This window comes from Durio zibethinus, chromosome 2 (assembly GCF_047325235.1).
Source record: "Durio zibethinus cultivar Kanyao isolate XHJ-2024 chromosome 2, ASM4732523v1, whole genome shotgun sequence".
Lineage (NCBI taxonomy): Eukaryota > Viridiplantae > Streptophyta > Magnoliopsida > Malvales > Malvaceae > Durio > Durio zibethinus.
Genome location: NC_143163.1, coordinates 6628802 through 6767579, shown reverse-complemented (window position 1 = coordinate 6767579; position 138778 = coordinate 6628802). Strand labels below are relative to the sequence as shown.

At 31.6% G+C, this 138778-nt stretch overlaps 20 protein-coding genes, 2 long non-coding RNA genes, 1 other non-coding gene and 3 pseudogenes across 55 annotated transcripts; 16 read left to right on the top strand and 10 right to left on the bottom strand.

Moving 5' to 3' along the window:
• Positions 1-5027: 5027 nt before the first annotated feature.
• Positions 5028-5113, bottom strand: TRNAM-CAU (transfer RNA methionine (anticodon CAU)). Its single transcript is given in 2 exon segments — positions 5028-5063; positions 5076-5113. It is a non-coding gene; the product is annotated as a tRNA-Met (tRNA).
• A 2686-nt stretch (positions 5114-7799) lies between these two features.
• LOC111308075 (sulfate transporter 1.2-like) lies at positions 7800-10756 on the top strand (annotated as a pseudogene).
• Positions 10757-11235: 479 nt separating this feature from the next.
• Positions 11236-12873, bottom strand: LOC111308370 (non-specific lipid transfer protein GPI-anchored 31-like). Its single transcript, XM_022906693.2, has 3 exons — positions 12420-12873; positions 11915-11941; positions 11236-11597 (listed from the first exon to the last, which is right to left on the bottom strand). Exons 1-3 carry the CDS (start codon positions 12772-12774, stop codon positions 11440-11442), a joined length of 540 nt encoding a protein of 179 aa, XP_022762428.2. The 5' UTR covers positions 12775-12873; the 3' UTR covers positions 11236-11439.
• Positions 12874-18438: 5565 nt separating this feature from the next.
• Positions 18439-26058, bottom strand: LOC111309121 (Protein phosphatase 2C family protein). 7 transcript variants are annotated; one of them, XM_022907997.2, is made up of 11 exons: positions 25747-26057; positions 24212-25506; positions 23299-23429; positions 22781-22847; positions 22348-22435; positions 21937-22106; positions 21016-21159; positions 20634-20762; positions 20048-20223; positions 19274-19351; positions 18629-19050 (listed from the first exon to the last, which is right to left on the bottom strand). In XM_022907997.2, exons 1-10 carry the CDS (start codon positions 26048-26050, stop codon positions 19297-19299), a joined length of 2559 nt encoding a protein of 852 aa, XP_022763732.2. In that variant the 5' UTR covers positions 26051-26057; the 3' UTR covers positions 18629-19050; positions 19274-19296. The 7 variants fall into 7 exon arrangements, with proteins under 7 accessions (XP_022763734.2, XP_022763732.2, XP_089604627.1 ...); XM_089748498.1 differs by having other exon boundaries at positions 18913-19050; positions 20535-20762; positions 25747-26058; XM_089748512.1 differs by having other exon boundaries at positions 18913-19050; positions 20535-20762; positions 24212-25490; positions 25747-25883.
• Positions 26059-27872: 1814 nt separating this feature from the next.
• Positions 27873-29045, top strand: LOC111308369 (chlorophyll a-b binding protein CP24 10A, chloroplastic). The gene is made up of 2 exons (XM_089748497.1): positions 27873-28261; positions 28354-29045. Exons 1-2 carry the CDS (start codon positions 28035-28037, stop codon positions 28901-28903), a joined length of 777 nt encoding a protein of 258 aa, XP_089604623.1. The 5' UTR covers positions 27873-28034; the 3' UTR covers positions 28904-29045.
• A 1076-nt stretch (positions 29046-30121) lies between these two features.
• LOC111309120 (uncharacterized) lies at positions 30122-31967 on the top strand. The gene has a single exon (XM_022907995.2). It carries the CDS (start codon positions 30209-30211, stop codon positions 31511-31513), a length of 1305 nt encoding a protein of 434 aa, XP_022763730.2. The 5' UTR covers positions 30122-30208; the 3' UTR covers positions 31514-31967.
• Positions 31968-35049: 3082 nt separating this feature from the next.
• On the bottom strand, positions 35050-36716 carry LOC111309119 (peroxidase N1-like). The gene is made up of 3 exons (XM_089748479.1): positions 36202-36716; positions 35949-36111; positions 35050-35823 (listed from the first exon to the last, which is right to left on the bottom strand). Exons 1-3 carry the CDS (start codon positions 36601-36603, stop codon positions 35402-35404), a joined length of 987 nt encoding a protein of 328 aa, XP_089604605.1. The 5' UTR covers positions 36604-36716; the 3' UTR covers positions 35050-35401.
• Positions 36717-38697: 1981 nt separating this feature from the next.
• Positions 38698-40197, top strand: LOC111308368 (cationic peroxidase 2-like). Its single transcript, XM_022906691.2, has 3 exons — positions 38698-39196; positions 39305-39467; positions 39581-40197. The coding sequence occupies exons 1-3, from the start codon at positions 38795-38797 to the stop codon at positions 39994-39996; spliced, it is 981 nt and encodes a 326-aa protein (XP_022762426.2). The 5' UTR covers positions 38698-38794; the 3' UTR covers positions 39997-40197.
• Positions 40198-44213: 4016 nt separating this feature from the next.
• On the top strand, positions 44214-45828 carry LOC111308367 (peroxidase N1-like). The gene is made up of 3 exons (XM_022906690.2): positions 44214-44714; positions 44842-45004; positions 45116-45828. The coding sequence occupies exons 1-3, from the start codon at positions 44331-44333 to the stop codon at positions 45529-45531; spliced, it is 963 nt and encodes a 320-aa protein (XP_022762425.2). The 5' UTR covers positions 44214-44330; the 3' UTR covers positions 45532-45828.
• A 2135-nt stretch (positions 45829-47963) lies between these two features.
• LOC111308365 (peroxidase N1-like) lies at positions 47964-49447 on the top strand. The gene is made up of 3 exons (XM_022906688.2): positions 47964-48509; positions 48655-48817; positions 48928-49447. Exons 1-3 carry the CDS (start codon positions 48108-48110, stop codon positions 49398-49400), a joined length of 1038 nt encoding a protein of 345 aa, XP_022762423.2. The 5' UTR covers positions 47964-48107; the 3' UTR covers positions 49401-49447.
• A 2722-nt stretch (positions 49448-52169) lies between these two features.
• LOC111308364 (peroxidase N1-like) lies at positions 52170-53360 on the top strand. The gene is made up of 4 exons (XM_089751855.1): positions 52170-52295; positions 52346-52518; positions 52745-52863; positions 52984-53360. The coding sequence occupies exons 1-4, from the start codon at positions 52170-52172 to the stop codon at positions 53358-53360; spliced, it is 795 nt and encodes a 264-aa protein (XP_089607981.1).
• Positions 53361-54849: 1489 nt separating this feature from the next.
• Positions 54850-56313, top strand: LOC111308074 (peroxidase N1 pseudogene; annotated as a pseudogene).
• A 2263-nt stretch (positions 56314-58576) lies between these two features.
• On the top strand, positions 58577-60137 carry LOC111308363 (peroxidase N1-like; annotated as a pseudogene). Its single transcript, XR_016330345.1, has 3 exons — positions 58577-59127; positions 59246-59408; positions 59521-60137. The product of XR_016330345.1 is annotated as a peroxidase N1-like (transcript).
• Positions 60138-60797: 660 nt separating this feature from the next.
• Positions 60798-64742, top strand: LOC111309116 (putative CRM domain-containing protein At3g25440, chloroplastic). Of its 3 annotated transcripts, none has more exons than XM_022907994.2 (5): positions 60798-60943; positions 61489-61933; positions 62130-62531; positions 63024-63164; positions 64362-64742. In XM_022907994.2, the coding sequence occupies exons 1-5, from the start codon at positions 60885-60887 to the stop codon at positions 64386-64388; spliced, it is 1074 nt and encodes a 357-aa protein (XP_022763729.2). In that variant the 5' UTR covers positions 60798-60884; the 3' UTR covers positions 64389-64742. The 3 variants fall into 3 exon arrangements, with proteins under 3 accessions (XP_022763729.2, XP_022763728.2, XP_089604543.1); XM_022907993.2 differs by having other exon boundaries at positions 64265-64742; XM_089748417.1 differs by lacking the exon at positions 64362-64742 and having other exon boundaries at positions 63024-64258.
• A 550-nt stretch (positions 64743-65292) lies between these two features.
• Positions 65293-67418, top strand: LOC111309115 (annexin Gh1-like). The gene is made up of 4 exons (XM_022907992.2): positions 65293-65852; positions 66081-66235; positions 66324-66542; positions 66653-67418. Exons 1-4 carry the CDS (start codon positions 65780-65782, stop codon positions 67169-67171), a joined length of 966 nt encoding a protein of 321 aa, XP_022763727.1. The 5' UTR covers positions 65293-65779; the 3' UTR covers positions 67172-67418.
• Positions 67419-67546: 128 nt separating this feature from the next.
• LOC111309114 (cAMP-regulated phosphoprotein 19-related protein) lies at positions 67547-70749 on the bottom strand. Of its 2 annotated transcripts, none has more exons than XM_022907991.2 (7): positions 70598-70749; positions 69640-69739; positions 69450-69512; positions 69321-69368; positions 69135-69188; positions 67979-68036; positions 67547-67859 (listed from the first exon to the last, which is right to left on the bottom strand). In XM_022907991.2, the coding sequence occupies exons 2-7, from the start codon at positions 69730-69732 to the stop codon at positions 67816-67818; spliced, it is 360 nt and encodes a 119-aa protein (XP_022763726.1). In that variant the 5' UTR covers positions 69733-69739; positions 70598-70749; the 3' UTR covers positions 67547-67815. The 2 variants fall into 2 exon arrangements, with proteins under 2 accessions (XP_022763726.1, XP_089604581.1); XM_089748455.1 differs by having other exon boundaries at positions 69640-69763; positions 70598-70643.
• Positions 70750-78132: 7383 nt separating this feature from the next.
• On the top strand, positions 78133-82297 carry LOC111309112 (uncharacterized). Of its 2 annotated transcripts, none has more exons than XM_022907980.2 (5): positions 78133-78659; positions 80114-80238; positions 80497-80808; positions 80922-81091; positions 81449-82297. In XM_022907980.2, the coding sequence occupies exons 1-5, from the start codon at positions 78321-78323 to the stop codon at positions 81868-81870; spliced, it is 1368 nt and encodes a 455-aa protein (XP_022763715.2). In that variant the 5' UTR covers positions 78133-78320; the 3' UTR covers positions 81871-82297. The 2 variants fall into 2 exon arrangements, with proteins under 2 accessions (XP_022763715.2, XP_022763714.2); XM_022907979.2 differs by having other exon boundaries at positions 80494-80808.
• A 218-nt stretch (positions 82298-82515) lies between these two features.
• On the bottom strand, positions 82516-90111 carry LOC111309113 (uncharacterized). 8 transcript variants are annotated; one of them, XM_089748376.1, is made up of 15 exons: positions 89802-90111; positions 89286-89403; positions 88931-89138; positions 88417-88490; positions 88019-88102; positions 87812-87892; positions 86696-86776; positions 85568-85660; positions 85195-85374; positions 84971-85038; positions 84767-84818; positions 84186-84239; positions 83998-84090; positions 83258-83324; positions 82516-83003 (listed from the first exon to the last, which is right to left on the bottom strand). In XM_089748376.1, the coding sequence occupies exons 3-15, from the start codon at positions 89070-89072 to the stop codon at positions 82912-82914; spliced, it is 1161 nt and encodes a 386-aa protein (XP_089604502.1). In that variant the 5' UTR covers positions 89073-89138; positions 89286-89403; positions 89802-90111; the 3' UTR covers positions 82516-82911. The 8 variants fall into 8 exon arrangements, with proteins under 8 accessions (XP_089604502.1, XP_089604505.1, XP_089604538.1 ...); XM_089748379.1 differs by having other exon boundaries at positions 88931-89081; positions 89802-90054; XM_089748412.1 differs by lacking the exon at positions 83258-83324 and having other exon boundaries at positions 89802-90059.
• A 1028-nt stretch (positions 90112-91139) lies between these two features.
• LOC111308362 (uncharacterized) lies at positions 91140-93355 on the top strand. The gene is made up of 4 exons (XM_022906685.2): positions 91140-91431; positions 91718-91844; positions 92499-92670; positions 92945-93355. Exons 1-4 carry the CDS (start codon positions 91216-91218, stop codon positions 93162-93164), a joined length of 735 nt encoding a protein of 244 aa, XP_022762420.2. The 5' UTR covers positions 91140-91215; the 3' UTR covers positions 93165-93355.
• Positions 93356-93405: 50 nt separating this feature from the next.
• Positions 93406-96527, top strand: LOC111308361 (GDSL esterase/lipase 1-like). Of its 3 annotated transcripts, none has more exons than XM_089748355.1 (6): positions 93406-93733; positions 94900-95022; positions 95098-95219; positions 95313-95513; positions 95735-95987; positions 96085-96527. In XM_089748355.1, exons 1-6 carry the CDS (start codon positions 93571-93573, stop codon positions 96318-96320), a joined length of 1098 nt encoding a protein of 365 aa, XP_089604481.1. In that variant the 5' UTR covers positions 93406-93570; the 3' UTR covers positions 96321-96527. The 3 variants fall into 3 exon arrangements, with proteins under 3 accessions (XP_089604481.1, XP_089604475.1, XP_022762418.2); XM_089748349.1 differs by having other exon boundaries at positions 95313-95543; XM_022906683.2 differs by lacking the exon at positions 93406-93733 and having other exon boundaries at positions 94598-95022; positions 95313-95543.
• Positions 96528-98291: 1764 nt separating this feature from the next.
• LOC111308073 (uncharacterized) lies at positions 98292-99618 on the top strand. 6 transcript variants are annotated; one of them, XR_016326985.1, is made up of 5 exons: positions 98293-98559; positions 98660-98775; positions 98880-99083; positions 99166-99396; positions 99481-99618. It is a non-coding gene; the product is annotated as an uncharacterized LOC111308073 (long non-coding RNA). The 6 variants fall into 6 exon arrangements; XR_016326982.1 differs by having other exon boundaries at positions 98653-98775; XR_016326983.1 differs by having other exon boundaries at positions 98292-98559; positions 98660-99083.
• LOC149519944 (uncharacterized) lies at positions 99052-100442 on the bottom strand. The gene is made up of 2 exons (XR_016326986.1): positions 99918-100442; positions 99052-99747 (listed from the first exon to the last, which is right to left on the bottom strand). It is a non-coding gene; the product is annotated as an uncharacterized LOC149519944 (long non-coding RNA).
• Positions 100443-101675: 1233 nt separating this feature from the next.
• Positions 101676-107273, bottom strand: LOC111309111 (dentin sialophosphoprotein-like protein). Of its 7 annotated transcripts, XM_089748348.1 has the most exons (10): positions 107036-107273; positions 106363-106479; positions 105306-105399; positions 104822-105128; positions 104284-104608; positions 103634-103837; positions 103127-103480; positions 102885-103033; positions 102155-102290; positions 101711-102056 (listed from the first exon to the last, which is right to left on the bottom strand). In XM_089748348.1, the coding sequence occupies exons 2-10, from the start codon at positions 106384-106386 to the stop codon at positions 101973-101975; spliced, it is 1677 nt and encodes a 558-aa protein (XP_089604474.1). In that variant the 5' UTR covers positions 106387-106479; positions 107036-107273; the 3' UTR covers positions 101711-101972. The 7 variants fall into 7 exon arrangements, 5 of the variants coding, with proteins under 5 accessions (XP_022763708.2, XP_089604474.1, XP_022763707.2 ...); XM_022907973.2 differs by adding an exon at positions 101676-101709 and having other exon boundaries at positions 101951-102056; positions 103127-103837; positions 104822-105399; XR_016330325.1 differs by having other exon boundaries at positions 102155-102306; positions 103127-103837.
• Positions 107274-110174: 2901 nt separating this feature from the next.
• On the bottom strand, positions 110175-115808 carry LOC111309108 (uncharacterized). Of its 2 annotated transcripts, none has more exons than XM_022907965.2 (5): positions 113784-115808; positions 113552-113714; positions 112463-112626; positions 111168-111438; positions 110175-110701 (listed from the first exon to the last, which is right to left on the bottom strand). In XM_022907965.2, the coding sequence occupies exons 1-5, from the start codon at positions 115367-115369 to the stop codon at positions 110594-110596; spliced, it is 2292 nt and encodes a 763-aa protein (XP_022763700.2). In that variant the 5' UTR covers positions 115370-115808; the 3' UTR covers positions 110175-110593. The 2 variants fall into 2 exon arrangements, with proteins under 2 accessions (XP_022763700.2, XP_022763702.2); XM_022907967.2 differs by having other exon boundaries at positions 111180-111438.
• Positions 115809-122206: 6398 nt separating this feature from the next.
• On the top strand, positions 122207-123216 carry LOC111309110 (tropomyosin). Its single transcript, XM_022907971.2, has 3 exons — positions 122207-122442; positions 122642-122798; positions 122925-123216. The coding sequence occupies exons 1-3, from the start codon at positions 122260-122262 to the stop codon at positions 123059-123061; spliced, it is 477 nt and encodes a 158-aa protein (XP_022763706.2). The 5' UTR covers positions 122207-122259; the 3' UTR covers positions 123062-123216.
• A 591-nt stretch (positions 123217-123807) lies between these two features.
• Positions 123808-128783, bottom strand: LOC111309109 (CD2-binding protein-like protein). Its single transcript, XM_022907970.2, has 10 exons — positions 128427-128783; positions 127833-128049; positions 127167-127292; positions 126923-127087; positions 126362-126491; positions 125904-125945; positions 125411-125728; positions 125253-125295; positions 124972-125049; positions 123808-124151 (listed from the first exon to the last, which is right to left on the bottom strand). The coding sequence occupies exons 1-10, from the start codon at positions 128498-128500 to the stop codon at positions 124085-124087; spliced, it is 1260 nt and encodes a 419-aa protein (XP_022763705.2). The 5' UTR covers positions 128501-128783; the 3' UTR covers positions 123808-124084.
• Between the last annotated feature and the right edge of the window lie 9995 nt (positions 128784-138778).

Sequence of the window (138778 nt, the reverse complement as noted above, 5' to 3'; positions counted from 1 at the left end):
GCTTTGACTTGGGTATGATGTTTGATGATATATTGTATCTACTATCTACTAGATATTGACTTGGATATTTATGAATTATTTTGATATTTTAAATATATATTATGGAGTATAGAATGTAGACCTAATAATTTCAGATACGATCGGTGACACGATACGAAAATGACATGACAAAAATCGTATGTATTTTAAAAAATATATTTCGTGTTTATTCATGTTGACATGAATTTTAATATGACAAAATTCGTGTCTTATATGAGTTAACACATCTAAACACGTATAAGATATGAAAAACATATTTAAATAAAATGTATCACATGGATACCCGTTTAACACAAAACACAACATGAAAAATATATTTAATTTAATCATGTCACATGGATACACGTTTAATATGTTTAATATATTTTTTGTATTTATTTTAATTTACTATAAACATATAAAGATTATTTTAATTTTTAATTTTTTAATTATGATACCTAATTAGCTATCAATACTATATAAAGATCATTTAAACATTTAATTATGATACTCATTTAATAATTACTATAAAATTATTTTTATATTAATAATTATTATAAAATAATTTCTATATTAATAATATAATACAATATAAATAATAATATTAGTTCAATACATCATCATTTTATGTTTTAGTCTTTAGTAGTTTATTGTTTTGGATTTGGTACTAAAAACTAATATAGTTATGTATACATCTATGATTGTTATATTAGTAATGTATATATTAAAATTTAAATATTATTACATGCATATTAAATAGGTATAAAAAATTTTTATACTTTTTAATATGCAAGCATTTTTTATATTAATAATGTATATATTACATATATACAAATCTTAACATATTAAATATATATTCCCTTTTGTAACTTTTTATAATAAGATTAAAAAAGGTTTTTATTAAAAAAAAAAAAATTGAGAAGTGCAATTAACTTGATTATTAATAACAAGTAACATCCAATATTATGGTCATTAATTAAGTAACGCAAATCCAAATTACATGAATATATAATAATAGATTATACTGATAATAAATAACATTTATAATGATAAAAAACTATATGATCATTTTAATAATATAAACCATAATATGTGATTATTTTAAATGGTGAGAGTTAAAATAAGAGATTATACATTTAAAATTTAAAATAACACATATTCTAAATAATATGCATAATAATAATTATTATATAATTTATTTTATATTACATAATACGATATTATTAAGATGTAACTTATAAATTATTGCTCTAAATATGCATCTTGATGACCTATTTTAAATAATTTATTCTAAATCACATGACAAGAGATTATACATTTGAAATTAAATGTAACATATTTATTGTAAATAACATTTATAATAATAAGAGATTATATCATTTATATTTCTAAATGATATGATAATGTATTATAATAATGTAATATATATATATATATTCATCGTAATGACTTGTTTTATATACTTTATTCTAAAATTTAAATCACATTATATGATACCTATATATAAATTGTAAGAGATTATATAATTATCCTAAATCATATGTATATGAGTATACTCTTGATAACTAAAATATATAATTTAATTTAATCATATTATAACGTATAAAAAATTATTATAAGTAACATAAATATATTAATTTGATATTTTTCAATAATTTTAATGTCATTAGGATCTTTTACAAATAAATCATATTAATTAAGTAATTATTGAAAATATATAGTAATATTTATATATTAAAAAAATAATTCTAGTATAATATATTAATATTATGTATAGGAAAAATGAAAAAGTATAAAGTATAAAATAATATAACTTTTGAAATATACTTTTTATCATATACATATTTGATTATTATAGATTCATATTCATATTTTTATTTATTTATTTTGAATACACTGACCTAATAGGCTGGTATGCCTTATTAGTTGAATTAGAGATTATGTTTAATGATATGTTGGTATCTACTATCTACATTTGGATAATTGTGAATTATTTTACTATTTTAAATATATATTTATATATTATATTATGGAGTATGGTATAGACTAAAGACATTATTACTTTTTTTTTATGTAAGTTATTGTTTGATGTGTTCAACAAAACATCACTTATGAAGGCTAAAGACTTAGACTTAGACTTAGAAGTAGTGTAATTTATAGTATGTAAATGTGTAATAAGGTATAAACTACTGACTATTATTTAGTGTAGTGTCTTTAGAAATTTAGTAGTTAGTTTTACTTGGCTAATGCTTAATTGTAACTTATAAGTTGTAAATGATGGATAGTTCATGGTTGTTTATTATTTTAGATGTGTTTTCGTGTATATTTGTGTTTATCGTGTTTATTCGTTTATATCTATGTTATTCATGTCATACTTAAACGAATTAATTATACACATTTTAGTCATGTTTCGTAGTGTTGTGACACATGTAACACATATAATAATTATGTCGTGTTCATGTTTAGGATTCAAACTTATTTTATAATTCATGTCATGTTCGGATTTTAATAATTTATGTTATTACAAGTATCAAACACAATAAGAGACATGACATAAAAACATGAATTGCTAGATCTAATGGAATAGATTAAATATATTATTATTTTTTTTATGTAAGTTATTATTTAATATCTTTAGTGGAACATCATTTCTAAATATTATAGCTTGGACCTGAAGCAGTGTAATTTACACTATGTAAATCAATAAATGTGTAATAAGGCATAAGCTACTGACTATTGTTTAGTATTTATTATCTTCATTTGTTAATAAAGATGGATAATTCATAGTTATTTATTGTTTTAGTAGTGTTTTTGTTTATATTCGTGTTAGTCATATTTATTCATATATATCAATGTTATTCATGTTTATTCTTATCATGTTTAAATGGATTAATTGTATACATATTACTTGTGTCGTATCACGTATAACATGTTTAATAAACGTGTTATATTCATATTTAACATTTAAACATATTTTATAATTTATATTATATTTATGTTTTAATAATTCGTATCATTACATATATTAAATACGACATGAAACATGATAAAAAAAACAGTTAATCATGTCTATTCCTGGTCCTTTTAGCTTCGCCCTATGAGCTTCACATGTAGATTTAATGGCATACCGTGTGGCTTGGATGTCACATTGTAGGCAAGATAAACCTATCAAAGATGAAATAGTGAACTAAGACTGCATTTGTTATGATACAATGTTAAATTTAAAGCAAAGATATTCGGATGCATGCAAAAGAATGATAAAGAAAGGCAATAACACAATAACACAAAAAGATATGCGATTTGATCATATTAATCTACATTCATGAAAGAAAAACACAAATAATTACATTTTTTTATATTTTGACTTGTAACTCCTATTTATATATGTGTTGTAGACAATATAAGTACAACAATAAAAAAAAAATAAAGATTACAATTAATTCTAAACATATTTTTCAACTCAGTAATGGATTGCTCTCCCTTTCTCACAACTATCCTTACACAAATCTTAAAAAAATAAATCTACACTTTCGAACTATTATGAAATAAATTTTATTTAAGTACATATTTTATTAAAACATTCAATAGGGTTAAAAAAGAAGGGGATATGATATCTAATTTGCTGTGCAAAGAAAATAAAAAGAAAAAAAATACACTTGCAGAATATAGTCAATCATGTAATCATATTTATCAACTATTACAAAAAAAAAGTAAACTTTGAAATTTAAATAGTAGCTTCCTTTCACTTGTGTATTTGCCATTTTTATTTGTTTTTTGTAATAATCATATGGTTTGTCAAAGTCATTTTTTAGCAAGTAGAAGAGCAACTTCGTTATTTTCCTTTAAACCACATTGAAGAAAATGAGAAGCCAGTCTTGCTCTCCCAAACCCAAAGGCGGCACTTTTGGACCCCAAAACACTAACCCTTCTTGTTCCTCAAGTGTTGGATCCCGGTCTTTCGATTTATTACTTAGACATGGCAACTTGGGTTGAAATTTGAAAGTAACTAAAACCATACTAACCAAACTTGAAATAATTAAAGGAATTGACTTGAGTACAACAAATTAGGCCCACTTTATGATGGCTTTAGGGAATAGAGTTGGACTTGAAAGCTCAAGTCTTTGCCATAAAAGATAATATAAAACTAAAAAGTAAAGTTTCACAAGATGACGAGAACCTGACCCCTGCCACCAGGTTGGTCCATATTACTCATATTTGCCTAAAAAGAAAAGCCTGGAACTGTTCTTGAGGGATTTTAAGCAGGACAAATAGAGTGAGTTAGGATTTCACATGGCATTCCCAGTTCAGGAATGGCGATAATACTCATGGGCTTATCGTTTGACAAACATGGGCCCATTATATCTATCGGTTTGTTCTTTTGGGATTATGAGTTTGTTTTTATTTATACACTAAAAATTTTTAATTTCGTAAAAAAAGTTAAGAAATTAGCATATGTTTTATTTTTTATATTTTAGCATTCGTTCTATTCTTAATGAATATGATAATTTTTTATTTAATAATGCAATTGTAGTTTTATATATCTACTTATCATTATCTCATAATTAAATTAAATGTTCAAATTTTTTTCACTCGCCAATAACAAAATGAGAGATTGATAAATAAAATGTGAATTAATAACTATTTTAATGATTGTGGCATGATGTCAAAATGTGTAAATTTCATTGTGAACTTTGACATTAAAAACTTTCGTTATCAGAAGAAGTGTAAAACATACATAAAAGAGATAATGAGTGATGACAAGAGGGGAAACAGAATTATAATATAGAGAGAGGATGTCTCCCTTTTCTGGTTTCTTGTGACTTTGGGGAGTTCTACAGCGGCAGATGTTGCGTACATGGACTCAAGTTGGGGTTTGTTAATTAAAGTTAAACAAGACAAAAAAACGTTGTTAGGTTTTACAAAATGGTCTGGTTTGTAGTGCAAAATTTTCAACCCAAAATCCCGAATGGATAGCGCTAGGCCATTGGACTTTTAGTTTTTAAAAAGTATGGGGTGAGAGAGGCTCGAACTCTCGACCTCAGGATCACTCAGCATGCTATGAGACCTACGCGCTAACCAACTGCGCCACCACCCCAATTGTGAGAGATAGGGGCATAACTACAATTAATATTTGTTTGAAAAGAATAGTTCATTAACCTACCTGTCAAAAATAGGACCAGTATTAATAATAATATCCGTTTGGGTTAATTTATAATAGTGTAATTCTTACACTTCTTTGAATTTTTGAATCAAAATTACTAAATTTAAAAATATTATTTTGATTTAAATGAATTATAAAATTAATTTTAATCCACGAATGAAAAAAATTTTTTTAGGAGCTACACTATTATTCAGTTACACTAACATATAAATAAATCCCTACACACGAACCAAATTCACATTAAGGTAAAATGGATAAATAAGTGTTTTTTCCTTTACTACTTTATCCTGGTAGACTGAGACATATAAACAAGTTTTTGGCTTTCAGAAACAAAGACATTGGCAATTTGGCAGGACAATTTCAAGAATTTAAAACAACGGTCATATGAGACACACACACACAAGACCGATGGACAAGGCAACAGCACCAGAGACAGAAAGAGATTGACAAGAGAAACAGGTCTGAAATGTTAGCTGTTACCAGCTCTGTGTGTGTTAGTATTACATTGGTAAACCCATTTATAGTAACTGAAATTTACCTCCTATTCCTCTGTTATTCTTTTGCTACCATTCTTTATTGCCCTCAACAAATTTAACCCTGCAAACAAAACCCGATAATCTTTTCAGGACTAAGCTGTATCCTTGTTTCACAACATGTTCTAGAAAATAGTTAGATACAGAACAGGCTACCTAGACATTCTTGGCTCCCACACAATCAGTCAATAAACTTTTAACTTTTAAGGAGACAGAATCTATTGCAGTTCTTAAAAAAAATTTACTCCTATTGATGATGTAATTCCGCCAAAAATTCTCAGGATTTTCCTTTCAATCATAAATCAAATTTCATTTGCACTACCGCATATGGCATGCCAAAGTCATCCTAGGGTCATTTTATACGAGCAGAAATCAGTCGCTTTTCAACATTAACCAGAGACAAATATAGGAATGTGAAAGCATTAACAGAGGGCTTGTATATATAACAATGTAAATAAAACTGTCACTGCCTTCAAGACCTCGTTAGCTAAGTCATTTATTATTATTATTTTTAGTAATTCCTAGTTGTTACTTTCCATTTACAAGAGTTTATTTTCAACAAAACTACAAAGTTATCCGAACAAGTAGGAAAAAGGAAAAGAAAATTCAACTCTCTGTGATCAGATGCAAAGAACATAAACATCCTTTGATCTTCAATCTCTCTTGACATTCCTCATTGTCTCTCCATTGAGACATCTATATAAATTTATGTGTAATGTTGAATCCCAGCAAAAGCAAATATAAATTTGAAGTATATACAGACAGCAGGCGCTGGATATAATGATAACGATAATGTGGCGCTGCATTGCCAGCACAGCACGTAAATGCAGAGCTTTCTAATTGTAAGTAAACTCCTTTATTAAACACTTCAATCTCAATTTCTCCTTGGACTTTCCTATTCATATATATATATATATATATATATATATATTAGTTGATGGGTTTTTTTTTTTTTTTGAAATCCTAAGTTGAAAGGGATATTGATCCATCTTCTGGAACAACTCCTGAAAGCTCTTCTTTTTTTTTAACAAAAATAATAATCTGGGTTGCTGTTTATTATTTTTTTAATGTGGATTTGTTGATTGTAGTTAGTTTCAGTCGTGTCCAGGCTCTAGAGTTCATATTGCCTTAAGGTTATTGAATTAACAATAATAAAATATTAGTTTTACGATTGTCTTCAGAAAGCAAAATCTGAACCCCAATTTCTCGTTTTTGCGTGTTGGAAGTTAAAGGCTTAAGGGAACTGTTTGTTTATTGAAACATGGCAGTTGGGCAATTTCTTTCCTGTGGTTTCCACCAGCCCGTTGGAATAACCTTGCTTTTCTATAAAAACGAAAATTGGCCTAGTTGATGCACGTATATCTTAATAACATGCATACTCATATAAATGTGTGTGTGTGTTGAAGTTCTGAAGAAAGGGAATACACTTCGGACGGTTGAGCGTGGAGAATAGAAATCGCTTCTAATCTTTTTGGTTATTCAAATCTGAAATTAAATATCCACCACTATCCTGTAAAGAATTCACAAATTGAATAAATTGACTACTTTAAAGTAGGGGTGAAACTTTTCTAGCAGAAGAAATTTATGATTCAACATGGATGATCTCTTTCAAAATATACCAAACCAATTCTAAGTGTCATTTGTTTAAGGACTTTAGCCTGATTTATAATCAACTTATCGGGGCTTACGTATGTAGAATAGACAAGAGCTAGATGCATTTTTTGTTACTGATGAGAAGTCTCTTTTTGACTTTAAAAAGTTTACAGATACTGCTCCTTGGACCCGTATAAATGGGAGCCGTCCCTTTTTTCCCATGCAGACACTCTTTAGATCTTCTTTGGCTCTCTTCTCTTTCACTCTTATGGTCATAAAATAGCTGCGTTGATTAGCACTGACATTTCAAATTAGTACTTTTACTTAGTCTTTGATTTCATATGCATGCGTCTCTTTGAGTTCAACATGTTGTAAGTACCTGCCAACCCTATTAATTTCTTTGGCTTTAGAAATGTTATGATCTGGGCTGCTGTTGTTTTCTTTATTGGTCTTCTTATGACATTTACTTCGAACAGTGCAGGTTATAAACTAGAATCTAGACAGAATGAGTCACGGTGTCACTGATGAGCTTGGCCACAAGGGGATGGATATTGTTAGTGTTTCTTCATCACACCGCAACTCAGAGAATTTACCATACCTTCACAAGGTAGGAGTGCCTCCAAAGCAAAACCTGTTGAAAGAAATTGCGGGTACTGTGAAGGAAACTTTATTTGCAGATGATCCTTTACGCCATTTTAAGGATCAACCAAGGTCAAGAAAGTTTCTTCTAGGCCTCCAAGCGGTTTTTCCTATTTAAGAATGGGGAAGGCACTATGGTCTTTCCAAATTCAAAGGCGATTTGATTGCTGGACTAACTATTGCAAGTCTTTGCATTCCACAGGTATCATCAATCCATGAGATAATGTAGTAGAAATGTTGTTTTGTGTTTCTTAAATTTTTGAATTTTAAATCAGGATATAGGGTATGCAAAGCTGGCCAATCTGGAGCACCGATAAGGATTATGTAAGCTTCCTGCTATGTATTAAGATTGTTTGTTTTTTCTGGCGGGGTAGGAGCGAATCACTGCTTACTGATTTGAGGAACTTAATTTCAATTGCATCAAAAATGGTAGTTTTGTTCCACTTCTTGTTTATGCATTCATGGGAAGCTCGCGGGATGTTGCTATTGGACCAGTGGCTCTGGTGTCTCTATTGCCTGGCAATCTCCTGCAGGATGAGATTGACTCATCTGATAATCCAGTTGACTAACGACGCCTTGCATTCACTGCTACATTCTTTGCTGGCATCACTCAGGTCACACTTGGATTTTTCAGGTAAATGGCCTAAGTCATATGAAAGATAATGAGTTTCCTTCTTCCTGTCCCAACTGATTTATCAAATATCTCTTTTACTCTATCCTTGCAATGGGATTTTTTTGGGTATATATATCGTGCTTAATGGTTAGTATGATTGCATTCAGGTTGAGGTTTTTAATAGACTTCCGATCTCATGCTGCCATGGTTGGCTTTATGGCGGGTGCTGCTATCACCATTGCCCTTCAACAACTTAAAGGTCTACTTGGAATAAAAAAAAAAAATTACAAAGAACACTAATATTGTGTCTGTCAAGCGCTCAGTGTGGAGTTCGGTGCATTATGGTGTAAGTGATTGCTATCATACTTTTGGGATGCTTTAATTTTGTGGCATGTAACATGTTTGAATTTGGCTAATCCTACTGTCTACTCTGTTTTACAGTGGAATTGGCAAACTGTACAAATAGGAATGTCCTTCCTGGCCATCCTCTTGGTTGCAAAATACATTGTAAGGTCAAATTCTTTCCTCCATTATCTTTGTGGAAAGTTTTACATGAAATCTAATCATGCTGTATAAAATGGAGCAGGGGAAAAAGAAGCAGAAACTATTTTGGGTGCCAGCAATTGCTCCATTGATCTCCGTCATCCTCTCCACCTTTTTCTGAACATCACACATGGTGACAAGCATGGTGTTCAGATCGTATGTATATCCTTTTTCTATTTGATTATTTTCAAGCTTCATCTTGTGCAAAGTAATGAAATTCATTTATTTATTGGTACATGCATGATAGAATATTCATTTTCAGGAATGGCGTTGTCACGGCAGTTATGATAGCATTGACGGTATGCAAATTCAGAACCTTATTTCTTGATTTGGCATAAGGTGACTCTAGTCACAATATCTTTTATCTAAAGCCTAATATTTTCTCTTTAGGAAGCTGTAGCTATTGGAAGAACATTTGCTTCCATGAAGGACTACCAGTTGGATGGCAACAAAGAAATGGTTGCATAGGAACAATGAATATTGTTGGTTCCATGACACCTTGTTATGTGGCCACAGGTGTGAAAACAGAAAGGCGAATGGAGATTGATTCGTTAAATACTTTCAATTTATATTATAAAATAAATCATTCTAATGTTTATCATCTAATGCTTATGCAGGATCCTTCTCTCGCTTGGCTGTCAATTACATGTCTGGATACCATACAGCTGTGTCTAATATAGTGATGTCCTGTGTTGTGCTACTAGCATCGGAACTCATCACTCCTCTGTACAAGTACACTCCAAATGAAATACTTGCTTCTATTTTTTTATCTGCAGTGATTGGCTTAATTGGCATTGAAGCAGTAACCCTAATATGGAAGATCGATAAATTTGATTTTGTTGCTTGTATGGGAGCCTTCTTTATTGTAGTTTTCTCTTCTGTTGAGATAGGTCTTCTTGCTGCGGTGAGAATTTAATGATATCATTGACGTTTTAAAGTTTTGATTTGCTAAATATATCCACTAAATATCCATTTTTTGTTGCAACAGGTTTCAAATCATTTGCAAAAATCCTTTTACAAGTTACAAGACTTCGGACAGCAATCCTTGGAAAGCTTCCAAGGACTACTGATTACAGGAATATCCTTCAATATCCAGATGCAACAAAAGTTCCTGGCATCTTCATTGTTAGAGTTGATTCTGCAATTTACTTTTCCAACTCCAACTATGTAAAAGAAAGGTATCGGCCTTTTCAAATTAGAATCTTCCTTTTGGTTATCTGAAGTACTAGAAGAACTGAAAGAAAATTCCCAACCCATTTTATCGTTGAAATGTCAGGTAAGCTATCTTCAATTTTTTTCATTCTTTTTTTTTTTTTTTTGGAATCAAGCTTGTTGAAGGAAATCTTTCTTATAAATCTACATTCTTACCGCTGTTACTGACATTGACGCTAGTGGCATAAACTGCATATAGTAGTGTTATGCATCATCGAGTAATATCTCAGGTTTTATGAAAATTCTTCTCCTGCAGCTTGTTCTAGCAATCCAGGGCCAGTTGTGGTTGACAAGCTCCATGCCTTAAATTTTCCAGGGATGATAAGGGAGGATAATATATTCCTCATTGTGGCAGATGCAGTACTAACATGTGCTCCAATAATGCAATTAGAACCACCTTTATTTGGCACTCAACCTTTGTTATTCCGCCATGCGTACCATTAAGTATTGTCTATTTGGAATTAAATGCATAATCCTATTTTCCTTTTCAGTTTAAGTAGACGTATCACAGCGAATGGGTTAGAAGAGTGGTTCCATTTCGAGCCTAAATTTGAGTCAACAATGGCGTGTAAGTCTAAAACTGAATAAACCATCGACGCTCTCAATGTAAAACGGATTTCTCAGGCTGTCAACTTCTCCACAATCTGCTCTGATTTTTGGCCAGAAGGAAGAATATGTTAAAACTTAAAACGGACCAAAAGCCAACAAAACTTCTTTTTTTTTTCCGAAGGAAGGTTCAAACATGCCGTTGACAATGGCAAGTGGGCAAGACCCGTAGCAACAAGGTAAGCGCATATGGAAAGTGACATCCCGAGGCTGCAGTGCCGTCTAAACACCCAATGAGTTCAGATGCAATAAAGATTTAATTATGAAGAAAATTAAATTAAAAGCATTACTAGAAAAGAAAATGATAGATTGATGGGAAACAGAAATAGAATACTACTAAATATCAGACTAATATATCCAAAGGATGGTCCAAAGTTCAAACACAATTTCCAGTAACCCACAAAATGAATGCTCTCTACTCCACCCACACATCAAAACAAAAGGTAAATCCCACATGAACAAACTAAACATCAAAATGGTCTCATATGATACCCTCCCTCCGCTCATAATATCGCTAACACTTAACAAGAGACGAACATAATTATGAGGCCCACGACAAGAGATCCGATTGAAGCAGAAAGCATTGGAGAGCCTGAGCTACCAGGAGCTGGTGCCGGTGCTACTTCATTTGCTCCTGAGAATGCTGTGGGCGCACCTGCTGTTGTTGATGGTTCCACACCTACAGATTTGACAGGGAATTGGAAATCAAGGTTGTCAAATTGATGCTAGAGTAAAATATGGTTATCAAAAAGGACCTGAAAGGACAAGGCTGTTGAATTAAAGGGTTGACAGATGTGAGTTGACAATTTGAATTCTGAAGGGAAACTGGATTCACCTTCTATTAGAATTTTTTTTGGAGATTTATTTTTAAAATTACGATTGAAGTTGGATCTGTCATTTTGTGAGGATTAATGACATTAAAAAAATTCAAACAAAGAGAGAAACAACAGCCGGGATATCTCTGTCAAGATAAGGATCAGATTTATCATAACATACCTGGCGCACCAGCAGGAGTGAGCGATACTGCCAAAAAAAAAAAAAAAGCACATTATTAGTCATCAGTTCTAAAACCCAAAATCTGTTCTTTTTTCTTTCTTTTCCAAATGGAAATGAAGAAAAAAAAATCATTACTAATACAAAAAACTCAAATATACCATTTGCCTAGAAGGAAAATTCACAACAAATGACAAAGGAGAGAAATTTTGGCCATGAGATTGGCACATGTTTACCCTCAATAACCAGTAGGGGCTCTGTCTTTTATCTTAATAGTTATGCAAATCATACACCCAACAAAGTTACAATTTTGGTGAAGATTTCACGAGTTATGTTATAAAACAAGATGTAAAACATACCCCTTTAAACCCCCATGCAATTGAAAACTTCTTTCTCAAACAAAATCTTGAACAAAAAGTTAACCACATTTTCCACCATAACGTGTTTGAAACCAAAAAGAAAAAGAAAAAGTTAGGCAAGGAAAAGAAAGAAAAGCTAAGTCACTCACTTGCGCAGTTAGTAGCAGAAGGAACAGAGACTTTGCAAACAGCAGGCAAAGTCAAGGCCTTGGTAACATTGAGAGTAACACCCAGAGAAGCACTGCTTTTAAAAGCCTCACACAAACATTCGGGGTCAGTTTTCAGCACACTTTTCAAGCCAGAACAACATGTTCCTTCTGGCTTCGACACCTCACTCCCACTCGACACAAAGGACAGACAATCCGCCATGTTCAAGATGAGGGACGAGCAGTCCACAGAGGATGAGGAAGGTGATGGCGCCGACGCGTGGTGGTGGGCAGCATCAACGGTCCATATAGAGAGAATTGTAAGTGTAAAAGCAAGAGAGAATTTTGGTGCTGCCATTGTATGTAGATGAACCAGAACAGACCAAAAAAAAAAAAAAGTGGGTAATGGCTGTTTTGGGAAGGGGATGAAAATGGGAGGTTTTTGGTAATGGTGGCCTGTGGGGGGATTTATTGGGAGAAGAGTGGGAGTGAAAGAGTTGGGTTTTGAAAAGGGTGACAGAGAGGGGGAAAGTTGCATGTGGGCACAGTAATCGGTGCGATGAGGAGGGAAAGGGTGTACGTGTCATGGTTCCCATGATCCAAGTTTCTTACCTTATAAAAAAAAAAGTTATTTTTGAAATTTGAAATTCGTATTTTATTTTTCTATCTATTTAGTAGTAACATATTTTTTAAATGAAAATAAAATATGATAAGGATGGATACGGAGAAAGTACTTTTTTGTTTTTTTAAATTATGATAATAAAATTTGTACCAGGTGAGTTGGTATTTTTTAAAAAAAGAAGGTTGGTGAATTTAAAAATAAATTATCTTTTAATTTTTTTTATTTTAAAATATTTATCATTTTTATGAAGTTTAAAAAAATTTTAATTTTAATATATTTAATATTAAATTTTAAAATTTTATAAAATTAAAATTTTATAATTTTTAATGTTTAAAAAATAAAAAATCATAAAAAATAATTTTAAAATATAAAAAATAAGAATTTTAAATATAAAAAAAGGTATAATTTTGAAGCATTCTAAAAAAGAAAGATAGATAAAAAAATAAAACAAAAGGAGTATTTTTAATTTTTTATCTACAAGAAAATTTAATAGAGAAAATAGTCTTGAATATTACTCAGGCCAAGGAAAGTTAATAAATAGCTTAACTAAATATTTGATATTTAAATCGTATGATTTGTTAATTAAAATTAAATTTTAATAATTCAAATTCAAATATTGTAATTTTTGTAATTAAAATTTAATTTTTGATAATTTTAAAAATAAAAATATGAATAGTTAAAATTAGTGCCCATTGATTATTGGTATAGAATATAAATAGATAAACCATAATTAGTATCTCTTTAGTTTAATGAACAAAATAATTCTTAAGTCAAGTTTGTCTTTGTCGTTTTCGTCCCAACCCTTTCAGTGCAGACTGGGCACCCTTAACGAACATGGCCTTAGTTGAGATGTTTTTCCGAAGAATAAAATTTATAAAATTGTTTGCCTAAGGAATTTAAAAAAAAAAAAAAAAAAAAAGGAAATTGAGATGACGAGAACAAAATACTCTCACATCACATGCAGCAATTGTTTGGGTACAGAGAATTCTAGAAAAGTGTATTTGAATTGAATATTTATGTTAGTAATTCTATGATTTCCATGAGAGTGAGAAATGGCAAAAAGGGCACAAAGGATGATCAAAATTTGATTTTAATCGAATTAATTGATTAAATTAATTTAATTTGATTAATGGTTGGTAAATAATTAATTTTAATTAATTATAAAAAATAATTTTAAAATAATTTTGATTTCTAATTAATTTAATTTGAAAATCAAATTAACTAAAATATAATAAAATCTATATATAAAATTATTTATTTAAATTCAAGTTATTAAAGTTTTTAATTTAATATTTTGATATTTAAATATTTTTGTTAGATGATATTATTTAGTTTGTTTTAAATATAAGAAATTAAAAATATAATTTAACTTAATATATTTTATTATTTAGTTAACCAAAAAATTAATCAAACTGATCGAATTAATTATGATAAGTTAATTTTTTAAATTAAAAAATATAGTTCGATTAATAAAAATAAAATAATATAATTTGATTAATTTAATTTTAAGTAATTTAATTCAAAATTAATCAAATTGATTGAATAAATACTCTTAAAAATTTATTGTTTTTCAAATGTATATTAAAAAATACATAATTTTCTTCAACGTTTTTCATTTACTTTTTGGTTTCTTTCACCTAACCTAGGATTTTGTACAAAACGGTAGTAAAAGGTTAAAGGAGAGAACATTTGGCCATTACTAACATTTTTCTTTTAATGAAATTTTCAAACAAACTAAATGTAATTTGATAAAGAGAAAATTTTGAAATCTTAACGTTTCATATTCAAATCATAGTGTATGCAAATTTGATCAAAGTTTATGTTTAAATTTATTTAATTATATATAGTTCAGTTTAATTAATTTGTTTGTTTGACTAATAATTTAATAAAAAAATAAAAACAAAAAATTTGTTATTATATTTATCAATTACATTTATCAAGCAAAAATAAAATAAAATAATATTACCTATGTTAAGGACACATCCATGAAAAAAAAAAAGTTTGAGGATAAAATTTTTAATAAAGGTGAATTTTATCATTCTATTATAGGTTAATATTAAATTTTGCTATTGTCCTATAATTTCATTGAATTTTACCATTATACTTTCAATGTTATTAATTTTTTATATGTAATAATAAAAAATGATGAAAATGCATCATTGTCATTATTAAAATATTATGCAAATTATTCAAATTTCATTGGTTTTTTCAAAATCAACAAAAATGAAAATACAATAATAAAATTTACCATTTGAATTAACAAAATTATTTCGTGAAATATTAATACTAATATTTCAGTTTCATTATTTTTTAAAATATTTAATGAAATTGAAAGTACAGTAAAAATTTCAACAAAATAGTTACAATGACAAATTTTAACGAAATTAAAATATAATAATAAAAATTCAATATTAACCCTTGGTGGAGTGACAAAATTCTACTTTCCCCTTTTTTTTCATTATCTATTTAAAGCTTAGCTTTAAGTGGATTGCTGATGAATGGGCTTTCTTTGTCGTTTCTAAGTTCAACATACCAAGTCACGGTAGCAAATTGATGCCGAAACTGAAGCTCTAAATCCCAGCTGTCGGACTGTTATCTTTCTTTTTTTTTTGGGTAAAAAAATTAGAGATAAATAGATTATTCAATCTCTTAAATTATAATAAAATGTATTATATTTGATAATTTAAAATAAATGTTACAAGTCATGTATTCGAGATAATTTCAACAAATAATCATTAATAAGATTCGAACTCAAAATTTTTTCATCAATAAAAATTATTTTTTTAAATACAAGAAATAAAAATTGATTGTGAAAAACATAAATCGAATCAAATCAACTACCATTGTTTAATTTCCATGGAATGATTTGCTTAATTTATATAATGGGGTCCATAGACATTTGCATGTAACTAAACCATGTTGCTCCAATTTCCAAAAGTTTTGGCATGGTGTTTCAAAAGTTTTAGTGGAAACCCAATGAGCTGTGCCTTTGCCTTGCCATACATCATTACACTAACTTGCCATGTTGATTTTTTACATTAAGTATTTCAAAATTTCATACCCTTTTTCTGTTGTGATCCCATAATTTGATAATGGGGCTCCCATGTTCGTTTTTTTTTTTTTTTTTTCTAAAACATGTTGGTGTGGTAATTTGTATGACAGCTTACGTTTTAATCATGTCATTCTGTTATCAATCTTTTAGATAAAATCTATTAGGATGACTGAATTTGGTATAATATACAAAGTTTAATGGCTTAATTGAAATAAATTAAAGTTTGGTTATCCAAATGAAATTTTAGTTAAAATTCAGTGACCATTGTCAAAATTTTATCAATCCTTCTTCCACAAAACTATTAGAAACACATGAAAACTTGAATCTACTCACACAAATGGAATGAAAATAAAACACGAAAATCAATAAGCTTTATACCATTTCTCCACAGATTCTCTTCCACTTTTGGCGATGAAATATGCTTTTTCTTGTTGCAAAATATGATGAAACAGACCTTCCCCTTTCCTTTTCGCCTTTCGGCCAGTGGGCTGTGGCATTAGGCCTGCATGCCAACCGGAAGGTATGATTCCAGATGCTTGCAGGGCATGCTTGAAGGGGACCCACACCAATATTAATCTCCATTCATTGGACTTGTTTTAAAGCAATGGGAACCGATTCCCTGAAGATGTTTGCTGATAATGGTTTACATTAAATCGAATTTGATTTAAATTTTTTGGATAATGAATAATATTATAAATTTTTAAAATTTGATTTGAATTCGAATTAATTTTTTCATGTAATAAATTTGATTCAAATCAATATTTACTAATTTAGTTTGGTTCAATTATCAATTTTTAAAATTTAATTTTTTATTCTTTATATATTATTTTAATAAGATTTTAAATATATTTAAATATAAAATAATTATTTTTATTTTATAAAAATTAACAAAAATATATAATTTAGTTTGATTTCTTTTAATTTTTTACATTTCTATCTTAAATTTGATTTAAACTTAATATATCTAAACTATCAACTATCTTTTAAATTAATTGATATATTATTAAAATTAACACTTAAAAATTACGAGTTTAAAAGAATTTAAATTTATTTTTTTTCAATAATGTACGTAATTAGTGATATGAATAGAATAAAAAAATTAATTTGGACAAAATCAAAATTTATAATTTCGAATCAATTTTTGATTTTTAAAAATTTTTCACACCTTTAAAAAAAAATCTAAAAAAACAAAATTTCAGTTACAAAGAGTGCAGCAATTTATATCAGGTAATGATGGGATATTATCATTTTAGTCAAACAAATCCTAGAAGTGGTCTTCAAACCCAGTTAAATTTGGAATTTCGTCGATGATTCCCTTCCAGCGTTGTCATAATTTTGCTGGGAACATCATCTATGAATTCCCCCATTCATCCACCAAATTAGGCTTTGTTTGGTGGTGGGGTAGTGCTTTTGTTCACATCAAATTCTTGTTTATTTATGAGCAATACTATTGTTCCAACCAACGATAATGGAGAAAAAAAAAAAACACAGCTTCCCAAAGCTTCTAACTTTTAGAATACAATTATTAAAATTTAAAACTTCTTATTTGATAGTGCATAAACAATTTGTTAGAGAAAGTTCTATAAATAAATTGTGAATATATTTAAATTTTATTTATTTATATTTATTTATTATACTTAATAAATAATAATAAATATTATTTAAAATTTATTAATTAAATAAACGGATTATATTTCACGCCCCAAAATTTTAGAAATCCTTATAAATATTAAATAGATTTAATTGGAACTCAATCTAAAATTGTTAAATTTATTATTTGTGATCCCATAATCTAATTTTATGTCTTATAATTTAATAGAAGTTAAAATTCAATTGTTATTTGTCTATTTACTGTATTTATCAATCATTATTTATTATAAACTCTTAAAATCCATAAATTAGTCACAAGTGTTTAAATCATAACTATGTAAATTTAAAAGTAGTCAAATTAATTTTTAATTTCCTCAACAATTAATCTCAAAATCACCAAAAGATTAACTCAATATAAAAAATTCATATCTTGATATAAATGATTTTGGATTCAATCTTATCAATTGTCCTTGATACTAATTTTGAATGCATCTTGCTTGTATTTTGATATTCTTTCAATCAAATTATAATTTAATTAGCTCCTCAAAATTAAATGTCAAGATCTATCACTATAAGAATCATTCCAAATAAATACAAAATAAATTGTGTAGTCTAAGTGGAGCTACAAAGCATCATCACGATGCAGAGCATTTTGCTCAAACTTGAGCTCAAGGTAAATGTGTTTTCAATTCTTTCTTTTTACAAAGGAGATCATTGCCCAAAGAGAATTATGAAAGAAAATTTTTAAGAGAGATGGATGAAGCATTTGAACTCAATTCCAAATTTAACTGTATTCCCGATTTGGCTATACATATATAAACTTAAAATCAGCTTTGTCCCTGAATCTGGGTTATTATTTGCTATTTTCAACTGGTTATACTACAAAAAATTTCCAGCTGAAATACGTCATGATCAAATAATGATCATTAATTCTTTAAGCAAATAAGGTCATCAAAGGATTCTGGACATCCCCATATGTGATTAAACCGTAGGAAGTAACAGAGTAACTTATTCTATATTTGACGCAGTTTCCAAGCATCATCTTACATCACTTCTCATAAACAACTTGTTCTCCATGTTACTGGCAGTGCAGCAAGCTCTATTTTCGGGTTTAACAACATTTCTTTAAAAAAAAAAAAAAAAGACTGTTATCAGCTGGAGCAAATATCTTTCTGTCTTCAGAGATGCAGTTAGTCCCCATATGCCTGTATTTCAATGATCGAAGGTGCCAGGGTTACAGAAGTTGTGCTGATCCCCTTGGTGCTGGGGCAACCAATGTTCAATGATTGCATTCTCAGCAAACGGCTAGTAGACGACATTAATCCATAGCAGTCCACGCCCCATAGGAATGGCCATCTATGGCTTAGCTCCTTTGACAGGAAAGCAATTAGAGAGAAACAAAGGATATGTTAGGAGACCTATCACTAACAATGGTAGTAATCAACTACACATGGTAAAATGCAAAATCGTGAAGCAATCACTTCACAAGACCCACATGGATATTAGATGGCACACCGACATGCATGGATGTCTTGTGTAACAAAATACATATGGTTAGAGGCAATTCATGTGCAGAAAATGCTGTTTCATTACCTAAACAGTTTGCTAGTTGTTGGTCAAATTGAGCTACTGGATCCTGCACGTCCTTCCATAGCCAGAGATGATATGGAGCTATGGAGAGACCAGAGATAATAGCAGTCTATTATAAATTTATTCAAAGAGAAAATAATTAATACTGAAGACTTCTACTGCCACGATTTTAGTTTAATCCATCTGCACAAAGTGCATGTCATCATGAAAATAATTTCCAGTATAGTGTTCCATAAAAGAAAATTTTCTTAATTATTTAAGCAAAGGAAGAAGGGGTGCGTCTCTGTTGGCCTGAAATTTTACTTTTACTTCAGACCACAACTCAGTGAGCTTCAGCACCTACCTGTGCATTTTATTTTTCAGTAAACCTCAGGTACACAACGTCAAGCATTATTCAAATTTAAATAATTTATCAAAGCCCCTGAAGTACCAAAGCTTTTGAGACTCCAAACTGCTAAAAAAACTACATAAATATCCTAGTCAACTAATATGGAGTGGACAATCCCACAGGTTGCTATAAACTGAATTTGGTTTAACTGAATAACTTCTACTGCTTTCTCACAATGACATGTAATAATAAAATGAACCAAGAAAACTGGATTCAACAAGAATGGGGTCAATGAATAGTTTTCACTCTTCCTGATAAATTAATTCAAATAACAGGAACGACAAGAATGCCAAGATAGAATCTTAAATGGGCAAACTGACTGTTACAAATATGTTAATTTTCACATGATACTGCTAAATTTTAAACTAGAGCAAAGAGACCAAACTTACTGTACATGATTGCTGAATCGCCTTTTCACCAATGACACAATAACAGTCACATCATCAAGCTTGCCTCCCCTATATCCCACATACCCAGCTGCCTGTGCCTCATCTGCAAATGGGCTCCTAACAGATGATAACTGACCAACCTCCTGCGCTTTAGTTGCCAAGAGTTCTGCTATTTCCTGCAATACAAATACACTTACAACCAAAGAAAAGGCATCCATAAAACAAAGTAAGTTTTACCAAGATTAAAACACCAGCTTTTATTTTCATAAAAAAGATAAAAACATAGTCTGTACTAGAAAACTTAGCTGTACTTGTTTGGGATTGAGACCAGAATTTCATTTTAATAGTCAAATTAATTAATTGAAGTTATACAGCAATATTTTGGGTGGACAACAGTAAAAAAGAAAGGTCATTGTTGCAATTGTATATCATTTTGAATTTGCTGCTCAAATCTAGTTCAAGAACCAGGAAAGAAATGTTGGGTTACCATGTAATAACACCATATTTTGTCGTTCCATGCACCTACATTTTGCATGTTACTACTATTGGGAAAAGGAAATGGAAACGAAACATCAGTGATAAGCACCTGAGGCCTCATATTCTCTTGCAATGATTTGAATACAACTGAAGCTACATCTTGCTCATATAGATTATCAAAAAGTCCATCAGTTGCAGTGATAATCACATCACCTTCATTCAAATCAAATCTGTAAACCTGGAAGAAATCAGCAGCCACTTGTAAAAAATTTGACCTGAAAATTTTCCCTTTCGAGAGGAGGGGAATGGAGCTTTCACCTTTCACTTTGCAACTAGAAAGAAATTCAACAGATGTTTGATAAGAAGACGTTGTGTTGTTCAAATCAGATTTTCAAAGACGGCAGAATTACAAATGCCTTTTCTTCTTTTGTATGCAATTATAAGAAAATTATATGTAACTTTTATCAGAAATGGAATTCAAAGCATTCTACCTCTACAAAGTCGGAGGGATGATCTCCTCTTTCAATCTGTACGGGAAAATTGAACTCGTAAACCATTCGCGAAGACCTCTTAAATACAGTGCCGTTTCTGATGATCATGAAGCCTGAATCACCAATACTGGCCACATGGAGAGCCTGCAGATTCAAATTGTCATTGACAAAATGGAGCACCAAGTACATTCTGAGCTCTTTTTTGCCCCTTGATTAAAACCAAGCTATGAAATCATTGAGAAAATGTAATCTGTTTGTCCCCAGAAAATAGATTGACTTCCAAACAATCAGCATCAATCCTCAGTCCAGGCATGTTTTGATAACCAGAACTTTTACTTGTTTGCTCTTTTTACATTTAAGTGATTCAATCTCAGTAGTGTACCCTATCGTTTGAATATGAAGAATCTTTTTGTAGATTATTATTAATATTCTTAAGTCCTGAAAGCAATCTGATGGAGAAATCATCATGCATGCAAATAAGATTCTCAATAAGAATTCAAATGTTCATTAACTGGTTAACCTTGCACTTCGTGCAGACAACAAAAAGTTCAGAGAAAAGAAAATTTACAGAAAATTGCAGGGCTTATTCAAGATCTTCAGCAATCAATTATATTTAATAATGAGTCTATTTCTATATTGATTAAGTTACCATGCCTCTAGTGAAGTTAATTAGGTTTGTTAAGTTTCTTGACTCAAGGCTCATTAATAAATCCTAGATTTTGATAGAATTTGGTTGTCATGTTGGTTGGTCCGTAAGCCTGGGTGATTAGGGTTGGGTTGTAAGTTTTCATTTAATAACTGAGCGAGTTAGAAAGGGGGGGAGGGGAGAAAGATTCTATGATATAATGACTAATATAAGCATCTTTTTGCAATTTGTACATAATAAACGCATGTCAAGTTGAATCATAAATGACAACATACCTGATCATCAAAGTAAGCAACCAAAACCGTAGATGAACCATAAGATTGAGTATTCGCAGCAGCTTTATTAAGGATCTCTTCTGGGTCAGTTATTGGAACTCCATTTCTATCAGACACAATTTTTTCACAGTTTTCCATAAGTTCTTTTGCATATAGTCCAACACTAATCCCTGAAGAACAAGATAGCAAACAAATAATTCAGTTTAGACATTGCAAAACCTAGGATGACACTTATTCCGTGTTTCAGTATGCTGACTGAGATTCAACATATATTTAATATAAATTTTATATATCCAAGCAATTCTTTCCTAGTTTGCAAATGCAAGGACAAAAAAGCAACATAAACTCATGCCATTCAAAGAATTAGTCATAGTGAAAACAAAGAAAGGCGAAAACTAAAATGAATAATACCTTCAAGTGACCAATGACCAACTCCATCAGCAACACCGAGCCACTTCTGGCAAGCAATAAAATAAGCATTCTCTCCACCTGCGAAGGCCTGGAATTATTACTTTTTGAATTACTCACACAGTATTTTCAAACTCAAATCAAACATGCATCAAAGTGTTCAGGCTACCAACGGCTTTCAGAATTCAATTTTTCAAAGGAAACATTGTTACATTCAAAGTTAAGAAAGTTACTCTCACTAACATGGTAGAGATTTTATCAATAATATTAAAATGTCAAACTAGACAAAACCTGATTGTAAATTTAAGTAACAGAGAATTTTTATTTTGCATTGTCTAATTTGGGAACAATTCCCAAAATATTACAGAAAATACAACTTTTCTGGAAAATTAAAACAATTAACACAGAAAGTAAATTTATGGTCATCGTAAAGTACCTTTTTGGGATTTGGCAATAGAGCGGCACCAGAATATAAGAAAAATCCTGCTGTTGAGACTTCCTCCCTGTTTGCACACATTTATATAAACAAACATGAGGATGGAAGAGAACTCCTCAAGAAGTAATCCAGATGCTAGCCCTGGTTATCATCTTTGGTCTGGCATGTTAGTAACTTCTATACAAAGTTTAGTAGTTTGGCAGTCCCTCCCCCATCCTACCCAAAACCCTCAGGCCCTTTTTTGGGGAGGGGAAATAATGATTGTTGTTTCCTCACATTTTCCAAAAGAACGTGAAACATCAATCAAGTATTTTAAGCAAAATCAAAATGAGGACAACACCAATGGAACAGACAAGAGGAGAAAACTTTTCAACCAGCTGTTTGACCTTTCGCATAAAATTTTGTGAATAAGAATTACAATAGACAGAAACCTCTTTGCACAAAGTATGGTAACATAAGGGAGATGGATAAACTTGTTGCTCATGTGTGAATATTCATTAAGCAATAGAGCAGTGTACCTTTCCAAAGTTGTACCACCTGACTGTAACTCTACACCTTTAAGCATTGGTGCTCTGACTTTATTACCACTTTGTGCATCAACCTCAGTTATCTCTTCTTTGAAATATGAGAAAGGCACACCCTCATCTGACTACAAACAACACATATACAAAAGAACTTCAGGTCCTTTAATTTGAGACATACATTTAGATCCTATAATGAGTTTTTCGCATTGATAATGCATTTGGCTTCAAAATAAAGTATGACACAGACAATAGCTGCTGACATGCATTGGCAGGCAGCACTTGACAATTAGGAGAAAGGAACCATATTTAATCCACATCAATATTCTTTAAGCTGGTTCTAGGTTTCTGCGACTTAATAAAATTTAAAACTCTGAAGAATAGAAAATATATTACCAAGAACTTGTCCTGCTCATGAGAATTCCACAACTTAAAAGACATATAGCCAGAAAATTAAACCCAAAACATGCCTAAAGCCTTAGATTGTAATTCATCTTTAGATGGTCAAATCCTAATTTACAATCCATTTCTATAGCTTTGCAGGCACGTCTATAGCATCTAAACAGCCAGAATATTTAGATTAATGCTACAAGGTTATCAATATTTGTCTTTGTTAACCTTGGGTTAGTTGCAGAGAAACAGAATTCTTACTTGACATTACTTAGGCCGTAAGTCTTAAAAACTTGGATGGCATCTAAAGGCAATAAGGATAATTGTTGAAGATTACTTTCTATGTAAAATTATTTAAATCACAATATGAGGGAAAACCATTAGATATCTTATCATTAATTTTTTCATTATTTGTAGTATTACATTTACTACAATGTTGATTAGGATGTCTATACTCGAATATAAATACCCCAAAGGAACATGTGGTAACTGCTCAAATAAACAAAAACAGAGAACTAACCAATTTTGAGCTCTTCAATAAGTCATTATCAACAGATTCATCCACTGTCTTGTGGACTGTTGCCTCATTGAGAGTTGACTCAACCTCAGATAAAGTGGAGTTCAGCTTAACTTCACTAACATCACCGACACTGGCATCCTCAATTATCACTAACATTTTTGATGCATTTATGCTAAGTTCCTCGCTATGTTCTTTGGAAGGCATAGATAGATGAGCAACTTCTTTACCAGCATTATCCTTGCCTCTTTCCTGGAACTTAAGACTATGAGGCACTTCAATATTGGAGCAGGCCCCTAAAGAAGTAGATTGAGTTGTGATTTCTCTTTCAGAAGCTGCCACTTGAGCACGAACCTCTTCTACTGCTAAATCCATCTTAGACTCCATATTCAAAGTAGCATCCTCAATTTTATCAACACTCTTACCATTTCCATCAGAAGCACCACTATTGTCTTCCTGGGATTTAACACCGTGGGGCACGTCACTTTCAAAACCAGACTCTAAAGAAGCTAATTCAGTAGTAGTTTCACTTTCAACAGCAGAAGCTGCCAATGGAGGAGAAACCTTCTCTATTTCAGGAGCTAAATTCATCTTTAACACCATATTCAATGCATTACCTTGAATTTTACCAAAATTCTCACAATGTCCCTCAGAAGAATCACTATTTTCTTCCTGCAACTTAACACCGTGGGGCACTTCAATTTTGGAACCTGACTCTGAAGAAGCTAATTGAGTAAGAATTTCACTTTCAACAGCAGAAGCTGCCAATGGAGGAGAAACCCTTTTTAAATCAGGAACTATATCCTCTTTTAACACCATATTCAAATTAGTAGTACCCTCGGTTTTACGAATACTCTCAACATTTCCCTCGGGGGCATTATCATGTTGTACTTTAACAACATTATCAAGCTCAACATAACCGTCTTTAGGATGTATATTCTTAGAAGGATCAACTGATTTTTTTTCAAGCTCTGTGTCATTACCTATAATAACAGAGGCAACTTTCTCTCCAACAACGTCAACTAGTTTGGTTGTATTACGTCTAGATTTTCTCTTAGGTTGAGATTTAACTTTCAAACTATGGCCAACTTTCTTGCTGACAGGCTCTGCTGCTTCAGGCTCTCCATCAGAAACATCAACCTCATTAATACTGCTTATGTCTTCTTTGCCCAAATCTTGGTCACCAACTTTGACAACAATCTTAGCACTTTCATTGGTTGCTTGAGATTGGTTGGCTTTATTTATTTCCATTTCCCTCTCATCCCCAAACCGGAAGATGATGCTGCCATCAGAACACTCTGCCCATTCATCAATGCTCACAATTATAAGGAAAAAAAATAGCAACAGCCATATATTTAATTCAAGTAAGAAATTAATAAAATAAAGCGCACTTTCAATTTTCAAACAACAAAAAAAGCAGAGTTATGCATTCTATTCGTGGATTATGTTATTCTTCATCAGAGTTGATAGAAAAAACAGTGGATTCGATCATTCGAAAGTAACCAAACAGAAGGAATCAGAGCTTTTTAAGGGCGTACCGGTTGTGGAAAGGATATCTAAATCACCAGAAACGGAATCCGAATTGGAAAATGAGGATTTGGAGACGAACTGGGGACTGAATTTGGGGTTGACAGCAGAGAGTCGAAGCGTGTGTAAAGGTAATGGAGGGAAGGGGAAGCGGCAGAAGAGCGATTGGTTGCAGCAGGGGAAGATAAAGGAGCGAGCTTCAAGAGAGGCGAAGAAGAAGAGATGAGCAGCCATACTAAAGTTTATGAGGACGGAATTGGTGGTTGGGGAAAGAAGAGGGAGAGCGTGGCCATGCTCGTTTTTCAAGGAATTCATTCGTATTGGTGGCTTAATATGGATAAGGAAATTATAGGCTGGGATCGGGTGACCATAGAAGGTTCAATTCTACATTTTGACACGTGTCAAAAGAAGAAAATTGTAGTGGAAAAAATCTAAGCATTAAATACTCTCCCGCCATAGTTTTTTTTTTTATTATTATTATTATTAATATTGATTATTGATATTTTATTAAAATTTTTTAAAATATTTGGATTAGTAATATATGTAAAATAAAATAAAAACAATTTGAAAAATATTAATCCTTAAAATCAAATTAAAACATTATTTTATGAGACTGTAATTTTTCTTTTGTTTTATAAATGAATCATCAAGCGAAGAAAAATCAGAAGAATGAAATCTGGAGCATGAGCATCACAAATGCTAGCGGTGAGATGGGGCTCTCCATTGAGATTTAGGTGATTCAGGGGAGTAGATAGATATATTTTCAATAGCTGCTAATTGCTTTGATGAGACAAAGGGGAGGATCCTGGAGTTAAAATTGAATTAGAGTCGGTGGTTTGGTTTGGCACCTTTGAACAGGAAAATTGTTTTGACTGGCAATCAATCAACACACATTCGATTCCCTAAGTAAATAAAATCCACCATGTTCTTTAATTTCTTCCACAGTTTTCACTTGGAGATTCACTTGCCACTCATCCATACATTCGTTGTTGGAGACTTGAAGTGGCATCGACACTTCGAGAAAAACCAGCCTATGAGAAAGATAATTTAGAGAATTGTAGGATTAAACAAACAGTCAAGTTGCGTTTAAAATATGACAAGGAACCAGAAGACCAAAGACTTCTTGAATTCAAAACAACCAAGAAAAGATAACGAAAAGCGGATGTTGAATTATAGTTGAATCGCTAATTGAACGGTACAAGAGGTTGTTGAGAATAATGATTCGAATCTTATAAAAAATTTATTTGAAATTTATTAGAGATTTATTTGATATTTATCAGATATTATTTGTGGATAAGAAGATTTGTGAAATAAGAATTTTAAGAGAAAAATAATTTTTAATATGTAAATTTAATTTATAAGAAAAAAATTAAAAAAAAATATTTTTAATAGATAAATTTAACTTATAAGAAAAGAATTTTAAGAGGAAATTGATTATTAATGGATAAATTTGTATGGTTATAAATATGTGAAGTCTTTACAGGATTAGGTATGAAAAAAAATGTAAGAGAGTTATAAGATTTTGTAAGATAGATATCTTATAGGAATATTGAGGCTCTACGTCTTATATGTGTATATGTTTGTTTGTGAGTGAACTAGAGAAGACTGAAAAGATCTACATAAATATGATGCATAGAAACATATGAATATGTATTTGATTATGTTAAAAGGGTACACAAGAGTTTGTATTTGTTTAAGTTAAAAATACTTCTTAGGATTAAAAGAGATTAAAAGTATTTTATGAGTATTGATTGTTAAATAAAATTAATGATTTGATGTATATTTATAATTTTTTATAATTAATAAATTTTATTTTTTATTTATAGATATAAATTGATTGGATCGAATTATATTAAATTATTATATTTTATATATTTAATTTATTATTTAATTTTATTTTTATTAATGTGATTGAATTAAAAGCTTATATCACAACAGAACTCCTATGTTACAATGAAGAAACACATCCGTGGATCATTTGATATTGTTGGCTGTACCGAACCAAAGGACCAAAAAATGAGGCAAAGAAAAGGTACACGTGGTTGGGAGCAACGCGGAGATGTGGATGGACCTTAACTCCCCATTGGTCCGAAATCTATCGTCCTTATTTACATAGATATCCTCTCTAGATTTCATTATCCCACATGACTCTCTACAAATCCTTCGTTTGATTCTCTCACAACTCACATACTCATCAAAAAAAGATCAACTGTCCATTTCTACCAAAGGCTCGAGCGCCATACCGTCATATAGTTCGAGCGAAGAGAGAGAGAGTTAGAACTTAGAGAAACAAAGAAGAATGGCTGCAACATCCGGGGCTGTACTAAATGGCTTGGGGTCTTCATTTCTGTGTGGAGGAAAGAGGAGTCAGGCCCTGTTGGGTGCTAGCATTGGAACTAGAGTGGCAACCCCTGTTGCTGGAAGTAGGAAGTTGGTTGTTGTAGCTGCTGCTGCACCTAAAAAGTCTTGGATCCCTGGTGTTAGAGGTGGTGGCAACTTCATTGACCCTGAGTGGCTCGATGGATCGTATGTGTTCCCTCTTCCTTAACCTTCTTTTTTCCATGTTTCAGTAATTGTACTTCGCCGCTAATTTTCATTTTCTCCGTTTTAAACTGCAGGCTTCCTGGAGACTATGGATTCGACCCACTAGGTCTAGGCAAGGATCCAGCATTCCTTAAATGGTACAGAGAAGCTGAGCTGATCCACGGTCGCTGGGCCATGGCCGCTGTTGTCGGCATCTTCGTAGGCCAGGCCTGGAGTGGCATTCCATGGTTCGAGGCCGGAGCAGACCCAGGTACAATAGCCCCATTCTCCTTCGGCTCACTCCTGGGCACCCAGCTCCTCCTTATGGGTTGGGTCGAAAGCAAGCGCTGGGTAGACTTCTTCAACCCACAATCTCAATCGGTAGAATGGGCCACTCCATGGTCCAAGACCGCTGAGAACTTCGCCAACGCCACAGGGGAGCAAGGCTACCCAGGAGGCAAGTTCTTTGACCCATTAGGCCTTGCGGGAACCATCCAGAATGGTGTTTACGTTCCTGATTACGACAAGCTTGAGAGACTCAAGCTTGCTGAGATTAAGCATGCTAGAATTGCCATGTTGGCCATGTTGATTTTCTACTTCGAGGCTGGCCAAGGGAAGACACCCCTCGGTGCTCTTGGGTTGTAAAGCAATGAATGATATGTTAACGTAGATAATCGAGTTATGTTCTGGTGGAAGGAAAGTCTCGCAAGAAAACTGGAAATTTTATTGTTCGTTTTGCTGATGAGTTCCCCCCAATAATAGTTCAAAATTCTTTCTTCTGGATTGAGTTTGCTGACACATACTACTAATTAGTAATTCTGAGCAACCTCTGATCTCATTGATTATACACAGATTCTACTGATGCAGTATCTGTTGTCAATGGTTGCTGGAGCCGCGAGTTCCAAATTCTCCATTCATTTCATGGAATTTCTCAAATAATAAAGCCGACAGTGCGAACTAAAGCATCAGCAGGATTCAGGAACCATCTGGTAATATTCATGGAAAAAAAGGATGATTAACTCTCCTCAAAATGACAAATCTCTTATTAACTCTCGTACTGTAATATTTTATATAAACAAAAAGATTAGTATGCGTAGCATTAAAGAAGAAAAAAAAAAAAAACTAAGTCGAGTTAATTAAGCTCCAACGTAAATGATTTATCCTCATCAAGCCTACTTATCTTAATTATATAAGAAACAAGCTCTAAGAGCATCATTTACTTTGGAACTTTGTCTTTAAAAATTGTGTTAACATGAAAAACAAGGTTATAAATTGAAGGACGAACAGTGGATAATGATGAACAGTGCATGCCTTAATTATTCTTCATGTTGTTATTGATTTGTTTGTACAAGTAGTTGGCACTATAATTTATGATTCAAGCGTATACCTAAATTATTAGGATTATCTTAGTAGGTGGCAATCTGGCACGTTAGTACTCATCATCAAATTGCACCTTTTCCATATATTGGCTTAAGTTTTATAAAAAAAAAAAAAAAAGTATGCACATATTGTTAATATTACAATGCCGTTTATGCAAAATTTTTATATGTTGAATTTATATTGTTATAATTAAGAGTTTTTTTTATAAATTAAAATTAAAAACTTAATATTCTATTATGTTACATAACAAATGTTCACTACAAAAAATTATTTCCAATTGACAAAGCTTTAGTAACTTTTTTAATTTTATTATATTTTTGATACAATATAATTAAATTTATTATATCTTTAATAAGATGTACACATAAATTCTAATAAGATTAAGTCAATATAAAATTTTCATTAAATTTTTTTTAAATAGTGCCTAAGTAAAGAGGGAATTATCATTTTAAACGAGTCCCTGTAGGCAGCCAAGCCCAGCCCAGACCCGATGTTGCCGGGTTCCCAAATCCCCAAATCTAGATACGCGCCGCAAAATCCCACTCTAGTCACATCTCCTCCAACTCCGCCATGGACTTCCCCAAGAACCCTTCCACAAAATCCCCCTCCTCCTCCTCCTCCTCCACCTCATCCTCTGCTGCCCACCACCCTCTTCCCTACACCACCACCGACAACGATCCCATGCACTCCTGGTGGGAATCCGTCTCCAAACAACGTTCCCGCATCCTTTCTCTCTCCTATCTCCTCCCATCCGATGGAATCACACTTTCCTCCTTAGCCGATTCCGACCGCCCCGCTCTTTCTCTCCTGTCCTCACCCGCCGCTTACACGTTAATTTCCTCTGCCCTTTCCTCTCCTTCCTCTGGCTCTGGCTCTGACCCTCTATGCCAATGGCTCTACGAAACTTTCCAGTCCTCTGATGCTCATCTCCGCCTCCTCGTCCTTTCTTTCCTTCCTCTCCTCTCCGGCATCTACCTTTCCCGTATCCACTCCTCGGATTCCTCTTCGCTGCCTTCCCTCGCCGGCTTTGAAGCTGTTCTCCTGGCCGTTTACTCTTCCGAAGCCAAGTCCCGTTCCGGAAAACCTATCCTCGTCCAAATTCCTGACCTCTCTCAGCCCTCTCTGTACCACACTCCTCGTAACAAGCCCGTTCATGACAGATCTAGACAATCCGTCGGCGTTTTATCACCGCCGCTCGAGCCACATTTAGCCGTTAAGTCAACTAAGCGAGCCGTCATCGTTGGAACCGCGCTTGATTGCTATTACAAACAAGTTTCTCAAATGCCGGCTTGGTCTAAGCTGGAATTTTGCAAATTCGCCGCCGCTTGGGCGGGGCAAGATTGTCCTTGCAGGACAAAATTTTACGGGGATGATCACGATCACCACGGAAACAGTAACGGACATGACCTCTTTTTTGAGGAGGGTTCGAGGTTTATTAACGGAACGGAAAACCGCGACGATGATGACGTGGACGTGGACGTGGAAGATGACGTGATTAAGGATGTGGTGGTGGAGATGGACAATTTGGGGATTAATATAGAAGATGCTGAGAATTTGGAAAAAAAGGGAGTCAGGATCCCGCTACCTTGGGAGCTCTTGAGGCCGGTGGTTACAATTTTAGGGCATTGTTTGTTTGGTCCTTCGAATTCGCAAGATGTAAAGGACGCTGCCTCGGTTGCGATTAGGTGTCTATACGCGAGGGCGTCTCATGATTTGGCGCCACAAGCGATCTTGGCGTTGCAGAGTCTGATTAGGCTTGATAAGAGCGCAAGAGCAGCAGCAAAGGCAGCTGCTACGGCTGCGGCAAACGGGTCTTCGAATACTAACACACCTAGCAAGGCTAAGAAGCCAGAAATCCTTTTGGTTTCCAAGTGATTTCAAGGTTTTGCTTCTGCAGGTAATGGATGTGTATAGTTGAGCTCAGGTATCTTTGTGTAGGATAAGTTATACTACGTGGATAATCAATTTTACTACTATTAGTTTATTTATTTTCCTTAGAATTGTTTTGATTATGCCTTTTTCTTTATTTATGTTTAGTGAGTTGTAGCATATGTAAGGTCTCGATGCTTATGGCTTTCTGATTGCTTAAAAGATTTGTGTTTTTATTTCGAATCGGTTTCAATTGAGGATTTACTTCTAGCTGTACTATCAGGCGATTGTTTTATTGATTTGGGGAAGGGGGCTTGGAACCTGCTCATGCAGCAACCATTGAGCCAAATGCTTGGGTGTGTTAAGCTTTTGGTTTTCTTGTAAAGTTGTCTTGTAATTTTTGCTAGGAATGATATATTACGAGTCTCTTATCTTTAACTGAGGCATACTCTTTTTTTCATCATTATAGCTTATGATTGGTGTTTTGAGCACTATATACGTTACTGCTTGTTAAGAGACTCTGCGCCTGTTGAATTTTAGTTCTGAGTAGGCCACCATTGTTAAGCTTATTCTCTTCCAAGTTCCTTATATTTACATTGCTGCAATAACTAGAGAGTTATATTTCTTCTTTAGCATAACACTATTGCGGTATTGCTAAATATGTTGTGCTATGGGGTAACTTTCTGAAACATATTTTTCTTGGTTTGTTTATGATTATGTTACCTTATAGAAATCTAAAGCCTAGTATGCATTAAGGATCATTTTATGAACACTAATTATTGAGGTCTACACCATAATATCTTGCTGACATTATCACTTTTATTACTATCATATGACTGAGGGATGGCTCAATTTTCTTTTTGTTTGGTTCACTGTCAAATATTATGAATTTATGACTTGAATTAATCTTATTCGGTGGATCACTTGTCAGATGAAATAGGGAAACTTTCATATAATTATTTCTTCTATTGTTCTATTCAAATTCTGCTTCTGTAGCACTTTATGTTGTATATAAATATGCTATCTGATAGGAATTCATACACTAGTATGGATTATGAATCAAATGATTGAGAAGTCATGAGGTCCATGGACTGAAGGGTGTTTAGTTTGGTGATGGATTTGATGGGAAAGTATGTGCCAGTTTAGTACTTTAACATTCAAGATTATTGGAAAGGAGTTTATACAGGCTGTAGGAAATTATGACATGGCAAGAAAGAAGAGGAAAAGGAGAACCATGCAACTAAGTATTCTCTGAGAATATCATCAAGATGTGGGTACCAAAAATAGTGCCTAAGATTTTGAGGCCTTCAGAGATACTGATGATTAAACTGCCTTCTTCTAAAGCCTGAATTCAACAAATTCACATTAGAATAGTGGCCTTTTAGGAATTTGGAGGCCAAAGGAATTCCATCTCTGTGCGAAGATTAGACTTTCAGATATTTCAAATGCTTTACATGCAAAGGCTGTTTTGATTAAAGCATAAGACTTCGAGTGGTAGGCGAGAATATAACACCCTAGAGATTAAAGAAAGGACCACTTTTGCTAGATTACTGTTTATTTTCAGGGAGAAGTGAAATGGTGAATGTTCTTTTTGACAGTAGAAGAAATGCAAAGTCATATATAGATTCAGTGCAGTTTAACTGTATACATGGAATCCTATTTTTTAGAAAAATATAAAAATAAAAAAATAAAAAGCAGTGTTATAGGCTTGTGCCATGGTGTTGTGAAGAAGAAACAGTATAATATCTTGGATATAAGCTCCTTAATTGTGATTACCCTTATTATAGCATTTCCCACGTTTTTCTGTGGTATGATATACCAAGTTATTTTTCATTTTCCCAATCAAGAACAGCTTTTTATTTCTCTGGGATCTTTACCTAAAGCTTTACCTGTTAGACCAAGCCCACCTTTTTACATCTTTGGATGTGTGTATGCCCATGTACATCCACGAGCTCTACTTGGATTGCTGCATATTTGTCTTTCTATGTATGTGATGATTATGATGCTATAAAAGACTAAAAGTTTGGGCTCTGATTGGTGCTTTTACTTTTTGTTACTTGTCCCTTGTTTTTTTTTTTTTTTTTTTTTTTTGCTTTTTAACTTTGTATTAAAAATACAAAAAGCAAATAGGAAACATGTGAATAAAAGGACTCATACAACTAATTTAAGTTGCTGCTAATGCATTGGAATTCTTTACATATATGTATATTGTTTGCATAGTGTTATCAGAAAATAGGAAGAAGCTGTTATAAATTTAAAAATAATTTTCTTGTTAAATGATTTTGTATTTTTAAGGGGTTTGTTGATTTTTTATATTATGGAGGATGGGTGGGAAGATGGATGGAATTGTGGCATACTTAAAAAGTTCAAACTGGCTATGTCGCTTTGCAGTAACAGAAACAGAAAGCTTTATCATAGCGTGGTATAATGAGGCCATTCTTGAGAATGGCCATCCATTGAGAAATAGAAATTTTGGTTGGACACCAGTCCCTTCACACACACACACACACACACACACACCATAGCACGTATGCGTGCTATTTGATGCGCCCATTTCTATTCTGGCAGTGGTCAGGTTCAACAAACATAAACATGATGCCCCCATGTTTAGTACTTTCCAATATCATTTTATGGCTTTTTGATTCTTATTATCTAGTAGTAGTAATATTTGGTGGTGGAGATGCTGATTGTTGTTCTTACCTTTCCTGCTTAGACCAACACATTAATATTTACAACCCCAAGAAGTCACCCTGGGAGTCATAAAGGTTATAAGTTCAACGATAATAAGTCACCTTGGAGCACCCATAGCAGGTCTTGCACAAGAGAGTAGATAAAATTTTTGTCGCGGAAAGAACTTGCATTAGTCAAGGAAAAAGCACATTTTTGTTTAATACGGTTGTCGTAAAAAAACCAACTTGCGTTTGGAAAAAGGTCCACACATGAACAGATGTGCCAAAATAAAATGGTCCTAAAAGGAGGAATGACATGAAGATTCTTGGGCTCCGAGGTTAGCAATCCTGGCTAGTGTGGTATGATAGGATCCGTCCAGCTTGGATTTTCTTGTTGCTTTTTCCCCCTTTTTTGGGGCTAAAACGTACGGCCTCTTGATCATATTCGCAGTAGATTTCTTTTTGGACCAAACAATGATTAGTATGTGGCTAACCTGGTACATGGGCGGCGCTTTTAATGTTGTTACCTTTCCTTTTTTTTAACTGGGCACATCAAAAGCCTTTACTAATCGATAAGGGTATTTACGGCGTACTTTTTTGGCGGAAAAGTTCCGTTAATATTGTTTAAATTTCGATAATAAAAATTTACTTTTAAAAAAAAAAACTACGGATGAAATTTTCATGCACCGCCACCTCATTTCCGGGGTAATATTCAGTTGTAAATATTCATAATTAAATGATATATCTAATCAAGATGTTTTGCAGTTTAGAAGTGCCTAGGCATTTCTCTACCTTAAGAGTAGAAAGAAGCATACGTCAGCAGCCAGAGAGCCGTTGGGAAGAATTTACTGAATAATTATATACCATGTTGCCTTTGTAAACGATGGAGTACTTAAACTTGTATGTTTTGTGGATCCATCGAATTAATTAAGGTAGATAAAATCCATAGTTTTTCAAAACAAAATATCAACAATTCCAGCTATCAGTGAATGAGGGCTGCAGTTACACACTCACTGGATATATATAATTCAGACAGTGACAACGTAACTAGAGACAAGATATGAAATCTTATCCTAAATGATTCGCTTTTGGAAAAAAAAAAAAAAAAAAAACGAAAGCCACTTGAGTATATATCCATATATCTCTATCAGATTATTTTTCATCTAGAATGGATTATCTTTTATCAGCTTACGCTGGTGAAGAAATCATATATATGTTCGATAAGTTAATTAACTTTGGAACAAACTCTGCGGATTTCACCCACAGTGCCTGTCTTTACTTCGATGTTGCTCATCTTGACCATGGACCTTCCAAATTCAACGTTGAAGGTCAATCCAAGTAAGCCTCTGACGCCCAAGAAACGTTGGACAAGGGTCCTGGTGGAAGCGTCTGTCCATAATTTTTGGTCAGACTCGAGTATTCCTTTGCCATCCCTCAAGTTTGCGAAGAAAGAATTGTCAAATCTGTTAGCACTACCAGTGTCCAGTCCAGTCCTCCTTGATCCATCGCCGCTCTGTGGACAAAGCGCCTGAAGCTGGGAAACAAATGCAGCATGGATGGAAGGATCAGCTCCATTTCCGGTTGTAGTGAAGTTGTAAAGCCTGTAACTAAAGAATTGGCAGGCTGTAGTACCGATCGTATGTCCTCCTGTAGTCCAAAAATGCAGTATACTTCATCAATTGGGTGTGAAATTTACATATGTTGCATTGAATTAACGGCAACTTTATTGTTTCACAGTTAATTTTGAGTGCAGATCATAATCTAATGCTTACCAACAAGGGCTACAAGATCTTGAGTGTTAAGACCCTTTGCTGCAAATTTTTGCTTCTGCACATCTACAGAGTCACGAAAGCCTGGTAAATTGGCAGCATCAGATGCCTGTGAAATCCTTCCATCTCTGCGTCCTGTAGGTACTGTCCAGCTAGCTCCACTGGTCTGCGTGACATATTATTAAAAACATTGTTAATGACTAAGCTACTTATAATCCATTCATCTGAAAATGTAATCAAACAAAAATATAATTACCAGAACTACAGAATCACGAGCAGCGAGGGCCAGAATATCAGCACATGAAACAACTCCAGGGCAAGAAGCTTCAATTTGAGTCTTGGCGTCATCAATGACTTCATATCCTCTCAACAAAAGGTTTGGTGGGGCGGTTTTCTCAGTGTTAGGCCCATCAATAAGGATAGAAGCATCACAGCCCTGGACAAAGCAGTCATGGAAGTGCATACGGAGCAATCCAGGAGCAACAGTGGGATCAGAACTGAAATGAGATTGAACCGTAGACCTTACTATGGACTCAGCTTGAGGACATGTACTTGAATAGAATCCAACTCGCGTTCCCTGACTTTCCACCAACCTGGAAGCCATGGCAAGCAATAGGGTAACTAAGAAGACTCTTTGGTTGAAACAACTACCCTCCATTGTAGTAAACAAAAAATGAGAAGAAGAGACGCTTCTCTAAGATCTTATCTAGGCTGACAAAAAACTTTGAAAGTTCAGTTTTTGAGAGCTAATTTAGGCTTGTGATTTCTGGTTTGGCAATTGAGTAGCTCTTATAGGCATAAGAACCAAGAAGTAAGAGACTTTTACAAGTAAAACCGGCTGCTATACATGATGTGTAAAAGAGACAGATCGATTCAAACTTGGACCAGTTCAGACTTTGGGGTATGCTATAGTAAGCCAAACGAAGCACACCAATTCCCTCTCAATCCCATTATCAACTTGCATGCACGTGAGTTGCATGGAAATACTTCTAACGAAGAGACAAAAGTCGTCGTCAACGAAATACTGTTGTATTATCTTTTGCACTGCTCTTGATGATTATAGAATGATGGGAGGAATAAAAAAAAGAATCTTTTTGACGAAGGCTGTTTCCAGGAAAAGGAAGGAATCCAAGTTTCTATATCCAAATTATTCATTACCAAAGGCCTTGCTTTTGCAAGAGTAGTGGACAAATTATATTAATTAAATGGTTAGATATATGCATTGGAGCATGCATTTAACAAATTTTAAGTGGAATCCACCTCATGATGTTGCGCCTGCATGCTCGAGGCATCGATTTTCTTTCCATCCAAGAATTACTTTTTTGAAGGATCGTGGGGCCATGCATGGACCGGAAAGTGAGATACTCAAAAGAGAAACATAGATGAAAATGACATATTTTGGGCACTTTGGTTAGGTTGGAGTTCTGCTTTTGGTGATTTTAGTTGATCAAGTATGCAAATGAAAAATATTAATTTGCTTTAATTTATCATCCTCCCCCTTCTTTTCTTCTTTAGTTTATGTTAGGAGTGCTGAGTTCAAATATCCAAAATTAGAGAAGAAACCGGCAAAACGCTCACAGCGCGGACGATGATGAAGTTATTATTATTACTTTCTTGGCTTTCTGATATAAATTAACATGATCAATAGCCCTCTTTCGACTACTGCAAAGTCCTCAGAAACTTCCATCGTTGGATTTGCCAACCTTTGCTAAGGCTTGTGCCATATGGTACAGTCTCATACGGACACCCTTTTTTTTTGCCATTGATGCAATTAAAAGACATCTGAATCCCAAGATGGAGTCAACATTTTCGGACTATAGTTTGTGTAGGAACTAATTTTGCCTTTTCTCCTTTTCAAAGAAATTAGATGAAATTAAAAATATAAAAGATGTATTCAGACGTATAACAAATTGCATGCATTCCATGGCGATCAATGAAATATTCTGCTAACCTTATTTTTTAAAACAGAAACAATTCCTGCCTTTATCTTTTTACATGTCACAGAATATTCTTATTCCTGTAGAACTTTTTAGAACCCTAAGGTACCGGTGCCAGCACCTCCTCTCTTTGTTTATATTGTTATGTACACTAAAAAACACGTATGTTTATATTTTAATAAATTAATAAAAAATTTGGTTAATAAGATATTATTGCAAAAAAAGAAAGCCGAGAGAGAAGATTTCCTAAACATGCATAGCTTTCTAGCGTTTTCTTTTGACTCGAAATAGAGAGTGACGCCAAATTAATATTTCTTTAGTTAGTATGTTTGAAAATTGTGAGAAAAAAATTACCTAAATTTGAAAATTAGGGTTTTTTCTTTATCTTTTTGTGACAAGTTGATCTAAATTAAGAATGCTATCAATGAATCCAATTATATAGTTGTCATTTTCGAGTCAATTACTACCAATTGGCATTTGATAATTCATCATCTAATACTGTTTATCCATAGTGCCAATAACTGTAATTAATCATGTCCCCTTCATTTGCGGCAATAGAAGACCTAAAAGTCTTTGAATAAAAAAATAAGAATATAAAACCTTTGACAAAGACATGACATTCACGTATTGCCATGCAAACTCGATTCCAAAGTTCATGTAAACGACAAAGGTGATTATCATCCCAGAATAAACTTCAAATGTGTTCCAACTCATCAAGCAACAGCCCCTGGTGGCTCATTTCAGCCGGCATTCTTTACTTATTTTCGCAATTTTTGACTAGCATTGTGCCTATAAGTAACACTGCCATGGTATCCTAAAATCACAAGCAGAATAGAAAAACACACTCCTCATAGCAAAAGCCTAGAGCTTTTCTTTTTTTATTCGCCTCTCTTTCTTCAAATCCATTATACAATGAAGGGCGCTTACAGCAGCCCAAGAGTCCTTGCAGTGGTTCTCTTATTTGCCATGGCTAGCACATTAGTGCAAGGCCAGGGGACACGTGTTGGATTCTATTCATCTTCATGTCCTCGAGCTGAATCTATTGTTACTTTAACAGTCCAATCTCATTTCCGTTCTAATCCAGCCATTGCTCCAGGCTTGCTGAGGATGCACTTCCATGATTGCTTTGTGCAGGGTTGTGATGCCTCAATCCTTATCGATGGCCCTAACACTGAGAAAACTGCCGGGCCAAACCTTTTGTTGAGAGGCTATGAAGTTATTGATGATGCCAAGACTCAAATCGAAGCAGCATGCCCTGGTGTAGTCTCATGCGCTGATATACTTGCCCTTGCTGCCCGTGATGCTGTAGTTCTGGTAATTGTAATATTGAAAAGAGAGGCTACTAATTAATTACTACCACTTAATTTTTCATATAAAGTAGTTATCAGTAATTAAATTAATGTTTCTTCATACATCTGTCAGACAAGTGGAGCGAGCTGGTTGGTGCCTACGGGACGCAGAGATGGGAGGGTTTCTCAAGCATCCGATGCCTCCAATTTGCCTGGCTTCACAGAGTCCATTGATTCACAAAAACAAAAGTTTGCTGCAGTTGGTCTCAACACTCGGGATCTTGTTACCCTTGTCGGTGAGCCCTTTATTTATATGCGTACATCAGCGAAAACTAGTTCAAAACTTCGTTGTCTAATTGTATATGAATTCAATTCATTAACCAAATCTTTACCCTTTCATTTTTAATAGGAGGTCACACCATAGGGACTTCAGCTTGCCAGTTCTTCAGTTATAGACTATACAACTTCACTGCAAATGGTCCCGACCCATCAATTGACCCATCCTTTGTCCCTCAACTACAATCACTTTGCCCACAAAATGGTGATGGCAACAGGCGCGTTGATCTCGACACCGGTAGCGGTGGCAGGTTTGACACATCCTTTTTTAATAATTTGAGGAATGGGCGAGGGATACTTGAATCTGATCAAAAGCTGTGGACTGATGCTTCAACGAGAAGTATTGTTCAAGGCTACTTGGGCGTGGCGGGTGTTCAACCACTGACTTTTAGCGTCGAGTTTGGGAGGTCTATGGTTAAAATGAGTAACATTGGAGTGAAGACGGGTACTAATGGTGAAATCCGCAGAGTTTGTTCTGCAGTAAACTGATACAGACGATCGATGTTGAGGGTTTTGATGGTTTGCTAGCTTTATTGGCACAAGCTGATAAAGTGGTACACAGTAATCGCTCACTCTTGTTGACTAATATATAGTGTGTAAAGTGGGCAATCGAAATTGGACTGTCTTTCTTTTTTCTATAATGATAATGAATAATAATCCATCAATCTAGAAGATGTCAATTGCAGTTAATATTTGACTTCTTGTCATGTCTGGCTTTTGGCCTATTGAAAATCACACATTTTTTTATATTTTTCATGCACCTGTGGATTTTGATAATATATCAATATGAGGAAAGACACTGTTTTATTCCATAAATTTATTTATCATTTCTCAAAAAAAAAAAAAAAAGACAAATAATGATATCTCAAAATTGAAAGCTTTTTATGGATGATGTGTCATTTGAAGACAAAACCTATTTTTTAAATTTATTTTTTGTCGCATTATATCCACAGCTTTCATTTATATAATACATATATATACATATATGTACATGCATATATATATACATCTATATGTATACATATACATATAAACAACTATGTATATGTGCATATATGTACATATACGTATATGTACATACATACATATACATATATATGTATAAATATATATAAGTAGATACATATATATACATATATATACACATATGTACATACATATATATACATATATATGTATACATATACATATAAACATATATACATATATATGTACATATATATGTATGTACAACATATATGTATATATAAATGTATTATATGTATGTACCTATATATGTGTATGCATATATATGTATATGTATGGATGTATACATATATGTGCATGTTTGCATACATACATACATATACATATATATATGCATACATATATATAGGTGCATAGACATATATACATATATTTACATATATATACATATATTTGTATATATATAAATATGTATGTACATATATATCTATGTATATATATGTATATATATATGTATGTATACATTCATATATATGTATGTACATACATATATGTTACTATTTACTATTAAAATCATGATATTTTACTATTTACTATTTTTATTTTTTTAATATTAAAATCATGAAAATTAATTTTAATATTAAATTTAATCACCAAATAATTTTTTAACTAATAAAATTTCATTGAAATCCAAACTAATTTGAATTAAAATCTGGGTTAAAGTCTAACACATACTTAAAGGAAAATTCAAGTATATAATTAGTAAATAAAATGAATGGTTTAGATAAATTGATTAATTTTTGGTTTGTGGCGCCTGCAAGTTAATTAAAGCATAGGAGGGCAGACTTCAAAAACAGGGGAAGTATAAAGGAATTAGAAAAGTTGAAAAAGGAAAGAAGTAAACAAAAGCGGCCTAATGTTGTAAATTAAGATGAGCAAACCAAAGTGAGGAGGCAAACTGTTGGCATGTGAAGTGTGATGACTTTGAGTGGGAATCGATTGCTTTTTGTCAAATGTCAACGCCTATTTGGCCTTTTTAATGTTGAATTTATATACTATTTCTCTCACCATCATATAAATTTAAATTTAAAAATTAATTCAATTGATTTATCTAAAAGATAATATTTAATGGATATGAGATTTGAATTTTAATATTTACAATTTTTTTATATCTAAATTACAATATTTTTTGTATAAAAATATTCATAATTATAAAAAAAAAGGGAATTGCTTTGGCTATAAGATAATTTAAAAATAAAAATAAAGTATTAATTAAACTGAATATTAATAAAATGATTAGATTAACAAAATATTACTACTAATTAAGTATTTTCAAATTTGACAATGCAAAAAAAAAAAAAAAATGAAGCTAAGGAGTAGAAGTAAACCATGGTTTTTTCATAGTTTTTAATATATGGATTATCAAAATTTGACCTTTTGGGTAACTTTTTTTTGACATTTTGGGTTAATTGATGTTTTTAATTAATTAAATACAGATTAACGATGGTAAACACCATGATGCATGTTTAAATTATTATTATTATTTATTCTTTCATTCTTTTTAAAAGATTAGGACTAATTAGTTTTATATTTTTTATAATTTAATGTAAGCATTAATATTTTAAAATACATAATGTTTGTTAAATCAATAATTAATTTTTTATTTTGTAATTTAATATACGATTCATATTTTAATAAACATAATCATTGAATTTAACAACATCCGTCATTGCTGAGTAATTTTCAAACCAATTTGCTATCACTATCATATCAATTGAGAATACTGTTTTTAATAAATATTTAATTGTTGAAAATTTGTATATAAAACTAATGAGTAGATTTTTTTTAATTATTTCAAAATTTTACATGCATAATCTACATAAATAGACTATGAGTTAATACAATGGTCGGATTCAACCGATTCAACAAATATATATATATATAGGATAAAATTATAAAATCATATAAAATTAAACGAAATGAGAGTAAAAATTGTGAATATGTATAAAGTGCAGAATGACTCTTTTAATAACCAAATAATAGGCAATAATGCTCTTGACGATGTTCAAATTAAATCATTGAATTAAATATATAGTTTGTTTATATCCCCAATAATGCGCAAGATTGCCGGATTTTTGGCGTAAATTAGTTCTTAATTGATAAGATTTTTTGAAAAAAAAAAATAAAAATATATAGTAAATCGTTTACTATTTCATTTTTTTATTTTTTTAATATTAAAATCATTAAAATTTATTTTTATAAAAAATTAATTTTAGTATTAAATTTAATCACCAAATGATTTTTCAACTAATAAAATTTCATCGAAATCCAAACTAATTTTAATTAAAATATGGGTTAAAGTTTAACACATACTTAAAGGAAAATTCAAGTTTATAATTAGAAAATAAAATTAATGGTTTAGATCAATTGATTAATTCTTGGTTTGTGATGATCTGGCGTGGTGCATGCATGCAAGCTAACTAAAGCATAGAAGGGCAAACTTCAAAAACACGGGAAGGATAAAGGAATAAGAAAGTTGAAAAAGGAATGAAGTAAACGAAAGCGTGAGGAGGCAAACTGTTGTCATGTGAAGTGTGATGACTTTGAGTGGGAATCGATTGCTTGTTGAGGATTTCACGCGGTCTTTTGTCAAATGTCAACGCCTATTTATCTTTTTAATGTTGAATTTATATACCGTTTTTTTCTCCGCCATATTAAAATAAATTTAAATTTAAATTTAAAAATTAATTTAATTGATTCATATAAAAAATAATATTTAATAAATATGAGATTTAAATTTTAATACTTATAATTTTTTTTTATTTTCAAATTACAATCTCTTTTATATAAAAATATTTATAATTATAAAAAAGGGAATTGCTTCAGCTATAAGATAATTTAACAAAAGGAAAGTCAGACAGATTTTTGTTTTTCAGGACAATATATATTATGAAGCCAGTAAAAGTACATTTTAAATCATATTACACCGTTATAAGACTAATCAGTTTTATATTTTTTATAATTTAATGTAAGCACTAATATTTTAAAAAACATAATGGTTGTTAAATCACTAATTAATTTTATATTTTAAAAAATATATAAAAATTTGAGAAGATCGTTATAGCAAGTCTTTTATCTCGAAGTGGAATTAAGTATTAACAACATTTTCATTTTTTTCTAAATAAATTTATATGTTTTTATTATATCCAAATAAATTATTAAGTTTTAATTTTTACTCTAATAAATCCTTATTTAAATGAAATATTCAATTTTGTTATAATTAACGATAATCAAAATTTTAAACCTAATGATGTGACCTAAAATTAAAAGAAATTATCTTAATTCTTTAATTCGGTCCAAAATCTTAATAAAGTTATCAGACCAGCTAGCGGTTGGCTGTCATTTCGCATTTGAAGGTTCATTCTTGTCATTTTAACTAATCCAAGTAGTCTAAAGACAAATCCCTAATTAATTATTATACTGTCACGTTAAATAAAAAAATTTATTTGTCTTAAAAGAATCTTTGACAAAAGACTAGTTCCTCACGCGTTATTGTATTGCAATATGCAAGTCTTGTCCTCCAGGCGTACTAGACATGCACACTGCCAATTGTATCCCAACTCATCATCCCCCATTAATATTTCGTCTGCTTTTCGATGGCGGTTCTTTTTAGCCGGCTTTCTTTACTTATTCTCACTGTTGACTAAAAGTTTTGCCTATAAATACAATTGCTTACAATCCCACAAAATCACAAGAAGAATAGCGAACACACCAAGTCATTTCACATCCTAATATCTTTGCATTTTCTCTTCATCTCTTATAGTCCAAATCCCATTGTTCAGGCTCTGCAGATCAGAATGAAGGGATTCCTAGCAATGATTCTTATGTTTGCCATGGCTGCTGCGTTAGTGCAAGGCCAGGGCACTCGAGTTGGGTTCTATAAAAGAACATGCCCTCGAGCTGAATCCATTGTTAGGTCAACGGTGCAATCTCATTTCCGCTCTAATCCTGCCATTGCACCGGGCTTGCTGAGGATGCACTTCCATGATTGCTTTGTTCAAGGCTGTGACGCCTCTATTCTCATTGATGGTGCTGATACGGAGAAAACAGCCCCTCCAAACCTTTTGTTGAGAGGTTATGACGTCATTGATGATGCCAAAACTCAGCTTGAAACTGCATGCCCCGGCGTCGTTTCATGTGCTGATATTCTAGCTCTTGCTGCTCGTGACTCTGTCGTTCTGGTATAGCATAACTCTAATATTGTTATCATAGACTAATGGAAATTTTGTCATTTTATCTTTTATTCGATTGTTATCATATATAGAAATAATCTCTAATAATGCCTCATACGTATACAATTAAATGCAGACAAGGGGAATAAACTGGCAGGTGCCTACAGGACGAAGAGATGGGAGGGTTTCATTGGCATCTGATACCTCCAATTTGCCTGGCTTTAGGGAGTCCATTGACTCACAAAAGCAAAAGTTCTCTAACTTTGGTCTCAACACGCAAGACCTTGTTGCCCTTGTTGGTAAGCCATTTTACTTAGCCTTATGTTTTACATCTATGTTCAAGGGTTTTTATCCCGTTAATATTCCTCTGGTCTTAAGTCTTAGCTTTTTATTTTTCCCTCTTACTGCAGGAGGACACACCATAGGGACTTCAGCTTGCCAGTTTTTTAGCTACAGATTATACAACTTCACCAACGGTGGTCCTGACCCCACAATCAACCCAGCATTCGTCCCTCAACTGCAAGCACTTTGCCCACAAAACGGTGATGGCTCCAGGCGCATTGATTTGGACACCGGTAGTGGTAATAGGTTCGATGCATCATTCTTCACCAACTTAAGAAATGGCCGGGGAATCCTGGAGTCTGATCAGAAGTTGTGGACGGATGCATCGACGAGAGCTTTTGTCCAGCGTTTCTTGGGTGCGAGAGGTTTGCCACCATTGAACTTTAACGTGGAATTTGCAAGGTCCATGGTGAAGATGAGTAATATTGGCGTGAAGACGGGTACTAATGGTGAAATTCGAAGAATTTGCTCCGCCGTAAACTAATAGTAATTAATTAAAGGATTAAGATTTCATAATGACGTTTGAAAAGTTTCAATTGATAACGATAGATAATGGTTATTTTATTGATTAGCGAAAGCTTAAAAGTTAATTAGAAGATAGAAGCTGATAATAATAATAATAATAATGTTCACTCCTTTCGACAAAGAGAGAAAGCAGTGGTGTGAAGCAGCAATTCCAAAAATGGGATTTGTCTACACTTAATTTGTATTATTAGTAATTATGATATATTTTTATAATTATATCTTTATTTGAATGGAATATTTGACTTTTGCTCTATAATTAATCTTCCTTATACTTTAAGATTACTCTAGTTGCTCTATTATTAACTATACATGCATTATCATTTGAGTTTGACAATTGCTCAATTTAATTGCATTAAATTACGTGCGTGCTGAAGGTGCAAAATTATTAAACAGCGACGTTAGAAACTTGATAGAGTAGAAAAGAAAAAGAAAGAGACAGGCACTTAACCTTATATATAGTATGCCACCAATATTATATAGTGGGTTTGGACGACTATGAGTGGAGCATTCAAAAAGTGGAGAACAATAAAATGTTCTTCAACAAAACAATTAATTATGTAATGAAATTCTTCTACTACTAACTTTTTTTCTGTGTCTGTCCCCCGCTGGCAAACATTTTGTATTGATGATACAATGAAACGAAAGGAAGCTTGAGTTGATATGGTGAACGAACTGCAATTAATTGTCAATTTTAACCCTTTCTATCAATTAGCAAGGTAATTGATCAGTACTCTTACTATTATATATATTGAACATCTGTAGAGAAAGAAGGCTTCCCACAATCGTGTTCCTCCTATATGTCCATGGCTTCTTTGGACTAAAAACGTTATTGACCAAATCGTATATATTTCTCTCACACGAAATAGGACCATGCATTTAATTTGATGCAAATCAATAAATAATAGATCACTAGTGTATATTAAAAATCCTCCACCAATTATTAGTCTGTCCATAAAAAATTGTGTTGGTCTGGCGACGACTCGGGGGTCTCCCATTTTTTTTTTCCTTCACCAGGTACTACTCTCCATTGGAATATCTGGATAAGCCAAAAGGAGTAATTCCTCTTCTCTTTTATAAACCTAATCTTGTTCTTGAATGATTTTAAACGAAGCTAATCTATTTTGGTTGGTATTCAAAATTTTACATGAAAATATTTTTTTAAAAATCAAATTTTGATTGATAAAAAAAGAAATTAATTATTTACTTAGCAACCGAATTAATCATTGTAGGGACATATAAAGACCAAATAATTATTCATGTCAGAATAATTTTATTTTATAATTTTATTTTACAGTCAATATTCAATAATAAAGGCCAAAAATCCCACGATTACAATGCTGCTAAGGAAGCAAGAGCAGTGAAACCGGACTCAATCAAAAACCTGATATGATCAGATCATATAACAAGAAGCAAGCAAGCTAGTAACAGAAACCCACTTGTTTTTGGCAAGAAAACATCCAACATTATTTCATTAATTGGATATTGTTGAAAATTTCAGAATTAATTACCTCTAAATCAATAGTATTATATACAAAAGTAAATGTATTTCTATTACCATTTTTTTACCTCACTAAGCCAATAATGATATATATTTAGATCACATAATTAGAGATGTCAATGGATAAAGTATAGAAAGAATAGAGTATTTTTCATCCTCATTCATTGATTTTCATATTATATTAATCTCTATATTTATATAAATGGATATTTTTAATTTATTCTTATTTCTATTTTTGTAGGTATTTAATGGATATAAGTAGTCTTGATACCAATAATTTAAAAGAAAAACAAAAAATTATATTTTTTATTTTTTTATTTTTATCTTGTATATTTAGATTTTTTTTATAAAATATATTAATATTTTTTAATAAAATATATTAATTTTAATTAATTTAAAATAATAATTTGTATTATTCAATAAAAAATTTATTTACTAAATATATATAAATATTTATGTAAGGTACAAATATAAAACTATTGTTATATTGTCTATCTCTATTTTTATGCTTAATAAAAATTTTAAAATATATATATTTTTTTATTTTTATATTCATAATATAATATTTATTTTATTTTTGTTTAAATAAAAAATCAATTTTCCTATTGGCTATGAATAAAATTTACATCCTAAAAGGCAACGCACGCTCCACTTTGTCTGGTGCGCAAAATAATGATCTACATTTTCTTTCTTCCTGAGACTAATTATTCACGTGAACGTTAAAGGACACCGTGACCCCCACCGAAATCCGAATCCCAACCCATCACCCACATAACTTGGAATATTTCTTTGCCCAGCGCACCCTCAACGATGCTTCCCTTGTAGCCGCCTTCGCTGACTTTTTTTCTCAGAACTGACTTTTTGAGCCTATAAATTGCATCGATTAGAACACCTAATATGTGACAACTCACAAGCTAGCCAAAGCAATTACCAAAACCTTCTCGTTAGCAATAATCCCAAAGCCATCCTTCCCGTTTTTCTTCGTATAGATCGCATTGCAATCCTCTTTTCTTTATAGTAATTTGTTTCTTCATAAAATGGGGGGTGGTGGTTTTCAGCAGAAACTTGCTTTAGTTTTTCTTTTGGTTGCCATGGCAACTACAATGGTGCAAGGGCAAGGCATCCGTGTTGGGTTCTATTCACGTACATGTCCCCGTGCTGAATCAATTGTTAGGTCAACAGTTCAATCCCATTTCCAGGCTAATCCTAAAATTGCCCCTGGCTTGCTGAGGATGCACTTCCATGACTGTTTCGTCCATGGCTGTGATGCCTCTATCCTCATTGACGGCCCTAACACTGAGAAAACTGCCCCTCCAAATCTTTTGTTAAGAGGTTATGAAGTTATTGATGATGCCAAGACACGACTGGAAGCAGCATGCCCTGGAGTTGTCTCATGTGCAGATATTCTTGCTCTTGCTGCCCGTGACTCCGTTGTTCTGGTAATTTTTAGTATAATATATACATGTTGCCCTGGAGTTATTCTTGCTCTCGAATCTGTTGCCACTTTGTTAAGTTTATTGATGTATGTTTTTGAATTGTATAAATAGTCTCTAATTATATGCTTTGCACAAATATATTATGCAGACAAGTGGACGAAGCTGGCAGGTGCCTACTGGACGCAGAGATGGGAGGGTCTCATTGGCATCGGATACCTCTAATTTGCCTGGTTTCAGGGAGTCCATTGATTCACAGAAGCAAAAGTTTGCTGCTTTTGGTCTCAACACACAGGATCTTGTCGCCCTTGTTGGTAAGCAATTCTACCTTTGAACCTATGTTGTACGTTTAATATGAAAACCAGTTCATAAGAGTACTTTTGTGTAATATATCTGAATTAACATTCACCTTTATAATGAACAGGAGGACACACCATAGGGACTTCAGCTTGTCAGGTCTTCAGGTATAGGCTCTACAACTTCACCGCCAATGGTCCTGACCCAACAATCGACTCAACGTTTGTCTCTCAACTACAATCACTCTGTCCTGAAAATGGAGACGCCAGTAGGCGTGTCGACCTCGATACTGGCAGCGGCAACAGATTCGATACATCATTCTTCACCAACTTGAGAAATGGGCGTGGAATACTAGAGTCTGATCAGAAGTTGTGGACAGATGCTACAACAAGACCCATCGTCCAACAATTCTTGGGTGTCAGAGGGTTGCAAGCACTGAACTTTAATGTGGAATTTGGAAGGTCAATGGTGAAAATGAGTAACATTGGAGTGAAGACAGGAACTGAAGGTGAAATCCGCAGGGTGTTCTGCAATAAACCAATAGTCATCGTGTTAAGACGACATGAATGTAATATTAGTAACTATTTCTTAATTTATTAATCAGCGTAAGCTTATGAATAATAAAATAAAAAAATACTTCTTCTCAAGTTGACCAACAGAGAATTATTGATGCAGACAGTCGAAGTTTGATTCTGTACATATAATTTGTATTATATAATGCATTTGAATACAATATTAGTAATATTAGTAATTAATTTCATAAAATTAAGGGATCAAGTAGGAGTAAAAGGACAAATATGAAAATTTCTATAGACAAAAAGATAGTTTTCGAAAAGTACATACGTAATTAATTAGAATTAATTCGACAAACAACTACAGCTGTAACTTACTATAAATAAAAACTAAAATAAATGGCTCTAGAATCGATTAATTTTTGGTTTGTGATGATAGCGGTGCAAACAATAGGCAATCAAAGTCAACCAAAAAAGAGGCGGAAAGGGTTAAGGAGTAAGAAAGGTTCAAAAGTGGAAAATACTGCTTGGTAAAATGTCAACCCCTTCTATTTGCGAAAAGTCAACGGCTTCTATTTATCCACTATTTTCTTTACCGTCAATGATAGAGGAGAGTCCAATCTCTTTTCAAATGATTAGATTAACAAAATACTACTATTAATACAGTTTTTTTTTTTTTTTTTCAATTTTGACGTTGTGGAAATGAAGCAATTAAAGGACTGGACGTACAACACCGCCTTTCCATTACTTTAATTATGGTTTTCCTTCTAAGGTTGTCAATGAAATTTGACACTTTGGGTTACTATTGGATAATGCAAATTGATTTTTTTATTTAATTAAGTGTAGACTAAAAATTATAAAGGAAAACATTTAGATGAAGTTTTAGAGGTGAAATTTATGAAATTTTTAATTAAAAATTATTAAATAAAAACTAAAATTAATAGATTGAAATATCTTGTTTTATAAATTAAATGTGAAAAATTTTTTAAAAAATTTAATAAAATTTTTTTAGATAAATATTTTTAATAAAAATTTTACCGTAGACAAAATCTTTTAAAAAAATATATACATAGTAATGTTATTTTTAACGGAGCTCTTCAATCATTGGATCTAAATATCGCTTAAGAAGGTACATTAAATACTTTTCTTTTGGATCATTTAAATACAAACATTAAAAAATAATGTAAATAAAAATTAATAAACAAAAATATTAATAATAGAAATGAGACGAATCCTCTTAATTTGATTTGTTCGAATGAGTTGGTTTACTAACTTTAATTTCGTCACAGCTTAATAAAGTTATACATATCAGGGAAGCTAGCTGTTGGCTGTCACTTTTAAGTCAGGTACATTTGAGTCATTTTATCTAATCTAAGTAATCTAAATCCATATTACTGTTAATTTATAGATTTTATTTATATTTATGTGTTAGCAGTAAATTAAATAGTGATACTTCATTAATATAAAAAATTTAATTAAATTTTTGTGTATTTATATTAAATTTATGTTTTACCATAAAATATTTAGAAGGTGATTGGTTCGTAAAATGTTAGATTTCAAAAAAAATTTGATACTTGGAGTTTGATTCCCTGTCATCAAATTCAATTGTTTGGTTGGAGGAAATATTGGCTTATTAATTCATATATAATTATCATAATATCTTTGATAAGCTATAGATAAACTTTCATTTTGTTTTAATAAAAAAACTCAAACAACAAATGATGTTTTTAACAACAAAAAAAAAGAAAAATTTTAATTTTTTAATTAAATATACTCAATTATGATGTTTAACTAGACATCAAGTCCTAATTATTGTATTAAAATATTAAAAAATCAATTATGACATTTAGAAGAGTTAAACGCCTTATTTATTTTTGTAAATATATTAGAAAAAGCATCAAGTAAGACATTTGTTTTTGTTTTTATAAAGATTTTAAAAAATCATCTATCAAATAAGACTTTCATAAAAAAAAAAAAAAAAAAAGGCCTTATTTGAATGGGTCTAATAAGGTATTTGTTTAAGGAAATACCTTATTTGATGCTTCTATAAAAATTATGAAAAAGCATCAAATAAGGCATTTGTAAGAAGAAATGCCTTAATTGATATTAATTAAGGCATTTCTTCCTACAAACATCTTAATTATTACATATTAAAACTAAATTAAAAATAAAACAAATTAAAAAAATTAAAATTAAGTTTCAGATTTACTTTTCAAAAAGGTAAAGATATATGATAAATTTTTTATTAAATTCAAATTTAGAAATAAGTAACTTTTTTTCATAAATCTTAAAATATTATAATGAGAAGTAGGTTTCCGATTCCAAAACTTTGGTACTATTAAAAATATGATATCTTTTTTCATAATCAAATTATATAAATCAAATATAAAAAATAAATACTCACCGTTAAAATTTAAAAAAGAAAATTTATAAATTTTCTCAAATCAAATGCACTCTACAAGAAAAATTGTTTGCCTTAAAAAAACCTTCGACAAAAGACCAGTTCTCTGCGTTCCTTAAAAAAAAAAAAAAAAAAGACTAGTTATTCACCTATTATTGTATTGCAATTTGCAAGTCGTTTCCTCCAGGTGTACTTCACATATACATACTACTAATTGTATCCTAACTCCTCATCCTCCCATTAATATTCTTTCTCCTTTTCAATGGCCGTTCTTTTTAGCCGGCTTTCTTTACTTATTCTACTAAAACTTTTGCCTATAAATAGAATTGCTCACAATCCTACAAAATCACAAGCAGAATAACGAATACACCAAGCCATTTGACATACTAATATCTTTGCATTTTCTCTTCATCTCTTATAGACCCAAATCCCATTGTTCAGGCGCTGCAGATCAGAATGAAGGGATTCCTAGCAATGATTCTTATGTTTGCCATGGCTGCTGCATTAGTGCAAGGCCAGGGCACTCGAATTGGGTTCTATGCAAGAACATGCCCTCGAGCTGAATCCATTATTAGGTCAACGGTGAATTCTCATTTCCGCTCTAATCCTGCCGTTGCATCCGGCTTGCTGAGGATGCCTCTATCCTCATTGATGGTGCTAATACGGAGAAAACAGCCCCTCCAAACCTTTTGTTGAGAAGCTATGAAGTTATTGATGATGCCAAAACTCAGCTTGAAGCTGCATGCCCTGGCGTCGTTTCATGTGCTGATGTTCTAGCTCTTGCTGCTCTGACTCTGTTGTTCTGGTATAGCGCTACTCAAATGTTGTTATCATAGACTACTGGAAATTTTGTCATTTTATCTTTATTCGAATCGATGGTTATCATTTCTAGAAATAATCTCTAATAATGCCCCATACGTATATAATTAAATGCAGACGAGGGGAATTAAACTGGCAGGTGCCCACAGGACGAAGAGATGGGGCGGGGGGGTTTCATTGGCATCTGATACCTCTAATTTACCTGGCTTTAGGGAGTCCATTGACTCACAAAAGCAAAAGTTCTCTAACTTCGGTCTCAACACTGAAGACCTTGTTGCCCTTGTTGGAAAGCCATTTTGTTTAGCCTTATGTTTTACATCTATGTTCAAAGGTTTTTATCCCATTAATATTTCCTCGTCTTAACTCTGAACCTTTTTATTTTTCCCTCTTATTGCAGGAGGACACACCTTGACACCATAGGGACTTCAGCTTGCCAATTTTTTAGCTACAGATTATACAACTTCACCAACGGTGGTCCTGACTCCTGAACCCACAATCAACCTAGCATTCGTCCCTCAACTGCAATCACTTTTCCCGCAAAACGGTGATGGCTCCAGGCGCGTTGATTTGGACACTGGTAGTGATAACAGGTTCGATGCATCATTCTTCGCCAACTTAAGAAATGGTTGGGGAATCCTGGAGTCTGATCAGAAGTTATGGACGGATGCATCGACAAGAACTTTTGTCCAGCGTTTCTTGGGTGAGAAAGGCTTGCCACCATTGAACTTTAACGTGGAATTTGCGAGGTCCACTGTGAAGATGAGTAATATTGGTGTGAAGACGGGAACTAATGGTGAAATTAAAAGAATTTGCTCCGCCGTAAACTAATAGTAATTAATTACAGTATTAGGATTTGCTAATGAAGTTTGAAAAGTATCAATTGATGACGATGGATGATGGTTCTTTTATTGATTAGCGAAAGCTTAGAAGTTAGAAGAGAGACGCTAATAATAATTAGGATGCACCCCTCACTTCCTGTCGGGTCATTGAATAACAAAGCAACAATGTTCCAAAGCAATCCAATAATCATTTTAATTAACAATATGAATTCTAGCTTCATTGCTTTTCTTCCCATAATTAAACTAAAAAGGCATAATAAACAAAGTAAACCCAAAAATTACATTGAACAAAAACTATTCAACAAACTTAAATTCATATGCAATGTAGATTGCAAAGCTAATTCATGTATCTTTAATTTTTAAAAAATTAAATACCTTACAATTATAATTATAATTATCTCAACTTTGATTTTCTTCTGTATGAGACACTGGATCTACTGTCTCAAATTCTACATCTGCTTTCAATTATTTCATAGCCTCCCGTCCTGAGCTAACTTGAGAACTCGGATAAGAGTAACTGCCAAGAATCCATAGAGTTGGAAGCCTAGATTGCCTGCACTGGAACAGAAGATATCCCGCGTAGCTTGTTTTTTGATTTTCTGCAAACTGAACGCAAAGCTAATATATCATGGGTGGCTAATATTTGATTGGCACTAAGTTCCATATACCATACGCAGGTTACCCAGGATTTATAAAAAGCAATGACCATAGAAACAAATTAGAAGCAAATATTAACATACCTGGTTCTTAATATTTTTCAGAATAAATATTATTTCATTAGAAAATTTTAACATACCTGGATTGTTTTTGATTCAAAGTTGTAGTTGGAATTTTGTTGGGACTTTCAATATTCAATCAACTGGACATCGAAAGAACAGATTTTTTGAGTAAGATTATTAATTAAACAATGTATATTTCAAAGCAATTATGCTTAAATAATGTATTGTGATAAAAAATTGTATTTCATAATTAGAATATAACAGGAATAGTAAGTATCTGTAGCAAAAAACAAACAAACATCTGTACTTACAATCAAAATTTTCAAAAGTTTCGTGATATGCAACATTTTTTTTTTTGTGTTTCTGTTGATTTGAAGGCTTTAGTTTCAAAGTCAAGTATAAACATTTGAAACAATAATAAAGAAATTCAAAAACTTCGGAAATTGTCAATACAATTTTGGTTAAAACGTGTCATAATTTTTAGTACTCCTCGAATTTTTAAAATTTAATCTTTCTAATATAATTTAAAAAATTTAATTCTTGTATTATTATATTTAAAGAAATTCAGTCTAATAGTTAATAATATTAAATTTTCATTAATTCTTAATATTGTTAAAGCTTGGAAATATCCGCATATCTTCGACCCTAATCAGAATAAAAAAGCTGACCAAATTCTTCGGATTTTATAGAGTTTGGCGGCGGAAACCTGACCAAAACCTGGGAGTCTGTCTGATCAGACAGCAAAAGACAAAAATGAAAATGGTGCAAAATGGTTTTGTTGGAGAAGAAGCAGAAAAAACGGTGAGTTCTGGTGGTGGAACGGTGGTTGTTGGGGTGAAGCTTGATTCACCAAGTAAAGAGCTTTTGACATGGGCTTTGGTTAAGATGGCTCAACCTGGTGACTCTCTGATTGCTCTTCATGTTCTTGGTAACAATGTTCCTATTTCGGGGTTTTATTTTATTTTTTTCAAAATTTTTGTGGGGTTTAATTTTTTTGGGTGCTTTAATGAAGTGGGAGTTGTTTTTTTGTATGTAGAAATTGTGGATCGAGATGGGAAGTCTTCGCTTTTATCGCTTGTCAAAGCGTTTAACTCTGTTCTTGGTGTTTATTAGGGATTCTGTAATTTGAAACAGGTTCAGTTTCTTGCTCACCTGTACTCTTTCTATGCTTTTATCCTTTTTTCAATAACAAATTTGTTAATCTCATATTTCTCTGTTTGGTCAATTGGAAAATGAAGGAGAATCAGACATGGTAATTTGGCCTTTTCCAGCTTGCAGTTAGCTACAATGCTAAGAATAATTGATTCAACATTTCCAGACCAAATTTAAGACTTCAAGAGAGTTGGCTTTTAGTGATCATATTGCGGGTGGATCTTAAACCTAAGATATGCAGAGGTTCTTCAATTCACAAAATTTTAGTGACGAAAGCAAAGTCTTATACTGCAACTAAGCTTATAGTTGGAGTCGCCGCCAAACTCCATAAAATCCGAAGAATTTGGCCAGCTTTTAGATTCTTATTAGGGTTGAAGATTTGGGGATATTTTCAAGCGCAAAGAATTTCTTCAGGTTTCAGATTTACAATTGTTTGTTTTACTTTGGTTTTCATAGTAATTTTTTTTAATGATATTATTAAATTTAAGAAATATTTGAGATATTTGACATGAATTTTTTATAGTTCACGTGGACAGAATTTGTAATACAATACACGTCAATATTAACAATTTTAAGAACTAATGAAAATGGTAGAACTTTCCTACATTAAATTAGACAGACACAAAAACAAAAGATGTTTGAATATTTGCTTTGAGTGAAACATTTTTTGCTAAAATTATTGAACACTAAGAAAGGGGAAATTACAACTTCACTAACGGTGGTCCTGACCCCACAATCAACCCAGCATTCGTCCCTCAACTGCGATCACTTTGCCCACAAAACAGTGATGGCTCCAGGCGCATTGATTTGGACACCGGTAGTGGTAACAGGTTCGATGCAGCATTCTTCGCAAACTTAAGAAATGGTCGGGGAATCCTGGAGTCTGATCAGAAGTTGCGGACGGATGCATCGACAAGAACTTTTGTCCAGCGTTTCTTGGGTGAGAGAGGCTTACCGCCATTGAACTTTAACGTGGAATTTACGAGGTCCATGGTGAAGATGAGTAATTTTGGTGTGAAGACGGATACTAATGGAGAAATTCGAAGAATCTGCTCCGTCATAAACCAATAGTAATTAATTACAGTATTAGGATTTGCTAATGATGTTTGAAAAGTATCAATTGATGACGATGGATGATGGTTCTTTTATTGATTAGGGAAAGCTCAGAAGTTAGAAGACAGAAGCTACTACTAATAATAATAATAATAATGTTCACTCTTATAATTCTATCTTTATTTGAAAAGAAGATTTGACTTTTGTCTCTATAATTAATCGTTCTTATACTTTAAGTTTAATATAGTTGCTCTATTATTAACTATACATGCATTCGTCGTTTGATTTTGACAATTGCTTAATGAAATTGCATGAAATTACGAGCGTAATTAAGTTACAAAATTATTAAACAGCAATGTTTAGTAGAATACAAAAGAAAAAAAAGAAAGAAAGAGACAGGCATCTAAGCTTATATATAGTGTGCCACCAATATTATATTGGGTTTGGACGACTATACGAGTGGAGCAGTCAAAAAGTGGAGAACAATAAAATGATCTTCAACAAAACAATTAATTATGTAATGAAATTCTTCTGCTACCAACTTTTTATTCTGTCTGCGTCTCCCGCTGGCAAACATTTTATCCAGAAGAACGAAGTCAGTGTATTGATGATACAATGAAATGAAAGGAAGACTGTGGCCCCAAATTTAAACGGGGAAGGTTGAGTGGATATGGTAAGGGACTGGAAATAAATATCAATTTTAATCCTTTCTATTAATTTGTTTAATCCTTTCAATCAAATGAGTTGAAAATGTGTAGAAAAAGAAGTTGAAATTGAAGGCTTCCAATAGCATGCTCATGGAATTCATTCCTACAGGAATCATTTTCGTATAAAATATATTTATACACGCAACACATGACAAGTACTGTCTCGTATACATCATGTTTCCTGCAAAGTTCGTAGTGCCTGTTAACTAAAATCTTCTTCACAAAGTACGCCATTGACAAAATCTTATATATTTCTATCACATGAAATTGGACCAACATTTAATTTGAGGCAAATCAATAGTAGATCAGTAGTGTATATTAAAAATCTTCTACCAATTAGTTATATATCAGTAAAAAAATTTTATTAATGCACTCAACAAAAAAAAAATGAACAATATATTCTTATAAAACAAATTGCAGAAGCACTGTTTCCAAATGTCAAAGTTTGACTTCATCGATCCCACGTTATTGTACCACTATCTTTTGCTGGTCTGGCTGGCGCACTGCGCCTGGGTGGTCAACTCAGGGGTCTTCCATCTTGTTTTTTTTTTTTTTTTTGTTTTGTTGTCCTTCACCAAGGAGTACTACTCTCCATTGGGATATCTGGATAAGGCAAAATGAGTAATTCCTCTTCTCTTTTATCCTTTTGATGATCTGGATATGTATACAAACATGGAACCAATCCAGTGTGTTTTTTATAAATCTATTTTTTAATAATTTTAAACACGTATTTTTTTTATATGTGCATTCAAAACTTTATTTTATAAATATTTTTCACAGAAATCAAATTTTAATTAAAAAAACCTATATAATTAATCATTAATTTACTTACCAAATGAACTAATTCTTGTGAAGACATATAAAGATCCCATAATTATTCATGTTAGAATAAATTTATTTTAGAATCAATATTGACTAATATAAGGGTCAAAAACCGCACGAATACAAGGCTTCTAAGGAAGCTTGTGCAGTGAAACCAGACTCAATTAAAAAGAGATGCCTTTAAAACTTAGCCTATTTATGTTCAAAGGAAGTTTTAATTATGCTTAACTGTGTTATATATATATGCTTAGACCTATAAAACAATTTACTAGTATTTTCTTAATTTAATAATTAAGTTGAGGGAAAAAAAGAGATGCCTTTAAAACTTGGCCTATTTTCTTATCTAAGAAAAGTCTTTTTCATAATTTCCACCACCCTTTGGTCAATCTATATATCATTTTTAACTTTCCACTGCCACTTTGTTGCTTCACTAATCCAATAATGATAGATACCAACATCACGCGATGGACGCACGCTCCACTTTGTTGTGGTGCCTATAATAATGATTAAACATTTTCTTTCTTCCGTGGACTAATTCTTCACGTGAAACATATATGACCAGCTGATTTAGTTTAAAGGCCCTTGCTCCCCCACCAAAATCTGAATGACTGAATCCCAACTCATCACCCACGTAACTTGGAATATATATTTCTCTGTCCCCCCGCCCCCTCGGTGGTACTTCCGTTGTAGCCGCCTTTGCTGACTTTTCTTCTCAGAACCTGACCTTTTGAGCCTATAAATTGCATCAAATAGAACACCTCAAGGTAACAAGCTAGCCAAAGCAATTACTAAAAACTTCTCGTTAGCAATAATCCCATAGCCATCCTTCTTCTTTTTCTTCATATAGATCGCATTGCAGTCCTCTTTTCTTCGTATAAGTAATTGTTTCTTCACAAAAATGGAGGGTGGTGGTGGTTTTAAGCAGACATTTGCTTTAGTGTTTCTTTTGGTTGCCATGGCAACTACATTGGTGCAAGGGCAAGGCACCCGTGTTGGGTTCTATTCACGTACATGTCCCCGTGCTGAATCAATTATTAGGTCAACAGTTCAATCCCATTTCCAGTCAAATCCTACAATTGCCCCTGGCTTGCTGAGGATGCACTTCCATGACTGTTTCGTTCATGGCTGTGATGCCTCTATCCTCATTGACGGCCCTAACACTGAGAAAACTGCCCCTCCAAATCTTTTGTTAAGAGGCTATGAAGTTATTGATGATGCCAAGGCACAACTGGAAGCAGTATGCCCTGGAGTTGTCTCATGTGCTGATATTCTTGCTCTTGCTGCCCGTGACTCCGTTGTTCTGGTAATTTTTAGTATAATATCTAAATATTGCCCTGGAGTTATTCTATGTTTTTTAATGTATGTTTTTATATCGTATAAATAGTCTCTAATTATCTGCTTTGCACAAATATATTATGCAGACAAGTGGACGAAGCTGGCAGGTGCCTACTGGACGCAAAGATGGGAGGGTCTCATTGGCATCGGATACCTCTAATTTGCCTGGTTTCAGGGAGTCCATTGATTCACAGAAGCAAAAGTTTGCTGCTTTGGGTCTCAACACACAGGACCTTGTCGCCCTTGTTGGTAAGCAATTCTATGTTTGAACCTATGTTTTACATTTAACATGAAAACCAGTTCATAAGAGTACTTTTGTCTAATATATATCTGAATTAACATTCACCTTTATAATGAACAGGAGGACACACCATAGGGACTTCAGCTTGCTAGGCCTTCATGTATAGGCTATACAACTTCACCGCCAATGGTCCTGACCCAACAATCGACTCAACATTTGTCTCTCAACTAAAATCACTCTGTCCTGAAAATGGAGACGCCAGTAGGCGTGTCGACCTTGATACTGGCAGCGGCAACAGATTCGGTACGTCATTCTTCACTAACTTGAGAAATGGGCGTGGAATACTAGAGTCTGACAAGAAGTTGTGGACAGATGCCACAACAAGACCCATCGTCCAACAATTCTTGGGTGTCGGAGGGTTGCGAGCACTGAACTTTAATGTGGAATTTGGAAGGTCAATGGTGAAGATGAGTAACATTGGAGTGAAGACAGGAACTGAAGGTGAAAGCCGCAGGGTTTGTTCTAAAATAAACTAATAATAATACTATATAATTCATAGTCATCATGTTAAAACGACATGGATGTAATATTTGAAACTATTTCCTTATTAATTAGCGTAAGCTTATTAATAATAAAAATGTTTGCTCTAGTTGACCAAGATACAAGCTTTGATTGGCTGTATATACAATACATGTATTTGAATGGAATAAGTACTTGTACTAATTTATTTTATTTCACTTTTGTCGTTTTATCTTGTTTACCCTTAGTGATAGCTTCAAGAGGTCGACTTCTTAACAAATATGTATGCATCTCTAGTCGTCTGATACGTAAACCAAATATATATAGATGGAAATATGTATCAAACAGTTGGAAAAACACGGATTTGAACCCTCATCCAATCTCTTCAAAACAGAGACAACATTAACAAACAAATCAAACATTAATTGCTTAAACACATATCGTATTAGTTTACAATGGATTTTTTCCAACCTTTTTAAAAAGGAAAAAATTGTTGCCAATACAGTCAAAAGAGGAATTTTTTTTTTTTTTTTTTTTAAGTGGCAAAGGAGGATTTAGAACTTTGAGTTCTTAACTTCAAGGTTTATCAGGTATGGGTTGCCATTCAAGTGCTGTGATGGGAACTGGGCTCGTAGTCCAGACGGCTTCAACTTGGACCTTTTTAAAAGGCACTGCTCTATCTTAATGAGTGATGTTCTAACTTTTATGAGCGAATTTTATTCTTCAGGCACTTTCAACAAAAGCATCTATTGTCTGAGTTTTGTATACTATCCAACTCAGAAGAGTATAACGGGCTGGGGACTGTTTTGGGCCTTTTGGGCTGGAAGTCCAAAATATTGGGCTGGATCGAGCTGATAGTCTCCGTTCTCCCCTAACAAAATGAATGAAGCGTCTGAGGCTGGGTCTCTTAATTCTGAGAGCTTCTTCTAAAATTCTCCATACAAATTTGATTTCGTGGGATAATAATGGCAGCTATTGCTTCAATTCGAGAAATCACCCATAAATTTCCGTCCGCTATCAAAAGGCTTGTTCCATAGCTTTTCTTTTTAGTTATCTAACTTTTGTCGGGGTTTAATTTCATTTACTACTTAATATCTACTTCTATCCATCGAAGTGCATGAATTGAAGGAAAACGAACATTTTGATTCTTTTCCATTTTTCTTTTGTGAATCTTTCTTATGTTTATCACGGGTTTTTTCAGTTTTACGTTTTTGATGATTTTGTGAAAGCTCATAGTTAGACAACTCGAATGCTAATGTTTTACATTAAAATATTTCTCTGCTTTGCTGCAATTAAGAGACAAAAGAGAAGAATTTTGAAAATCTAAGTAAAGTTATGTCCTTTATTAACATTTGAGAGAAATAGATTCTGGGTTTTAAAGATTGACTATGATGAAACTTATGTTTTCGAAGTCTTTTCGGCTTTAGCTTCTGAAGGTGTCTGCAAAAAAATAAATAATATGTTTACATATTTATAATAAGACCTTTTTTTACTTCAAAATAGAAATTTTGAACTGGATCATTCATATTGAAGGACTTTGGTGACACGATTTTTTTTTTTCTATTGCAGGAATTCTTTACTCAGATTCTGTTGTTCTGATCAAAATGAGTCCTTTTTGTCTAAACAATGCCGTAGTTGCATCACATTTGCAAACCAGAAAAGCTACAGGGCTGTGAGGCCTTCATTACATGCACCATTTGTAGCCTCTCATTTTGATTTTTCATTGCTATTGAAACCAAATGTGTTTCAGCATCAGAACATTCTTTGCAAATGGCTGCATGCGAGATATATGAGTAATGCATCAATTAAGCTGAAAACAGATGAGGATGTTATCAGGTTTTCTTTTAGTAAGCCACTCGGTAGATATGTTTCTGCAAATAGGAAGGGGTCAACCAAACGACAAAAAATGTCTAAAAAGGCAAAACTGAATGAACTTCGTTTTTATCGTCTAAAGGCCCAAAAGAAGATGAATTCGCCAAACCCGGAAGTTAGGATTAGATATAAACTTGAGAAGGTTAGATAGCTTCTCATTTTAAATATAGTGTATATTTTGGTTAAGAATTTCTCATCCTTATGTCAGATATGAGCTTTTTTAGTGTTCTTACTGGTAATGGGGAATATTGATTTGTGATATATAGCATACGGAAACCTTTTTTGCTTTTTTTTTTTTCTCTCTTTTAAGTTCATCTGAACTTAATGATTTGCATCAGGCCAAAAGAAAAGAAGCATGGTTGATTGAAAAGTTGAGAAAATATGAGGTTCCCAAGGCCCCAGCTGAAGCATATGATCCTGAAATTTTAACTGAGGAAGAGAGACACTACCTAAAGCGTACTGGTGAGAAGAAAAAGAATTATGTTCAAGTTGGAAGACGAGGAGTATTTGGAGGTGTTGTTCTCAATATGCATCTCCATTGGAAGAAACACGAAACTGTGAAGGTCACTTGCAAGCCTTGCAAGCCAGGGCAGGTTCATCTATATGCGGAGGAACTTGCTCGACTTAGCAAAGGCATTGTGATTGACATCAAACCTAACAATACTATAATATTCTACCGAGGAAAGAATTATGTGCAACCAAAAATTATGTCTCCACCAGATACCCTATCTAAAAACAAAGTAATATTTCTTGCCCTTCTTCGATAATCCGTTGCTTATATTTTAGAAATTTCTTAACTTTTACTCCTTGAGAATTAATTGGTGGTATTCTAAGTGGTTTCACTTGTTTCCATTCATCTGCACTTGCTTCAGTGCATGGAGTTACTGATGCATTAGGTTTTCTATTTTTTGTTTTGTGAGTTAGTTGAGCTCATTATGTATTTGGAGAAATTGATGCTTCAATGTTTATGACTGGAATTTTGCACTATTCTAGCAGCTTGGAACCCATAATAGTTGGGAGTTTGTTTGTGCTCTCAAGGAAAGCACAATTAAGTTTTGTGCTTATTGTAATGTTTCTAATATTTTCTCTCTTTGGTCAAGATGTTTGATGTTAAAAAAAAGTGTGGTAGCTTCTTTATAGCTGACTCTTTAGAGGGAGTCATAAGGTTAATCACTTTTATCTCAGTGCATGATGTCAGTAGAATATTTGCTTTTCCTATTCAAATATTGCAGGCTTTGGAAAAATACAAGTACGAACAATCCCTTGATCATACAAGTGAGTTCATTGAAAAGTTGGAGAAGGAGCTTGAAGAGTATCTTGAGCATAAAGCTCGGTATAAGAAAGCAAAAGGGGGTGCACCACAAGATTTCCTGGTAAGTATATGGCAGTATCAATTACAAAATAATTGCCACACTTCAGTTTCCAGAAAGTGTTGTTATGAGTAGATTTGGTTCCTAATCATTTTATGTTGCTGTAGTTATGAATTTAAAATGCCTTTTTGGAAGTTACATTATCTCTCTATATGTGTATGGGCATCTATGTGTTTGTGCTGTTTGGGGACAAGTGATACCTTCTCTGTTCTGTGTTATTGGTGAAACTTGGTAATAAGGAGACATGCGGATCTTAGAATATTGCAAATAATGACTTAGAAAAATCATTTAAGTTTCTTAAAAAAAAAAAAAAAAATACAGTAAATGTACATAATGGTTGCAAAACATACTTGTCAAGTTTAATGGATGTTGCATATCCTTGTTAAATACACGAGTTTGGAGGTTTCAAGATGTAAATTAGAAATACTCTGCTGCTGGTATCTTGATCTTCGAAGCCTTCATAAAATTGATCAGTAGGCTTTGTTCCTTCTGTGTTGAAGCTAAGCACAGACTGGCTAAAGCTCCCTTGCAGCGTATGCAATGACGTGGTCAGCAAAAATGCATACTGTTTGGGAGACAATGGTTTTGCATTGTCATTAATTATCTTTTAGCACTCATTCTCAGAACACCTATTGCATGCCAATTCGAAGATGCTTATTGTTCAGTTTTACTCATTTATAAGTGACCGCTTCCATGTGCTATTTACATGGAGCCACTATTTATATTGACTAAAGAACTAAGAAATTCTACATCTACAGTTGTAATTTGTTGCTGCCAAAGGCTTATTGGGTTATCTTTGCTTTGACCACAAATGCAAGGAGGAAAATAGTTGAGCTTATGGATTCTATGCTTCTAGATTATGACTCCTGATTATATATTTTGATGATGGAAAATATGTCAATTAAGCCGGGTCGTATTGTCTCATTGGCCTATAGTATTACATGGCTTAGAATCTGTCATATATTCTCTTCCCGTTGTTGGTTGTTTTTCTTTAACCTGTCATGTTTAGATGTTAAATGTTTCAGATGTAATGGATATATTAACCTGTTTATTCTGCTCAATGCCTTTTCTTATTTGATTAAGTCTTCTCTATTTTGATGCAGGACGACAATAGATGCAACTCAACTTTGAGTTAAATAATCATCTTTTTGACTAAATGGTACTGTGGCTGAAAAGACGTTTGTGTTTTATTTGGTTTAGGGAGATCAGATGCATTACACGTGCTAAACATTTGGTCAACTACATCAAATTCATGCGAAAGTCCAGGCATGGAATAAGCATGATCTGGCTTCGTCTCAGCTTCCATTGCATTGCCATTGGCACTATATCTAATGATAATTGCTTGACACATCACTTTATCGGGGAACCCGCCATTTGTATCTGTACTGCTTTCAGATGTTCTAACAACTAGATTTCTGCCAGGGGTAGTGAAAAGCCCCGTCATATCAGACAGCTGGGAACCTCCCTTCCGACCCCCTGTTTATTCATTGTATACAAATGGAATGAACAATGTAAAGTAACAATTTAGTATCAAGTTTATTAAAAAAATTCCTTAGTTGCTGTAGATGGCAACACTGTCAATTGTGAGAATGCTCTTTTGTGATGCTTTTCTTTAACCATGTTGGCTGAAAGAGAAGGACGCACTAAGGGTGGTGATAAAAAATTGTAAATTGTTTTTCCAAGATAATCTTCTATACAACTGTTCCATCTTGAATAACTGTCACCCTTGGTGCTCTCCCATTTGCTGACCTTTCGAATTTTATATTTGCAATTGAATGCAGTTGGAGCTTCACCATGATTTTACTTCACAAGTTTTGGCTGAATGTCTTTGACCTAATCTCTTTTTACTTCCAAAGCTTCTGTCCTATGCTTTTGCCTCTTTTATATTTGACCAGATTTTCCAGATTTCTATACGAATTCATTGAATCAACCCCAGTAGTAACTCCTTGCACAGTAAACCTATTGTGGAGCATTAAAAACGCAAATGAATCACAATTTAATTCAATTGATTTATATAATTATTTCTTTAACAGATTTTGGATTCAAATTTTAATATTTATAATTTTTTTTCTTATTTTTAGGTTGCGGCTTGATACCTTAAAATCCTCTCCATCCATTTTTTTCCGCAATTAAAATATTATCAAATGAAAAAAGAAAAACCCATTGCCATTCAAGTCATTTCACGATGTGTGGAATCAACGAATGAGCCGCAATGTGTGAGGGGCACTTGAGTACCAGAGAACTTCCTTTCAATCCTTTTCACCCTCAAAAGAAATATAAAATAGCACGTACATTAGATGTCTTACTCTGACTTTTGCTTCCATTAATCATAGCAAGTGCAAGTCAGCAGTAAAGAAAGTAAGCTGGCACAAGAAAGTGAAGTGCAGCAAAAAGAGCATGGTCGATATTGGAATTGAGGATATGTTCCTCCCTGTTATTCCTCCACTTTGGATGTGGTTATTGTTTTCTCCCTCGCTTTGTTTCTTTGTAAGCCAAAAGCAGAACCAAGCTTAATTATTCCTTGGACACCAAATCAGCCCTATAAAAATGGTCTATTGGAGTCTTGTTCCATGGCATACTTGGAAACGTAAGAGAATATATCTTTCCAGAAATTTGAGATGGCTAGTAGTTCCACTCAACCCCCCAGACAGTACGAGCAAGATTGCCACATCCTTCACTGTTATTTCTCTGGTATTCAACCTTTTTGTTTTTTTGTTTCTTTTTGCTTTTTCTCTGCCTGTTTGGTTGTCAGGAAACACCAACTATGGTTGTTACAGAAACAAATATAAATGTTTATATCAACCATAGAGTCACCAATCAATTCTACTGAACCCTGTTGCACCTGCAAGTCTGCAACTAAAACCAACTTGAATTCTTAATTCTTGTTAAAGTTATTTTCAATTATGAATTGTTTAACAGGCAATATTGGAGCAATCAACAACAAAAAACTTGTTGAAATATTTGTCAATGGAGACTCAAATGCCCTCAAGGTCGTTCGCCAGACCTACAGTTCTAGGTATGGCCAAGATCTTCTTCAGCTCATGTCAAATGTTCAGAGGAACAACTCGTTTGCTGTAAGTGTAACTCCAAGTTAATTACTTCAAGTTGCATGCAATTTTTATAATTTAGCTGTGCTGATATAGGCACATGCCATTCATGTAGAGGATTGCTTATCTCCGCATGGTTGAACCTCATGAACGTGATGCTCAACTAATGAGGCATTCGTTGTTCGGGGTGAGTCTAAACCTCAATACTCTCATTGAGGTGGCTTGCACCAGACCATCTTCGGAGCTGCTAAGAATCAAGCAAGCCTACCAAACTCGATATAATTCTGACCTCGAAAAGGATTTAACAATGAAAGTCAATGGTGGATTCAAAGAGGTAATTGCTACGTGCTAGCTATCTCAACTTAAATCATTTTTGTCCGTATCAATCGTGTTATTGCCACTAAGAATTATTCTTTTTTTTTCCTTTATTTTCCTTCTGCTTAGATTCTGCTGGCTGTTCTGAAATCTTGCCGCAATTATGGTGGTAAAGCTGACATGAGCCTGGCCATGTGCGATGCCAAGACTCTATATGAAGCCCTCGAAAGTGGGAAAAACATAGATCAGAAGACAGTAACTTCAGTTTTGAGTCAAAGGAACAATGGCCAAGTCAGAGCAATACTAAGCTCCTACAAACAGCTATACGGCCACGAATTCCGTAAGTCCATTAAGAGAAGCAAATGTGGGCAATTTGGAAAGGAACTTCGGGTCGTAATCCGGTGCATACAACATCCCGAGAAGTTTTTTGCAAAACAATTGAGAATGAAAAATGCTGATGGTAGAGAGATTCTGATTCGAACAGTGGTTACTAGGTCCGGGATAGACATCAAAGGGATAAACAAAGCTTTTGTAGCAAAAACAGGCAGCTCTTTAGAAAACCTTGTGATACGTGAACTCAATAGTTGTAAGGACAAGACTAATGACATTGCAGTCGGTATCTTGGTCGGGCTGATCAAAAGCTGTTGAGGACATTTTAGTGGAAAATATTGCTGGAACATGGCGGGTTTGGTGCATAAATAAATTGACTGGTAAATAATACAAATAAAGATAGCATCATGTTTCTCATTTGAATTCCTTGTAATTATATATGTAATGGGGTCCTCGTTCTACCCTATGGCTAAGCATTGTTTTTTCTTTGGGAAAACAGACAAAGATTCAACTAAGTGGCACCACAGGCAGGTAGTTTTTATGAATCTTTAAGTTGTTTAATACAGGCAAGTGGCTAAATTTAGAATATTATTATAGTAGGAAAAAGTGTACCCTTTAAATATCATGTAAATGTGAAATAACTGGTTCACTTTCCATGGAACAATGAAGCAAAGCTAACACTGATGCAAACTATGAAAATAAACAGGGAAAATTCGTTTTATAAGTGGTTTACTCGAATCACAAAGAACAATGTTCCACGTCAGAAAAACCTTGGAACAATAGACATTTCAGTTCCCACAATTCTCAACTGGATAAAAGTTGTAACTTGTCGAACTTAACTAAAACCGAAACATCTTCACCAAGTTTATTCACGGGAACAATTGAAAATTACCCATTACCTATCTAGGCATTAGAATAACAATCAATGGTCCTCACAAGATCAGAAGATTAACGGCAGTTTCTCATTCATTGGCAGTTCCATCTTCTGGTTGAGCACTTCCTCCATCTAGACAATGGCATGATGAATTGAATTAATTAAGCACCATTTTCCCACCAAAAAAGAGAATGTTGATGCAAAAAGAGCATTCATCCCTAGGAGTTTACTATGTCAATAGATAGGCATACCTTCACCATCGGATGGGGCATAAGGCGACTTCCTATATCGTGTTTGTTGTTGTGTGGGCTGAAGACAAAGTACAGAAATAATCATAAGCATGCATCATAAGAGTAATAAATAAATGTGTGAAACGCAACCAACTCGCAGAAAACAAAAATAGGATAAAGGAACTATATGATTCATCAATAGTAAACTTTAAAAACACACATCAGAAAGGTGACCTGCAGAAAAATATTCAACAGGAAGAAAAGGTGAACTGTGATGAACAGGTCATTTCAAACTCTTTTTTTCTTCTCTTTCCCAGAAGTAAAGGGTTTGAAATTATAAACATGAACTGCATAAAAATTTCATTACAACATGATTCTTGATACATCTTGTATCAGAAACAATAAATTTGCTCTTCCTAAAAATCATTGGAAAGATAATCAGCACATCATTCAAGTCAAGTTAATTATGTAGAAAAAACAACCAATAGCATCATTTCAGCACAGTACTAAAATAAAAGATGTAATTAAGATAGTTGATGTATGTTAAAATTTATGTCATGTTAATGCAGACGCTAGATTACAAGACTTTCTACATCATCTTCCCTATCCCAACATAAATATAAAGCAAGTAAATCCAAAACCCCCAATGAAGCACAATTGTTTGTGAACCTTATTTTAACATGATGCTGGAAGATCTAGCCCATGAAGAACCTATAAAATTAAGCCACTTTGCTTCAGTAGTTAAAGGCCTTAAAGATTCTACATATTGCAATCCCTTTTGCTCCTACTGACACGTAAAAGTTCTAGTAAAGCCTGTTCACTATCTTTTGAACCAATTAAGAGGCCTATGTGTGACCAAGTTAAAAAGTCTGAATAAAGTAGACCCGATTAATTTAAACTTTTGACCAATTAGAGAATCCTACAAAAGTGGGCCAGATTGATTTAATCTTTCATTCAACAGCACCATCCTGCAGCATTAGCAAAGGACTATCTACTTTGTTGCTCTCACTAATTAGAGGAATTTATTACAATTCTTAAAATACATATTTACATACAAAATTCTCACCGTAAGTTATCCATCAGATATTGACCAAAAAATGTAGTTCAAGGAAGTCAAATCCCATTACACAAGAAGGGAATATCATATTAGATATTTTTTAAAGCACTGAATTAATACCTGCAATTTGGGCCGAAGGGCTTCAAGTGGTCCTTTGGGCTTCTCAACACCTTGCTGTTAGCATCCAAGAACATCAAAAGATATTGGAAACTTCAGCTTAATCTGAGTTCATTAGAATTGCCAAGCTAAAATAACAAAAACATAAAAAATTAAGATTGGTAGGGGGTGGGGGAATCATTAAAGTACCTTTCCAAGTGCCCAATCAGCAGAGTCAAAGTAGGCACGTTCATGGTCCTAATATCAAAATGAAAAACTTAGATGAGAATCAGCACAAGCCAGAAACCAAAAACCTTATACTTTTCCCACACAAATTACCTTAGAGATGAGTGGTGGTTTCTTGGGCATAATCCCTCCATATCTTTTCTTTATAGCAGCCTCCTAAAATAGAAAGAAAAAGAAACAAGTAAACCACCACAACTGTTCTAGAGAAAAAAATTTAATCAAGTATATAGCTAAGATCTTTAATCAATCAACATTCCACAGTGAAGCGAGATAAGATCACAACCTCCTCTTGAGATGATGGCATGGCTTTTTCAGACTCCTGTGCAAAATTTCCATCTACTTGTTCTTGCTCTTTGACATTCTCCATTTCTGACATTAGTTCTCTGCAAGCACCCAACTAATAGCAGCTAAGACAGCACACAAGTAATTTGCATAAAACTTTAGTAAGGCTAAAACTTTGACAGATCACAGACTACACAAAAGAAACTTCACTTATTCCCATCAAATAAATGAGGTTGGCATCGTAGAATAAAAATATAAAATCTTCGTAAATTTGAGGAAAAACATCAACCAAAAAGCTATGATGCAAGTATATGCAGCTCTCACAGAATACCATATATACTCAATAACAATTATTAGCATAACCAAAAAAGCATTGGACAATACTTACTGATCGAGTACTTCATGACAATTAATGGAGTTCACTAAACATTTAAAATCAAACAGGACAACGAAATCAAATTCAAGAAAAAAGATTGAGAAAAAAAAAGTATTTATTCAACATATTACTAACTTCCCAGACTCAAAATGCAATCCCTAAATATTACTTCTTGATGCATATGCGTTTTACATCAAAACCAATTATATAATTGCAACAACAATGAAAACCCCAAATGCCATATAATTTACAATTTACAACATACCAAAAATCCACAGTAAAAAAGCATTAAATTAAAATCCATATATATACTGACAACAAAAACAACCATTAAATTTAATTAATTTGACACAAGAGAAATGAGATCCTTACTTAATCTAGAAATTTGAATTAAAAACCTATGCAGATCTATACCCAATTGGCAATCAAGCCAAAATTGATTTTCCAACTAATAAAAAAAAACCTACATAACCCTAGGTGCTAGTAATCTTTTTTTCAAACCAACAAGCCAATAAATGAGAATAAATTGATGTTAAATTCAAAGATCAGGGGAAGAAAATGGGAAATGAGATAGATCAGGTACCTGAATACTCGGCTACCTGCGGAGATCGGAAATTCAAAGGAAAAGTTTTTCAGATGGCGTTTGATAAATATAAATATAAAATATTTCTTGCGTTGTTGAAATTTTCGGTGGAGCTGTTTTGTTTTAAGGGAATTATGATAAGGGCATGGATTTTTTAGATTCTTCTATTTTTGGCACAATATTTTTTCAAACTATCCATCCATCCATCTTGAAGTCACTTTGTTTTTCACAGAAATCACTTATTACAGTTATTTATAAAAGAGAAAAAATATGAATTAAAAATTTTAATTTTAAAATATGTAAATTCAAATTCTATTGAACGTTTCAAAAAAAGTATATTGAAAAAAAATACTACATATACTTATTAATACAAGTTTTTATTTAATTGTTTTATTTTTTAATAAATCTAATAATTTATATATTTATATCGTATTTATTTCATATCAAATACATATAAAATATAAAAATTATTATATCACAATTTATATCGACACATCAAATATCAAATTTATATATAATTTTTATTAATTTTAAACCATATTATTAATTTATTTTTTTATTATTTTCATATTATTTTAAAATTTTTAAAATCTTTAATATTAAGCTAATTTGTGACATCAACTAAATTAAGGATTTGAAAAATAGTGTATAAATAATTAAGATAAGTCTTAATTTATCATTTTATTTAGGTTAATGAATTAAATCTATTACTGGATGCAATTTTATGAATGTACTTTTTAATTTGGTTTAAAAATATTAAAAAAAATTTTCATGAAAAAATAAAATAACAAATTGAATGTATCATCTTAAATAGAAAAGTAACTTTTGATCAAGGATCCTCCTCATTATTAAAAGTTTTCACTGCATTTTAAGTAATAAAGAGGATTTTTTTTTTTTTTCCACTCTTTGCTATCCTAGTAGTAAGAGAATGTCAAATCCATAATTAGCAAAAAATAACTTTTTTATTTCATACATACTCTTATTTACAATTTTCTTTTTAATTTAAAACCTAAGTCAAAAGTTGCAAATTCATGATTTTTTTTTTTCTTTTTGAGTTTTTCATGAACCAAATAAAAGCCTTATTGTTCCCTTAGAAAATGACCAATTGATCATTATTTTTATTTTAATGTCAAGCTAAAAATTTAAATTCGACAATTGGTACAAGGACAATATTATTATTCTACTACTACTACTACTACTACTACTACTACTATAATATTAATTTGTATGTATTTTTTTTAAATGGAAGCATGAAAAATTAAAAATTAAAAAAAAATTCCCCTATGTTTTTTTTTTTTTTTTTTTTCAAAAGTAGGTTTAACTTTACATTTGTATATTAGGGAGGAGAGAATTTTAATTTAGCTTTTCAAAATGATAATATGTATTAAATATTAAATCAAATGCTCAAGTTTGATAATTAGGTTTAATCCTCAAAATTATATAAAATAAAACTATTAGCGCGATATGTGAAGAAAAATAGTATTACTATTTTTTTCTCTTTTTATGGAAAAAGACATATGCTTAAATGAATTGAGCTACTTGATATTAGTTTAATTAATTTTCTTTTTAAATGGGATTTGATATTTTATATTCATGTTTTGAATTTTCGTGTACAAAAAGAATTTTAAAACAATCCATATATAATATTCTTCTCATCTCAAAATATTTATAATATATTGATTTTTTAAAAATTTAAGAAAAAAATGGCTAAAGACATTTAAAGGAACATAAAAAGTCCGATTTTGAATAAATTTTTTTTTTATTTGTACTAAAATTTTATTTTTTTGATGTAACAAAAAAAAATTAATGCGAGACTATTATATCCTATGCATCTTATTTTAACTAAATAAATTTAAATATTTATATGATTTTGAAAAAATTGATTTGTTCAACTGAATCATTAAATCAAAAATTAATTATTTGTCAAATCTAATATGATAAATTAAGTTGGTGTAAAGTGAATTGATCTAACAACTTGGTAGACTGGTTACATAGTACGATGTATTATTAAATTATTTTAAATAATTATTTTATTCTTTAATATTTTTCATGTTTTTATTAAATTGATTAGACCAAACTAATAATTTTATTTATTTATTAATAAGTAATTGATTCAATAAATTAGATTCATTTTTTTAACGAATAAATTTTAACTTTAAATTTTATCAATGATCATTTGTTAAAATTATTTCAAATATATAACTTACATTACTTATTTTAAATTATTAAATACAATACATATTATTTTTATATAAAGACTAAACAATCCATTTAGTTTTAAATTTCTTTTACCAAAAAAAAAAAAGGTCCCATTGATTTAACCTCCAATTTAATTTGGCTGAATGCTCAATTTATGGTTTTTTGAACGTTTTTTCAATTAAAAATATTATTTTTAATTTGATTTAATATTGAATTAAATGTTTTCAAATTAATTTCAAAGTAAGATTTTGTCACTGTAGTGTGAAACACACGTATTACATTAGAATGATTTTTTTATTATAAAAGCTAAAAAAAAATGTTTTTCATTTAATTTCTTACATTTCCATTTCTCTCTCTCTACCAGAAAGAAAAAAAAAAAGAATCTCTCTCTAAAAATGGGACCTGTCGAAAACCAAGCTGCCTAGAATATAGTCGTCACCACTATATCAGCCGCTGTCCGATCACTGTCGGCCACCACCAAGCGATCACTTTTTGATCCTAAAATTTCACCAGATACTTTTCTCGACCTCTTCATCTTAAATCTGTGCTCAATTTTGCATGAAACAGCTTCGAACCACTAAGATCTAGACCTAAAATCGCGACCTAAAACTTCAAAATACCCTCTTTTTTTATTGGCAAACACCTTATTCTCCTGCTATATGTTTTTCCAAGCCGAGACATCCCTCTTCATCCAAAATCTAGAGCTAAAACAACTTAAAGCACCCAAAACCCAAAATTGTCGTCATTTTTTTTTTGTTGTTGTTCCTATTGCTTTTAGCGCTACTGTTACCCTTTTGAGGGTTTTTTTTGTGTATTTTTTCGATTTTGTTTTTGTTGTTAGGCATTAGGGGTTTTGGTTTTTTTTTTTTTTTTTTTTTTTTTTGGGTCTTTGTAGTTGTTGGCTGATGGTTGCGGCTTAGGTGTTGCAAAGGGTGGCTTCTGGATGTGGTGGTATACGTTGACAGTGGCAAAATAATGAGGGTTGTTTGGTGATTGCTGTGATGCGTGGGGTGGGGTTTTTGGTAGGGGATGTGTTCCATCTCTTTTTTTTTTTTTTTTTTCGGGTGCCGTGGGTTTCGATTTTAGTGAAGGCAGTGGGTTTGGATATTGTGTTCGGTGCAAGGGTGGTAATGAGGCTAGTGGTGCCGTGTTTGGCTAATGGAGACAAGTTGGGTTGTGGGGAAGCTAGGGAATGGGTTTTTAGCTAGGTTGTGGAGGAGTTGGGGAATGGGTTTTCAAAGGAATTAGCATTTTTATTGATAAAAAATAACTTAACAATTAATATTAGAATTTAGCGACAATTAATATTAGAATTTAGCGAGGCGTACATCACATTTTCGTTATGAAATCTTATTTTGTACAAATTCGAAAATATTTAATCTTAAATTAAATTAAATACGATACTTTTAATTAAAAAATTCAAATTTTAAATTTAACATTTAACCATTCAATTTTTATAATATTGCATCTACAATAACATATTCAAACATAAAATCTTACCAACCAATGTCATGTACAAATAAAAATGCAAAATTTATATGGTTTAATAAAAGTTAACACATTATTATGATTTTTTCATTTAAAAAAATTAAACTACTAATTTATTTATGCTCGACTCATTAAATATTTAAATTTAATTTATTTATTATTAAGTGTAGCTCAAACTCTTTTTATTTGATATATTTAATATTTTATAAACATAAATATAATATATATTTGTATATTGCTATAAATTTTTATTTGAATTTTGAATTTGGAACTACACTCTAAATCAAGTTAAAATTTTTCTTTATATATATATATATATATATATAAGTTAATAATAATAAAACTTAATTATGTCAAACTCTAATACATTTATATATGTCTTACGTCCAATTCGAGTATTAAAAGAATAAAATTTTCAGCTGGATTGGATTATACCTTAAATTCTTTTATCTATTTATAATATAAAATTTGTATTTGTTTCTTTAACCAAGTAAATTATTTTTATTAAATAGTGCTCCCTTAATTTTTATTTATTTTGTCTCTTGTTGATTTTTTTTAGGTTTAATAAAATTGTTGATTATAATGTATTTAATTTTTTTAAATGATGTTTTATAAATTTTAACATTAAAAAGTAAACAAAATATAAAATATAATTTTAAAATATAAAAGATAAAAATTTTAAGTACTATAAAAAGGACATAATAAAAAATAAAAAATTTTTGTAAGAAATATATGATGAGTACAAATTTTAATTTAATTAATTTATATATCTATTTTAAAAAATATCAAATAAATTTAATATTTAATATTTAGTATTTATAATATTTTACTCTTTGACTGTGATTTTTTTTTTTACTAACCTTAGTCTGTCCATTATCTTGGACACAAAAGTGCCACATGGCACTACCATTCTACCCTTTTATTCATTTTTTATTCATTTATTTTTCCTTTGTTATTTAAATTTTATTTTCTTTTTAAAATAAATTAATGAGGATCGCATTTGATTTTATTGCTGATTTATTTTTTCATTTTCAAAATTTTTTATATTTAATTAATTTCCCTAAAAATTATGAAAAAATAAATATTTTAAAAATATTTTATTTTTTTAGAGTCCACTTATACCCAATTTTTCTTTTTCGTCTTTTCCTTGTGTCATTCTTTTACTTTTTCTCTTTCTTATTTTTCTAAAAAATTTAATAAGTAATTTTTTTAGATTTTAAATTTTTTGTGTGAGACTCACTAAATACTAAAAGCATGTCACATATTATTTTTATAATTTTTTATATATTTGAAAAATAATTTTTTAAATTTTTTATACCCACTTGATATCAAAAGTATACAATATATTAAGCCATTTTATTTTTTACCTTTTTATATTTTCTTTCTTTTCTATTTGCTTTTTTTCTTTATATTTGATAATTTTTTTAATATTTTAAAATTTTTAAATATGACCTTTTTCATATTATTATTACAAACATATATATATTTTTTAATTTGATTATTTTTAAAAGAAATTGATATTAACAAAGATTTCGACATTACATTTGAATTTGATTTTTTAATTTTTTTAATTTTTAATTTTTTAAAATCTAATATATATTATATAATAATTTACACAAACAAGTTTATCACATAAGTGCTTATGTGAACAATTTTTCTAAATAACACATAGAATAATTTTTTAAAAGAATAATATAATTTCTTTTAATTATAAATTAGATAATTTTAAATTTATTCATATATCAAATTTATTCAAATTATAATTGAAAATCAAATTAATTTAGAGATATATATTCTAAAATTAAAAATATGAAATATGAAATATATTTTTTAATAAATAATTTTAATTGTTTACCAAATAACCTTATTTAAAAAATTATTTAATTATAAAAAATTTTTAAACATGTTTAAAATTTACAAAGATTAAATTTATCTAAATATTTCAGCAATATTTTTTATCTTGATTTAAAAAATTATTTTTTAAAAAAATTTACGTAAGACGTTAAAAATTCAAGTAATTATTATGTAAGATTTTAAACATTCAAAAAAATTTCATCTTGAATCTTTAAATAATAAGATTATCAAAATAACTATATGAACTTTAATTGTCAAATTTATATTTCAAATAAATACAAAAAATTTACTATTATCTTTATCACTTATTATATCCATTTTAAATTTTAAAAATTTAATTTAAAAATTATCTATTTAATCATAATTGCCACTAAAGAATTATTCCACAAATTTAAGATTATAAATATAATGTGTTATACATCAATTTTTTTTAGTTACTTTTTTCTAATATATATTCTATTACTATTGCAATTTATTTTTTTGTTTATAAATTTTTTTTAAGATATATTTTATTGTTATTACAGTTTCATTCTTATGAAAAATAATATTTTTTTCAATTTATCTTTTCTTTTTTCACATATTTTCTAACATTTTTCATATTTTGTATAATAATTTAGTCAAAATTATTAAAGTGAAAATGTGTTAATATTTTTTTATTATTTAATTTATCATTTAATAATATATATTTTTATTTTTTAAAAATACATAATTTATTTTTATTTGATATAATTTTACAGGTGTATAAACATTATTATAAACAAAATTATCCAAAAGAAAGACATAATTATTTTTACTGTTTTCATAAAACTTATTTTTAATGATAAATTAATATATATAAATTTTATATAATATTATGAGTTTTAATGATTTGAGTATAATTAAAAAATAATTTATATATATTTATATTAAATAAATAAAATTATTTATGTATCGCACTTGTTATAATCTAGTTCAATATATAAAGTTAAAAAAAAGCTATTAGTATTTTTTTTTTTTATCTTTTCTTAATTTTTTAAATCTATTAGCGTGCTAATAGATTTTTTTTCTAGCAATAAAAAGGTTAAATCTATAAGCGTCCTCAATTAAATCTATTAGCGTGGTAACTCTTTTTTTTTATTATTTTATAGTGTGTTAATAGATTTTTTTTATCTTTTATAATTTTTTCTTTAAAAAAATTATATTTTTAATTTATATAAATTTATTAAAAAATTCAATGAAGGTAACAGTGTAGCACACTAATTTGTTATTTTAATTACATAAAATTTACAATAAAATAAGTTTATAAATTTGATTTATTTATTTATTTTTTTGTATATTTTAATTAAATAAATTTTATAACAAAGGTATCGATTAATAAAATGATAAAATAATTTATATTTGATAAATTTTAATTTATTTTGATCCAATAAGAGATGATTTTTTTAAAATTAAAATGAGTTGAAATCGATGATTTTTTTTTATAAAAAATGATATTAGATGAATTTGTGTTTACATGCTTTATCTAAACTCATTTTGAGGTATATATAAAAATATATTTTATTATTATTTTAATTTTAATTATATATATTATATTAATAAAATTATTATTTGATATTTTAATTTAAAAAATTAATATTTTAAAATCATTTGAAATGTTTATGCAGTATTTTTTATGAATTTTGTTTTTATATATTTTTTATAACCACTTATTACCTCTATTTGATTTTTTTTACCTCTTTATTTTTTTTAAATTGAATAATTTTATAAAAAAAAAGTAAATAAAAATGATAAAATAAAAAAATTTTGAATGGCAGTAAAATTCGAGTATCAGGCAATTACTAATAAATAGAGTAAAATAAATGGGTAGCAGAGAAAATTGAAGAAAAGGAGAAGGGAACAGGAAAACGTAAGTACACCTGTGGGACCAAAAGGAAGAGAGTACACCTGTGCTGCCATCGAAGATCGAGCTGTTTAAAAGAGAGGGCAATAGCCAGGGCAGCCCCCCCCCCCCCCCCTTTACCCAGTCATTGCATTCTTCGTATCTTACCTTACTTTAAAACTTCCATCTGTCGAATCTGCTCTCTCCTTGGACGACAGTATCTCTTTTTAAAATCACCCTCTTTTTCACTTTTACTGTTCTTGTTTATTAGTCCCCTCTCTCTCTCGCGAGTAAGAAAAAGGAAAAGAAAAGAATTCATCATCCATGGTTGGTCTTGGTGATAGCAATTCCGGTTGCAATAGCAACAGCAAAACAAAAGACAAGAAGAAGAAGAAGAACAACAACAAGCGTGGGGGTAGCAGAAGGAAGATGACAGCTGACCAAACTTTGGCTTTCAAATCGGTGACTGAATGGGTTTATTTGGATCGCCAGAATTCTTCTTCAACGGCGGCTTTATCTTCATGGTTGGTGCATGATTTTGGGGTTCAGAAGAGTCTAGGGAGAGGGATGGAGAAAGTGGTGTTTGAATTGCATTCCCATTCTAAACATAGTGATGGGTTCTTGTCCCCTTCTAAGCTCGTTGAGAGAGCTCATGGAAATGGAGTGAGTCTAGATTCTTTTCTTAATGGCATAAATCGATATCTGATATGGGTTTTGCTTTTTCATTCTGAATTTCTTCTCTTTTTGGATTTTTTGAATTAATGCTTCACCCAAAATTTTTGATTGAATAACTGAAATAGAATAGTGGTCGTAGTGCTTTTTTATGGGTCTGTTGGGGTTACTGTTCTATAGGTAGCGTCTTTCGTGAACAGTAGCTGGAAAATTTTTTTGCTTTTTCTTTGTAAATTTCTTTATGTTTCTTGTTTCATGTTTTTGTTTTTATAGGTTTAACTCATAGTTTGACTCCTAGGGGATGTGGGTACCAAGGCTATGGCTATATCTTCTGCTTCTACTTGATTGAACATTTAAAAACTTGTACTTCATCTGTCCCTTATGTTCAAGTTCCTAATTTCATTTTTCCTAGTGCTAGCCCTTTTTCTTGGTTGCAAATTTAAAGGCTACTGTGTACTATCTATTAATTCTGAAAGATGGTCCAGATCTTTGTTTTATCGTGGTTTATTGATGGCGAAAACTGAAGATTTGTGACATTGGCATTTCAAAGGAAGGAGATAGGGTTATGGATGTGGGAGCTTGGGCCTTGGAATCGTTTAGCCAACACAATCCGCCCATGAACTAAATAAGGTAGCACATAAATGGCCAAAAGTACTTAGCAAGGACTAATGAAAAGTGACAAAAGTTAATGTGTTTTAACAGTACACTCCAGATTTTTCTGTTTTTCTTGCCCCCCTCTTTTCTTTTTAAACACAAACACACACCTATGGCCGAGGAAGCTGGAAAAGGCGTCTGTATTGAAATATGACCGGTTTTTGTTAGTTTTCTGGTGGTGTTGTCTGTCATTTTTTGAATATTGAAATGTTTTTACATACTTTTCTTTTGGTTTAAGTGAGTTTTATTTTGACAAGCCTTCAACTGATTGTTCCTTTTTTTTTTTTTTGGTGTGATATTTTGTATTTATTTTGCATGTGAGCAAGTCCTTTGCAGAGGCGTGTCTGTGTGGTTATTTTCTACCTGAACAGATATCATATACTTGAATTTGCAATTACTGGGTTGTCCCCAAGAAGTAGACTAATGATAACAGACTTGTGTTTCTTTGGTTTAATAACTTTGGCATTATTATGTTGCAATTTGTTACAGAAGAAACACTGTGGGAAAGCTGAAATGAGCTTTAATTTCCAAATGTATCTTAAATCCAAGGAATAACAAAAGTCAAATTAGGAAATTAGTTTCTTTTCATGAAGCAGACAAGTATTGTAGGAGGAATTTATGGATCCTTTGTGTGTAGTTATTTGTTAGAAATGTATTCTTTAATGCCCATGTAATCTTCATGTCTTGTTTCTTTCTACTGTTTCATTGAATAAATTGGCAGCTCTTTTATGTTGGTTCATTAATTCATTTTAAGTAATTGTAATTTGATTAGTACATTGTGTTCAGAACAGGTGAAAGTTCTTGCTCTGACAGATCATGATACAATGTCTGGGATACCTGAGGCCGTAGAAACAGCTCGCAGATTTGGTATCAAGATTATCCCTGGTGTTGAGATCAGCACCATATTCTCTCCAAGGTTTTTGTTTGATTAATACAATCATCATTATGAAATGCGGTTTCTTTTTTTAATAGTCATTTAAATAAGCTAGGATTGTTTCCTGATACTTTCAGATCATTTAACCTCTGGCTTCAGGACCTAAACTTGTCTAAAACCAGCTTTTAGTTAGATGTAGCAAAAGTTAGCCCAAAACTTAAAGAAGCAGACTGTCCTGTTGTTTTCTGCTTTCTCTGTACTTCTACACCTCTTATGTTTCGTTTCTTGATTCTAAAGCAGAAATTCTGAGATGGAGGAACCAGTGCACATCCTTGCATATTACAGCAGCTGTGGCCCAACAAGGTATGAAGAGTTGGAAAAATTATTGGCTAACATCAGGGATGGACGTTATCTCCGTGCTAAGGACATGGTTTTGAAACTCAATAAACTCAAGCTACCTCTTAAGTGGGAGCATGTTACAAAGATTGCAGGCAAGGGGGTGGCTCCCGGTAGACTGCATGTGGCTCGAGCAATGGTTGAAGCAGGTTATGTGGAGAATCTAAAACAAGCTTTTGCCAGATATTTATATGATGGTGGACCTGCTTATTCCATGTAATCATCTTTTTTTCTTTTTTTTGTATCTTTTCCTCCTTGATTATGTTCAATGCATATTTCTTCATTTTTTTAAAATGATTTATGAAATTTTTTGTTTGGTCCTGGTATAGGGGAAGTGAGCCTCTTGCAGAAGAAGCAGTGCATCTTATATGTGAAACAGGAGGTTTAGCAGTCCTGGCTCATCCCTGGGCATTAAAAAATCCTATTCCTATCATAAGAACGTTAAAAGAAGCAGGTCTTCATGGAATGGAGGTTTACAGAAGTGATGGAAGATTGGCAGGTATTATATTGTTGTGTTGATTTCCCTCTCTTTCTCTCACACATCCACCTGGCCATCCGCGCACTTCACAAAAAAATAAAGTCATGCACCTAGTAATACTCATTATTTTCTTATGATTGCATAATCAGATTCTACAATTGGATGTAGCATTTTCTTGATTTTCACTTATTTATTGTAATATATTCATTTTGCTTTGCCCTTACTTGTGATATTATTATTTTTTATGTTGAGCTCAGCTTTACACAAAGATGATTTAAGACTAGTTGCTACCTCTAACCATCATTGTCAATTTGTCATGTTTCTGCCCATTTTCTTTGCTTGCCACTTAATAGCTTTTTCTTTCGTTTTGGTTAACAGCATACAGTGACTTAGCAGATACTTATGATCTTCTGAAGCTTGGAGGATCAGATTATCATGGGAGAGGTGAGCATGGTGAGTCCAAACTAGGAAGTGTGGACCTTCCAGTGTTGGTTTTGCATGACTTTCTAAAGGTAGCTCGACCTATCTGGTGTGGCGCCATTAAGGACATTCTAGAGAGTTATGCAGAGGAACCCTCTGATTCGAATCTAGCCAGGATTGCGAGATTTGGGAGGATGAGCAGTTTCAAGGGAAGTTCTCCTCGCTTGAGTTATGGGAAGGACTTGATTGATCATTGTTTATCATTGTGGCTGACCACCGAAGAAAGGCAGAATGCTGAGTTTGAGGCTATTAGGTTGAAGCTTTCCCATATTTCAATCAATCTGGGCGGAGTACAAGTTCCTATAGAAAGTAAATCGTAGTGGTACTTGATTGGAGAAGATTATACCAGTTGCTTCTTGGCATCATGATGCAGAGAAGTGAGAACGCTGAGTAGCATGTTCATTCCCTTTTAATAGTTTGGAAAAAAAGATCCGAAATTGAAACTAGTCATGTTCGGTACTGTTAGCTGCTCCACATCTTGAATCAACCGAGTCTTTTTTTTTTTAAATCCATTTTGGCCCATTTTGTTTTTTCTTGCGACCATGAAAAACATGTATTTACGTATCATTTACAGCTCTTTATCTTTATCTCTTTTTTTAAAAAAAACTTTGTACTTTATTCTCGTATCTGTCTTTTCAGCTGATTATTATTTGGTTGTCGCAGACATAATGTCCATGACTGATGCAGCAGGCTCAGTTAAGTTTGGTTGTTCAAAACAGTAAACAAACAGTCTTTCGTCCTTTGTTATATTTGTGCATTGTAGATTTTCCAATGCTTCCTGTTTAATTCAAGTTCTGTCACAGTGCAGAATTCCGAATTCATAGCCAAATCGAAAACAGAGGCCATGTCACACCTTGCACTTAAACCATGTAGTAGAACACAAAATGTAAAACCAATTCGTTGAATGATTTGAAAAGATTTATCTGAACCTGCAGAGCCATGCAGTAGACAGACATCTGCCAAGATTTAAATAAGTACTTGTGTTAATAAGAATTATAAAGAAAAAATCAATTACAAATTACAAGTACATAGATTCTTCTAAACTGCAGTTTTAACAATTCATTCTGCAGAATGACGAAAAATTTAATCAAACTTGGAAGCAAAAATCATTAAATTAATTTCAGCAATCTAAACTAGGAAATAGCTTTCCATTTTAACTTCTTTTTCTCATGAACGTAAAAGTAGGGATTCAGTGGTTGGGCAAAATCGAACAATTTCTCAAATGATTGACCAATATGTCACATAATCTTTGGCATAAAGCAGCATGGATCCCTACGAAAGCATGATCAATTTATCATTCGAATCATCAAAAAAACTGTCGTGTTGGAACCAAGGCAGCATCCTGGAACATTAAGCAAATATCATCTGAACTTTCCAATTTCCATCTTCTTCTTCATCTTTCTTTGACCATGATATATGAATGAGTCAATTATCCCCGCAACTGTGAAGATACCTAAATGAGAAGAAACAGTCTTTGTCACTTAAAACTAACAATGATCCATCTTCTAAAGCTACCCAACGCAATAACCATTAGGGAAAAATATCTATTATTTAATTCAACTCCAAAGCAGATAGAGAATTATTAGGACTAGGTTGGTTCAGTGACTATTTATATATGATTCTGGCCAGAGAGACAGCTTAGAGTACAAAGGTGTAGAGTATCCCCTCACACAGAAAAAGACAAGAGGTAGTTAGCAATCGTAGTACCTCCAATTACAGCACATATATTGGTGATAAAGTGCAAAAATGAAATATGTTCCTCCTTAAAAGTTACCTGCACAGGGCAAAATGAAAAGCAATGTTAAACTACAAGGCTTTTCTGTTTGGGTATATAGCAATGTTATACAGTTGATATCTTAGCAATTTGACGATAGATTCGGCTCCCCTCCATTATATTTTATGCATCTTTAATCACCATTCAAATGAATAGGCTCCATAATTCATGGTTGGGTCTTATGCATGTGAACATTGGTTCAGGATGTACTGGAAAGTAATTGAGGGGAGCCAAACCTTTCAACAATGGCAACCTAGACAGCAGGCAAAGCATAATGGACTTTCTGAAATATGCAGGCTATCATGTTTACTTCAAGATTTCAGCTTAGGAGTGGAGGAGAAAAGGGACAAAGAGTGGTTAGGGGTAAGAAAGAACAGAAGATTTTGAGTTCCTGAGAGAATTTCCAAATTTTAACACCTATTGCCTCAGAATAAACTAGATCCAATATGTTTTTTTTTTTTCCACAAATAATAATTCCAATATAATAAACTCATTAGCAATGACGAAGAAGAAATAAAAACAACTTACAACAAGCCAAATATCCAACAGGGAGAGAAATGCAAAGCAGTATGAAGAATAAAAATAGCATTCTACTGAGAGCAGAAGTACCTATATCAAGAAACTACACAAAGATATCTAGTTAGATTGGAACGTATGCATAAAAGGAACCCACCTTGATTGGAGAAAAGTCATAGAAGAAAAAAACTCCAGGATGAGAATTAGGGTGAATGAACTCCAAATTCTTGAAATGCTTTGTCACAGAATACTGTGCAATAGGAATGCTAGCACACCTCAGAACATTATCCAATAAATAAGATAGAACAGTGTCTTATTCTCAATGTGTAAACTGTCAAGCAGTACCTGATTCGAGTGAACAGTGCGACCTCTGATGTCAGTATATATTGTGGGGACCACCTACAAAATTAAACAAGATATCTGTTAACAAGTCCACGCATAGGCACTAAAGCACAACTCAAACTACATGACTGCATGCCGTGCACAAAAAGAGAAAGAGGGAACCCCAAAATCCATCCTATAGATTTTTTGTTCTTCTTCAAAGGAAAAAAGAGAGCAGTTACAATATATTTGGAGCATTTCAAGTGCAATTCTTTTTATTACAATCCTACAATTATCCACTTACAGCCTATTATCATGTAGGTGTCCACCACTTATAAGTGTGGACTCCACATAAAATTTTGATGAGCTCTACACAATTCTAAATTCTGATTGGTTAATTGTAGTGCAATTATTGTAAGTGGTATGTTCCTCAATATGTTCTAGGTAGAGTCCATAGTTATAATACACATAAAAATTAATTCCCCCAACACACCACCATGGTCCATGGGCATGAAAATGAAAGCTAAAATCACAAGATGAGATTCATCTGTCACTTAAAAGAGCTTAAAGACAAGGAACATTGATAGATACTTTACAATACCAACCTTGATGAAATACTGGTACATACCATTTGAAGTTTCATGTATCCACTGTGCCCTGAAATGGTAATATGAAACACCCATTAAAATTTCAGTACTTGGATCCTCTATCACTTTCAGTTTGAAAAGAAACAAGATGATGCCAGAAAGAACAAACAAGAGTCTTTAAAAAGTGTGAGTAGCCATGAAGAAAAAGAAAGAAAGAATTACCCATCAAGAGGATTTACCACACCAGGAAAGTATTCACCAAAAGATAACCCGTTAATTCTGTGACTTATCTGTATTGTACACCACCAATATAAAACATCATTACCATTTGAAATTCATGTTAAAAATAGAGCACAAATACATATATATATATATATATATATATATATATAAAGATATAACAGTTTCATTAAAAAAAAGAACTTAAATACAAAGATAAGCCTCACATTATAACTGTCCTTCTGAAAAGCTAGCAAGTCATCTAGAAAAATATTTGTATGATGCAAGCTTTTCCCTGGTGCAAAATGAAAATTTCCAGCAACTCTATTAACTTCAAGTGATCCATGAATATTGCATCCTTCACCATCCTCATCTTTTATCCTTTGGAAAAAGCCTTCTCTTTTGCACTGGAAAACCAAAAAAAATAAAACAAAGCAGAGAAAATATAAGAGTCAGAAAGTAGGATTTCTTTTTCCAGGCTTGGGAGCAAATGATGAAAATTATACAGAACACAAAGATCCCATTAAATCTTTGCACATGCATCATATAAACATCCAGCAGCACCAAGAAAATACTTGGGAAAAGAACTTGCAAAGAAACCTGATCAATTAAGTCCATATTAGTCATTGCCCACCCTTTTCGCCGATATGCCTCATGAACATCTTCACACGAGTTACAACAGTCATCATCTGACTGCACGACAGAGAGGGAAAAGAGAGAACCTTTCATAGGTGAAATAGACAAACAATCAAATAATTAGCTAAGATGTTACATATAGGATAACATTCCAATTAAGTTTCTATAGCAACCTTGACATCATTTAATCATACTGATTTCAGCACTCAATGCCACAATAAGCTAATGGTAAAAATTTTCAAACTGCTCAGTCATGTAACTCATATTTATTTCTTTATCAATTTTGCAGAGAGCATGAGCACTATGTCTTCAATTATCATGCTTTCTTAGGGCATAGACAATCTCTTAAAGCACTTTTGATTGCAATTCAAAATTTCTTAGAGGATTTAGCCACTCTATCCTGTCAACATTTAAATTGATATCCATGGACGGCAAGTTAACAATTGAGAACCAAAACCTGAAAATCTTAGAATTGAATTTAATAACTATCCAAAAAAAAAAATTAAGTAATCCAGATCATTTGGACCATCACCACAAAGTTAGCCCATTAATCACCAGTTTCATCCTAGACACAAACAACTCAACCTGGGAACTCTTTTTACTCTTAGCCACTTGCATATCGCTGCATAGAAGATTTACATAGGGAGTGTTTAAGCTCCAAAAGGAGAAACAAAGTCCATACCCAAATTACACTTTTCCTTAACAAGGTTTGTGTGTTCATCCACTTTCTAAAGAAAACACTAGTTTGTTCTGAGAAAGAATCAAGGATGTATTTGGCATAGAATGCTGTAGTTTTTCCAAGATTTTTAATTTGCCTACAACAGCTGCATAACCTTTTGTATTTGAGAAAAATTTGGAGCATAAACTGCAAATTAATCACAATGAACTAAACCAAGCATGATAATCTTATAAACAAATGTCCTGGCTTTTAGAGTAATAAATTGTTTCTTGAATATTTCAGGAAATTTTCCCAGTCATTTACTAGTCAACCACTTCCATATCCTTGTTAGCACCTAAATGATGTTATTCAACATGCTTCAAATATCAAATTAATAACATAGTGACATAAGGATTCCTAGATATCAAACATACCTGTTCTGCACCAAAACATGAACCACAATACGTCTCATGGTGTTCAAGCCTGCCACCATGCCTCTGCAGAGGTCTCTCAATCTAAGAATTAAAAAAAAGAAAGAAAATTAAGCCAAACACAAACTAAATAGGGCTAAACAACATAAACAAGCAAACAAGTAAAAAGAAGCATGATGAAGACTATTTAATTAAGTGGTGATACCATCCATCAAATGCCAATATGTCAGGCACTTAAGGTCAAAGGAGGTTGCAAAATTTCTAAACTGCTGCAGTTAAACAATAGCCTTTGACGATCCCATTAACAGATAGTCAGATCCTCTCTTATCACAAGTAGAAATATAATACAGCTAAAACATAGACAGTAGTGCATTTTTTTTCTCCTTTTCTTATCTTATTATTTCTTACCAAGTTGAATGTCACTGGGGATTAACAGATGCTCTTTCATGGGCTATAGGAAGACTTATCAATTTTAGAATTCTTGAAATCTCCAACTTTCCTTACAAGCTATGTAGCCTAAAGACGCAATATGTTTCGCAAATGCCAATTATGTATGGCCTGCAGAAGAGTTTCACACCATATCCATCACATGCCCAACCTGTAATATTATTAGGAAGAATGACATCTTTCCTTCACCTCCATCCTTCGTTCTTCCTTGTCCTCATTAATGACAGATTAAGAATCTGGGGATACTTTCTTCCTCCTTCTATCTAACTTTTCCATACCATTGTCACCATCATTTCCGATTGCAGAAAGATTATTCAAAATTGACCCTACTAACTTGACTTCCTTCTTAATACTTTAATCTTTCAATTTTTCATATCCAGCATAATCCCAACCTTATAAGATGTCCTTCTAAATTACATATGTCATTTCTATTATGTGCATAGTTTGTATAGCTCTGATTAAAAGCAGTTTACAAAAGGGAAATCATCCTTCAGAACCAAGAAGTGCAAAAAAGTGAATGGGAACAAGAAGGGATACAGAATTATCTATATGTGCATAGTTTGTATAGTTCAGAGCAAAAGCAGTTTACAAAAGGGAAATTATCCTTCAGAACCAAGAAGTGAAAAAAAGTGAATGCATAAAAGAAGGGATAGAGAATTATCTTTCAACTACCTTTGGTGCTCCAATACCATCCGGTCTGGATTCTATCACATCACCATGAGCATTGATTCTTTTCTTAATTATGTCATGTTTCTGCACATAAAAATGCAAGCAGGCATAGAATTTGTTAAAAGCTAATTGAGACTAATAAAATAAATCAAACTGAACAGTGAAAACAGAGAGCAATGTTCATCCCAGCATCTGCTGCACTGCACATACTATGTCAAGATGCTGCTCTCCACTGATATCCATTGCATCAATACTGAGTAGTGTACATGGAATAGCAGGAAAAGTGACATCAAACTGCATGTCCAAACAGAAATGGGTGTCAAAAAAATAAGGCCCGAATGATTGCCATTGTTTTACTAATAAGTTAAAACAACAACAAGCAAAAAGGAATATATTTTTAAAGTTTTAGCATACAAGGCTCTACAGTTGCTCTGAGTATTCCACAAACGTAGAAGAACAAGTAGAAAGTTACTTTAAAAATATTAGGAAAACAAGAACACAAGATGCAACCTTTAAACACTGCATAGCACTAATTTTTACAGGTCAACAAATTTGGAACATAAGTCCAGGTAACTCCTTTAACGATAAGTGGAAAGAAAGATGATTACATTTATGCGTAGGGTTTCTCCTCTTGAAGTATCCACCAATAGCTTCGTCTCAGTAACGGTATGCAGGTATAATCCTGCGATAAAGTCCACATAATAACAACAAACATTATTGAAGAATTAAACATCAACAGGTTCCAACAACAAAAATCATACTCAGGGTGAAAAACATATAGTACTAATTGCATTATAGGCTAAGCTGCTTAACTTCCAGTCAGCTGCTTATAGCATTAACACCTTTCCTCCACTTTAGGTTCTCTTGTAAGTGGAGACCAAATATAAAAGCCAAAAGAAAGTAGTTTCTAAGATATCTGTATCTACAATAGTACAACAATTTGCATCAATTTAGAAGGGCGTGATCACCCAATACTAAACCACTTCCTCAAAGATCTTAACTTTCAACCGGTTTATATATTGGGTTTGTAATTAAAAAAAAAAAAAAACCCCAATTTTCTAAAGTTAATGTATATACAAAAATCCGCAGAAATTAAAAAAAAAGGGTGGAGAGAGGACTTACTGAATTCGGAAAAGAAGAGGAAGAGTATGGCAAGAGAGGAGACAAGGGTGATAATGCCACCGGAGAGTGTACGGCTGTAGAAATCTTCATTGACTTTTGGGTATGCGTCTAAATTCCGAAGCTTGCTAAATATGTTCTCCATGGCCACCCCCTGTCACCGGCAATTAAGAGAAACAAAAAGAAAAGCCCCCCAAGTTTTGGAACCCCTCTAAAAATAAGAAAAAAAAAAAAACAGAACTTCTGGGAATTATATTTTTATCGTGTTTTTTTTTTTTTTTGCTTTATAAATAGATAAATGTGTACAGAGAAATGGACACAGTCTAAGAAAGGTAGATTTTTTGAAGACGGCACTTACGAGGGAAACAGAAGGAGATAGAGAAAGGAGGAAAGGCCGTAGAATGAGACGATGAACCCAGGTGAGAAGCTACCTATGGCTCTGCTCTCTGTCAATTTACATAAATGGACATGATGATCTGTTCAATTCATCAAACAGGTCGAAGTCAAACTTGGTGTCTTAAAATGTCAAACTCTTCAACCAAATTAACATTTGATTTTTTTTATCTTTATTTTCTTTCCTCTTGGAGGGTTTTTTTTCCCTTCACTACTCCTACTTAATCTGATAAAAGGAAAAAATTACAACTTTAAATTGAAAAAATGGAGAGGAGAGATATCAAACACAAACACAAACACAGTGTATAGTGTAGGAGCAGTGATGGGTAGAGGTCAAAATCATGGGAATTTATTTGTGCAGCAAATTAATGTAGGGTTGAATTGCACAACCAATTTCTGAAAATAAGAGAAGAAGGTTCTGAAATTCGTAAGTCAGAAATTAAAGACAGAGAGAGAGAATGAGGGAATGAGCACGCCATGCCTTGGTTGGGTTTTCTTTCTTGGTAAGATGAGCAGCCTTTAAACAATGTTTCAGATGCGGAAGTTGTAAAGCGTATGATTCCTCCGGTTTCTTTCTCTCTTCTTCCTCAATCAACGTTCTCAATTCTTATGAGGGCCAGGGCTTTTTCTTTCTTGTTTGAAGCGGCAGAAAGGAAAGGAAAGCAAAGCTGAGGAAAGACAGGGCGATCACAAGAAAGAAGAGAAAAGACAGCCCAATGACAAAACACAAGACTTATGTCGTTTTATATCACTGTCTTTTCTTAAAAAGAAAAAAAAAATTTGCGGAACGGCAATCAGTTTCCAGTTTGAGTTGTTGCCAATTTCTATATATAAAAAAACCCAATTTGTCATGTTTTTAACAGGTTTTCTTGTTTTGGTAAATTCAGTTGTTGTTAAACTTAATTAGACTTGCTAATTAATTGAGTAATTATCATTAACATCCCTCTTTCTTTTTCATTGTCAATTTTTTTTTCGTAATTATGTTTATTTAATACCAAAAACACTTATTTGTTATTTTTTAAAATTTCTATATTTATATTAAAAATCATAAATTTTTTATTTTATAAAAAATAAATTTTAATATTAAATAAATTAAAATCAAAATCTTTTTCTTAAATTTCATAAAAATTAAAAATTTTAAATAATTTAAGGCAAAGAATAAACAACAAATTTAATTAAAGACAAATAAAGAACCATTCCAGAAAAAAATGTAAGAAATAAAAATAACAAAAGGAAAAGGAGTTTTTATTTATTTTTAACTAAAATAAATAAATTTATCAATACATAATTTATCGATCTCTAATAATATATATATAAATCTAAATTTATAATTTATGTTTGAAATCTATAATATTTATAAAATCATAGATGTGAAAAATCTTTTGGTTGATAAAATAAACATTTTATATTCATTATATTTTTAAATTACCATTATTAACATGCACTTTATTAAGTTTAATTATTTATATAATATATAATTATATATTTGATGTATAATTATTATTTAAAATTTTTTATATTCAAAGTTTTAATTTTATGTTAATTTTTTTCTAACAAAATTTTATAAATATCTTTAAAGTGATAAACCTTATATTAATCTAATAAATATTTTTATTTTTAAAATAATTTTACATATTGATATATATTTTATTAATTTTGAATTTTTACTGTAGTATAAAATTTAAATATTATACTTCTAATTTTAGTACTAAATTAAAATTTTTAATAATTTAGATATATTTTAAAAATATGATCATGGTTAAGGTTGATTAATAATTGCGTAATTTATCTGAAAAATTAGTAAATATAAAACGGATAAAAGCAGTGGTACTGAAAATAAATCCTGGAATCCTATTGAAGCGATACAAGAAAGAGGTTAAATGTGAAACAGGACAATGAGCTTGTCACTCCTACAAGGCTATTCTTCTGCGGAAGAAGAAGAAGCAGCAGAGCTCGACCAAATTCATTACAGCCACTCTTCCGACGACGACGACAACGTCGGTGTTAAAAACCATTCCACCGATCCTAAACGATATGACTCCTCCGTCTTCGATTTCCCCCATCCCTCCCGTAAATCCGCTCTTCCTTCCGCATTCGACGCTTTCTCCCAAGTATAATTTATTCTTTCCTTTTTTTCATTGTTTTCTTTCAACCTTGTGCTAATAATGTGTGGGAAAAATGTGAAATTCGAAGAAAAGCTTGAGATTTAGGAAATAAAATTAAAAACTTTTTTTAATTTCTTTTATTTGTGTTCTTTTTCTTCCCAATTGAAAGTAGGTTATTAAAAAGCTTCTTTTTTTTTATATATATCTTACTGAAGTGAGTTGAAATTGATGATGATGGTTTGGGGTTGATTTGATTCTGTAAGGGTTTCTGTTGTCTTGTTGGTTTCTGGAGATTTCAGGGCCGCCGGAGTTTCTAAACCATGCCGTTGAGGAACAGACTTCAGCAAGTGACTTGGATCATCAACAAGGAAGGCGCGGAGGCCGGAGAGATTTCAAAGAAAAGAAGGATATGCCAGCTGGTATTTTTCCTTTTCAATTTTTATTAAAATCTCTTTTAGTTTTTTGTATTTATTTAGTTCAAATGGGCCAAATGGTTTTCATTTGCTGTTTTTATTTTGTCAACTGAAAATTATTTGCACTCTAAGTAATGTATTTTAATTAAAAATTGTGGAAAGGCAGTTTGCAAGAAGAAGGTGGAACCTCAATGGTAAAAGAGCAAACTTTCATTGTAGATCTTTTTTCTTTGGTGCCTGTGGCAAGGCTTCTGGATTATGCTGCAATTGAAATGTTTGATTAAAGTTAATGTTACATTTTGGCAGTTTCAGAGTGGAACAATGTCAATGGATTAATTTGTTGGATTTTGAATTTCTCAATTATGTTCAATAGCTTCTACTGTACATGATACTTTTATTACTTGTAACTTTAAAGTGATGCTTCTTTGATAAATATAAGTTATAAACCATACTCTTCTCTAGACTGTAGTGTCAAAGGCAGTATGCCTGTGGCTGGTCATTTGTCTTCAAGTCTTACAGTATGATTCTATTGCCATGCCTACGTAGTAATGTTAATTGGAGTTTGTTGGTGTTTGACATTAGGGTTTTATCACAGCCTGTCTCTATCGTAACAGCTATTTCCATTGTATCATAATAACTTGGTTTCTTAACTGTTTAAAGGTGCTATGGTAGAGGCCAAAGCTCAACTTGTTGGAATCCATGAGCGAGTAAGAAGTGATATTGAGGGTAGCAAGCCTCCAACATCTGCAGCTCCAAGCACCACACTGGATGGAGCAAAGAAGGCTGCATCCGCAACAAATCCAAGTGCAGAAGATGCTGCGGAGCTTTTGAGGTACATCTTGATTGGTTTCTGGATGAATTCAGACCTGTCCTTTTCCACTCTTTCTTTCTGGTGCCCCGTACCATACGTTACACCCCCTATTGCTGAGGTTACATTGAAAGTTAGAAAAATCACTTTGCAGTAGTTTTATTTAGCTGGTGATAATTGGCTTCTGAGTCTAATATGTGATGCAATGCATGCAGAGTGGCCTCTTTAAAGTGTCTATGCATGCTCCATGCACTGCATGTTGGCATTTCATCTTAGCATAAATATGCTATGTTTATAGGATGTGCCTACAATGTGGAATACCAAAGACATACTCCAGTGCTAGAGGAGTGGTCTGTCCTGTGTGCAGTGATCGTCCTCTTGCAGATGCTGACAAGGAACCCAAGAAGAAGGGGTCTACTATCAAAGAGAAAGAGAAGAGTAAGAGAATGAAGGGCCAGTCATCTCATGCAACTTGGAAAAGTGAAACAGAAATGCAGCTCAGGCAGCAGTTTGACTAGTTGAATATTGTAGCATTGCACCTTGGAGAATATTTTGCGTTTAGACTTTAGAGTTTACACAATCATGTAACCATTTTAGTTCAAGCCTATATGTCGTTTCGTTAGAGAACCTTGAATTTATTGACGAACTGCTTGGATGTGATTACTATAGCTGACTTGCTTCAGATAATATATGTGCTCTGTTTTACTTATTTTTGCAGTTTATCCGAGAATGCAGGAACTTTGCGCACGAGAAATAAGGATATGGCAGAACCAGTTTTTTAATTTCAAATGCGTATTTGGGTTGTCTGCTTGTCTTGGACACTTAAAAGAGATGCTATATCTAACTAAACCGCTACTAGTCAAATACCACAGAGCAAAGGTTCTCTGAAATAAGCAATCTAAGTCTGTTTGTAGCGAGAAAAAAATGGAATTAAAGGCTGAAGTCTGGTTGTCTGAACCGCCAATCACCATTTTGGAACTTGGAAGAGATGCAAGATCTTTGCCTGGTGAGACAGTACAAAGCAGAAGGTGGTGGTTTGGCTTGGCTAAATTGGATGACTTTGATCACAGTAAACCGATAAAGAGTGGTAAGTGAAAGTTCTGAAACCATTTCTTGATCATCAAAATGTTTGAACTATATAGTTTTTGCAAAATATAATAAGTTTTTCACAACCAAGAGTCATCTTTAAAGAGAAACTCAACTCCCCTTAACATTAGAATCAAGCCAGTTGAAATTCAGTATTCACAAGCCCATATTCCTATAGCGGCAATTGCAAGTCAAGTTCTTTTGAGCCACCTAAATTCACTTGAATCAAATATCCATTCGTTGCCAATGCTTTCTTAGTAAGAAGAAATCTGTTTCTCTGAAACATCCAAAATTATGTTCTTGCTGATGGCCTTAAGGCTCTAATTTGCTCTCAATCCGCCTCTGAAGAACAAAGGTTAACATAAAGTGCCTAGTGAAGGATAGAAGAAAGAACAGATTTTTTTTTTTTTTTGGCAGCTCTAATCACAGTCGATACGTCACACCAAGAAAAAGTGACATGTAAATACAGTCAAAGCGTAGATGTGTTGTAGTATCAGTTTTATATGATTGCTACACAGAACAAACTTTGAATGAAAACTTGGCCGACAAGAAGAAGAAGAATTTAGCAAGGTTTCTTGACCCACAAGGCTATTAATGAACTAGAATTCATTGAGAAAAATATTTCTCAGAAACAAAGTGTCGTACAATAGCTGGTCAAACATCTTTTTGCCCAAGTTTCATAACTTATCAATAAAATTCTTACTCTTTTTAGATGATCTAGAAAGACTTGAACTTGAAAGGTATATTGTCTACCTATTAGCAAGGTTTTCAAGAAGGAAAACATAAAGTTCTAAAAGTTGAATGCATTTTCTTAGAGATAACATGGTCCATGCACTTTTTTTTTAATCCAATCTTTGAATATTAGGAATTCTAATATCTACATGTGAGCCAATATATTGAAGGAGCTCAAAACCATCGTTTGCTATTTTCGTCCGTTTATATACTATGGTCAACAGAAAGGGCTATATAAAATTATAAATACATACATTGGATTCAGGTCAGAGGTAGACCATAACAGAAAGCAAACCAGTTTTCAGATGGCAAGTTTAAGGGCTCATATTTGTTGCTTGCTTTCCTATGCAACCTTTCTCAGCCTCATTAGCTGTGATACCCTGCGTGAAAATCATGTTGCTTTATTCATCTTTGGTGACTCACTATTTGATCCAGGAAACAACAACTATATCAACACAACTGCTAATTATCAGGCAAATTTCTGGCCATATGGTGAAACCTTCTTCAATCACCCCACGGGCAGGTTTTCTGACGGGCGTATAATTCCTGATTTTATTGGTAACTACTTCAATGTTGATTTTCTGTATGGTAAGTTCAATTTCTACTCTACTAACTCCTTACATTTTGTTTCAGCCGAGTACGCAGGGCTACCATTAATTCCTGCATATATGCAACCTGATAATAAAAATTTCATAGATGGAGTGAACTTTGCATCTGGAGGAGCTGGCGCTCTTATTGAAACTCACCAAGGATACGTATGTGATGTTCACTCAGCTCTGCCAATTCTCTATTATAATTTTTTTTTTAAAATTTAGCATGGTTGTTTACTTCATCATTTTCTTCTCCAGGTTATAGGCCTAAAAACTCAAGTAAGTTACTTCAAGAAAGTTGAGAAATCGTTGCAACAGGAATTAGGTGATGCGAAAGCCCACAAATTGTTGTCCAGAGCTGTTTACTTGATTAGCATAGGAACAAATGATTACTTGTTCCCTTTTAGCAGAAACTCAAGCGTGCGTCAATCATATTTGGAAGAAGAATTTGTTGCAATGGTAATAGGAAACATGACTATTTCAATCAAAGTAAGTACATTCAAATACTGAAATTTCATTTCTCTCCTTTTTTTGTCCTCCATTTTTTTACGTGAAACTATCAGTACTTAAATCCTGGTCATTGAAACTAAGAGTTTAGTACCCTATCAATGGACAACGCGGCCTTTGACTTGTCTTTCGTCTTGTTTACTGGTTGCTTACAATCTCTTAAAATGGTTCAGGAAATATACAAGAAAGGAGGAAGGAAGTTTGGGTTTGTGAATTTGATGCCGTTGGGTTGTTTGCCAAGCATGAGAGCAAATCTGGGAAGGAGAGGTTCTTGCGTGGATGAACTAACTAAGCTAGCACAACTGCACAATAAAGCATTAGTTGTTGCCCTCCAGAATCTGAAGAACCAATTGGGAGGGTTCAAATATTCATGTCACAACTTCTACGAATCTGTCAGCAAACGGTTGAGCAAACCTTCAAAATATGGTACGTACGTATCTCAAACTTCTTACCATTGTTATTGGCAAAAGTATCAGCTTATATTTCATCTATCTTCTGTTAATTCGTGCCCCATGATGTGAAGGTTTCGAGGAAGGGAAGACTGCATGTTGCGGCAGTGGTCCGTACAGAGGAATTTTGAGTTGCGGTGGAAAGAGGGGGATAAAAGAATACCAATTATGTGAAAATGTGAGTGAACATTTGTTCTTTGATTCTGTTCATCCCACAGAAAAGGCTAGCCAGCAAATTGCAGAGCTAATGTGGACTGGAACTGTCAATATCACAAGAACCTATAATCTCAGAGCACTGTTTGAAGCATAAACAGTAGCTTTTGCTTTCTGGTGGATAGAGATGGCTATTATATTCAACATTAGACCATTTTCACGTAATATTGTGGCTTTCAGAGTAATAGATGTGATGCAATTTCCATTTCGGGACACAATTTTTCTACAAGAAAAGTGTCCTCTCCTTTGTATCAGATGATTACGTTGCATATTTAAATAAAGGGATAGTTGCGTATATTTAGAGGTGAGCAAAAGTTGGTTTGTATCGACTAAATCGATTAAAATTGAGTGAATTTGATTGAATCGGTTTGATTTATTCGATTTTAATTATAATCGATTTTTTAAATCGATTAAATTGATTAATTCGGTCGATTTTCGGTTTTTAAAATTGATAATCGCACTGACCGAATTAACCAACTTTCTAATAATTAAAAATAAAAAAAATTGAGATAAATATTTTTATTTTTTTTTGTAAAATATTATTGAAATTATTAAATTTTTTAGTAATTTAGTTTGAATGATACTAGAGTTTCAATTTTATTAAATTGAATTTGTGGTAAATAATTATTCATAATAAAAAGAAAAATGATAAAAAAATCGGTTATTTAATCGAATCGACCGAAGCGAATCGATTTTGGTCAGTTATTTAATAATATTTGATCGGTTCAGTTATTTTGTTAAATAAAAATCGATTAAATCGATTATTGATTTTTTCAAACCGAATCGATCATTTGCTCATTCCTACATATACTCTTTAAAAATTCTTTCTAAGTGGCCTTTGCTGAAGGATGATTCAATTATTGTAATTAGATTAAGTGTTTCATAGTAATTTAAAAATCTTAAGTGAGAATAATTTTTTGTGAGAAAGGTTTCATTATGAAGGGGGGATGCTATTTGTTAAAATGTTTTTCAGTCCAAATTTTTAGTTTTTACAAGAAAATCTTTACCTTTTAATCACTTTACAAAAGACAATTTATGTAACCCTTAAATGTGAATATGCAATAACTTTTAAACCATACTCCTCAAAACTAGTTTATGCCTTATAATTTTTTATAAAATAATGTATCCTTATTTTGTAAACTCTTCATTCAATCAAAATTAAAATTGTTGTTTTTTCTTAAATACTAAGATTATTTTAAGTGTTTTAAATTTATTAATTTATATATATAATACATTTTAAATCATGAATAATTTACAATATTATATCAAATATAATTATTTAATTATTAGTGATAAAATTTTTTAATGATTTTATCATCACAGTTATTAGATCACGCGACATTAAAAATCATATCAAACCTTAACTTAAAATTAAAAGGTATTTTAAAATTTTAAAAGTAAATGATGTGATTTTTAAGATAAAAAATATTATTAATTTTTGAAATTTATATTTAATATATTATTAATATATATAAATATATAAAATCCTATGCTGTATCATTTAACCTACAACGTCATTCATATTTTTTGGCCATACAGTGAACATTTGGCCATTTAATGAATAGAAAGAAAAGAATATTGTAAAAAAGCTTATGTATTTAGTTAAGGCAAAGCGTAATTAAAGCATACCAGTTTTCTTTTTCTCATGGCTAACTAACTAAATAGAGACGGCAATGCGATGAGTTGAGGTAGGCTTTTGATTATTTCGAATTCAATTTAATTTTATATAATAAATATTTAAATTTGATTTGATATTAAAATATTATTTTTTAATATTTGATCTGATTTAATTTGTATATACATAAAATAATAATTAGCCTAATTTAAAATTAATAAAATACTTTTTAAAATATAAATATAAAATTAAGTAAATAATAAAAAAAAATTTATATATATACCGAGTTTGGGTCTAAATGGATTTACTTAAAACCCAATTCTAACATTGACTTAAAAGTTTTTCTTATTTTTTTAAAGTTTTGATTTGATCAATCTAAAATTTGATTTTCAGAAATTAAATAAATAATGACATTATAAAATCGGAATTAAGTCGGATTGGAACTTGATAGATTCGAATTGCCAACTCTATAACCAAGGGGCCCATATCATTTTCTTTCTTTCTTTCTTTTGCGACCTTGATTAGCTGCCATAATAATCAGCCTCAAAATCATGATGCTTTTTTCCTCTTTGGTGATTCACTTTTTGATCCTGGAAACAACAACTATATCAACACCACTTTCGATTTGCAGGCAAATTTCTGGCCATATGGTGAGACCTTCAACTAGACCCTCCTGGGTCCTGGCAGATTCTCTTATGCCTTCTGATTCCGGATTTTATTGGTAAAGGACTTCAAAAATAAGATGTTTTTTTCTTCGTCAAGTTTCTGGTTTTGAGCACAAATTCATTGACTCTGCCTGTTACAATTTTGTTAGAGCTCAGTTTGCCGGGTTACCAATAATTCCAATATATTTACAGCAAGGCAATCATAAGTTTACAGATGGGTGAACTTTGCATCTGGAGGAGCTGGTGCTCTTGTTGAATCTCATCAAGGATTTGTATGCCGAATTGGTTTATAATGTTTATCTTTTTTTTTTTTTTTTTTTTATAGCTATTCAATTTTCATTGCATCAACATTTTTCTGTTTAACGCCACGTTGTAGACTTAGAAACTCAAATAAAATGTTTCAAGAAAGTTGAGAAATCATTGAGACAAGAACTAGGAGAAGCAGAAGCCAAGAAATTGTTGTCCAGAACTGTTCACTTGATAAGCGTTGGGGGCAATGATTTCTTTACCCGTAACTCAAGTGCCTCAGATGAAGAGTTTGCTTCCATGGTGTTTGGCAACCTGACTGTTGCTCTCAAAAGTAATTATACTCAAACCCCAGAAAATATTCATTCAAACATTGGCTTTTCTTCTGATTGAAATCTGTATTGAAATTGATTCAGGAAATAAACAATAAAGGAGGGAGGAAGTTTGGGTTTGCTAATATGATACAGCTGGGTTGTTTACCATACATGAAAGCACAAGCAGGAGGTTCTTGCATTGACTAAGTCACAGCAATAGCAAAACTGCACAACAGAGAACTTCCCAAAACCCTCCAGAAGCTAGAGAAGCAGCTTAAAGGGTTCAAATATGCCTATTACAATTTCCATGGTTGAAAAAACCTTCAAAATATGGTAATGTTAGGCCATCTTATTGTTATTTAAATGAGCAGGGTCCAACTTTTTAGATGACATTTTTTTATGGGTTATGCTGTGAAGGTTTCAAGGATGTAACGACGGCATGTTGCGGTTGCGGTCTGTTCAGAGGAGTTTATAGCTGTGGAGGGAAGAGAGGGGTAACAGAGTTTCATTTATGTGAGTATCCTGGTGAATATTTCTTCTTCGGACTCCTTTATCATCCGTCGGAAAAGGCTTACCAGCCATTTGCAGAGCTAATGTGGAGAGGAACTCCTGATATTGTCCGGCCTTACAATCTCAAAACACTATTGATGCCAATATTTGTATGATGAACTCATCATTCCATCGCTGTAGAAGAATTTTTATTTTAGTTTTTCTCGAATAAATAACATCTTTGGGAGCCATGCTCTTGCTAACTCCAGAAGAAGAAAACAATAGATAAACTCAAAGACACTAAACGGCTTGCCAGCATATCTTAAATAATAAAGGCTTGAAAACAAGGGGAATGCAGCAACAACCTGCAAAATCTTATTTTTCTTGGCTTTCTCGTCGAACTTTCCTGCTTTAGCCATGAAAACTACCGATAACATCTCATCAAAGTTCAGATTCGTCCATCTGTAAGAGGATGGGCCCATAAGTTTATTATTTTATGCTTTTCCGTTTCCCACACAACAGCCAGGAAGGCAAAGCCAGCTGCTTCATGGTCACGCAAGACTTTTATCACTGTTTCACGTGATGGCCGTGAGATCAAACATTTACGTGCCTCACGCTTGCCCACGTTCATGAGTCATGACACCATATTCGATCTTCCCCCGCGTCTTTCTTCATTGGGTTTTTTTTTTTTTAATGTTATAATTATAATCTAATTATATTCATTAAATTAAAATATTATAATTATAATTAATTATTATATTTATATAAATAAATAAATAAATAATTATTAAATTATAATTAAGTTATAATAATTAAATATTCAATTAATAAATTAAAATATAATTAAATAATTAAATCCACATGCAATAAAATTTAATTAAAATCTCAATATTTTCATTCTTGTCAGTAAATCAAAAACTCATTGGCTCCTTGTCTTAAATATATATATATATATATATATAAACCTTTGCATTTGAAACAAAATTAAATAATCATCTAAATTTTTTTATTACAATCAATTTAATTTTCAAACATTTATTTTCATTTAATTAAACTGTTAAACATCTCTTAAACATTTATTTTCATCTAATAAATCATCAATTGAACGAAAATTAATGATAAAATTTAACTAATTTTCATCCAATAAAAGCTAAATTAATTAAAAATAAATATTTAAAAATTTAATTGATTGAAAAAACAAAGAGTTTATTTGATTATTTGGTTTTACTTCAAAAGTTTATATATAAATATATATATATATATATATATATAAACCTTTGCATTTGAAACAAAATTAAATAATCATCTAAATTTTTTTATTATAATCAATTTGATTCTCAAACATTTATTTTCATTTAATTAAATTTTTAAACATCTATTTTCGTCCTATTAACCATCAATTGAACAAAAATTAATGATAAAATTTAACTAATTTTCATCCAATAAAAACTCAATTAATTAAAAATAAATATTTAAAAATTTTAATTGATTAAAATATAAAAAAAAAAAACTTTGTATGATTATTTGGTTTCACTTCAGAAGTTGTTTATATATATATATATATATATGGTTAAGCATTCTTCCTTCTACTTCTGATGTTGTATTTTGTATATCATCAATACTAGAGACCATTTATTTTTCAACCCACTAAAGATGATTATTTATTTAAGTAATGTCTCTAAAGTTAACATCAGAATCGAATACACCCCATAAACTCTAATGACTTGAAGCTAATAACCTGACTTGAATTGAAATTATATTACACACACACACACACATACACACACATATATATATATATATATACACATATGCATATATAAATATATATATGTATATGTATATATATCCGTAAAGCAAAAAACTCATTATCATCAGAGAATAGAAACTCCAGGAAATTGGTCGCAGGAACGCTTAATAGTTTGAGAAAAGCAAAGTACATTTATATATATATATATATATGTACATTTATATATATATGTATATTTACATATAAATATATATATGTATATACATGTATACATATGTATATGTATATATATGTATATGTATATGTATATACATATATATATATATATGTACATCCGTAAAGCAAAAAATTCATTATCATCAGATAAGAGAAAGTCCAGGAAATTGGTCGCAGGTTCGCTTAATAGTCTGAGAAAAGCAAACAGAAATTTTTTGAAGTATTAGTCACAGACAAGCGGACAAGTAGCTTATCACAAAACATTACAAGGATTTATAACAACACAGACTAATCGTGTATCTAAGAAATCAAAGTTTAAAATATGGAACCGACCTGCATTTTATGTTGAGGCCTCACAACAATCATTTTATGTGATTATAAATAAATTTATATTTTACAAGGTTGCACTGATGTTAACAAATTCCCAGTTACCTGCTGTTACTTGTTGTCAGTGCTATTTATCTGAGCCGGTGCCAGTTTCTTCGTGGCCAATGTGCTTTTCAGTGATCACAGTTGGACCTGCGATAGAGCCATGAATCTGCCATTCCAATCCACAGAATAAGGCTTGATGTTAGGAAACATGAACTTTCTTCAAGTTCAACATAAAGATTGACAAGCGAAAAAGAAAATGCTTACCATGCCATGAGACATAAAAGATGCAGTACTGGTAGTCGGCCTTAGAGATGGATCTGAAGGCCTGTGAAAAAGTAAGTGTGCTATGGATCTATCTATAGGGTTTGTGTCGGTTTCTATATCCATAAATCCAGTGCACCTGAAAAAACCAATATCTAGAATTACAAGAAAAAAATTGATTGGAAGACTGGATTAATTAAGAATGAGGACAAACGAAAGAAAAATACACACGACACTCAACATGTAACACAAAGTTCTTAGATTAGAACAGGCAAACGAATTGTTGCCATGCTTGCCTCTACAATTTCTTTCTCACAAAACTTTAGCAGAAAGGAAGAATGTAGGTGAAGGAGACAGCTTCAATCAATATGCTCCAGATTGCAAGCTGTTATTAAATCCTAAACCAATGGATTAAATTTCTAAGTTGCATGGTTTTTCGATTTGTTACCAATGCTTTTTTAACCTAGAGGTATATGGCTCAAAATTCAAATTATGAGTGCCTCAATTTCAATAATTTTAACAATTTTAGCACAAGCTAACTCATTGTCCCTAGTCTCTAGGAAGCCAAAAAATTGAATGACTCAAACATTTCCACCAACCATGGGTTTCAAGTGTCCAGAACTCTCACACCATCGTTAATAGCCTTATGCATCACTATTCAATGGTCAAAATTGAGTAACGGTTACAATGTAAAAAGTACTAAGAAATTCATGTTCAAGCAACAAACACATACTTGTTGGTTTCTTCGGCCACCAATGGCCCAGTTGCGCCTTTATCATCTCTGATGCCACCTTTTGTATTTGTGCAATTATGCCTTTGTTCAGCGCTCCTAGCCAAACGATACAGACTATCCCGTATGCACAATTTTGTCCTGATATCCAACTGAAAATTCAAGCAGTTTAACTTGATCAATTACCACGTTTACTGATTACCAAAAAGAACATGCACATCACAAAATCTTTCCATCGATTATACCTTTTCCATGACTTGTTGAAGCTGCCGAAAACTAGTTGCTTCTAGTGAGATTTCATCCAACACAGAACTTACACAAGAGATCTCCTGTGCATTTGAAGAACCTAATTCTGATGGCTTTCCTACGCTAACTCCTTCAACTTCACTGTGACCTTCATCCTGTTCAGACTGACCAACCTGCTTTTGAATGGTAACTGCGTCACAAAATGCCATCTGACTTTCCGTTTTTGCATGTTTGACATTCCTATTGAGTGCAGCTTGTGTGTCTTGTTGATGATATAGCTTTCCCCTTTTCTCATTCGTTAAAATGGCAGGAGCCTCAAATAGAAGACCATGATTGCTCTCTATAGACTGTACCTGATTTGATGCATAAGATGACTCATTTGTCGAAGAAGGATGACCATTATTTTCAGATTTGGTATTAGATAGAGTTGGACATCTTGAAATTTGATCCGAATAACTGCTGTAGTTTAGATGCATATAAGGAATATTTGTCTGTATGTAACTCACAGAATCAGGTCCAATGCTTTGTTTATGCCGCTGAAGGCCTGATGGGGAAAAGAGTTGACAGGATGAATCACTGACGGGGTGCTTCACATCTGCAAACTGCTTGATGTTACCGTATCGGTGAAAAGGACCATCATTTTCCAGATGTTGATCATTTCTTTCTCCTGATGGACTCAGTTGCTTTGACTGCTTTTTTTGTGGACTGATCTGTAATTTGGCAATACAATTAGACAACATGATAAAGATTCCACATGGCAACAATACGTCAAGTAGAAGTTATAACAAAGAATCTTTCATTCTGAAACCAGCTTAAGAGTGGACCAAATTGATTGTTATCTGACTCCAAATTGGAGCCCTATCAATTATGAACGCGCATTATCGAGACAAAGTAATTCATGACGATAGTAGGCTGCATTTTCCTTCAAAGTAACGCAATAGTTATATTTCTACTCTCATCTTAATTTGCTGTGGGCCTTGTGGCATGGAATCCATATTCAGAGTGAAAAAGTACCTAAAAGGTTTTTGAAGGAAGACAAGTTCTAGGCGGCAAAAATTAGATATCTACATATTTGCAAACAAAATGTGAAATTACAAAGAACAAGAGAGAGAGAGATAGAGAAAGAACATTTAGAAACAAGAAAGATTTTACTAACCTGCTCATTGGGTGTCGAGTCATCCTTACTTTCAGAATCTTTATTGGATACATTCAAAGATGACATGTGAGAAAGACCAGCATTATCACCTTTCATATTAAGGGAACTTATTTTGTCACTTGGAAGTACAATTTTCTTGTTGGAATCAATAGTTGAAGGACCTGCACTGTCTGGCCTAGAAGTTGCACGATGCTCCGGTACACTATTCAGTTTAGCATCAGCCTTCAATGCATCTTGCGATCCTTCAGTCACTTGTGAGGATGAAAACCAGCATAAATCATCTTCATTACTGAGACTCTCCAACCCAAACGTTGAATCACAACTTCTGCCACAACAATGACACAGGTTAAGTATTAATAGTACTCTATAAACCTACATACATGCATGCATACACATATGGTGCAGGTACATATGTGGATACTTAAGGATGTATGAATGTAGATACTCACATGGGGAGGTCCTACTGAAGCTACAAATCAGATTTTACATAGCAAAGCATAACATGAAAAATAATTAATAATGGGATTTCAAGAACTACCTGAACATCCTGTCAACATCCTCAAAATTCCCGATGTCTCCCCAGTCATAATAAAAAAGATCACTATTTTCTTTGTCTTCATGGTTATCATTAAAAAAGTTGAGATCGTCATCATCTTTAGATATGTGATTTAGTGGAAAACGGTAAACATTATTGTCCTCTGTGGCACACTTGTCAACCAAGAAAGGATTATTAGCATAGAACTCACTGCCAAATGAAGCTATATTGCCAGCTGTGAGACCATGGTTGGACATCCTTGGATCATCAGAAGCCATGCTTGTTGCTTCATTGAGTGATTCATTATCACCTGAAGTGGGAAACACACCATCAGGACTGTGAGACCAAGGACCCTTTTCTAACATTCTGTTCTTGGTCAAAGTATGCAAGCCTTTTTCATTCTCCCCCAAAATACTATATTTAGTTGTATTATAAGCATTACTAGTAACTCCAATCACTTCATGTCGTGGTTTTTTTCGACCATCACCTTGAACTTTGAATTGAGCCCCATATTCATCAACAGTACGAGGCACTATATGATCTTCACTAGCACCAAATTCATCCCAAACATTATCTTCTAGCTGTAACATCAATTACACAAGTTTAGTCAGTCAGTCAGTCTTCATCAAAAGAAATAAAAATAAAGATGAGGTAGCGAGATGATAGCACAACACATTCCATAAAATGGTAATGCAACCAAAAACATTAAGGTTATTAAGGAGGCTTAGGGCAAATCTGAAGAGCAATGCTTCAAAGAATAGCCATCCAATTATGATCCCATCAGCTTAAATCATATTCGTAAGTAATTTTTGATAAAGCAGTCATCTTGTGCTCTTGCACACTTCAACCCCAAGATTTTTTACCATTGCACTAAAAAGTGGCATTATTAAACAAATCTAACATTAGTATATCAAGTCCTTAAAGTGAATAAAATCTTATTTAAAACTACACAACAAGAAAAAGACATTAGTAACGAGGAACTGTTATTTGGTACAATGATATTAGTCTCCTGCTAACAAGCTCGGGTTCAATCCTTGATAAACACCTTAAACTAAAAGAATAAAAACCATTGTGGGGTAAAATTCATTGATGCTTATCACATAAACACACAAAATACCCACTCCATCACTGATAGAAAATAAATTACAAACTACAACTTAAACCTAGCCTGCTCCAAAAGACAGTGAGCAACCTGAACCCTAAAATCCCAATTCATCAACAAAGTCTGACAGGTAACAGCAAACCCACAAATAAAGGAACCAAAAAGCTTCAAACTAAAGTACTTAAGATTCCTTTTTTCCATAACAAATCCATCACACCCTCAAATTTTCAATATCATAACAAAAGACGCACCATTCCACACCATACATCTTACAAGTTCTATTGGTGTGTGAAATCTAGTGAACAACTGAAAGTAAAACCAAATCTCAAGTTGAATCAATAAGCTGAAATTATTGCATCCCACACGAGATTTATTAACATTGCAGCACTGTACTACTGGAACATGAAAGTAAACTGAATAAACTTAAAACCAAGAAACGTACCTCATACATGCACAAGTCAGACATTCCTCCAATATCCTTATCCACCACTGAACACAAATTCAACCTTTTGATCCGCTGTCATGTTTATTGCAGACAATTTATGTCTGGTTAAGCTTTCTGACAAAAAAAAAAACAGAATAATTACAAAAAATTAGAAAAATCTTTCAGCAGAAATTAAACCAACTAAAATTTTTGAATCATAATCAAGTTTAAAATCTAAAAGCAATGAATACACATCAAACAAAAAGTAAATTACTTTTCAGCATCAAAGCACCAAACTCAATCCGCAGCTCTTATGGCAGTAAATACATAGTAATCTAGTATTTAAATTCATTATTTTCTTGTGTAAATCTATTTTCGTAACCAATTTTTTTTCTTATCAAACAAACAGCAGAAGAACTCAGAAAAAATAAAAATTCAAAATTTATTAACAGAAAAAAAAATAGTAAGCGCAATAAGTATCAAATTTACCTTTACTTTTAGCAAGTTGTTTTTTTTTAAAAAAAAATTTTAAACATAAAAATAAATCTAAAATTCCATTTCATTTTCTGCCTTTTCTCAGCAACCAAACAAAAATAAATATCAACAACAAAGCCAAATCTAAACAAATCAATCAAAAAAATAAGTTTCAATGAAAAGATAAAATAGAAACGATCTCCTAACAAAGTCTCACCTGAAACTGACAATCTTCACCGGGAAATTAAATACTCCAAAGAAAAAAAAAATTCCAACAAACGCAACAGTTCACCAAAAAAGAAGGCTCCGAAATCCAAAGTACAAAGCTATTCACCAGTTAACCTGATCAACTTTTTTACCCTAAATTCAAAAGATGAGATTTCTGGGAGGTTCTAAAGAACAAAGAGAGCACTCGAATTTTTTTTAATTTCTTGTTTTTTTCTCCAAATGGGATTAAAGAATATTTTATTAATTTTTAAAAGGTTAAAACGTAAAAGGGGGGTGAAGTTAATGACACGTGGCGAGGAGATCAAAACAACGGCAGTGCCAGAAGGGGTAGATATCAGAATTGGTGGATGAGAGTGGGGCGATGAGATCCGATCACTTTCCATGACTTGATTGGTCCACGTCCATGTAGGCTTTTGGAAAGTCGACACGTGTCCTGGATCACTTGGCGAGGAGTTTTCAAAGATGGCTTGCACGTGATTTAGCGTTACTTGGTGGTTTGACAATTTTTTTAATTTTTTATTGTTGTTTGCCTACCACTGAGTTTTTACCATTTTTTATTACGAGATTAAAAATAATTGGAGGTTGATTTCTTGAATATTTCGAGATTTTGCGTAGAAACTGCTGACGCTCGTCCTGCATGCGTTGCTTGCAGTAGCAAAATAAAAAAAAATGAGAGGGAAAATATTCAAAGATAATTATGTAATAAAGGGAAATAGGTATAGAGAAGAGGTGATAGTATTAACTTTTGCGCTTGTTGGACTTAATTTTGTATTCAGAATGAATAAATTAAAATTGATGATCATCTTATAAATTAAAAGTGTTCATGAGTTAAATTCAAATCGAGTTTATATTTAATATTAATAATTTATATATTTATTTAAGTTTAATTCAATTTGATTTAAAATTTTGAAGTTCAAAATTTTTTTTAATTTGAGCAAATTAAAAAAAAATTGGAGTTTACTAATAATTTAATTTGTATAATATAAAATTAAAAAATATAATTAAATTTAATTTAATAAGATTATATTTAATTTATATATATAATCAAAAATAAAACTTATATATATAAATTAAAAGTAAAAATTAAATTTAATAAAATATATTTAATTTTTATTTTTAATTTATATACATATGCAAATTGTTTTATATATAATTCATATATATATATAAATAATTTATATATATATATATGAATTCGGATTATACAAAAAGAGATTCGGATTTTAAATTTTTTGTTTAAAGTTTGATTTAAAATTTAAATATATTTAAAAATTATATTCAAATTCGTTTTTTTTATTTTTTTATTTAATTTTTTTCAAAATTTAACTTAATTTTTAAATTTTTGAATGAATAACTCAAACCTTAAATAGGTTTATTACAAACTACATAAACATGGAACAAAACCAAATTCAGACGTTAACTGAGTATATATGTTCCTACCATTTTATTTGCAAAAAGAAACGAAATTGTTGGTAGTAAAAATCAACATAGACTTGATAAGCCGTCAGCTCAATCAATTCCTTGATAATTTTAGGCTCCTTTTAGTAGCAATCATGGATGGATTAATAAAGGATGCATTTGTATAAATATTTATTTTATAACAACTACCCTATTTTTCTTTGCTTCTTTTAATCACAAATATCTGATATCCATTCAAAATCTTATTCCCAAATATAATTGGAGGAATGTACACCAAGGTATATGTAGTTGCCTATGTTTTTGAATAACATATCTCTAGGGATGGATGAATTTTTTCTTTAAATTTCACTCATAATTAAATATTATATTTATATAATCAATTATTATATCATTAATTAATTAATTAATTAATACATTAAAATTTAATTAAATAATCAAATTCAAGTTTAACCTAAAATCTTAAAATTTTAAAGCCTACTCTCTGCCTCTAAGTCAAGGATTCTTGAACGTGCAGAGAAACATTTTGTTTTTGTTTTCGGTCATATGTATACAAAATATAGCTTTTATTTAATTGTGCTTGTTGGGTGTTCTCTCCTGCCCTTTTTTGGTAACTTGTCCCCCAATCCATCAAAGCAGGGGTACAAATGTCATTTCGCAAATACCTAAATAACAGTTGAGGTAGTAGGCAAAATAGGAATTTTCTAACCTACCCTACAACTTGTTCATACAAACCTTTCATAGTGTAGCATTTTAATGGCACCAGAAGGAAAGGTGCTGTTAATAATGCTGATGAAGTTCCCCCACAAAAAGGTAATTGTGCGGACCCATGTCCACTATGAACCCTTTTTAGGTTTGATTTGGATGAACAGTAAAATTAATTTTTATAAAATAAAAATAATAATAAAATTTATTATAATTATGATTGAAAAAAATTTATTGTAATTTTAATTAAAAAAATTTAATATTAATATAATTTCATTAAAATTGACATTTAAATTTAATTAAAAATATAATAAATTTAAGCGTATCGTATTAAAATATGGTAAGATACAAATAATTATTTAATAGCATTTCACTAAGTGATATCCATCATCTTGTTACTACAAATGGAAAAAGAAGCAAGACTCACCAAATCCTCATATATAAGAATATAAATAATAAATTAATATTAATAAATTATTTTGATTTGATTCAAATAAAATTTGAATTTAATTTGATTATTATCGAGTCAAGTTTGAGCTCGAATAATTCAACTTAACGATCGAATTAATTTCGAGTATTTTATACTTAACTCAAATAACTTACGAATTTAATCGAATTTTTATATTTTAATATATTTTAATTATTTTAATTGATAAAATATCTCAAATTCGATTACAAATAATCAAGCTTTTATCAAATATAAAAATCAAATTTATTTTTACATATTAATCGAGCTTAATTGAACGAGTTCGAGCAACTCAATTTTTATTTTAAATCGAATTTAAATTAAAAAAATAAAATTTAATCAAATTAAAATTAAATACAAATTTGAATTTAATACTATATTAATTCAAATTCAATCGATTATTCCGTACCCATATAATTTGCTTTTCTTTGTATCTTCCAAGTTTCTTCGAAAGAGTGGAAAACAAAATATTGGCATTTGGTAAGGGTTGGCAATGTCAAGGGAACTCTTACAAAATCCAAAATAAAGGGAAAAATAGGAGTCAAATCTAATGCATCATCCATTCTCATGCATATTTATTAAAAAGGCATCACATTGTATTGTACAGCAGGAACAAGAATCCCAACATTCTATTCTATACACTGTACAACTTCATACAGTGAGAATTGCAAAGTAAATACGGATGGCAATATCGAATCCATAGAGATCAACAAGACAACAGAATAATACATGTCCAAAATTTAAGCAACTTAGAGCAAAATTTCTTTATCTTTTACACTCTTCTGAGCGCATGGTAGGCATTTCCCTGCACTTTGACAAGATAAAACTCTTCTGCATGAGCCTTTATGGTTAAATCCAATTACCATATATAGATAATAATTTTAGCGATAGTAGAAAACAAGGCTAGTGGAGACACAAAAACAACAACATTGCTTCTTTCAGAGACAGGGAGAATGTACATCACTTCTTCAGAAGCTTCTGAGAGAAAATCCTCTTGGAATATGGGCTGTTGCACGAAATTGCTTTATGGGACTCGATCGCTTCAATGAGTGAATTGTGCGGAGGTCCCTAACATAGAAAAAAAAAAAAATCAGAACACCAATAAAGTGACCAAAAGAAGCCAACAAGAATAATAAATTTTCCGATATAAATATTAACCCTGTTTCTAATATGGATAATTAGGAGACCAGAGGATATCACTCTAATTTAGTAACATGCATGAGAAGAGGATTTTGAACTAAACATTTGATCCTAAGGTGAGATCATTAAATTTGCAATCTAGTAGGACCATAAATTTTCAACAAGATCCATCACAGTCATCAATTTATGCGATTCCTTATGTTATCACCTATGTGCAATATATCTAGCAGGTACTCTGAACCACAAAACAAGTTTAGGTCTCTTAGTAACCCATGAATCCCAGACTGAGGCATCGATTAATGTTATCATGAAACATATCTATACTTTTTGAGCCAGAGACAAAGGGAGGTATTAATTGAGGGATTGGATGTTTCATAAATAAAAGAAAAGTAACTGATTGTAGAACCTCAGACACACGGAGAGCAGTTTGCACAACATAGTTTGCATGTGGATCTTGTAGCAACTGTTCGAAGTGTGTTGCAGAGAGCAATTCATGAATGATTCTTGACCGGCTCTCATCATTTAATACCACAAGACACTTTTCAACCACATGACTGCTGAACTTCTGTGATGAAAGGTGCACATAGTTCCCTTCAAATTGAGAAATCAAAGTTGAAGTGGCAGTTGGGATTTTTAACTCCAAGATAAACTGAACAACATAATTTCTGCAAAATGAAAAACAGAATCTGCAGTGAAAAGAATGTTAAAAAAATAATAGTAAAAGAAAAAGTATCTATCACAAACTTGATTTCATGGGCCACTGGTCCCCAATTAGAGTGAATGGACTAACCAGTCTCAAGACAATAAAGTATTTTGGAAAGGGTAAAAGCAAGATATCAGTACTCACTTCAACATTTCCCAGAAAATAGAAAGCTTTCACAATTCCATATACTACTTTCATTCAAATGAATAAATCAGGACAACTTTTTGCCATTTTTTTCTGAATTTCAAGAAATAAAAAGTGACAAAGATTTCTTGAAAAGATATAATCTAGTGGACCAACAAACTGTTTAGGCCACCAGAAGGCGTAAAAGGACAAGTTTTCTTGAGCTGTAAAAAAGAGGAAAGAAAGAAAGAAACAAGTAGTTCATTAACATTAGAAATCTTCTGGTTTCCCAGCATGATCATGTATATAAGAGGCCACCTGTCAAGCAAACTACGACATGAAGTTTTCATGCAAGAATTGATAACAAGTCCTAAAGACCTGTCAATTAAGTCCAATCAACATCAAAGGACCTATTGTTTTTTCCAACAACATGAGCACTAGACCAATATGATGATTGCCAAAACATATTCAACATGCTTCATGCCTGAATTTAAAACCATAACATAAAACATGCCATTAATTCACTTTTAGAAATAAAGCACTCCATCACCAGAGTCTAGTATCACAGAAGTGGTAAATAGTGAAGGTCTACTACCACCCCATATGCCAAGAAGATTTTCTGCTGCCCACGCCTTCTGTTTTTCCCATCGACCAGACAGTTTGGCTACTCAGCAAATTAAAAATTCTTAATTGCATACACAAATCTACATCAAGTTATGTAAGTTGAGAGTTTCTTTTTCTTTTTCCCAGAAAAATTTGAGCAGATAGCTAAGCCATTGGTAAAATCACATTTCCCCTAAAACAATGCTTTTTTTCCCGAGAGATGGTTGATAATTATAAACTAATATCATATTAATACTTACCCATATGCATCCTGTGCAAGTAGAAGCCCATTGGTGGATATTTCTTCAACCAACTTTTCTCGATATTCCCCAGTTGAATGGCCAATGCATCGTTGCAAGACACAACAGCCATGTTGATGAGTTGCAATATCAACACAATACTTTGCAGCGGCAACAAAGATAAACTGTCAAAATGGTTGGAAAAAGAAAACTGTGAAATATCTGCTGAGAAGAGTAATGACTCGGGAAAAAGGCTGAATGACCAAAATTCAAAAAGCACATATGTATCATTATCTCAACTTAATTTTAAATAAAACCACCAAGTTGCATAAAATGCCACCCTAATAAATCACATAGTTTGCTACCAACTGCAATATCTGCAAGAAATAGCTAACAGACAGATCATTCTATATTGACAGCAAAAGATGTGGTTAAACAATGCAGTATTCTGCATTAAATTTAGTTACTTTTCACAGTTTCAAGAGACTAGAGAACATTCTAGGGCTGGATTAGTTCTTCTGCCCAATTGAACTCAAGACATCTAAACATTTTCCAAAAAGAAAAAGAAAAGCATACTATGATATTATCAAGGACTTATCATGTTCAGACTTCAGACACCAAGTGATGGTTAACTGAAGAATGCAAGATCCACTGCAGCATACAGATTTTCAATTATTACAGATGAACTAGAAAAAGGTACAATCATCCATTGTCATTCCAATCAAAAAGACCTAAGTTAATGAAGATACATAAGCAAAGAATAAAAGCAGTTCTACTTTTTCATTGTGAAGCTTTAAAATGACCAGCACCATGAACAGTTCATATTTTTGCAGTTATGAAGCAAATGCCATGTGATGGATTGCCTCTGAGAAGAAGCAAAAGGATGTTCTTGGTTTATGTCAAAGTAAGGTTCAATCTACTTGTGATTAAAGGAATGCTATCAAGTATCACATTTATTCATGTAGAACCCCCCCTCCCAAAAAAAAATAGAAATCATTGTCCCTAACTTATACAAGATATAACACTTTATGAATTAACAAACAAAAACAGAATTGCACAGAAAAGAGTACTGTAATTTACGCCCAGCAATTTAGAAGATGGAAGGCTTACCTTGTTATCTTCACTGCTAAGACATTGCAAGCAACGCTGTACAACATGATTTCCATTCAGGTCCTTGATGAGAGATAGAAACCCAGGCTTAAGGGCTGATATAACTAGCGAAATTTGCTGCCTGGTTTTGAGAGTCTCAATCAACTTTTGAACTACACGAGTGCTGAAAGAAAGAAAAACAATGTTAGAACCAATGGATATGAAAATATATAATGCAGTGTGTCTGACATACCCATGAGTGTTTAGAGATATTCTGACAAGCTGCCCTGGTTCTTCGGTAACCATTAACAGAATCCGCATTCTCTGTTCTTCATTACACACTTCCAATAACTTCTGCATGAGGTAATTCCCAAAAGGGTTCATCATAAGTTCAACTACATGACCAATGATCTCCTTAAATATTATTCGCACATCCTGTTGGGTACCCTCATCAAATAGACGCTGCAAGAACCTGCATCCATGTTGATCTTTTGCTATTAAGTATATGTATCCACGAGCTTCTGCCAAAGAGTTATACTTTGGTGACGAAGAGAATAGGCTATATGACTTAGCATTCTTAGCATTTCCACAAGCTGCTGCAATTTGAGACCAACCATCAAGCTGCGACCTTCTTTCTAGACGCTTACTCACACCAACCTCCTGCAGAGAACCCTTGTTCTGCCCTCTTGAACAATCAAGACCCTCATTAGTCACATAATTTAAACCCTCTTCTTGAATAATGAAACTATCATCACGAGTAAAAGCCTCAAGACCTCCATGTGGGATTCTCACATTTGAATGTGGTCTAGCCATCCCCTTCGATAGTGGCAACCCATGATGCAACAGATTTTCAACACTTTCATGAGGGGTTGCTTGAATCAACCTGGGAGAACCATTAAAATTCGGCTCACCTCTTTCTTCGTTCCAACTGAGACCATTTCGTTGTCCATAGATTAAAGCATCAGTCACTGAAAGCTTACTCAAAGAAGTGCTTAAATTAGATACAGAATTTCCTCTCGGGTGATAATTACATATCTGTTCCTTTTTCTGCCAAGGAGATGTCATTGCTCCATTCCAACAATTCATTCCCTGCTGAGAAATAAAAGCATCCGAGCAACCAGGATACAATTGAGAACCCAGTAGATTACTCATCCTATATTCCTGCTGGGGCAATCCAGAAAATGCCATATTCATCCTACCATCAAAACTCAATGGAACACTGATTGGAACAGGGGACTGAATTCCCACAAAATCAGAAAACCCTTTCCTCATTTTGTCACCAGCCCCATACTTCTCAACATTTATCTGATCAGACTCAAGTGAAAAATCTCTAAAACTAGAAGCCAAATTCTCTTGATCATTACTAATATACATTTTACTAAGATTTCTACAAAGACCCAGTTCACCAATCAAGCCGTCACTACTGGCCCTTCTCCTAACAGCTGAATCCATGAGTAGTCCATTAGGCAAGTGTGGCTTTAGTTCTTCTAGTGGAGTTGGGGTTGGTGATCCATTGTCAGATAAAGACTGCCCATTGTTAGAAAACAGACTTGAGGAAGAACCATCTGACTGCAAAGAAAACCCGCTTACAGGGGAAGCACTTGTATGGTTGTAATAATGACTTGATGTGTCATCATCATACATAAGACCACACATGCCATGAAATGACCCATTCACATGATTGTTATCAAGTTGTGGATGCAGATGATGATGGTGATGATGATGATTATGTGATGTTGCATGGGGGATCTCATCTAACAACATTTCAAGCTCCTCATCATCCTTCATGTTTCCTTTATTCTTCTTCTTCTTCCCAATCTCAGCGGTTGCTTCCAACATCAAGAAAGAAAAAAACAGGACAGACAAAAAGAAAAACCAACCAACCAAACAGATATAGACAAAAACAAAAACAAAACAACACCACCAAGAAGAAACAATCAAAATACCCACATCAGATATAAATTGAAAAAGACTTAAATAACAAATATCCAGAAGAGATTACCACTTTTTATCATCTGGGTTTTTCTCAGATTTTGAAAAAAGAAATGGAAAAAGGGGGGTTGGTTTTCTTTGAGTGAGGATGGAAACCAAACAGAAAAAGAACAATTTTGTTTCCAAATTGCATTTCATTGATATGAAAATAATTTCATTTTGGGTTTTGGGTTTTCTTTTGTGAAGAGTTGGTGAAGCATGCAAAGATTGAAGGATCACATACGGTTACTTTAAGAACCGTAGAAATATACACATACACTCTCCTGTTGTACGCTCTCACACCATCAAAGCTGGGCTAGAGAAGAACAAACGCTATTTATATTTTGCTGCCACACCCTCCTCAACAAATTAATAAATAATTGTGAATAAAATAATATTTTTTAATTTACAAAAAAATAATATTCTATAAAGAAACAAAGACAGAGAGAGCAGAGTGACGCAAAAGACACTCAAACACCCTGAGACTGGCTCTTTCTGTGCCTTCCTCGAGAGGTTGTTCGTTCGAATAATTTTGGATTAAATTATTTAAAAATTAATTAAATTAAATTAAATTATTTTATTTTTATTAGTTAAATTAAATTTATTAATTTTAAAAATGAATTAATTAAATTAAATTTGATAGGTTAAATTAATTTTTTGATTAATCAAAAATAAAATATATTTAAATTAAATTATATTTTAAATTTTAACTTTTTGATATTTTAAATAAATTAAATAAAATTATTCAATAAAATATTTAAATATTAAAGTATTATATTAAAAATTATAATAACTTATAAAATAAAATGATTAAAATAAATTTTTTATTTTATATTTAAATTATATTATATTTCAATTAAAATTTTACTTAATTTAATTAATTTAATTTTTAAACTGACATAATAAAAAATTACATATTTTTTAAAATTATTTTCATTAATTTATTATAATTAATTAAACAATCAATTAATTAATCAAATTAAATTAAATTCATCGAGATTAAAATCTAATTATAAACACTCCTTTTTCTCAAGCAATTTTTACTTAGGAAACCTTTTCACTACCATTTAAATAGGAAAGTAAATTATTTATCCGACAGTCTTACTCCTGTGCGTGAGATACACTCACTCCATCAAATGTGGGACCTACCCCACTGTTGAGCTTCTCATTCCTAATTGAGCATTTTGTCTCTTCAAGTACGAGACTTTGGGGTCCACTCACGTCAGGTGGCGCGTGGAGAAAGGAGTATTATTATTACTATACTATTAATTAATTATTATTATACTACTAATTTTTTTAAATAAAAATACTACTAATTGATTGTTGGTAAAATATTATGCCTGTATGTAATTTATTACAGTATTTATTAATTGGCTTTTGAATTTTCTATTGTTAAATTTTTAATTTTATATTTGTTATTTGGAATGGACTTTCTGTTGCAAAAGGGATTGCAACAACAACCCCTCTCATTTTTCTCCTCTCCTAACGGTTAACAGATTTTTATTTTCTTTTTTATTGGTAGAATTTTATTTTTATTTGAATGACTAAATTATCCTTTTTTGGTTTTGACCTTGCCAAATCACCTTTTTTTTACGATTAAAAGATAAAAATATCACTGAATTATAATTAAAAAACTATTTAAACTCTTAATATTTTATTGAAATTGGGCTCTCAATTTTTTATTTCAACTCAATTAATTTTTTAATCGAATGAAATTTAATTACATAATAAAATTAAATCAATTAATTTTCGAACTATAAAACACTTAAAAACTCTTAGAGAGAGAAGATAAAAGAAAATAGAGAAAAAATATTTATGTTATTTAATTTTTGCATATATTAATTATGTCACGTGATAAATTTTTATTTATTTTATTGATATTTCATAAAATTTTATCTAAATTGATAAAAAATTTAAAGATATTAATTTTTTTATCCAAACAAAAATTTAATTAGATGTAAATAAATATTAAAGGAATTGATTGATTATAATAAAAAATAAATTTTTAAATAAATTTTTAATTATAATTCATGATTTTTTTTCTATCCTTTAGCCTTTAAATAAAAAGCCACATACACTTACATCTATCTTTTCCTTTTTTAAGAATTTATTGATTTTTATTTTCTTTTAGTTTCTTAGGTTAGCTAGAATTTTTTATATGAAAAATTATCAAATACACTTACTATAATAATTTTTTTAATTTTATAAGCGGATTAAGTGTTTTAGTGTATATTTAAAAAAATAAAAATTAATTAATTAAAAAAATAAGACATATGTTATTATATTAACTCTACTTGTAAAATTAAAAAATTTTTACTAACAATATATCAAATAATTTTTCTTTTTATATATAAAAAATATCATAATATGTGAATATGTAAGACTTTAAATAATAAAATTTGCATCACAAATTTATTAAACATTAATTAACTTAAATTTTAATTTTTAATTTACATAAAATTTAATGAACACATAACTACCACACGAAAAGAGATGCTTTAACTCATTAATTGTGCTAATTAATTAAAGGCTTCCTTTTTGTCCTTTTCTTTGGCTATGTTCAAAATAAAAATAATGGCATATTTTTCTACTTTTGTTTAACATCATGAAATTGAGTAGAAACTAAAATGTATCAAAATTCAATATTAAGCATGTTCTATTATTGCTTGACAAAAAAATGTTTTATTATTATATTATTATAGAATGTGTTTAATATATAACATTAGATAAGAAAGAAAAAGAAAATATTATAAATAGGATTAACTTAAATAATGTTATCTGATTTTATATTTCATGTGTGCAAAATTAAAATAATATAATTTATTTATTAGTCAAATTATATTTTCTCAAAATTTATACAATTTAAATTATTAATGTAATTTTTTAAGAATATAATAAAATATGTAAGTTTAATCTTATAAATTAAATATAATTCTCTCCACTTTAAAAGAATTGAATTATTCTATACTTAGAGGATTATTAATCTTTCTTATAATCATATCGATTTTTTTATATATAAATAAAATATAATATAAAATAATTATCATTATATCATATCTATCATCTTATCTATAAAATGATTATTATTTTATCATAGCTATAATTTTATGCACTAAATATGACCATAACTTCTTAAATGTTTTATTTTTCATAAGAAAAGCTTTCATTTTCATAACAATTTTCAAGTTTTTCACGTAAGTGATCTTTCTTTTTCAACTTGTTCAAAGAATCCAATTGATATATTATGAACCTTCAAATTTAGCTCATAAATTTAGAAGTAAAACTTTTCCTTATCTGATTTGTAAAAAAAGTTTTGGTAAGGGGAGATTATAGCTACTCCATTCTAAGGTCATAACATATCTAAGCAAGAATTTATATTGAATTTACAAATACTTTCTTTTCGAAATTTTTTATAATTTCTTTTGTTAAAGTGAATGAATCCACTTACATTAATGTAAGAATTATTCATTTTTTGACCTTTGGATCAAAATGGTTATATGTAAATGTTATGTATTTAATTTTGATCCAAAGGAAAAAAATATGTAACTTTTACACTAATGTAATATATATATATATATATATATATATATTATATTTATATTTATATTGAAGTTAGAACTTTAAAATATGAAAATCCAAAATTGAAAGAAATGTTCGACTTGAATAACCATACATTTCAACATTCACAAATGTGCATTCAAAGTAAAAATGAATTAGCATTTCATGGTTTGTTATTAAGAAAAAAATGTTATAAAAAATTTAGTGAAAAAGTATTTATAAAATGTTAGAAATATTTTTCAAAATATGAAAAATAATATGATTAAATAATTGACTTAATCAAAAGAGATATCACATTAAGTTATTTAATTTAAGATATAATTCCAAGAAATGTGACTATAGAATTAAAGAAAACAAATATAAAAGACTGATCATATAGGTAGTTAATAGCCTTACTCAATGGAGTAAACTATCTTAGGCTTTTAGATAGAGTAGCCAATTGTCATTGGCATGGAGTTAACTATTTTGAGAAACAAAATATAGACTTAAATTCTTACAAAATAGCACTGAACTGCCAACTTTGAGCAATCAACTGTTATAGCTAAATATGAGTAGAATCGATTATAAAACCTTAATAGAATCGATTGTTATTTATTAAAAGTATTCTAAAAAGTGGTTTGAGGTTATAGTAATCAACTATTAATAAAGAAGAGTCGACTATCCAATAGGAGGCCATAAGTGAAACATTTTTTAAAAGTTGAAAGAAGTCAATTGCTCTAAGGAGGAGTCACTACCTTGCTTCGAATAGTATTTTGGAAGTTAAAATTACAAAGAATCAGTCGACTGTTTTACATGAAAAATTATAATTTTTTAAAACATGAAAAAATTTTTATTAGAATGAAAAAATCAATTAATTTAATGAACCAATTCGTTTTAATTATTTAGAAGGACATATTTTAAATAAAAATAAATAATATTTGATTGAAATAATAGAATAAAAAAGTCACAACCTTAGGATTATATCTCTATAAGTAGAGATTGTTGTGAGTTCATTTGACATAATTCAAAAATATTTTTCTTCTTATCTTTTCTCCTCTTTTACTCAAGTTAAAGATATGTTTCTTTGGCATTGTTTGGTATAGAAAATCTTATTAAAAATAATGTATTTTCATCTCTTGTAAATGAGTATTTAGTGGTTTGATTTTTCTATTGCAAAGTAAACAAAATATAGGTTTTAATATAACTTGAAGGCATTTCAATTCAACCTCTTTTGCATATCATTACTAGTAAAAGGTGAAATAAATCATAAAAAAGTGACATTTATGGCACACCTTAAAACCATTTCCATTCATGATAAAAGGGTTCAAGTTGTTCCACTAACTTGCAAAAGAGAGAGGCTTCAAGAAAATCACAAGTTAAAAAATCAAGTACTTGTATTCCTTGAGTCTTATATTTTCTACCACAAAGCACACAAAATTTTCTATTAAACATCCGTAGTGATTCAAATTTCAAAGTCAAAAGTATTTAAATCTCCCTTTTTTCATAAAAGTTCTTAAAGTTTACATATTGGCTTTTTATAAAAGGGTAAAAATATATTTACATTAATTAAAGTTACATATAAAGTTTACATATTGGCTTTTTATAAAGGGTAAAAATCCATTTACATTAATTAAAGTTACATATTTTTTTTATTCTTTAATCAAAATTAAATGTATGACACTTATACTTAATCAATTTGATTTAAAGATAAAAAAAATATATAACTTTTATATGTAAATGGATATATATTTGTACTTGAGACACCAAGATTCCAAAATATATGCTCAATAATATGCGTTTTATTCTTATACTTGACATAGGAAAAAATGTAATAACTTTAGGAATGAAGAACCAATTTGTACTGAAATGTGAAAATTTCAAAAAAAAAAAAAAGTTATATTGCATCGTGTAAAGGCACCGCCTTTTTTTTAACTTTTTTTTTCTTTTTCTTCTGATGACGTTGCAAAAATTGACCTTATTCTGATTTAATGGCAGAGTATTTGGTCGCAACCGATGAAGTTTCAAGGCAAGTGATATCGTCCACTAGCCTAACCCTGGTCTCTTCCTTTGTTCCCAAGGAAGGAAGGGATATGGGAGTCATTTCAACGTTTCTTAAGGGTAAAAATAAAAAGTTAACCAAAAATGAAAAAGGTAAATATCCCTTTTACATTCCTTCGCCAGAAAGCGATAAACTTTTAGGGCCCACAGATCCGATTCTTTTGGCCAGTTAGACCCGATCCGGTCATCCTTCCATATCTTCTGTCCAATCAGATTAACGCAAGTGTCAATATAATTCCTGGCGGGTACGAACCCAACTGGCAAAAACTCGTGCAAAAGCTCCTTCATTTTTGGGATGAAGGGAGACGAGGTCGAGCTACTCCGCTCCGCTACTTCTGCCGCCTCTTCCAGTGCTTTATCATGAATTAGCACAAAGTTTATTTAATTCTCTGCTTATAATTTTAGTTTTAAGTAAAAATTCGCTATGGAAATAGTTTTTTTTTTAATAAAATTGTAACAGTTTTTATTTTCAAATGAAATGCAAACTATTTTTCTTTTGGAATTTTTATTCTATGGATTGACGATAACGTTTTAAAATTTTACAAGTTAAATTAAAATAACTTTAACTTTCATTTATATATTAGAAAATAAAAAAAATTCAAACTTTAAGTTTTTGAATGAAATAAAATATATATTATTAAATTAAATATTCGAATGCTTACTAATTTAAACTTTTAATTTCAAATGATAATTTTATATATAAAAACTTTAATTGTTAAACTTTGGGTTCCTATGAGTGGGTTTTAAGTTAAATGAGGGATACCAATTTTGCCTAATTTGGTGACTATTTAATAATTTTTTAAATAATTTTTAAATAATTAAAAAATAATTTACTTAGCAAAAGAATTTTTTTATATAAAAAGATTGTAATTTAAAAATTGAAGAAGAGATTATACATATTAAAATTTTAATTTTAATCTTATTAAATATCTCATCTTAAAAATAACTTCGGATTAAATTTTGAATTTTATTGATAGTTAAATGGGCTTCACTAACTGAAATTCAAGAGAGAACAGAACAGAACAGATGGTTGAATTAAAGCCCACGAAAAAAGAAAGAAAAGCCCAAGAAAGATTTACAAGAGACTGGAGTTGACTGTTGAGAGATTGATGTTTAGGTTAGTAGCAGTATCGTTTTTGTACAAGTGTGAAGGCAAAGAAATAATGGAGCAGGAGATCAAGGGCAAAGGAAGCGAAGAGCGATGGAGCGGAGCCATAGCAAATCTGACGGAGATGGCCTCAAATCTTGATTCTCTGCAAAAACTACTTCTCAAGAAAGCCGTTTTTGTTGACGAAGATACCTTTGCTAAAGCCTCTCTTACCTCCGAACAAGCCCGAACCATCAAGGTTACTTCTTTTCGCTCTTTTTTTTTTTGTCTTTATTATTGAATTCCTGATCTGGATTTTTGTTGACTTGATCTACACGCCATCAATTAGGTAAAAACTATAATTATTGATGTAATCAATTGAAGGCCGAGCAAGGTCTCTTAATTTTTCATTTCATGCGCTGGATTGAGGCTGATAGTTCCTGATCTAGCGAGTGTAGGTTCTTGAACAAAGGGTTGAGACGCTTGAAAGAGAGGTAGATGCTGCAATCACAGCAGCCGCGCGTGCTCGTTCAGAGAAACGACAGGCTGAGGCCGCACAAAAGGCTGCCGAATTGCGTGCTCAAGAGGTTACGAAAGAGCTCGAGAACACCACAAGTAGAAATCCCCTATCTCAGCTCATGTTTCTTACTTCACCCACCCAGTTTTTTAGGATATAGCAAAAGAAGGATGATATGTTCATATTTTTTTTTCGGTATTTTTTTGGACATTCTCTGGTTGCAGAAGTATTTGAACTGCACATGGAAGAGTTGCGAGCAAAGCAAGAAGAAATCTCTAAGCGTGATACGGAAATTAAACTACTCGAAGCTATAATTCAGACACTTGGTGGAAAAGACTCTAGCTCTACCAACGTTGGATGAAAACAAACATAATAAAGCTTGTTCTCTGATTCTACTATGTGTCAGATTTTCTTTTTTAATATAATGTAAGAAATTAACCCAAATCTTTTACTGTCATTGTAATGAAAAATTACTATGTATTTTCACAAGGAAAATTACTTTTTTGATTGCTTTAATGCGATAAGTGTTAAGTTTCTGTCATTTTGTTCTGCCATGACAAAAGGGTTGCTTGGGGGACTGGATTGAACTGAAACACTCATTTTTTGAGACCAGAAATTGAATGAATAACCAGATTGACATTGATTAATTAATTCTGCAATCTTCATTACAATTTGAAACCTGAGTTTTTCTTTCTTCACTTTGGATCCTGCTGTTTATTTGTTATTAAATAAACAAATATGATCAGCACTCACCAACTTGGAAATATTGTCAGACCTCCAAAATTCCTCCATGTCCACGCTTGGTCACAAAAGAAGGCAGATGCTAGCCGTTGCATTATTTGGCGACTATTATTTTATTGGCTGTTCAATTTGTTGAAACTTTGAAAGAGCAAGCATGGTTAGTTTGATTACATATTTGCCTTCGGAAATTTGGGTCACTACTAGTACTCTCAGAGTTTAAGCTTGCTATGAATAGATGATTTGAGAAGTGCAGTAGACCTCGAATAATATCCAATCATGTAAACATCTGCAAGGTGTCTTGTTGAATGGCTACACATTATAGAACAAGACTTGAAGAACATCATAATGGAAGAGAAAAGAAAGGTGTTAAACAGAATGCATCATAAAAACACTAGATATAATTTTCCAGTAAACAAACAACTTAAAGCTAATCCAAATGAAGACTTTCTCTCCGTAATAGTTAAAACTAAAACCAAGAAAAGAAATGCACTCACTGCCACAGTATAACTTTAAAAATGTATGTTAAATCTAGAAGGCAAGAAAAAGTATGGAGCCTATCGTATGAAAAGCACTCAAGATGCCAATTTCACACATCAAGACCTACTCTATAGCCTGTACAACATCCTCACTGGAGGAGTAACTCTCAATTGGTACTAGATGCAACCTCCTGAACTTCATCATATGTGCCAGTCGCCTCATTAAAGGAATACCTATATCAGCAGAAGAGATAGACAGATGAGACTCTAGCAGCATAAGCTTGCAACATTTATCCAGACAATTTTCAAACCCACGCCTTAAAGCTTAAAACAATCATTCACATGAACATTTTCGGCAGACTTTAAAAGTCAGGCTTAATGAGCAATGACCAAAACCCCAAAAGGATCCACACAAATAAATATGAAGTCAAAATCTTAAAAGCCAAAACAAGAAAGCATTAGATGTTAAATCTAGAAAGATGAAACTGCCTTGATATGTGAATTCTCCATGGCTATAACTTGTTATCATAAATAAATATTCCTAAAATGGTTGGGCTCCATTGACCTTTGATGCAGATCTTATAAATTTACGTCAAACTAATTAATCATAATGTACTAAATCCAATTGGTTCATGGATCGTTGGTTCAGATCTTATAAATTTTCTTTCAGACTAATTAACAGTAATTTGCTAAATCTAATACAAAAACCATAATTTAAAAAAATGACCTGCTCATGTTCAGCCATTTTTCTTATGCAATTAAGTAAATCCATCATTCAATGTTCTTGAGGCATAGTTCTTAACTTTAAAGGAAACAGTATGACTATGCACAATACCACATAATTCACATGAGCAAGGGATCTTTGGACAAAGTAAGAATCTTATTTGTATCTAAAATGTAAAGTGATCTATGGAACCTGCTCTGCTCTCCACACTTTTCAAATTCAGTTAAACCACTGATCATAACTTAGGAGTTAGGACTGCGAATGAACCAGCATAAATGCAAATGCAAGTGCTAAAACTGGGGAGCCAAAAAGTGATGGCAGAAACATTACCATTGCCCTGATGCTGCTGAGCAATATAGTCCGGTAGATGGGTCATAATAATATCCCAAAGTACTACTGTAGTAGTACCTGAAAAAAAGATTACTGGAGTGAGATCAAATACTACCAAATACCAACATACATGTATATTCAGAAAAATCCTGTCTTCAAATATGTATCACAGCTCCACAAACATTAATAAACTCCTAGGAAAGTAGTTCCAAATTCTGTCTTCCAAATCACATTGTGAAACTATAGCATATGGAAGCAGGGAAGGATCAGATAGGGGATACCCTGAAGACTCATCATAGACATAATCATTTTGTGCCTCTCCAGCTGCAAATGAAGCAAAGACAAAAATAAAATGAGAAGGTCAAGAAACAAATAGACACTGATTTCATCCAAAATGCTTTGTAATATTCACAATCAAATGATCAATAACGAGATATACTCTCAGAAAAAGTATTTGCAGCTTCTGATGATGATTGAGTGACTGCATTAGAATTAGGCTCAGATGACGGTTTAAGATTTTCATCACCCTCATCATCTGCAAACATATCATAACTATCGGCAGCATTGCTTGAAACTTCTGCAGGAGTTAGATTTGAATTTGAAGTACCCACAGCCAAGTCAGGGAGTACAGAAGAAGTTACTCCAGGATAATTTATATCTGTAAGTATGTCACTTCCCAAGTTAGGGTCAGAATTGTCTAGCCCAACGTGCACAGATATACCCTTCCCCCTTGCCAGAGCTAACTTCTCATATCCTTCTGAAAAAGCAATATCAAGAGTTAATAAAAGTTAGTCAAATATACACCTAACCTTACAAAATTACTTGTAGAATACTTACAACAACAACAACAACAACAACAACAACAATAAACTAAGCCTTATAAATAAAACAAATAAAATATATTAAAAGAAATACTAAAACATTGCACCAACCTGCCTCACGCTGGAAAACCTTCTGCTTCTCATGGTACACATCTGCAAAACAAAATTTAAACCAATAAGCATACACTATGGCCAAAGATATATGCCTAAAGCTTCAACTACCTTTATAATATTCACAATAAGAAGGGGAGAAAAGCAAACAAAAGAAAATTTGCTTCATTAGAGATAAGGGCAATTTGTGGCAAACAAAGCCATAAACCTCAACTAAGCTAAGACTCAATCTTAAACAAGCTCCATTCAAGGAGAAATCATCATTGCCATTAGCAAGCACCAGCATTTTAAAAGGTGAAGCTGGCATTTAAGGCCCTGACAGATTTCAATGCCACTTTGCTTCAAAGTGTGCAAACACCTTTTTTGTGGTCGATGAAGGTGGTGGCATTAAGCTAGAATATTCAAGGTAACTTCTCAGTCCTAGAGAACTAGAAGCCCAAGAAAGTAACAGACTTAACTGTAGTCACCATTATCCATCAACTTCATGGCATCCTCAGTTAGCTGGTCAAATACATGCTTTATCTCAGCTGACATTTTCTCTTTTCTGTTATTTGTGGCTCCTTTCAACCTTCTCAGAGCTTGCAAAACCTGCCAAGATAAATTAAAATTAGCTTTAAATTGTCCCCTTGCTACTTGTTTAATTACCTTATAGAGAAAACAAATTTAATATCCAGTACATAGGCAGTTGAAAAAACTCTGCACATAGGCCCTATGTGACCATTTTTGTAAATCCAAATTAGCATAAAAATTGATGACTCCCCTCAATAGAATCAACATGGGTGTCGCAAATAATCATCATTACAACAAAACTAAATAGGATAAGGTCCATATGCCCGCAAAAGTATCATAATCTAACATAAGCACCAGGTATTCAGTATTCACTTCATATATAATGTAATCATATCTTGAAAATCAAAGTAAGATGCAAATTTGGAAAAAATACATAACAAAGTATTCTATTAAAGAGTACCAATTTTTTTAAAATTTTAGACATAATATTTATCATCATTTAAGATTACCGTTTCTCCAGGCTCAAGCACATTGGCAATACGTCTTTTTATTATTCCAATGTCTTGGGGGGAAAGATCCTGTGCCGCAACTTCACTATTATCTTCATCATTTGTTGTTGCAGATGTTTTTCCTGTATACTTTATATCAGCTTCAACACTATCAAGCCACGCATCCTACAATATATCAAAATATGGTGCTCAATAGAAGTTTTGATATTATATTTAGAAGCTTCAGGTCAATACAATTCTTTACCTTGATTTCATTGTCATTGATATATTCAACAAAATTTCCATCTGCATCAAAGTATCCTTCTTCTCTTTCTTTGTTCAGATTGAAGGGTTCTATTTGAATTCCATCATCAATGAAGTTCTCATTATCCTGTCAAAAGAAATTCCACATCATTGGCTATCCTTTCTCCTCAACCAATAAATGAGGAATCTGGCAGTCATCTTGACTGCAAAAAATGCTGCCAATTCAAGAAAGAAGCATCCTAAAATTATAAACTCACTCCATATTAAAATCACGCACCAGCTGTACATAACTGCTACACCTAAGAGTGGCACTGAAGAGTGTACAATCCAACAATTAAACACACCTAAACTACAGCAAAATAAATATGATAGAAATGCATTTTTGCATTAGAAATGAAAGAAAATTGCCTTTTTAACGTTTATTAGAGTCAGACATGGAAAAAGCTACAGTACCTAACTGGCAGGACGAGCATGCAACGTGGCAACTATTCCTAAGCTAAAATGTAAAGGACATATGCGAATAATCTGCTTCTTGCCTTTAGACGGTTGGGACAAATTAACATTACTTCACAAAATATGGACTTAATAGTTAACATCTTACGGCCGGTTTCAGTCAAGTCTGACATAGAATCTAAAATTGGACAGACAAAGAGCATGGGAAACCAACCTCATATGCAACTTCAGCAACAGAGACATCATTAAGCATGCCTCGTCCATCTTCAGTGAATAGTTCTGTAGTAATTTGATTGCGGCGCTTGGCACGCTCCTTAGCAGCAAGACGGGGATCTTTCAGGTCACCCGAGCCGTCTTCAACAGCAACTCTATTTGCTGCTTCTTCTCCAGGTTTCACCTTCTTTCCCTTGGGAAACCTAATCCTCTTTTGCCTGTAAATCAAAATATTGATTTCATTCTAAAATTAAAATATTGCGAATCATTAAAAAAAAAAGAGAGATATTTAACCCTAATTTTCTCCAAGAAATTAAATTTAGGGATATCATCAAGACTTGAGTCACTTGACGACTACATTCGAAGGAAAAAATCCCCAAAAATACTTTAAATAAACCCTAAAATTTTCGATAAATTAATAAACACTCTTAAACATATTTGCAGATAAAATTGCCGAAGCAAAAATTAGAAAAAAAAAGAAAAAGGAGCGAATATACAAGAGAAAACAAATAGAATTACGAGCTGAAACAATTGCATCAATATATTGAGATATGGCAGATTTTCGTTTTTAAATTAAAAAAAAAAAAGTGATTACGCGGGAGGCTTGTTGGAGTCTTCGTCTTGCAAGAATTGGCGCTTGAGATGAGAGCGTGGTGGGTTTTCTTCCATCTCTATAAATTCTGAGGCTCCAACCTTCAACTGAAACTAGACTTTGATTGCTCAAGAAAGAAGGGAGTGATATAGAGAGAGGGAAAGGGAGAGACTTTCGAAGGGAAAATTATAATCGGGAGGGGACAAGACCTGCCGACTCGCCCAAATTAGTTGGCCTAACCCAAACTCCTACCCAGTTTTTGGGAGATGAAGACTCGTTTTGAAGGTTATCATCGCCCGATTTTGAACGGGCTTGAGTCGAAATGCCGAATTTAACATGATTCATTGGGGCGTTTAACCCAAACTTGTCTAAAGGGCCAAACATTTAATACTAATTAATTTTTACATTTAATTTAAATATTTAGCTTAACCATCTTGTTTTGTGAGTTATGCAATGCATAGGATATTTTTGTTTATTTAAATATTTTTAAAGTGCAAAAATTAGAATTTTATGCATACTTAAATATAAAAATTTCAAAATTTATAACATATATAAAATTCAAATACTAAAATATATCATAAAAACATAAACTTTTTTAAAAAACACATATATGGTAAATGATATTAAGATTATAAAATAAGAAAATACATGATGAAAATAAATAACAATTTCATCTACCTATATGTTTATATCAATTAATGAAATTAAGTTACATTTATGTAAAAAAAATTATAAAATTATATATTAAAATAATATATGTGATAACGCATAATATATATTTATATATGCACGAATTTTATAATTTCTTGATTTTGAAATATTCTATATTTGTGTATTGAGTATTTTAAACTCAACATTCCATAAAAACTTGTGATCTAGCAAAGATTGAAGAAAAATAAGTTTCAATTATAACATAGACAATAGCATCAAAACATAAACAAAAAATTGAGAAAACAATATTATCATAAATTCCAGAAAACATTAGTAAAAAATATTAAATTACAAACTTTATATATATAATATATACTTTTTAATCTTTGCCAAAGTCATTCATTCGTGTTAATTTTAAGCAATTTTTTAAATAAAAGATTTGATCATCTATTTGGATTTTTTTTTTTACATATTTAAGGTTATCAAGATTTACACTCTTGACAAATCATTCATTCGTATTAAAATTTTAAGCAATTTTTCAAATAAAATATTTGATCATCTATTTTGATTTTTTTTTTATATATTTAAGATTATTAAGATTTAAATTCTTCTCAGTGGAATTAAAAATTCAATATTTTACTAACAAATCACATAATTATTAATTATTTAAATTTGGTAAAATGTTAAGCTTTAGAAATTTTTTTTATGTGTTAAATAAAGAAAATATTACATAAGTGTTCATATAAGCTTAGCTTATCTTACAGAAGTTGGATTTTAGCTTAAGTATCTGATGCTTTTCAGTTTTTCTACGCTTTTCTTTGTTTTGTTCTAGCAGTCCCCTCTTTTATCTTTGTTGTTCACATGTCATACTATTTTTTTATGCATGAAGGCCATGTGTACTTGTTTCATGCTATCTATTTATGCATGAAGGCCAAGTGTTTGATAACCTTCCTTATTATTCAGAAAATGACGATGAGGATAAATGGTGTAAAAGGGAAAGAAGAAAGAGAAAGACAGAGAGAAAGAAATAAATGAGCTAACTTTCCTTTTTCTTTTTTTTTTTTTCTCATGACTGCTTACCAAGTAAAACAGACATCCATTCTCCGATTCATCAAATTGCCAAAGAATAAGAAAATATTTAAAAATTTATATTGAGAAAACCACCCCATATGTAGCCTTAACTGTAACATTTCAAATGAACCCACTCTCCATTGATGGCATTGGTATTTCGTTTGGGATTTGTCTTTTTGGTTTCTCTTTTTTGTTTAAGTTATGCTCCCAAAATGGTTAGTGTTCCATCATTTCATAAATAAAAAGGGTCTCATTTCTTTATTATATATTCTTTTTTTAGGTTCTAGTTGGGTGCTTTGAAAATGTAAGAAAACTATGACATAGTACAGTTGGTTTTTTACTGATTTATGAATTAATCGATTAATTTTTTAGTCCTTTAGAAAGATGAAATTACTTCACCTTTAATAGCAGATGCTGTAAGCTTCATACTATATACTTTGTTGAGTTTATTCTAATCTTGAAAATTCTTAGATGATGTCCCTGAATTACCAAGTATATTTGATCTAATTATATTTGCAACCTGAAAGCTTATGATTAGGCATAGGTTCAACAATAGAATTTGTGCTATGCAATTTTGATATGGTTAACATAATTGTTTATCTTAAATTATTGATAATTTTAATATCATTTATACTTGCTATGTTTGAATAATCCTAACAGTTACCTTTTAACTTTTCTTTTCTTTTCTTTTTTCATTTGTCAACCAAAATATTAAAAATAAGAAGATATCTTTTCTTACATGTTTAAAGTAGTTATTACAGCTATCTATCTTAAGTTTTTTACCATAAGACAATAGGTATGTTGATTTTAGTAATTATGCTAAGAAATTATCATTTAGTTTTTAGCTTTAACTTGAATTTTCCTCATTGCTAGTACATATGAAAATGGTTTTTTTAAATTTCATAAAGAATATGACTTAAAATTTTAATTGTAGATATAGTAATGTCATTAACCGACCATATACATCTTTGTAATCTGGGCTTCAATGTGTTAATTTTCTCATTGCACAGTATGAATGTGTCTTAGGGGGCATGATGTTCTTTACATGTAGCCATTACTGTCTCATATGGGCATTTGAATTATTCTATAAGATGCCTTAGAGTTTTTTCTTTATTTTTTTGACCAAGTTGAACTTTTTAATGCTATTAAATATGAATTGGATCCCTCAAAGAGTTTTAAGTTTAGTGTTGAAAAACACATCTTATATTCATCTAGGAAGGTTGCTTATAATAAAATATTTAAATACATTTTTTCTTTGAATATTCCATTATATAAAGCTGCTAATGAAGGTAAGTTTTGATTTTATATACATATATTTATGTTGGTGTGTGTATTTCATTTATATCTATATTCATGTATTTAAAAAGTTAACATTCTATTGATTTATTCTTTGAGAACTCAAAAGAGTTGGAAGCTTTTCAAAAAATTAACACCTCTTAAAATTAAAAGAGAATGATCAAATTATTGAGCAATCAAAAGTTAGCCAACTTGACAATAAAAAAAAGGTAGTATTTTGAATGTATTTATATTCAGAGCTCCTTTACATGTGTAGGACTTAGTTTTTGCTATTTGTTGTTTAGGTTTTAATGCATTAGCCTATTTATATTTGTTGATGGAGCTTTTTTCTTTCTGTGTGTTGATATAGATTCTGTTGGGTATCACTTTATCTTTGTTTGTATTTATTTTATGCATGTAAGAGTCTTTTATAGTTTTTGTAATATTTTTATCGACTTTGAATTGCTTTTTTTTGGTTTGGTGACTAAATTTTTGTAATGTGGGTTGTAAATTTATGTTTTAAGCATAGTGTTTGAAAGGTTTTTTGTGGTGGTTATTATAGTTCTATTTGGTTTTTTAATATTAACATTTGATATATCTATGATTTTATATTCTTTTTCGATGTCAATTGGTCTTTTCTGTTATCTTTGTAGTTTTTTTATTTTATTTCCTTCATGAATTTTTTTTTTTAAAGTTTGGTGCACCATCATCGAACACCAGTTTGATGTATGTGAGTTCAGTAATGATGTTCATGGTTAAAAAAATAGGTTATTATGGGGAAGTTCCTCAGTGCATTTGTATTATCTCTGCTTCTTTTAATAGATATATGATTCTACTACTTCAATTTTATAGCAAGACATGTTTTCTTATGAGAGAAATCTAATGTGGATTTGATTTCTTATCAAAATATTGCCAATTCAAGATAATGTGAGCAAAATATTTTTAGGAATATCTTTTCTTAGTAAGGTGATAATAAAAAAGAAAAAGTTTTATATGAATGTCTTACTCATTTTGCTTAAAGGGTTAGCTAAGAGAAATCCAAGCAAAATTTGAGCACTAAATAAAAGAAAAAAAACTATTAACCATCTTTTTTTTTCCTTGGCAACTTCTTTGCTAAATTGAAGTTTGATATCTCTCAAATCTAAAAAATGACTGAGTTTCAAGCTAATTGACTAGTATGAGAAGTCATTTTATCATTAATTTGTTTTGAATCTTTTTGATTTGTCCCTCTTCATTTGGTGGTTTAGCTATAGTTTTTACTAAAAATGCAATGTTTATGTTCATGATAATGACTCTTTTTGCTATTTGTTTGTTTTGTTTATAGGGTTAGTAATACTTCTGGTCAGCATGCAATACTTGATTACCAAAAGTGGGCCTCTTTTAATAAGTTTTTTACTGGTGGCACTATTTTCTCTTTCATTTTTTGATTATACTCCTTGATAATATTGAAATATTTTTGTGTTGTGGTCAAACTTAAAACAAATATCTACAATTTTCTCTTATTATTCTTTCTATTTTTCCTTATATCAAATACCATATGTTTGTATGTGTAAGTTTGTCATTTATTGATCCATTGGTTTCTTTTATCAAATATTGCTGTCTCAAAATCTAGCAAACAAAAATACTTTGATTTGTCTTGGTTTCAACTTTTAATTCTAAAACTATAACACTATGCTTGATAAACAAAATATATAGAAGTCATTGGTGAAAATTTCAGTTGTTTAATAATGAATTAATTCCTTTATTTCAAATGATTAATTCCTTGATTTAATTACCATTGTTTTGTTTAGAAATAACATAACATTTATATATATAGAACCCTATCTTTCCAATGTTTATGTTTGGAAGAAAACATAGCTTCTTTAATAGGGTATTAACTAATTAGCTATTAAAATATAATTTGTTGGTACTTTAGTTTGATGGTATGCTTATTTCTGCTTTATCATCTTTTTAAAGAATGTCATTATAATTTAATGATTTTTTTTTGTAGGCTTTAGATGCATTGCTAGATTTATCTGCTTCCTCTTATAAACAATCAAAGAATTGTAATGACAATGTGAATGATATACAAGACACAAGATTTCTAAGTGAATGTCCTGACAATGTAAGTAATATGAATTTCTTTACTTAATAAATGTTTCAAATTTTTTGGATTAGTTCCCTTATTTTGTTTACATCATGTATTCATCAAATTGATATTATTTTCGGTTTGTTTCACTAGAGCTGTTGTAGTTTTCTAGATTTTGATGGAATTAAGGTGTTATAATTGAGAATATGCGATTTCAGTGCTATTAGAATGCTTACTATTTTCTTAATAGGGGCAATGGAGGCTTACAGAGAAACTAATCTTTATTTTTGGTTTGGTTAAAATCTTCCTTCAAATTAAAATATAGAATAGCATAGGTTGTTATGTAGCTTAACTATTATATTACAATTTTTTCCTTCATTTTACCTTTCTTTCCTTCATACCAAACAAAGTGTTATTGTCTTATCTAGTGGTTAATTGTTTCTTATTCTAAGCTTGAGGTTGGACCTTCAGAAGAGAGTTAGTTAAGGCTTTGAAGTCAAGGTTTATCTTTGAATTGTAAACTAAAGGTTTATCTTTGAATTGTAAACTAAATGTAACTTAAAGGAACATTAATTTTGTATGTAAATTCTTTTAGTTAGTTATGCAGAGACCTTCCACATAGGTAGTGCATTTAAGATGCAAACTATTGTTAAGGTACCTTTTCTTCCCAATTTGAGTTTGATAGATGATCAAATACTCCTACACCCGAAAAATGTATGTCAAAAAATTGAATTTTAGTCATGAATTCAATCATTTGAAATCTCTTACAACAAAGTAATAAGTTCTTTTATTTAATGTTGAGTAATTTTTTACATTGATCCATGGTACAATAATTATGACTTGAAACATTCCAAAAAGAGAGCTGGCTTATAAGTGTTAGATCACTCATTAACTCAAAAGAGTAGATAAAGTATAAGAATAATAGAAAAATATATAAAAGGTATTTAAATGGAACAATAAAAAACCAGAATAAAGATATTTAAAAATGACTATGATGATAATGATTGGATCAATAGAGTAATGTAACAACTGTTCTTCTGCTGTGGATCCTCATGTGGCCTATTTCTTTAATATATTAACTAATTATACGAGGTATACATATATATGTGTTAGTTAGCAGAGTAATGTGAATTTATATTATGGTTGGAATGTAAGCAAGAATTAGACACCTGGATAATTAGAAAAGTCTTTAAATTACTTTTTTTTATGGCTCTTCTCCGTATGTTAATGATTTTTTAAAAAAATTAACTAAGTCAAATGATTCATCTACTAGGTAGTTACTAGTTTGATCTGTCTCCTACTATAGTTGATTTATTTGAGTCTATATGGCATGTTTTCATAGTTAAGGAATTATCTATCCCTGGTTGGACTATGCTTTAAAAGACTTATCTTGGCTGTATTACTACTTGCTTCAGTGGATAGGTTTATTAGAAAAATATACTAGTAGTTGGAACCAATAATTTGATTGGTTATTTTGCTATTGACCAGAATAGCATCCTATTTATTTTCATACAGAAGTCAGAAGATGATTTTGAGTTGATAGTAATTTCATGATCCATCTTTAACCCTGTTGTTCAATTGCTCAATTAAATAAAAAATTTATATATTTCAAAATTTTAATTATGCTAAATAAAAAAAAGTAGCAAAACAGTGGCATCACACTAGTTTATTTAATACTTGTATGTAGTAGAAAAATTTGCTATCTTGAGTTAAACCTGATAATTTGTATATCCATATTATGTCAGACACGTGTGACAATAAAATTATTAAAATACGGGCATGATACGAATTATAAAACGTATCTAAGTCTTAAACATAAATACAATACATTTATTATAAGTGTTACACACGACACAACATGACTATTACGTATATAATTAAATCGTTTAAATACATTAGAGTTATATGACACAATATGAATAGATATGATTAACACAAACATACATAAATAACATGGCTCAAATAAAAAGCAATTATCCGTTTACAAGTTATAATTAGCTAAGTAAGATTAAGTATTAAATAATTAAAGATATTAAACACTAAATAATAACTTATTACACATTTACATAATGAAAATTACACTACTCCAAGTGCAAGTCTCCAACATTATAATAATGTGGTATAATAAAGTATGTAAAACAAGTTATCAAGATAAATATACAAATTATAATAATACCTTATCATGTGATATAAAATAAATTATATAATCTTTTATCATTATAAATTTCATTATGTTAATTTTAATTTTATATGTGTAATCTTTTATTACTTAATTTGAATAATGTGCTTAAAATAGGTTATCAATATGTGTAATTATGATAATAATTTATAAGTTATATTTTAATACTCTCTTATCATGAAATATAGAATAAATCATATACATTTTTATCATTATAAATATTATTTAGAATGCATTTTTTTTTTTAATTTCACATGTATAATTTCTTATCTTGACTTTTATATTTTAAAATAATATCTTATCATGTTTCATGTTATTAAAATGATTATATAGTTTCTTATCATTACAGAATACATATTATGTAAAATAATTTATCAATACAATCTCTTATTGTATATTCATGTGATTTGGATTAGTTTGATCAATAACTATAATGTTGGATGTTACTTATTATTAATAATTAAGTGTATATTATTTAAAAAAATGTTTTATCCTCTCCAATTTTTTGAAATAAAAACTTTTTTTATCTTAATATAAAATGTTACAAAGAACAATATTTTTAATATGTTAAGATTTATATATATATATTTAATATATACATTATTAATATAAAAATATTTGCATATTAAAAAATATAAAAAATTTGATACTTTAAATGCATTTTACATAAACATATATATAATATACATTACTAATATAAAAATTACAAATGTATACTGTTGGTACCGAGCTCCAACTTGAGGATATTCCTATAAATGTAGAAGAGAAAAACGATTAGAGGCAATGGCAATGGGTGCTCCCTATGTTTGTTTTTCGACATGTAAGTTAGTAAAAATTAGGTCATAAAGAAGGTAAAAAAGTAAGAAGAAGGGAGAGAAATAAATGGGATGGACCTCTCTTCATGGTGTCTGAGTCTTCATATTTATAAGTAAACTAAAGGAGATCATAAATGGACAATTAATATAGGACCAAGCTGAGATGGCACTGACCATGTTAGGCCAACCTACCATGTCAAGTCGACACAAATGGCAAAGATACCTTTGGTTGTTTGCTGAAGGCTTTGAGAGGGAAAAAAATCACTATACCTTTTTTATTATCAAATGCCCCTTACACTCTATCTCACCATTAGGCATCTGAGTATCAAATCGTTAAATTTATTATTGATGTCCTCGATATGGGACAGATTGACTGTATGGTTCATCAAAAGCTGATGTCACAAGAGGAGTTGGGTTTTGGATAATGACTAGGTTTAAGTTACAGTCTGACCAGGTAGTTATTCGATTTGTGCGTGTGTTTTGGATTGAGTGTATAAATAGTTTAAAGGTTGCAAGGTTGTCGAGTTGATAATTATCTGAGGTGATTTGAAATTAGTGTTGGAGTTCATCTAACCGTGGTAAGACTTGTATTTTCTTTCAAAAATTTAGATTTAAGCCTCTATTTTAGACTTTGAAAGTGAATCGTATTCTCATTTTACCTCTCACAATTGTTTGATTAGATGGTCCAACTTGGGGTTTTTCCAGTTAGGCCAGTTTGACAGTATTAAATGAAGAGAGAGGTTATTTAAGTGAAAAAGTTTAAAGCAGAAAGACAAAAAGATGTCTACCCGCTTGTGCTTCGACATGTGACATGAAACGTGTCATCCATCTGGTCTACAGTATGTCTATATAAAGGGCTGGTAGGGCTTCAGCTTTTTACTTTTTATTTTCTTTGCCCTTAATCCAACCTAAATTTTTTTATCTTAACAGCTTTTTAGCCTTTAAAATTTTTTTATACCCACTTTGGTACGTATTTCTAATCGTGTCTTCTAGTACAAGTTTTGGAAAGGTAAAGAGTTATAGGGTAGAGCCAATAAAGGTCAACAAAAGCAATAGGATGATGGCTAATCTCTCATATTATTGAGGGTTATAACTACGTAAAAAAGGCTTATTGGTTTAACCCGGTATCCTAAAAGAGTAGCGACATAATGAAAAGAACGCTTGGGTAAAAGACGAACGAGTTTTAAGCATGAAAAAATTATATACTTAGATCAACTTCAAATTTTAACATCCATTTTCTTTTTTTCTCTCAAGTTGGTCCATTTTTTATGGCAGACATTTTTTCCTCTTCTATCATTCTTTTTTCTAGGGTTCGATCTCTTCTACCTTTTGTCATTTCTACTCTCTCCCTCAATCAGCTTTTCTAGACATCTTGTCCTTCCCTAAGGGGTCTCCACCTTATTTTTTTTCTGTAAGATCAAGCTACTTTCATCCACTACTTTTTTTCGGGATCCATCTCTTAGTCAAAGATTAGATTTTTTTGACAATGGGGTTTCAAAAAGGAACAAGAGAAAGAGAGTACCTTGATCGGAAAAAATGATGATGAAGAAAAGAGTTTTGTAGAGTATGACAAACTCATTGAGGTCTTTGTATATACTTCGTGTGACTTTGATGTGATCTCCAAATATGTGATGAATAAGCTAAAATGTAAGATAAATCCAAAAAATTATCCTAATATGTGTTCGGCATATCACACTTTTTTTTTTCCTAAAGAGAGGTATAATATAATAACGTTAAACTTTTTAGATCGGGTCACTGATAAACTAAAGCTACATCGACTCTACGTATATTGAGATTCATTCATGGTCGGTCTAAGGTTTTCATTTTATCTTTTATTCATTTCAATTTTTAATTCTTACAATTTGACCATCACTCAGCTCATCTCAAATTTTATTTGGTACATAGTCATTTATATTATTCTTTATTGATAATTAAATATTTTTCATTCTCTCTCTCTATTTAGAGAGTTCTTCTATCTTAAAAAATATCCTAGCAACTACACCAAATAAAAAACTTCTTGCTGATTGCCTGAGCTCAATAAAAAATTGAAAGCTACTTTTCATATGCCATGAGAAATAAGAGGCAAATAAAGATGGTAAGCCCAAGGTTAAGGCTTGGGAAATAAAAAGTACACTTGGTTCTTTTGTGGACTTATCGATGGCCTTCTCTATCCTTGATCTATCATATCGAGATAAAATTTTGGATTTCACATGTAAGGTAGAGCTCATCATTGACGCTCATAAGTTGACCTCTCCAAAAGTGATAAACAAGACAAAGTATTGAGTTAGATTTGAGG

Bases quoted from the DNA above. Each gene is read 5' to 3' on its own strand.
- LOC111308370 (XM_022906693.2), bottom strand. From the start codon at position 12,774: ATGGCAGCACCAAAATTCTCTCTTGCTTTTACACTTACAATTCTCTCT. The intron at 11,942-12,419 runs GTGAGTGACTTA...TTTTTTTGGCAG, and splicing joins TTCTGCTACTAACTGCGCAA to TATCGCTCACTCCTGCTGGT. The intron at 11,598-11,914 runs GTATGTTATGAT...TCAAATCTGTAG, and splicing joins CACTCCTGCTGGTGCGCCAG to GTGTGGAACCATCAACAACA.
- LOC111309121 (XM_089748498.1), bottom strand. From the start codon at position 26,050: ATGAATTCCTTGAAAAACGAGCATGGCCACGCTCTCCCTCTTCTTTCC. The intron at 25,507-25,746 runs GTACGCCCTTAA...ATGAATGGGCAG, and splicing joins AGATATCCTTTCCACAACCG to AGTGTTCTGATGGCAGCATC. The intron at 20,763-21,015 runs GTAGAATGCTTT...GATTTCTTCCAG, and splicing joins ATCCCTCCGACTTTGTAGAG to GTTTACAGATTTGATTTGAA.
- LOC111308369 (XM_089748497.1), top strand. From the start codon at position 28,035: ATGGCTGCAACATCCGGGGCTGTACTAAATGGCTTGGGGTCTTCATTT. The intron at 28,262-28,353 runs GTATGTGTTCCC...TTTAAACTGCAG, and splicing joins CCTGAGTGGCTCGATGGATC to GCTTCCTGGAGACTATGGAT.
- LOC111309120 (XM_022907995.2), top strand. From the start codon at position 30,209: ATGGACTTCCCCAAGAACCCTTCCACAAAATCCCCCTCCTCCTCCTCC.
- LOC111309119 (XM_089748479.1), bottom strand. From the start codon at position 36,603: ATGGAGGGTAGTTGTTTCAACCAAAGAGTCTTCTTAGTTACCCTATTG. The intron at 36,112-36,201 runs GTAATTATATTT...TATGTCACGCAG, and splicing joins CTCGTGATTCTGTAGTTCTG to ACCAGTGGAGCTAGCTGGAC. The intron at 35,824-35,948 runs GTAAGCATTAGA...TTTGGACTACAG, and splicing joins AGATCTTGTAGCCCTTGTTG to GAGGACATACGATCGGTACT.
- LOC111308368 (XM_022906691.2), top strand. From the start codon at position 38,795: ATGAAGGGCGCTTACAGCAGCCCAAGAGTCCTTGCAGTGGTTCTCTTA. The intron at 39,197-39,304 runs GTAATTGTAATA...TACATCTGTCAG, and splicing joins CCCGTGATGCTGTAGTTCTG to ACAAGTGGAGCGAGCTGGTT. The intron at 39,468-39,580 runs GTGAGCCCTTTA...CATTTTTAATAG, and splicing joins GGATCTTGTTACCCTTGTCG to GAGGTCACACCATAGGGACT.
- LOC111308367 (XM_022906690.2), top strand. From the start codon at position 44,331: ATGAAGGGATTCCTAGCAATGATTCTTATGTTTGCCATGGCTGCTGCG. The intron at 44,715-44,841 runs GTATAGCATAAC...AATTAAATGCAG, and splicing joins CTCGTGACTCTGTCGTTCTG to ACAAGGGGAATAAACTGGCA. The intron at 45,005-45,115 runs GTAAGCCATTTT...CTCTTACTGCAG, and splicing joins AGACCTTGTTGCCCTTGTTG to GAGGACACACCATAGGGACT.
- LOC111308365 (XM_022906688.2), top strand. From the start codon at position 48,108: ATGGGGGGTGGTGGTTTTCAGCAGAAACTTGCTTTAGTTTTTCTTTTG. The intron at 48,510-48,654 runs GTAATTTTTAGT...TATATTATGCAG, and splicing joins CCCGTGACTCCGTTGTTCTG to ACAAGTGGACGAAGCTGGCA. The intron at 48,818-48,927 runs GTAAGCAATTCT...TATAATGAACAG, and splicing joins GGATCTTGTCGCCCTTGTTG to GAGGACACACCATAGGGACT.
- LOC111308364 (XM_089751855.1), top strand. From the start codon at position 52,170: ATGAAGGGATTCCTAGCAATGATTCTTATGTTTGCCATGGCTGCTGCA. The intron at 52,519-52,744 runs GTATAGCGCTAC...ACCTGGCTTTAG, and splicing joins GCTCTGACTCTGTTGTTCTG to GGAGTCCATTGACTCACAAA. The intron at 52,864-52,983 runs GTTTTTATCCCA...TTTTAGCTACAG, and splicing joins TTTTACATCTATGTTCAAAG to ATTATACAACTTCACCAACG.
- LOC111309116 (XM_089748417.1), top strand. From the start codon at position 60,885: ATGGCAGCTATTGCTTCAATTCGAGAAATCACCCATAAATTTCCGTCC. The intron at 60,944-61,488 runs GCTTGTTCCATA...TTTCTATTGCAG, and splicing joins TTTCCGTCCGCTATCAAAAG to GAATTCTTTACTCAGATTCT. The intron at 61,934-62,129 runs GTTAGATAGCTT...GATTTGCATCAG, and splicing joins TTAGATATAAACTTGAGAAG to GCCAAAAGAAAAGAAGCATG.
- LOC111309115 (XM_022907992.2), top strand. From the start codon at position 65,780: ATGGCTAGTAGTTCCACTCAACCCCCCAGACAGTACGAGCAAGATTGC. The intron at 66,236-66,323 runs GTAAGTGTAACT...CCATTCATGTAG, and splicing joins AGAGGAACAACTCGTTTGCT to AGGATTGCTTATCTCCGCAT. The intron at 66,543-66,652 runs GTAATTGCTACG...CCTTCTGCTTAG, and splicing joins TCAATGGTGGATTCAAAGAG to ATTCTGCTGGCTGTTCTGAA.
- LOC111309114 (XM_022907991.2), bottom strand. From the start codon at position 69,732: ATGTCAGAAATGGAGAATGTCAAAGAGCAAGAACAAGTAGATGGAAAT. The intron at 69,513-69,639 runs GTTGTGATCTTA...TTTCTATTTTAG, and splicing joins TGCCATCATCTCAAGAGGAG to GAGGCTGCTATAAAGAAAAG. The intron at 69,189-69,320 runs GTACTTTAATGA...GGATGCTAACAG, and splicing joins CTGATTGGGCACTTGGAAAG to CAAGGTGTTGAGAAGCCCAA.
- LOC111309112 (XM_022907979.2), top strand. From the start codon at position 78,321: ATGGTTGGTCTTGGTGATAGCAATTCCGGTTGCAATAGCAACAGCAAA. The intron at 78,660-80,113 runs GTGAGTCTAGAT...TGTTCAGAACAG, and splicing joins AGAGAGCTCATGGAAATGGA to GTGAAAGTTCTTGCTCTGAC. The intron at 81,092-81,448 runs GTATTATATTGT...TTTGGTTAACAG, and splicing joins AAGTGATGGAAGATTGGCAG to CATACAGTGACTTAGCAGAT.
- LOC111309113 (XM_089748376.1), bottom strand. From the start codon at position 89,072: ATGGAGAACATATTTAGCAAGCTTCGGAATTTAGACGCATACCCAAAA. The intron at 87,893-88,018 runs GTATGTGCAGTG...TTTTATGTGCAG, and splicing joins GAGAGCAGCATCTTGACATA to AAACATGACATAATTAAGAA. The intron at 85,375-85,567 runs GTTTCTTTGCAA...TTGGTTTTCCAG, and splicing joins ATATGGACTTAATTGATCAG to TGCAAAAGAGAAGGCTTTTT.
- LOC111308362 (XM_022906685.2), top strand. From the start codon at position 91,216: ATGAGCTTGTCACTCCTACAAGGCTATTCTTCTGCGGAAGAAGAAGAA. The intron at 91,432-91,717 runs GTATAATTTATT...TGGTTTCTGGAG, and splicing joins CATTCGACGCTTTCTCCCAA to ATTTCAGGGCCGCCGGAGTT. The intron at 92,671-92,944 runs GTACATCTTGAT...CTATGTTTATAG, and splicing joins GATGCTGCGGAGCTTTTGAG to GATGTGCCTACAATGTGGAA.
- LOC111308361 (XM_089748349.1), top strand. From the start codon at position 93,571: ATGGAATTAAAGGCTGAAGTCTGGTTGTCTGAACCGCCAATCACCATT. The intron at 93,734-94,899 runs GTAAGTGAAAGT...TATTTGATCCAG, and splicing joins CAGTAAACCGATAAAGAGTG to GAAACAACAACTATATCAAC. The intron at 95,544-95,734 runs GTAAGTACATTC...AAAATGGTTCAG, and splicing joins ACATGACTATTTCAATCAAA to GAAATATACAAGAAAGGAGG.
- LOC111309111 (XM_022907973.2), bottom strand. From the start codon at position 106,386: ATGTCTGACTTGTGCATGTATGAG. The intron at 105,400-106,362 runs GTACGTTTCTTG...TTGATGTTACAG, and splicing joins CTGACTTGTGCATGTATGAG to CTAGAAGATAATGTTTGGGA. The intron at 102,057-102,154 runs GTAAGCATTTTC...TTGGAATGGCAG, and splicing joins CTTTTATGTCTCATGGCATG to ATTCATGGCTCTATCGCAGG.
- LOC111309108 (XM_022907965.2), bottom strand. From the start codon at position 115,369: ATGTTGGAAGCAACCGCTGAGATTGGGAAGAAGAAGAAGAATAAAGGA. The intron at 112,627-113,551 runs GTAAGCCTTCCA...CCATTTTGACAG, and splicing joins TTAGCAGTGAAGATAACAAG to TTTATCTTTGTTGCCGCTGC. The intron at 111,439-112,462 runs GTAAGTATTAAT...TTCATTTTGCAG, and splicing joins CTTGCACAGGATGCATATGG to AAATTATGTTGTTCAGTTTA.
- LOC111309110 (XM_022907971.2), top strand. From the start codon at position 122,260: ATGGAGCAGGAGATCAAGGGCAAAGGAAGCGAAGAGCGATGGAGCGGA. The intron at 122,443-122,641 runs GTTACTTCTTTT...TAGCGAGTGTAG, and splicing joins AACAAGCCCGAACCATCAAG to GTTCTTGAACAAAGGGTTGA. The intron at 122,799-122,924 runs GTAGAAATCCCC...CTCTGGTTGCAG, and splicing joins AGAGCTCGAGAACACCACAA to AAGTATTTGAACTGCACATG.
- LOC111309109 (XM_022907970.2), bottom strand. From the start codon at position 128,500: ATGGAAGAAAACCCACCACGCTCTCATCTCAAGCGCCAATTCTTGCAA. The intron at 128,050-128,426 runs GTAATCACTTTT...TTTGATTTACAG, and splicing joins GACTCCAACAAGCCTCCCGC to GCAAAAGAGGATTAGGTTTC. The intron at 125,296-125,410 runs GTATATCTCGTT...CTTCATTTGCAG, and splicing joins TGCAAATACTTTTTCTGAGA to CTGGAGAGGCACAAAATGAT.